The 144179-nt window shown below is 40.4% G+C and overlaps 3 protein-coding genes across 9 annotated transcripts; all 3 read right to left on the bottom strand.

Moving 5' to 3' along the window:
• Positions 1-57: 57 nt before the first annotated feature.
• On the bottom strand, positions 58-39923 carry ECHDC1 (ethylmalonyl-CoA decarboxylase 1). 5 transcript variants are annotated; one of them, XM_088053654.1, is made up of 7 exons: positions 31904-32039; positions 29872-29925; positions 28720-28876; positions 26950-27092; positions 22100-22152; positions 20122-20202; positions 58-731 (listed from the first exon to the last, which is right to left on the bottom strand). In XM_088053654.1, the coding sequence occupies exons 2-7, from the start codon at positions 29872-29874 to the stop codon at positions 326-328; spliced, it is 843 nt and encodes a 280-aa protein (XP_087909780.1). In that variant the 5' UTR covers positions 29875-29925; positions 31904-32039; the 3' UTR covers positions 58-325. The 5 variants fall into 5 exon arrangements, with proteins under 5 accessions (XP_087909780.1, XP_014103835.1, XP_005518398.1 ...); XM_014248360.2 differs by lacking the exons at positions 28720-28876; positions 29872-29925 and adding an exon at positions 39804-39923 and having other exon boundaries at positions 31904-32125; XM_005518341.3 differs by lacking the exons at positions 28720-28876; positions 29872-29925 and adding an exon at positions 39238-39309 and having other exon boundaries at positions 31904-32125.
• A 46809-nt stretch (positions 39924-86732) lies between these two features.
• On the bottom strand, positions 86733-100779 carry KIAA0408 (KIAA0408 ortholog). The gene is made up of 6 exons (XM_014263593.2): positions 100516-100779; positions 96312-96508; positions 93233-93574; positions 92808-92887; positions 90227-91601; positions 86733-88437 (listed from the first exon to the last, which is right to left on the bottom strand). Exons 1-6 carry the CDS (start codon positions 100520-100522, stop codon positions 88267-88269), a joined length of 2172 nt encoding a protein of 723 aa, XP_014119068.2. The 5' UTR covers positions 100523-100779; the 3' UTR covers positions 86733-88266.
• Positions 100515-135559, bottom strand: MTCL3 (MTCL family member 3). 3 transcript variants are annotated; one of them, XM_088053079.1, is made up of 8 exons: positions 134690-135559; positions 134142-134366; positions 130562-130720; positions 110744-110815; positions 108976-110151; positions 108047-108061; positions 107328-107666; positions 100515-100622 (listed from the first exon to the last, which is right to left on the bottom strand). In XM_088053079.1, exons 1-7 carry the CDS (start codon positions 135557-135559, stop codon positions 107556-107558), a joined length of 2628 nt encoding a protein of 875 aa, XP_087909205.1. In that variant the 3' UTR covers positions 100515-100622; positions 107328-107555. The 3 variants fall into 3 exon arrangements, with proteins under 3 accessions (XP_087909205.1, XP_087909204.1, XP_087909203.1); XM_088053078.1 differs by lacking the exon at positions 108047-108061; XM_088053077.1 differs by lacking the exons at positions 100515-100622; positions 107328-107666; positions 108047-108061 and having other exon boundaries at positions 108838-110151.
• Positions 135560-144179: the final 8620 nt, after the last annotated feature.

The following is a 144179-nucleotide window of genomic DNA, read 5'->3' as shown; positions in this document are numbered from 1 at the left end:
TAATTTCCATCCTAGTTAAAAAAAACAAAACACCAAATAAAATAATCTTCAGCCTCATTCCAAATGAATTATAGTTCTATTTTCAGCACAGTATTTACCTTTACATAGTAATTTCACTAATCTCTATTCAGTGGGTGATTAGGACAGTAGAGAATCTGCCTGGGATTTCTCTGTGGTTGCACACCAAATATGCCTGCCTGACCTAAATGGCAGGAATGTTAATGCCATTTTAAATGGACAAGTCATTAAATGATTCAGTTTAATGGCTGCTTTACTGAAAGCTTTGTTTGCAAAAAGGTCAAGCCCATTTCTTATGCATAAACCATCATTTATGTTTTGGTTTTCTAACCAATGCCTCCAAATTGGCAGGCCCACCCCATACAGTTCCAAAAATGTCCTTCTCTGTCCTTAGGGCATCTTCCAGTGGGAGCTCTCTTCCCGCTGTCACCACCTTTTTCACAGCCCGAATCACAGCGGCCGGACCCTCTGTGTAGTGACTGAGCCAGGCCCGGGCCTCTCCCAGCGCTCTGGTTTGGTCTGAGGACGGCAGCGTCTCCTCGGAGAGCCCCAGGCTCAGAGCTCTCTCGGGGTCCACCCGGGCAGCCCCGCCCAGCAGCTGCAGGGCTGCCCCGCTGCCCACGATCCGCACCAGCCGGGCAGCTCCTCCCCAGCCTGGCACCAGACCCATGTGCTTGTGGACAAACCGAATTTCACTTCCAGGCGTCATCAACCTGTCAATGAAGAACACACAGAGGTCAATCCATGCACTGACTTTTGTAAGCAGCTCGATGGCCCTTAATTTTCTATTTTCTCCTCCCCTCTGCTTCCAAAGGCTGATACAACTTGACAGCATGCTCATTACTGCTGGAGCTGCTGTATCTTAATTTTTACATCACATGGTGCCGTAACTGCAGCTTTTGGCCCTTCTCAAAATTAGATACATATGCTGCTACAAATAAAAATCCTTAGTGCCCATACTGATACCTCCAGTCAGTTCTAAGAAGTGTTGAAAACAGAACTGCAGACAGAGGACATGTTACATTTATTCACACTGCCTTGCTAATTCATTCCTAAAGCAAGAGGGTATTGGGTGAAACCCAAGCAAACTAATGTACAAAACATTTCTCAAGAGAATGGATGTGGTCCTAGTACTAAGCTGAACTGGGAAGGTTCTGTCAGCACCATGGTGATTACAGCATGGGTGGGGCTTTTTTGTTCCATATTTTAGAGATCCATGCGAGTTTGATTTCTAATTGCTCATTACAGAGAGGGAAATCAGCATGGATGCTCAACTTATGGCTCACAATGCATAATATAATTTTTTCTATTTATGCTTGCAATGTGTCATAGAATTGCTCCCCTCTAGAAGATAAGCAACATTCCTCTTTCCAAATATGTCACATCTTTCTTTTCTATGCTTCTTTTGTACAGCTTCTCACCTCCTTTACTTAAGACCTCCTCCTAGGGCTCATTAAGCTATCTCCCTGGAGGAGCTCTGCTGCAGCAGATTGTTCTGTCTTCACACAGTGGTCACACTCACACACATTAGGTTAGTGGAAAAAACCACTAGAAATAGAAACACAGAAAAGATGTACAGAAACAGACCACTACTTGCTCTTTCTCAAAAGTGATTTTCAGCAGTGTGGTTTCTTGCGGCTGATTGTAAGGCAAAGGATAGAAATTACACTTGTGGAGTAGATTAGCTTCTAGTTCATGTACTAATTGGCTTTTTGAAGACAAATCTTGTAATACTGAGGCCAGTATTACCATATCACAAGTCATGGTTTCCGAACCATGCAGTTTTCCATAGTGAAAATACTGAGGTGAGAAGCTTTGAAATGGGAAAGAAAAGGAAAATCTTTAAAAATGCAACTACTTCTAGGAATTCACTGTTCTCACATCTGCTTATTGTTAATTGTAAGTTTGCTTGGTTGCCTTATTCTTAACCAGAGCACCATCAGCATTCATGCCACACTGTACAGCATCAGAATTGAAGAGCTTACGCTTTATCCCACATCCAACACAATGCACAAAAGCAACAGCTGACGGGCCAGATTGCATGAAAGCCTTTTTGTAGAGATAGCAGGGGAAGGTTGTGTGACAAAAGGAAGAAAGCAGAGTATTGCAGGGGAGGAAAGGCTTTAACCTAACATTATCAAGTGCTTCCCAGACCCAGCAAATCCCAGGGAACTCAGGTCTCTTTTCTCAAAAGAATGATTCTGCAAGTATTCCAGAACTCCTTTACTGGCTCAGCTTACTCTGCAATTTGCTCACATCCAGTGTCTCACTGGAAAAGCAATAATGAAAACATTATTAAGGGTTTAATTCTGGCTGTGCCAAGTGATGTGAGGCATTAGAAAAGAAAGGGTTATGGGCAGCTGGGCACCCAATGCTAGACAATCTGTAGGCAGTCTCACAGGACAGCCACCACAGGTGGAGGTCATGTTGCACTTGTATGTTGAATCTGAGATTGTTTCAGACAATGTTTAGTATCTGGGAAGGGCTCTGTTTCCCTGCAGAGTCTTCACCCCCCTCAGAGAAAATGGAACCAAACACCATGAAAGTAAACCACTGACAGCTTAACTCACAGAGAGACTGTGAGGCTGCAGTTTCCAGAACCTAACTGGGATTCACCTCTTCCCACAATGCTCCTTCAAACAAGCTCCACAAAAAATACTGAGGTAAGTGGTAGTCAGTGGAAGGTGTAACTGTAGTATTGGACTGTCTTCAGGCTTAAGAAAGGTATCTTTGGTTTTTCAGACATTTCAACTATGAATCCTCTCCTGAAGTCACAATTTCTTACAGAAACCGCCCATCATACTCTGTGTTAGATTTATCACTTGCAGTCCCCATGCCCCAGGAAGTAATGGAGACCTGAGCTCATGTCTGAAGAGGAGGAAGCAGCTGCCAAGCTAGCCTGGGATCAGCCTCTGAATGCCACTAGCTGCAGCCTCGCATACATATTTCCCTTTTATTGTATGAAAGGAATTGATTCTATCTTCTGAGACATGACAGATCTGATCTCCCATTAAAAGAATTTATGTAAGAAAAGCACACCAAGAATTACTTAACATAAAGAGGCAGACAGGAAAAAGCTGGAAAGACCAAACTACTATTGCTGAGCTGTTTATACCTTATTCATCTAGTACTGGCCCTGCCTGAGACAGAGTAGTAGATGAATACAAAATTAACCCTGATTTCGAAAGTATGCCTGTTCTTGACTTTCACGTTGAAGGAATTAAAATCTGGGTCCCCTGTATCACAGGGGAAGGTTGTATTGCTAGACTCCTACACATATGCCTTCCCTGCCCTAATAAAGAAAATCTGTTGCATGACAGTACTGAAAAAATATTTATTCAATGTAATTAATGTACAAAGTGACAGAAGATCTTATAGTAAGCAGGGGAATGTCCTTTAGAAATGTGAAGGGTACCAAAATCCTCCCAATTTAAATTGGAAATAAAGAGGTTAATAAGGTAATATAAGCCCCAAAGTGCAGTTGAAACCTTCTTTGAGAACCTTTTATTTCCATGTTATGAACACTATAGCCCCCTAGGAAGAAAGCACAGCCACCATGGGCCACATCCAATTTTGTGTTAGTCATCTAAAGAAAACGAGCTACAGCAAATGTTCCTGCTGTACATTTTAAAATGTTCTCAGCTGCACTAAATGTTACGAATCCTCCCCCTTTGATCTGAGGATTCCTCCATTCTGTGACATCTCATTGCACCCACAAACAACTGACTGTCACATCACACCTCATCATATCACTGGCAATGCACGTGAGAAGAAACCTTGTTTGTTATCAACACTGCAGCCTAACAAATCCCACTGTTATAAAGGCACACTTGCTCCCCAAAGGCAGCACTTGCTCTGAGCTAACAGCTATGCTTTCCTTTGCTAAAGTATTTCCCAGTTACTTGAAGCCAGAGGATATACAAAAAAAGCTAAAAATGCAAACAAAAATATACTTTCTCAATTTTTCCTACCTGCTTATTATACATACTGATGTTACTGAGCTGTTCCAATGGGCATAATTGGTTCCTTGGCAGAAGTGAGATTATAATAAGATTTGTGCTGGCCTTGCCTCATAATTTCCTGGACTTCAAGGTTTGAATTATATTTAGCATTTTGACAAGGCAAAGGTACTAATCAAGTTTACTAGGGAGGGACAGATACCACCCTCCATTTCATGCTTTTTAAAAGCTCCTAGAACTATGCTTTTGAAAGCCATTATAGGGAAAAAAAGACACCTAAAATATTATATGTGTTGCCAGCAATTTTGTTCCTATTCCCTGTTTGACTCCCAGTGTCACATAAGGACACAGCTCCTGACTTTTGTTCCTCCCCTTTTAGCTGGCCTGAGACTGGCACACCTCAGAGGGAGGCAGCCAGCATCACACAGTGCTGCAGCACCTGGTTCCCAGCTACGGCTGTACCTGGACATAGCAGCCAGAACTGCAGGAGATAAAAGTAATCTCCCCCACAAATACTTTGGTATCTGGCTCTCAAACCACCAATATTAATATAAAAAATAAACAGAGCTTACATTTTTGGGTCACAGTAAGTTCCCTCACCAAATTCGCTACCTTCTTCTATAAATTTCAGTAACGCCTATCTGCAAGGTGATTGAACCAACACAAAGTGGAAACTTGTCCAAAAACAAGAATCAAAGGCCTTGGGGTAAAATTAAAAGACACCTATGATTTTAGCATGCTGTAGAACAAGAGTTACAGAGCTAATAATAAGTCTTCATGTAGAACTACATATTTTGCAAAACATCGATGCAGGACACCCAGACAGATAAAAAGCAATGTCTGTGGTCAGCCACACAACCACTTCGGCACAGGGAGATGGGGAGTGGGGGTTATGGTTAGTTCATCACATTCATAGTTTCTGCCACCACGCAGAGAGAAGAGTCCTTCCTTGCTCTGCTCCAGTGTGGGGCCCCTCACACAGAGATAGTTCCCTGCAAACTTCTCCAGTGTGGTTCATTCTTCCACAGGGGGTTGTCTTTCAAGAACAGCCTGTTCCAGTGTGGGTCCACAAGTGCTACCAGGAAATCTGCTCCAGCATGGGCCTCCCACAGGTTCACAGCCCTCTCTTGGGCATTCAGCTGCTCTGGTGTGGGTCTTTTCCAGGGGCTGCAGTTAGATCTTTGCATCCCATAGGTTGTAGGGGCACAGCTGCCTCACCATGGTCTGCAGTGGAATCTCAGCTCTGGTACCTCAAACCACCTCCTTCCTCTTCCTCACTGACCTTGGTGTCTGCAGGGCTCTTCTCTGGCCACAGTTACAACTGCACAATAACTTTTCTCTCCTTTTTAGATATGCCAGCACAGACGCATTACTGTAATTCCTGATGGGCTCCTTGGCCAGCAACATGTCCATCTTGCAGACAGCTCTACCCAACATGGGGAAAGCTTCTGGCAGCTTTTCACAGAAGCTGTACCTACCAAAACCTGCTACCAAAACCTGGCCATACAAACCTGAAACACCACCCAAACCACATGTGCAACTATTGCAGGCACAGGAAAGGAGAGCTGTTAAAGAAAAAAAGGAAACTACCAGGAACATGGTAACAGAAGGAAGGTTATCAAAAGTCAAACACTTGTTTTAACCAGCAAAGAACAGAAGAACAAAGTTGATGTACAATGCTGCCATACACTTTGCCCAACATGTATGCCTTTCTAATACACTCATCAATACGGCATCAGCTTAATTAACTCTTTTTGAATTAAGCAACAGTAGTGTTATGCTGACACATGGCCAAAACAGATTTTTAAAATACAGACTGCTGGGGAGTGCAAGTTCAAGAGTTTGTTGAGAGGTCAGCTATGATATTATCTGCAGATGGTGTTTATCATGCAAATTGAACTTCCATTCCATGCCAGGTGGACATGAAAATTTAATGATCTTGCTGGCAAGTGGACAAAAGCTCATGTGTAACTGGTTTTGTAACTTTTCTTGGTGAGTGCTACCAGGACAGTTCATAACAGCAGCAGTTCTCACATGCACACTGGACCTTAACTGAGCGAGAAAGCCAGTCCACTGTCCACTTCTTCCCTGTTTTCAAGTTGCAGCTTCTCAAGACTAAAAATATAATCCCTGTCTCACCACTTCAAGAGTAAATTGCACTTCATAATCTCACCCCATTGTCCTCAGCATCCCAGGGGACAGACACAGCAGATATCAGTACTGATGGTGGGGTCCTGAAGCAAATGAATGGGACTCAGGCAGCAGTTACACGGGTACTATCTGTAATCTGATCTCACTTCTCTTGCTGAGACACACAAAATCCAACAAAAATACAGTGCTGCTCTTACACACAAGTGCTGCTGAACGTATGCAGTGATGGTTTGTTTTTAGTCAACTAAACTGTTACAATACATTAACACAAAGCAAGAGAAAGTTGTGATTATTGAATTTGTAGCATCAGAGCAAAAAAATAAACTACCTGTTCTTTTATCTATATAGCAAAACCTTGATTTCAGATTAAACAGAAGTCCTTTATTTCAGGTTGGTTTAGTGCACCGCATAAATCAAGTAAACTTTTCTAGGCTGCATTCTAAGCTTCTTAAATAGGAAAAAAAAAAGCAGCTTTAAAGTGAATGGCTGAAATGCAATAAATGTTCAGATAAGGAAGAAGCGGGTAGTTGGATATGAAAGCAATTCCATAAGAGAGAAATACCACCTTTGCTGCAAATGCACTCAGATAATTCTGTAGCTTCAGTTCCTTGGCTCAGGTAGGGATACTAAGGGATCATACCACAGGCAAGTGGCAGCGCTAAAAGCTGGACCATAAGGAGCAAATAATTGGGACTGCAAATGCTGTTAGTCTGAGGTTTGGGCAAAGATAATCACTTAAGCAGTCAAGCACTGTGGATCTTCACACTACTTTGAACAGTTAATGTAGCACATACCAAGCTGTTTGGAATCTTCCAAGCTCACTCTTTTCTCCCCCTTTTCTTTAGCAGGCACGTGGATTTACAAGGTTTAACTTGTCCCTAGTGCTCACTCCACCTCTGGTATCTGTATTCCAAATCTCAGAGTCAGAAAGATATACCAGATATCATTCACTTTCCCATTTAGTATGTCTTACACCTGTTCTCTCCACCATGGAAAGACAGATGTTAAAGCATAAAACTTCCTTAGCAGTAAGATACAATTTCTTCAGGCATTGTATATGAATGCTCTTTGGCAATTGCTGCAAAACTAATCCCTACCTTCTCCAGAATGTTTAACAACAAAAGTAATTCTTAAGTACAACCTTGAAAACACAACCTGAATATGAACTACTGCCTTGATATTTTCACAAAGCCATGGAAAGCCTGAAATGACTAAAGGTAAGGCTGCAGTCTGTGCCTGCAGAGATCTGACCTGGAAACCTAAACACCAATAAGTTAATTACATGACAACATTGTGTTCTTGTACTGACAACTTGCCTTGTGTAAGCCTTGTTCAATATTCCAATACACAAACCTTCCACAGTTATTAGAGAAACTCATCTTTAAATAACAAATGTATGAATCAGTCATTTTTGCAGTAAAAATGAATTTTGAAGAAGCAAGGTACTGTGGGAAGAATATTCTGCAGAGGAAATATGCAGTACTATACTAAAATAATTTAGCCAGTCAGCGAAGTTGCTGATTAGCAGCTTCCAGTCCTTACTTCAATTTTCATGACAGATGTTTTAGAGTTAGACCCTTAAGAATAAGAATGTCACTTCCAAAAAAGCAAGCTGGGACTAATTAATCTCTCTCTGCCTATCCAGTGCAGTGTCTGGGCAGTTTGTTTATCACTATACCATCAAATAATTACCTAGGTACTCTGTAAGGGGATTATATACACAAAATGGCTACAGATTTTTCTGAAAGTCATCTTACTACACTCTCTATCACCAAAAAACCCCACCTTAGTTCTCTAAAAAAGTTAACAAGTGGATTAATTCTGAGAAGAGTTAGTCATAATTTTACTTATCTTTCAATCTCACTTGATTAATTGGATAGCCTTTAAAGAACCAAAAAGACACAGAAAAAACATTTAATCAACAACTCCTTTCTAATTCTATTTAAAAGATTTTTTTAACTGGAGCAATGCATTTATGGCAAGCCGTAACTGTTACATGCTTTCCCAACACAGCTTGCTAGTATTAATTCCCTCTGCATCTCTCCCATATCTTCCTCCTCACTGAGAGCTTCTCACGTTTCTGCCCCATGAGGAGAAATAATAAGGCAATTAGATATTTCAGCAGTTGCTACTTTAGACCTGTGACAGCACAAAGTGAGACTTCCAAAGTGCAAATACTCTAAAACCAATAAAAGTAAGGATTTGTGCTACATGCTTGTGGTGATAGTCTATGCAGACCACTACGGCATCATGAAAGCAAGCTCTCCCCCACCCCCCCAAATGTTTGCTCTTTCTGAAAATCCTTTAGTCACAGATATTCACTTTACAGATGACTAAATGGTAACCACTAAAGAACATAAAAATCAAGACAAAATAGTTTAAAGATAGTCTGGGGGAACTGCATGCCTTGTGCTTATCTTAGATACTGTTGCTAAAAGATGCTCTGCAATTCCAAGTTTCAACAGGCTAAAAGAAGACTGTGTACATTAATAATCTTTCCTGTTTATCAGCTTTAATCCACAACCTTTTCTACAAGAAAGCAATGGAAAGAACTAGGTCCAGCTACTATTTTAACAAGCCCATCAGAAAGCCATGCCTCTCAAATCCTTTCAGTGATATAAAAACACTCCACCAATTAAAATCATAAAACAGTATACCTTCTTTATTTGAGGTTTAAATAAATTGATACCCAAGAAGCAAAACAAAAAAACAAACAAACAAAAAAATCCTACCAAGCACAGAGTGTTCTAGGCACACTCTAAATCACAGTGTCAAAGGAGTAGGCTTGATGTCATCCAAAGAAATTTCACTAACACAAATGCTTGCTTTTCTCACAGCTCTTCTCAAATTGCTTTACAGAGACTATGAGGACTTTTATTTATAGTTACTGAATTATTTTTTAACACTCATAGTGTATCCATTTTCCCCCAACTCACCACAAAAGCTAAGAATCAAATTTTATGTGAAGTAGCCCAGAAAAATTTCTCATGCCTCCCTAGCACATATTGCCTTTACCCCCTACCTTTGCTGTCCTTCTGTCAGATTTTCCAATGCATTTTATGGAACTCTATGGATCAGGGTAAAAATCAGGTCAAGTAAATAGACTTCTAATTACAGAAGTATTTTCTTAAGTAAGAGTTAATATTCTTCTAAGTTGTCGGGGAAACCTGAGGGCACTTCCCAGAGGGGAGCACAGGGACCTAAACAAGGAGAATTGCATTCTTCAAAGAAGGCCTTAAAATAGGAATTTATAACGTGACTATCACACTTTCTCACATCACCCAGAATAAAATGAAATGCAGAACAAATGACAAAGTCATGCTTTCATCTAGAAGCCCAAAAACATTTGGTTGATACTAAAATTCTGAAAAGTGGAGTCCTGAATCTAAAAAAATTGAATATGTAGCAATGACAAGGGTTAGAGAGGAAGAACTAGAACACTGGGATACCAGTGCAGAAATTGCTAAATGGGCATAAATAATTTTAGGAGGAATGTGGTCTCTAGGAATAAACAGGAACTTCAAGTGAGGATAACCACCACCTACTAATCAAATATTGAGATACTCAACGTAAGAGGAACCTCCAAAATCAACAGTCAGCTCAAAGAGGCTGCAAGATCACCAGTTCTAAAGGAAGCCATTCCAGGGAAGAAGCACAAAAATAACACTGCTACTAAAAAAAGATCCCTTGGATAACTGGAATTAAGTAATAATAGGCAGACACAGAGAACTTCACGTCCCCCCAAAAAGAGCATCTCATCAGTAGCAAAGTCTGCACTGAGAAAAATCAAGAAAAGGCCTTTCAGCAGCACAAAATAGCTCAAAAGGCAGCAGAGAAAACCCTCTGGGAGTGAACCCTGATAAGACCCAGATTAAAACTGGTCTATACATGATTGTGTAAGAACAACCAGAGAAGTGAAATAGGATCTGTTTTTTAAACACTTCCCTGATCTAAGGAGAGGGGCTAAAAAAGGGCCAGAAAGATTGTTAGTCTGAGAGGTGTAATAAAAGGAAAGAAACACAGGGAAAAACTGCTGCTAATACCCTGCAAGGGGAGTAGCACAGTCTCAATCAAGACAAGATAATGCCCCCCCCACCCCCAAAGTCTCCTGCAGGTGACATCTGCTGTCACACCAGCTGCCATCCACACAGACTTTCAGTCTCATTCTGGACCAGAATCTCACAGGAGTCAGGTACAGATGGAGGCTCACACAGCAGACCTTGATTAGGGTGTTTAAATCAAATTTTTTACCTCAGGCTTGACACTTTTTCACCCATGGCTTCACAGAAGCCAGAGAGAAAAAAGCATGCTATAAAAAGCTACATTTCTTCTAAAAGGGATAAATGAAGCTTGGTATTGGAAATTGCAGAAAGACATTTTCTGCAGCAGGAATGAAAAATTGAATTAGACAGCAGATCACAAGGCAAGAAATAAGGGCCCAAAAAAAGCATGACTGATTAAAACTCCACAAGGAGTATTAAAAGAAGTAAGATGAGCCTTTTTATTTTGTTTTTCTCTTCCCAGTCATTTTTCAATAAACTGACAGGAAAGAAGAAAATTATTCAGCCAAACCACAAAGTGAATCTGCTCCATTTTCCAGGATGATACTTCTTTAGGCTCCTATCAATGCCCACAGGTTCCATCCCCACCACTGTGCTGGGGCTGGGCAGCACCATGCAGGAGGGGTTGGTGGAGATGGGGATAGGGCTGGCCAGACGGTACATGCAGCCCTATCCTGGCTCATGCAGCCAGGACATGTGTGCTGCACATACACAATGGGTAGCCCCTTGTCCACCTGCGATGTGACATAAAAGCCATGTGTGCCATACATCACTCCCTCATCCCACCTTGTGCCTAAGCATCCAAGTGAGCTGAGCAGTTACAGAAAAGAGCAGAAAAAGTAAATTAAAAGGTCTTTGCTAGGTAGGAGAGACAAACTTTTTCCAATTACACTGACAGCAATAAAGACTGCCCTATCCACAGGTGCTGCTTTGGACCTGTTTAACACCCTCTGTGCGCACACTGGCGAGGAGCAGCATGGTTTTACAAAGGCTTATTGAACACATGCAGGGCTCACATCAAATTTAAGAACACACAGAACCAAGAGAATAAAGCAAATAGTTACACTGGGAAGCTCTAATTCCCCTGAAGTGTGCAGTATAAACTCTCAAAATGGCATAAAATCTCCCAAAGCCATGAAGTTGGACTGATGTCCCATCATTCAAGATGCAGTGCCTGGATCCTCCTTACTCCTGCAGATGTACAGCAGCAATCCACAGGCTACTGCCCTATTTCTCCTCTCCTGCTAATGACCAATATCTTACTGACAATCTCTTCTTCTAATTCCCAGTTATGATTATATTTGAATTACCCTGGTGTCAGTGGGTCCCAGGCACCTCAGTTACCATACAATAATTTTCAGAGCAGTTTTCATCTTCTCATAGCATTTGGGCCTTACCCATGAAGCAGGTTTTAGCTATTCTTTACAGGCTGCCAAAGCCCCCGTACACAAGTGAGTGAACACCAAAATAATGCTCACAGAAAAATTACTCATGCTGGAAACCTGAAATGTTACATGAGTCTTTCCTTCCCAAAAAAGAAACTAAAGCTATTTGGATTCTGTTCAAGCAAACATTTTCAACAACAGATATGCCTTTTAGACTAAAGCAAAAACTTCTCTCAGGAAAGTTCCTGTGATGTTTTACCAGATTCTTTGATGAAAAAGACCACCTGGAGACAAAGGTGTTTGATTATAAATTTTTCACTCAAATTTAAATGACAGTATTCCTCTAGAAATAATAATAATAAAAAAGTAGAGTGGAGCTTGTTTTCAAAGAGGAAATACTGTATTTTTTAATTATATGCACACTTTCATGCAGCATATGCAAACCACATTTGTAACTTTGGCTTCTCACATCTTTATTTTCATCATGTATGTTTATCAAACTCGTAGAAAACAGAACAAAATTCTCCCAGACCCAATTCAAGAGTCTCTTAAGGCAGGAACATTTCCATCATATTTTCTGCTCATCTCTACTGCTGATACACAAAGGGGAGGAGGGGAATCACAAGAGTGGCTGAGCTTGGCATCTAAAACGTCAAAAACTCAATGATCACCTCAGTCACCTGAATTCAGCTGACTGGAAAGGAAGAACATTTCTTGACATCAGCCCTGAGAGATGCAAGATTCAAGCTGTTCTAATACTTTATGATAGATTTGAAGTATCAGGTTTCTGCAACTCACAGCACTAAAGAACTTAAAATACAATGTATCATCACGGTAACAACCCTTCACAAGACACAGGGTAACAAAACACGCTTTGAAATTCAGCTGTCTCTGCACACGGCGCTACTGAGTGCTGCATTTGCACTTCCTACACAATTTCTGACTAAAGCAAAGAGAGATCATACACTTAGTTGAAATCACTGGTGATTCAATTATAATGGAATGTTGCCACTTTGTCAGGATACCATGTTAATTTCAAACAAAAAAATACTGACTGTCATGGTTAGGGTTTTTTTTGTGACCGTGACCTAAGTTTTCCAGATATGATACACATCTTCAGAGATTTTTTTGGGAGGGAGGGGAAGAGCACAATGATATAACTCAAAGAGGCATAAATGAGAGAGAAAATTTAAGATTAAAATTCTACATTGAAGCAGTAACCTGCTGCTACTCCTATACACTTTTTAATAGAGTATCAGTTATGCTGATGGGGATCTCAAACCAACTTCAGATCACTGATGTCATGTTCAGACTAGCTGGACAAGAAGCAGGCACGTTTTCAGCAAACTGTAACAGATCCCCCATAAATATGCCTAAAAGTGAGACCAATTATCCCCAAAAGTATTATTTCCCCTGCTACCTTTTTATTTATAGTCTTTCTCTTTAACACATGCACAAATCCATGCTAATTTAAATTATTGGGGTTTTCTCAGTCTATATATTTACTTTTTCTTTATGAATATGAATAATCCATCAGCACACAAAATAGGACTGGAAGATAACACCTAGTAGCAGACCATGGATACAGCAAAAGTTTTTATACACACAACTTCTTATTGTTTAAGAACAATAGGAATGTATTTAACACAAGAAATTACTATCTGATTTATTCTTACTGAGACTGCCGAGTCACAGCATAGTAATTGATTTTTTTACTGACTACAGAATCAAATAAGTAGGAAGCTGAAGCCACCAAGGTTAACAAGTTCAAATGGTTTACAGACTTATTTCACACAATTTTGCATAAATCTGGAAAGAAAGGGAGCACAGAGGTCCAGCCTGTGGAGCTCCAAATCTTTGCTAAGACCTTGGGTTGCTTTGGATCAGAAACAAAAATAAAACTGGGGGCTGAAGAGGAAGACTGGAAGTTGCAATTTTGAAGACAATGTTTACAGTGAAAGTAGGCTGAGATTCACACAACACCTGCTTACACCCAGGGAAATTGAGTCATTTCAGGAACATCTGGTCATTTCAATGAAGATTAACCCTGATGTGAATGATTATCCTTCAGAGATCTACAATGTTAACTATATTGCTACTTGGAGTGATTGAGAGAGGAAAAGATTTTCGTGGTACTTCAATAGCTCATGACAGGGCTGAAAAATGAAAGAGCTAACAGGGACTCAGGAAGACATTCTTTGGAAGCTGATCCAGAGCAAAGTTAGGCAGCTGAAAGATGTGGCTTCAAGGGAAACTGAGGGTATTTAACATCTCCCTAGAGCCGAAAGGAGTAGATTGTATTCTCACCCCTACAGTTCTTTGCCATCTCCTAGACACTTAGCTCCTCCTTTACACTGGATCCAGACAATATTAAATTCCCTCATAAGTCACTCTTGTTAACTGTAAAAACAGGAAAATCCAGGCCTTCTGTTGCTTTCCAGTGAGATAATTGACTCACACAGGCATCTTCACTGGTGCTTGGCAAACCAGAGGTAAGAAGTGAGCTGAGAATATGCAACAGGGACACCCTCTTCCCATATCCAAGGAAGCTGTTCAGGCACTCTGTCCTCATGAAGCCAAGCTCAGTATAACCTCACCTCAAAACCAGCAGTCGGGAATACATATGTGCTTCTCACACTTCATATTATCCAATTTGTGGAGCTATCTGATAATAAATCAATATAAATATATTATATATATATATATTTAAAAAAATAATAGTGAAGATCAGAAATAATGCATCAAACTCAAATACCTCAAATACCAGTTCATCTAAACTGGGAATTAGTCACTTCACAGATGCAAGCAGAATGGACAATTCCAGTGTATTTGTACTCTTTTTCTCAAATTCTCTTTGAAACTTAAATACTTCTCTATGGTGGATTAATAGGTCAGTTTACCAGCAAGTGTCAGAATGGGTCCAGACAAATATTCTCTAAAATCTGCCTTAGTTTTCCATTATCTGTTTTCCATTATCTGGACTATCTCCATTTATTATTATCATGCAGCACATTTTATCAGCTGCAGACAGGATTGTTCAACAGAAAGGATGTAAGATTGCATGGTACAAGTGGTCTATAACATAGACACATGCTGATAAAAAAAAAATCACTTACCCTGGATAAGATGGTTTGGCCTCCCAAAGGCAAAAAATACCCTCCAAAACAAACTAAAAAACCCTAGAGTGAAATAAATCCCTACAAAAAGACAACTTCAGAGAGAACACATCAACTCAAATTCATGCTTTGTTGATACTATTTAAATTTCTACTAAAATCAAACAGTGATAAATTTGAATTACAGACTACATCTAAAAATCCTCTGCCTGAAAGACTGTAAAAACAAAACATTCAATCCCAAATGAAAACTGGTAGAAGATCCCCAATACCAGCCCATAAATACAAATATCATAAGCAAATAACATAAGCTCTTGAGCCCATTTCTAGCAGTGCTTACTTAACCAGATGTCAAATGTCCCATGTCAAAAATAAGAACAGCATTCTCAAAGGCAGGCAATGTGAAGCTTTTAAAATCATAACCAGAAACTTGTAGTAACAAACTTCCCTGGGCTCTAAAAATGTGAAGTGATGTAGGACTGCATTGAAATTCTGAAACTACCAACTGATTTGCAGGAGATTTTAAATACACACACACACACACACACATACATATACATATATGAGACCAAAATTCTATAGTTTAAAAGTAATCTATGCCACACAGCAAGCACCTGAAGATGTGAGAATGTGGTATCCCCACCTTAAGTAGAAGTGAGAACCGAAGATTCGTAGACACTGATAGTTGAAAGGAATAGCAAAAGTTGAATGGTCTGCAAAAGCTTATAGTTTTATTAGTAATTTACACACTTGGCATGGACATTGTTATTCTACTCCCTGACCTCTCAGAATAAGCACACAGCAGTGGGTTTTGGATAGGGGGTAGGGTAAAAGGGAAGATAGAGAGATGTATTAAAGAGCATGAGAGAGAAAGAAAGGAAGAAAGAGAATAAGAGAGATCACCAGTTCTGCCTCTAGCATTGATCCAGCTGGAGCATCCAGGGTCCTGGGGTGTACACATGCCCAGGCTTTGTGGGTGTACCTTTTTATAGATATGTTTACCCTGTCCTGGAGGTAAGCTTCTCACTTTCTATGCAAATCAGTTATCATGCACAGTCACTTCTTCTAGATCTTTCTGGAAATAGGTTGGAGGCTTCAAGGGTCTTTAATGGTCTTAATCCCCAACTACAGTGCATGACTGCTTCTCAACTTCATTCCTGCACTTGCCCTGTACTGTGTTGTGCTTATCTCTAGGTGTCAGAACCAGAACATCTGTCCCAGAAAAGTGCTGCTCTACCTCCATATGGTCCCATTCTCCACCCACATCCTGTCCTTTCTCACAACGTTATTACCAACAATCCTTGTTTGGCTCCATGGCTACCCAGCTGTCAGTGTTTGAAATGTACCCATTTTAATCCCTTATCTTTTAGACTTCTACAGAGAACCGACTCTCCGATTTGGCTACTGATCCTTCTTTGATGATGTGGAGCAATGTTAACAGTCACATGAATGAAAAGTGCTTTGTGAGCCTGGACTCTGCAAGGATTCATGAATATGTGAACCCCATCCTGCTCCATTTGTATCAGGCTCAGCCCAATGAAAAATGTTACTATGTACTGAGGCACCCATATTTCAAACAGCTGTATCTTGTGCACCTAAATGCTCATCCTGATAAAATTAAAAGCCCAAATCCTTGTACAGAGTCAAAGATTTCCAAAGAAGCTTATGGGCTGTGCTCTGATGTTCTGAAACCTATTTTTGAAAAAGTTTACTGTAGAATACTGAAGTATTTATGACTTCCTCTACTTTTCCTTTTTGAAAGGTGAAACTGAAAAGTTGGTCATAGTGGAGCTGCATCTATGCAGAGATTAGATTAACTACTGCTCCTCTGACTTCCTGTAAATTGCATTTAATGCACTAAACTTTTACAACTTGTAAAAGTAAATAAACAAATTATCACAGAAACACATACACCAAAAGCTATTTAATAACATTTCATTGTATCTCTTATTAAGTGTTTCATGGAACATGTCTAACACCTTAAAATGTAGTACTAAGCATGCCTACATATTTCACAGAAATATAGACAATACACCTCTAAAATGAAAGAAAGCAAATTTGATAAATGCAGTATTATTAGCATAAGCTAATAGTTAGCACTTACAACAGTAATGAAACTGGCCCTTTGCAATTTAACTGTGTAACACCAACTACAGCTGAAGAAAACATAGTTCATTAATTTATTTTCTAAAGAAGAAAAAGAAATGATTGATGTCTCTACCTATGAACCCATTCTGAGATCAGTGGTATGAGAAATGGGCAGTTTTCCATCTCTGCACTCTTGTCCACCTTTTCAATTTGATTGACATGGCAGGGACATGCCTCTACTTGGACTGCAGCAGCATTAGAGAGGAAAAAGGAGATAGGAGGAAAGAGATTCTGTATCTCAGAAGCACCCAGATACAATGGAATACCATTTGCCAGGTGATGTAGAACCAAATTTTCAGTCATATATGTATGTAAAAAACCTAGACAGACATTGCCCCAGAGAGATTTCTCCAAGGAACCAAGACGAAATAGAAGACAAAACAGCTCAGAATTCAAAGTTAGTTATTCTGGGTATTGGTTGGTAATGCACTGCAACAACTGCACTCAAGAGATTATTGTGATTGCACACAATAATTGTGCACAAATGGATTCATTACCAACTGTCTTTTCCCCATATCTGTCAGTTTATTGTCCAACATTCCACTACCATTCCTATTTTCCTGTCTGAAGTCCTCAACCAATCCTGCCAAATCTTCTCTCCTTACCTTCACACATTGTGTAAGCACAGGACACACTTCAAGTTTCTGCATAAAGGACCCCAAAGCAGGTACTTCAATTATTTGTAAAATTCCATCACTAAATCCAACATCACATTCACTTCTGCTACTCACTGAAATGGCTTCAGTGTCATACAGAGCTGTAAAATACATTAACATTTGGCAGCAGAAACCACGAATCACCTTCACAGGCTCAACTGTGGCCCACTGAAAAAAGTCAGTATTTCGTGAAGATATTACTAAAATATTCAGCTGTCTGAGCAAGTTTCATACTTTCACCCTTCTACATTACTCAGTGTTGCAGTAATAATTGAGAAAAATAATTACAGTGTCAGAAGTTTTATCTTTCTAATTTTCATATCAGAAAAATTCTGAAAGGAAATTAATTACCTTGCCCTTGTCTGGACTGATTTGTCTGAATTTTTTTTTTCCACTAGTAACATGTTTATGATCTTTATAAGGATGCTTCTCTTCTGGAGTCACACTGCAACAACACATAAAACAGCTAAGACTGAAGACGATGTTTCAAGAAGACCTCTTCCTCCAGATTAAAGGTGGACTGACCTGAGATGTTTTCACTTTTCGTCATTGTCCTTACGTCAGCAATAAATGTGCCAAAGTTCACACAAACTCCTGCTAATCCAATTTAAAATGAGCCAGCTTAAAACTGCGTGAGATAATTAGCCAGTGCTACCAGAAGAATGTATCAGTAAAGCATCTTAAACCACATCACCTATTTTAAAATTGAATTTGTCCACACCTCTACCTTAGCAGAGATGTGCCTCATGCTGCCAGACCACATTTCAGAGGAGGTACCTAGGTCATTTTAGTTCAAGTGAGTTTCTCAAATTGTATCAGTGTAGCTAATGTAGTACAAAGTGGCAGAGATACAAATAAGAAATAAGAAAATACTTCATGCGAAAACCAAGCAGTTTGGTAGTTTAAACAGAAACTGTGAAAAACAGAACTGTATTTGCAAATCTAGAATTAAAAGCAGCCACAACAAACTAATTTTGTTCTTAAAAAATAAAATGTCCAAACAGATTATTCAAAGAAAAAAAATCTCTGATTTCTGTCTCAAGTTCATCTTTTGTTATCTAGTGACTGAGGACAGAATACCTATTCCATTAATATCTACTTATAGTCCTCAAAAAAAACCCCAGAATTTTGTCCACCAGAATTAAAATTCTCAAATTCAAGAGCAATAACAGCAAAGAGTATGTTTCTCTGTCTTGTTGCTGTTATTAATTAAGTCCCATTTGGTGCTCCTGAATTGCTGTTATTTAGTTGCACTGGATGGGTATATAGAAAGTAATAGAAGATGGATCAACAGCTGTAGTTATTATGAAAATTATGGCAGCGCATGAGAGGAATTGCAGCTGCTCAATTCATGCAAATAAGAGCTACTTGACAATGCCTATAATTACACAGCATGTCAAAACAGCATAGCTGCAGTGTAAGTAGAGACTACATATTTTAGAAAGCCAAAAGATTTCCATTTCATTATATTCCCATTCCCTAAACGCCTATTTAGAGATAACAAGAAACACTTTCTGTCGACAGGCTCACAGATACAGAAAGGTCTGCTGAGTCTCCCAGGTGCATTCTCCTGCCAGCACTGCAGCTGTCAAACACAGAGCCTCTCTGCTGTTTCCCAGGCATTTGTAACACATCCTGGACTCACATCACAGCTGGGCCTTCAGCTCACTGTGTGCTGAGCAGATATGAAGAAAGATTCAGCCACATCTACTTTCAAAGCAAAGGTAGATTGCTTCCAAGTGGCTCAGACAATGCAGATACCATCTCCTCTATCCAAAGCCTGTTCCTGATACCTGGAACAGCACTGTAATATTCTAGTTTACTTTACTTTTGAGTGTGCCTTCTTTCAGATTGTTTGGGGCAATTCCATTCCCACTTCAGGCACAAAGACCTCTTCAAGAGCATATCTCCTTTTCTTACATGTAAACTTCACTAAAAGCTCCTCATTTTCAGAGATGCTGCCCACTGTGCTTATCCTGTTACATCTGTAGGCTGCTTGCACATTAGCAATGATTTATATAAAGTGACATTTTATTACTTTAGTGTCTTCCCATTCCTGTTCTGCCTGTTTAATTAAAGCCCTCTTCTTTTTTTGCCTGTTGTTTCATGCTAGCAAATCCCTGCATCTGCAATGGAAAAAAAAAAACAAACCAGGGATAAATCATCATTTGTTTTCCTCTGCACCTCAAACTCTTGTTTCAACAGCTGTGCAGCACAAAATTATGTTACAAATAATAAATCCAGAACAAGAAATACAAGAGTAATGAAAAGATTTATTTATTTATTTTTACTGATGACATTCACATAAGGAGAAACAGGGAGATACACAATTTTGCAGCCCTCCTACCTATCACTCAGGGGTGAGCTGCACCCACTTGGTGTACAACACAGTCAGTTACTAAAGTTCCTTACTGCTCTTGTTTTACACAGTGATTCAAACCACATAACCTGGCAGAAACCACAACTTTTCTTTTCCTGTGAAGTCTGATGACAAAAATCTAATTGCAAATGCCTTGGAATCCAGGAACGTGACGTGGTAGAATTGGTACCTCAAGCTTCTAATGTTTCAGTTGGACAATGATTAAATCACCGACCCAATACAACAGCTACACAACTTGTCAGCCTTACCTGAAATCACATGCTGTGGTAAGTTCTGCTCCTCCTCCAAAAGCTTTTCCTTGAACTAGCGCAACACTGATCAAAGGCAACCTACACAAGAGACTTTAGTAAGCAAAATTCATGCTTCTATCCTTTCAGAAATTACAAAACAATTCTACCAAACCATTTCTATTTCAAAAGTTGAGAAAAATATACTTTTCCAATTTATTCAAATAACTACATATTTGTGAGCAATCAGCACAGTATCAATTCTACTTATGTCAAAATTACTATTGCATAATTGATACAGAATCCCAAAATGAAACAGCAAGATGGATATTTTAAATGGAATCAAAATATCATGTACTGAAAAACATGTTATGAAAAATACCTGCTATAGAATATACCTAAAAAGGCAAGGAGTGACAAGATAGCAACATAAGATTCTACTCTAAGCCAGTACACCACAGAAAGAAGCAGAAAGAGACACAAAGAACTGAAGGGCTGTGTTATCTAAAATTAACGAGATTTACCATGACAGCTTCAGCAGCTTCTTCAAACAGAGTGCTACTATCTCAATCATCAACAAAACTTTTTTTGCAGACAAAACCTTTTGAGGAAAGCAGCAATCTGTTACCTTTGCTGGTGTTGTATTTAATCGTGTTCAAGGTATTTAATCATGTTCAAGGTAATTCTAAGGACAGAGGGAAGGAAGAGTATGTTTCCCCACTGCTGATGTGAGGTGAATACTAATGAATAGTGATTTAGGATAAGGCAAGTTTCCTAAGAAATGAAGACAGCTGGTTAGTCACAGAATTTTCACACTAAAACAGCTGTTTCATCTTTTACTATGAAGAGATTTTGAGCAGTTTACAAACCATTCAGAAGTCAGCATCCTAATCATAGTCACATGTCTGGTTTTAGTTCACCTTTAACAGAAGCACCAACACTTTCTTACAGTCCAAGTTCACTTACAAGCTGCAGCACAGTTCATACAATACATGGCACAAGAGAACCCACTGGAAGAGGGAAATTTTTTCCTGTGGTTTATGAGAAACCAGAAGATGTGAGTCCAAGATGGCTACATCCACATTCAAATCCATTTGAGGCACCTGTTTCAGGATCATAGTCAGCCTCAGCTCCGAGGGAGACTAATCCCATCTACAACAGATGTCCCCAGACAGCAGCTCAGCACTCCCCCTGAACCACGGCTTAAAGACATGCTAAGTCTACACACCTGAGGTGGGGGCTTAATCTTCACACATCTTCCTCCTCTTAGCTTTGCCCCATCAATTTTGATTATATGCTTATGCAAATGGTTCCAATCCCAATGATTCCTTACAGTACTACTAATATAAGTCTCCAATCTCCTGGGTAATTTTACAGAAAAAATGTTAATTCATAACATTTTCTCATATAGATTATTTGAAAACAAAGAATATTTGAAAACAAAGAGTATTCATCTTCAAAGAGCTCTGAGCAGAAAAACACTGACTACCACAAATGGATTTAATAGAAACGTGACTTCTCAAGGGAAGCCAAGTCTAAAGAAAAGGGTGTTTTTTCAGAAGCATCAGATGGTAAAACTAACAACACTCCTCTTCTGAAGTGGGAAGATTAAATAAATATATCAAATAAATGTTACCTATGTAGGCTGCATAACCTGTTGCTGCTTGTTATTTAAGAGCTACTGACTTCCACTGAGTTAGAGAGGTCAAGTTTCAGAAAATTTGAAGGCCCAGACTTCCTTAGCTCTGGGTATCTCCTAGCTCTACACATACAAGCCTAGGGTTTTGGTTTTTTTTCCTGTTCCAATCTCTGGAAAGCAAAACGTTAAGGTCTAATTTAAATCCATAAATATCTACCTGATTAACATGTGTGAATAGAAGGTCTGGGATTCAAAATTACATACGTAAAATTATGTATTTAAACATCTTATTAAAGAATTAACCAAAATACATTCTGATACTTATAATTACTTCATAAATGGGTAAATAAAACATATTACCTCATAAGTCTGGTTAAGGTGTTTTGCATAAACATGCACATATTCATCCCATCCTACAATGAATAGGAAATGAAAAAATGTTAAGTGATCTTAATGTGAAGCAATCAAACACAGATGGAGTAGACAGGAGTAAGCATTCTTTATATTTACTTCAGCTGGGTTTTGAGTCCTTGGTTCATGCTGCCCAAATTGCACCCCAACCCCACTATGCACAAATAGAAAACCTAGTATAAATCAGGTAAAAAAAAAAAGTCAGAACTCAATTGACTTATATAAATTTCAGTTATAATTAAGCCACTGCTAAAGTAATTGCAATACCGAATTTCTGTGTTGTGAAATTTTAGTGTTTCCTCTTAATTTGCTCTTCTCACTTCAAGTTGAACAACCATAAATCTGAGTTTTTAAATTGTGTACAAAGCCATGGCATGCTACATACTTTTTACTGTCCCAAATCCATAAAGTTTTAAACATGATACAATTTATCAATTTAATCTTTTATTGTTTGGGCCAAAAGCATTTCAGAAAAAAAAAAAAAAAAACAAAACACCAAAAACCACCAAATTGCAAAACAAATAAAAAACCAAACCAGAAAGAAGATTTTTCTTATCTCTCTCATCCTTTATGTTTTACATCTGCTTGTAATCAACAGTGAAAAACATACAACTGTTTCCTTCCAATCTAGTACAAGAACTAAAGGGTTCCAAATAAAATACATTCAACTAATATTTCTTCCTACAATGTGTAGTTAAAATGTGGAACACTTGGCACGGGGCATTACACCCTCTACACAAATTCAAGAACATAAACTCACAACAGGAACAGCAATAAAAGGTTATTACATATAGAAAGCAACACCTCTAGCTCTAGAAATCTTAGTCACAAACTGCTGGGGGCTAAGAAAATATTTTGAGACAAAATCATTATCTTCCTTCCCTGTTAATATCCTCTTTCTCAGACATCTAGAATTAACCAGGAACTTGACAAATAACTGGGCTAAATGATCCAGAACCACCATGTTCATATACATACTGAATTGAACCACACATATTATTTATCCCAAATTAAAGGAAAAAAAATATGTTTGGACACCATAGAAATAAAAAACAAGTAGGTAAAAAATTCAGCACATCTTTCAGATAATAAAGAAAATAAAGCCAAACAGACCAAATCCAAACAAACCAAACCTCTCATTACCAGAATTTACTAATTTCTGAAATACATTTTTACAGAAGTTGGCAAGTTAGAGGAATCTGCCTGAATTAAAAGCCTCTGACTCATACCTCAGGGAATGAAAAGATATGCATTAAGTCTCCAATAGATCTTTGGAAAAGGACATTGAAATAACAGCAGGCCAATTTCAGGTGATTTATTGTCCATTTAGTCATGTATTCCCAAGAGCTACTCTGCCCAATGACAACCAGCATTATGATGTTTAGGCACAGCTCTCTGGCAGATGTGAGTGCCATAACTGCTACACAAAAACCAGTGTATTTAGTTTTACTACACTAAAGGGCTGCTTGAAAATTTTAGCACATGTTGATTTATAAAGAGGCTTTTAGTTATCACTGTAGCCATCTCCTGCACACTCTAAGAACAGTAGCAATATTTCCATTCCAAGTTAAAGAACATTCAAACCTTTCATGATAGCTGCCTTAGTAGCTAAGTTCAAAGCCCACACAAAGATACAAGATACCAGCTCTCAGACACAGACTTGCACAATTCCCGTATTACAACCTTTAGGATGTAAGCTGAATTACATGCTTCAGGATGAAGCTGCACAAAACCTCTTCAGAGAACATGATTTTTCACTTCACCACACCAGAATCCTTGCATTCAAACTGGACTTCTCAATTCATGACAAAATCCAAAATGATAATTAAAGATTCATTCCAGAATAGATAAACTTGAAAAACCCATTTATGTCTGAGCAGATAAAAAGAAAATTCTTCATTCTCTCAGGTGGTAGAGAGATTACTGTGGAAAAAATGCCTGCACAGAAAACACTCAAAAAAAAAAAAAAAAAAAAAAAGCAGCAATTGCTTGAGTCCTGGCAAGTAATAAACCCTTCAAACCTTCCTGACAAGAAAAATAAGACTATTATTCAGATAAAAGACTCTAAGAAGTGCTCTCTACAGTCTAGTAGAATAATTATATCTGCAGCTCTAATATTGTTCTTGAAGTAAGAAGACCTCTAACTAGCAGAAAGGGAGGTAAAATGCAGTAAAATGCACAACATATGGAAGGAAAGGATTAACAGCTTGGAGTGGGCCTAGGAGAGGCAGGGAAGAAGAAAGTCACCTTCATAAAGTAAAAGACTCTAATGCTGCCTCTTATTGCCACAAGAGCTTCAAATCCATTTTCACTGCTGATAGAACGATATTTCCAGATTATCTCCAACTGCTCCAAAGTCCTCCCTCCATGGCTTATGTTTGGGAACCTCTGTCCTAGGACTTCTAGACAGGGATCAAGGATAGCAAAATTCTCCTTTGTGCTTCTTCCTCTGAGCTGTTGTTTCAAGAGCTATTCTTGCTTGTCAGCTAGACAACTTTTCAAGTCTCTCTCCAGAATGAGGTTCTCGCTCTAGGAACAGCTTACAAAGCCTTACAAAGACAGAAGGAAAAATATTTTTTTATTTAAATTCCACTACTCATTTACCTTCTGTGATTTGGTTATGTAATGTTAGCACTCAGAAAACAAAAACAGGCAGGGGACCTAGGTTTGCTTCATGAACATGGGACAAGATGGACAAGAGAGGAAAAGAATGAAGTGGAAGGGGAGGACTAAGAGCCACTAGGGGGCAAGAAAATCCTTCAGCGTTCCTGGCCATTATTCTGCCTATTCTGCACCACAGGGAAAAGCAAAATGTACTGAAAATTATGAAAAATACAGTACTCCATCAACCAACTGGTTGGATAAAAGTGTTTTCTGCAATTACTAAAAGCAATGGGTTAAAGAAGTCTTTAAAAAATATATTAAGGACAGTTCAGTTATTTGAGCATGGTGCTAATTATGACAAGATTATGGGTTCAATCTGTTCACTTAAAAGTTGGACTTTATCATCCCTGTGGGTCTCCTTCCAACTCAGAATATTCTATGATACTGTGAAAGACATACCCCATCAGGCATAAAGTTATTAATTTTGGGGGGTTTTCTGCCTTGAAGATGCCTGTGGACAGAAAACTTAACCTGAAACCAGACAAAGCACTCTCATCTCCATCAAGTTAGAGTGAAGAGTTCTGTAAGACTGAAGAACAGAAAATGCTATTACATATTCTAGTAAAGATTTTTTAATAAAGACTATTAAATCCCACCAAACAGATTGTTTAGAAGCTATTATAAAGAAACTCTCAGTAAAAGATAAATAGCCTGAACTCTCCAAAGGAAGCAGAAAAGCAACTATGTTTAACTATTCTTGGAGCATTTCTGGTGACTCTTAGGCTTTAATTTCAATACTAGCATGAGATCTAGATTCTCTGCAGAGAATTCCCAAAGTTATAACTAACATGTATACATTTCATTCCGCCCAGTATATCTGTTATTGAACCTAATCCTTGCAAGAGCCCTCTGCCACTGCAGTAGCTCAAAGTAATTTGTATAAGCATAGAGAGAGAATATGAAATACAAGGAAGCAGAATCACTGAGATTTACAGAACTCTGAAGGAAAGACTGGACTGCAAATAAGAAAAGAAATGACCTTGTTTGGCTTCAGCTCCTTTTCTATTGGTATAATGATCAAAGAAGATGAGAATGGCAGATTAAATTTTTTTTAAAAAATCAATTTAGAAAAAATTTCATATGCATCTATATTTTTAGAATTACCAGTGCTTATAATATATCCAGATGAAAACTTCCCCCAAATCCATTTAGATATAAAGCATGACATTTCCGTATTAAGAAAAGCACCTCTCATGTGAGGCTCCAGAAAGGAAAGAAAGAGTCCTATACCCTTTGAAAACTGGACTGTCCTATGTATTTTACCAGGCCACAAATAAAATCTAAGATATTGTGGGGGTTTTGATATTTAGTTTCATCAACAGGAAAAAAAAATCATCACTGAAGAGAAATATCAGATTAGCCAGTTTTTGTGTTGATGCTCATACTGGAAGGGCAGATTAAATGTTTCATTTACGTAATTAAATCCTGAAACTTGCAGTGGCCACAAAAAAAGCACCAGGATTGGCACCTACCACAATTGCAAACTAGGTATAAGAGCAGCACAGGCAGCTTCCCTGGCAGCTGGCAAAGCCCTATTTCACACATTGCCAAGTCCACATACTAGCACACAGAAAGAACAGCAGCACACATGAAAGTTGTCCAAATGAGTGGCATGAGCAAAAAATTGCCATCAAACCCCAACTTCTTCAATTTCATAGGTACACACAAGATTCACATGACTCAAGTACAGCACAAGAATTGCATCTGTTCTTCCATTTCATGCAGGTTCAAACAGTTTTGATAAAATTTCTGTAATAGCAGCCATGCTACTTACATTTCTGTTTTTATTTTAGAATATAAGAAATTATTACTTTTATCTGTTTCCAAAGGTCAAACTACAGAAGCACATTTTATGTGATGTGTAAATTCACCATATACTGCTGTGAGAAACTGAAATGACATTTTTAAAAGAAAAGGCTAAAGAAGCACATATAGTGTAGGAATTTAGAGTTATGAATCACTTACAATAACACTTAAATCATGGCTTGAAGGGCCTGACAACATTTTTTTGACCATTAAAGCTCCATTCTGTGACTTGTATGTAAAATTGCAGAAGTGTAGGGCAACACCTCTGTCTAAAAAGAATCTCAAAAAACTAATTTTTCTCCAAAACCTTAATGTGTACTAATACTTGCCTGGGAGTTGGATATTTCTTTGACAGCATTCAAATCAGATCCTGAGCAAAAAGTGTTTCCTGCACCATGGATTATAAGACCTTTGCCATCCTTCCAGTTTTCCAGTTCAGTTACCCTCTCCTGGAGTTCTACCATCATAGTACCTGCCACAAGAGGGGAGAAACAAAATTTTTAACAGGAAATTATTACCACCATTATGTTTTCCACCAGCAAAAACAAGTTAGAGTAAATAAGTGATTGTCTGAAAATCACAAGGGAAAGCATCATCTTAAATCCTGCACACAATCACCAACATACATTTGTTCTCCAAGGATGCACGTCCCAAAATTCCAAAGGATATTCTGTATGAAGGATATTTGTGTTACACTCAAAAAAGCCTCAAAACAAAACACAACAAACAAACAAACAAAACCCTCTACCTGATTTATTTCTGCTTGCAATTGCATACGTTCAAGACAGCTAAATTTGTATGTATCCATCCAGATCTGTCCAACTAGTCATTTTGAAATTACTGACATTCCTCCCTGCCCAAACAATTGGCAGAGAATGAAAAGAATCATGTCCAAGGTGGGCTCAAGGTGCAACCAGTCAATGTTAACAAAGGCTCCTTTCTAAAGACTCTCATTATAAATATTATCATCATAGAGTACTAGCTTTTTATTTCTTGTTAAAACAACTAATTCATGATAAAACATGATAAATATATTTGCTTAAGTACCCTTCCTGACATGGAACTCTATAAACTCCTGTTTCTAGCGCTCATCCTGGACAGCAGCATCTTCCACAGCAATGGAACATACCTGTATTAATTTAAAGCTCTTCCTGTCTGAATGCCTATGACCTGTCTCTCATTCTCTTAATATACTTAAGAGAAAACATTTACAGAAACTAATTTCAGAAAGAAGGGTACATACAAGCTGATGACATTCCCAGCTTTACCCTTCTTCGACAAAAATTTAGATGGACAGGCCTACATTCTTCAGATAGAAATGTGCTTTTGATTAATACTCTCAAGGACTCTCTCCTCTGCCAACGGTGTTGCTTTTTTAGCTCTACACCTGCATGCACAGGACTCATCCTCTTCTGAAATTTCCCATTAGCAGCCAATCCATGGGACATTTGTGTTTTCTAACTGTTTGGTTTTTTTTTCTTACAGTTAATTATGAAGTAAGCTTCCCAGTACCACATTAAGAGTGAACACTCAGTCAAGCACTTACCCCTTAGGCTTGGTCTCAGCCACTGAATTAACACAGTTTGACAATGTTTCTGTTCTAGTCAATAATTAAGTGGACATTACATATTATATACCAGAATAGCATTGGGTTGTTTTATTTTTTTACCCACTGTCAAGTCCATACCATGATCCACTAAAAAATCCCAGCAGTTCTGCCAGTTGCTTTCCCTTCTGTATTTATAATTTGGTCATGTTTTTTGTATGTGGCACATTACATTTGCTTTCACTGAATTTCACCCTGTTGATCTTGAGCTCTTTGTAGCAGCTAATCAAGATCACTTTGAATGCCTCTCCTCTACTCCAAAAAATATTCTTGAAAGAGCTCCTAATGTGGGGTCATCTGACAATTTCAGCAGTTCATCTTCTGTTTCATCATCCAAGCCAGGAATAAAAATACTGAGCAGAACAAGGCCTGGATGCAATTTTTGTGGGTCTTAATTTGAAATGCTTTTCCAGCCTGACAGCATATTCAACACCTCTTTCTGCAAACACTGCAGTTCAAACAGGTGTGCATTAACCCTGTGGATTTCACTTACTACATATCTGCCTTCTTAAGTCTTCTTTACAGAGAGGTGTTTGAGATGGCATCCAAGCTTTGCTGGAGTCAAATACAGCAGAACAACTGTTCGTGGTTCTCTTAATAGGCAAAGCAGTGAGGTATTGAAGAGCATTCAAAGCCAAATATCCAGTTAACTGAAAAAATGAAGGATACATACGAGCCTGTTACATGCAATAGCAGGGGACAAGAGACACTGGCCTGGTTCTATCCTCTGCAAGAGACTCTTTTCCGTTCCTGACAACACTGAACTATTATTTACCAAAAGACATAGCTCCTGATGTTTGATATAATGAAGAGGGCACAACACTAAAGCAAATCCTAATGCCAATCTTATTTCAGTATTTAATACCACTAAGTTCATGCTCTTTACAAAATAAATAATAAATAATAATTTGTTTGCATCTTAACTATCATCTGAGAATAAATGTTTTCAAGTAAATTCTAGAAAACAAAAATTATCATCATTATTTTCTAATTTCTACAGGCTAGCTTTCTTCTCTTTCAAACTTCATTCAAGTTTAATTCAGTGAGAGGCTGGGTTGCTGAAACTGGTTCTACCAGGCTTTAACTGACATTATTAGCATTTGTTTCCAAAGAGACTATTTCAAACAGGTGGCCATCAGATTCCAATTAAGAAGAGAAAAAAGGCATAACAATCTCCATATCGCCTATTAGCAATTTGCCAACAATTTTGTTCTGTTTTTGACTTCATGAGTTGCTCAAGCTTAGAATAAACATAATTCCTTTGAGATAAGAAACTGCTGTGTAAAGCAAATGCCTGGAAAATAGAATTTCTCTCAACAGCTTAATAATGTTTTGCAGCTTTCTAGAGGGAGTGTGCATGGATATATAAATTCACATCTGCCACTATTCAGAAGCTATGAAACACAGAATCAACAGAATTTGATGGGGAGGTCGCTGAATCTACCGGCTCCGGCTGGTGAAGTCAACCAGGTTCTGCTGAGGCAATTCAAGGCTAGCACACCCCATCCTGCCCCTTGAAGAGCATTATTTGATACACAACTGTAAAGCCAAAGGACTAAGTTCCTGGTAGTTTCTCAGCAACTGCATTTTACAGACAATAATGTTAAAAATTAAATTAAGATCAGTATAAATTAAGATGACATACCATTCACTGCAGTAGCGAAGGGGCCAGACTGATTTTGCTTCTACGCTGCCTCACCTAAAAACAAAAGTCTCTAGCTGAGGTGTAGAGCACAAAGAAGAAGCATCTCTTGAACTGACAGTAAGATTTTCCAGAGAAATTTTTTGTGGCTATTGCCTAGCAAAATGGTGCACAGCTCTCTACAGGGCTCTACACACTGCTGTAAAACAGAACTGCCTGATCCCACGGCTCATTTGTTATACGCTAATGAGTATCCACAACAAAGACAGAGCTATTAATTTCCTCAGTGGATTTTGTGGCTCCTCTTTGCTACTGGAGCATCTAATTGACATACACTAATAAGTTATTTTCACAGCAGCCCTGTAAGGAGAGAAGAGGTTATTTTACAGATAACTAACTGAGCCAGAGAGAAAATGTCTGCTAATTTTGGATGCTCGACTCCAGATGTGTGATATGATTTTAGCACTTTAACATTACACAGAACACTGTACAGGCAAAGAACAGCTATCAGTTGCCTAAATGACAGGTGCATCTGCTCAGCACTGCCACCAATCACTTCTGAGCCTCTCCTGCCAAACACATAGAAAACAGAGAACATATTTGCAAGTTTCTATGGAAGTTTGGTTTAAGCAATTTGACTTTTATTACTCCTGATCTTCAAAGAGCAGAAAAACCCAATGTGCTCTCTCCTTTTGGTGTTACAGCTCATTTCTCATAACCCTTTCAACTTCCACAACAAATATGCTAAAAGCACACAGTCTGCAAGGTGTACATCGCACAGTTCCGTTTGAATCAAAAACATAAAACAATCTAGAAAAAGGAGAAACAACACTGTAATTATGATTGTATAACAGCATGTATGCTGACAGGGAGGCATGCAGAAGGACAATCCCTATCCTAACATTTTTTAGCTACAACTTCCTAAGTTAGGTAATGCTTCTATACATGAGATTTTTAAGCAAAAAAAGAGAGAATGCAGAAACATGTAGGTGCATTACCACCAGTTCTGCTGCTCGCTTAGGTTCCTTTCAGCTAACAATCACTAGTAGAAAAAGCAGATTGACATTCTGCATATAAAGGGCACAGTTTGCTGCAAAATGTTTACTCACAACAAAGGAACAGTGAGAAATTGGGCAGGAAGACAGAACAGCAACAAAGAAATTGGCAAGATGACACAAAAGTATCCACTTCAAAATATTAACATATAAAAACATTCTTACACTAAAGGCTTATGCACGGCTCCAGTTCAGGTAGATTCACACCATGAACCTGTGCCACTCATATCTGAAGAGAATGGCATAAATTGGAATAATCTAGATAACTAAGAAGAGACAGCAAATATACTCAACTTGGAGAACAAAAACCTCTCATAATACAAGATTAATAAAATAGGGCACTTGGTTTTGATAGCTAAGTATTCTCCAGTGTAAAAGCATATTAAACAAATCACTGACCTGCAAAAGCTGAGAATACCCAGCTCATCTGATCTTTAATTAACCATTCACTGATATTTATGACATAAGGCAAATGAAGAAGAAATGGAAGACAGTTTGGGTGAGCAAAAAACACCAAATTACAGAAGTTTAATGTACAGGGAAGGCTTTAGGTAAAGAAGGTAAAGAAACAGGAAGCAAACTCAATCTTTCTACATCACCTACAAAAGAGAGGTGGCATCTTCTCAAGCCCACAAAAATGCCTTCCATATTTCCAGAGTAGTGATGACAAAATGAGAGGAGATGCAAGAAAGAGCTCAGTGGCAGAATTGTGCCAACACTTAACACAGGGAGAAGCACATTCTGCAAGACAGTCCCTGCGTCATTGAGAATTTCTTAGATTCTTATGACATTTATAGCAAAGTTACTATGCAAAACACTGGACACATTTGCTGCACATCTGAATAAAACTTACACATTTGTTCTTTTAACTCAGGCATGGTAAGGCAGAGTGTTTCACTTTCTTAGACAAAATATCTAAACAGGTAACTGAAAAAGAGAAAAACCAAAACCAACCAGCAATCCCATCAACTAATTAGTACCTGTAAAGGCATTCATTAGCTTTGGGTTATTCAAAGTAAGTATTCCAATGCCATTGTCTTCTTTGGAAAGGTTGATGGATCCACCAGAAAACTGTTGAAGTTTCTTCTTTATCAATTCTTCTTCATAGCCATCAGCACCATTATACAGTGACAACCTTCTCTGTTGTAGTATTCTTTTCTTTGTAGTCTGAACTAAGTTCTTCCAGAGAGGAAGGGCCATTTCTGGAAATACATGGGGTGAGGAGAAAAAAAAATCAAGAGATTTCCTTTGAAATCCATTTCAGTCCTCTGAGAAAGAGGGAATTATGACAGCAGAAACTAATATAAATGTAATACAATCATATCAGTTGACTGAAATTACTGCAAACTATATTTTCAAAATTCTTAGTTTGAATCTACCCCCACAAAGTTACCAGAAGGAGTTTTATGGAGTGATTTTAGTAGTTAAGCCAGATATTAGCACCTTTTAAAACACTTTGTAAAATTTACCAAGAAAGTATTCGTGTGCAGACACAAAAGAGGCTCAAAAAACTATAGTAAGACTCCTATGTATTCCACTAGACCAATTTACTCTGTATTAATTTTCCAAACCCTCCCTCACTCTTCTCTCTTAAAAAAATACCAAGATCCTCAGCTAAAATGGAGGAAAAATTCTATCACGTCCCACAGCTTTCATGATCTGGATGTCCTGCTTTTCTGTAAGCAACTATTAGAGCAAGACCTTCCCAAAAGAAATACTTGAGGAACATAAAAATTAAGAACTGAAGATCATTCTTATATCAAAGTCTGCTCCCCATCACCTGATCCCATTAACACAGCTGTCAGACCCCATCTTAAAACTAATTAGTTTGCCTAGCCCCTGAATGCTATGTGCTTTTCCCAGTCATTCCAGTAGCACTTTGAGTTGACCTCATTTGAGCACAGAATCTGTGCAGTGCTCCAAAGGATGCAAAGTGTACAACATTATTATGCATTGAGAACCATATTTACCTTTTATAAAGACAGTAATACTTGTAAACTATTTCTGTATACCGGTATACCCAGTGCTTATTCCTCTGCTATTTCCACTCTACAGTGTATGACTGCAGATCAGGAAATAACAAGAAAGTAATTATCATATATTACACTTGATCTGCATCTCTGCCTTAATTTATTTACTTTGGAAATGGGTCTACTGGAGAAAGTGGTTTACAAATTACTTTAAAGAAACTGAGTAAAGCCTGAACTGGAAACAGCTGTTCTGGAAATGAAGTCATCTTAGAAACCAATCAGAATGGGAATCAAAAGAACACCCACAGAACGTGGAAAAAAAAAATGCTTGCTATTTTGCAATTTGATATAGTCCTACCTTTTCCCCAACCTACTTTTTAATGGGCTTGGCCATTCAGAAGACATGGTAGATGCTCATTTTGTTGATAGCTGGGAAAAGACTGTTTTGTTTCTGCATCATATTTGGCAGAAACAAGATACTTGAAAAATTGGAAAGCAGCTGTTGGAAAGTTTTTCTAAGGTGAACTCAAAACATAAACACATTCATTGAGACAGACTTTGGTGACAGCTATATTGTGTGCTCTGTTATCTTACAGTTTACAGACTCAACATTTTTGAAAGCCTTTATTATTTACACATGATCAAGTAAATGCACATTAAAAACAACACACAATTAGCTCCTAATGAAACAAGTGAACAGCCCTGTCAAGTGAATACTTATGTTACTGGCTGTACCATCCTACACTCAACTTGAAAATGCTTCTGTTGGTGCAGGCATAGTCCTCATGCAAAGGGAGGAGGAGTTTGCAGAGCAACCACACTGTGGGATGTGAAGGAACATGCAGCAATACCAGGCAATTGTGAAGAGCCATCTATACCAATAGATTCATACCTGTCCTGCCAACTGCACCCACCAAAACAACAGGATCTCACAAGCTCAACAGAAAGAAATTAGTAAGGCCTACACAAATATATGCATTATAAAATCATCTACACAGGAAATTGTAAAGGGATTTTTTTTAATATCTGCTGACAAACAAGGCATGTTAATCTGTCATGATGAACTTTTCCAAAGTGTAAACTAATAAAACTAATTACAAAATTTAATCAAGTTTAAAATCTAATTGAATACAAGAGTCATTACTTCATAAAAAACATTCCCTGACTGGTGCTGCACCCAAACACTCTCCATCTATGCACATCCTAATAGTCTGCAACACTTCAGCTACCACCTTTCAGAGCTTTTAAAATTTTATTTAAAGAGTGAAAATGGGTTTCTAAAGCTCATTTCTCCTAATTGATTCTTTTTATATTCAGACTCTCAAGAAAGAGACAGCCTTCCCTTTTCTCTAAAACCTCAGTAGTCATTCCTCAGCATATATTAATGCAATAAAACTTTCCATCCAGCTACTAGTTTTTGCTCAGGAGAGAACAAACATGAAATATATGGACAGTTCAGCCTTTCATTTTAAAGCGTACCTTGAACAATCAACTCCCAATTTTTAATGAATACAAAGTGTCCCCAATTCTCATACAAAAACAGACTACCTGGAATTCTCTAGGAAGCCCCAATGACTGGCTTGAAAGCAAAGAGGAGGGGGAAAAAAAGAAGGCTGTCCTGCTAACTTGATGACTTAAACTTCTTTCATGAATTTTATACACTACTGAATTTCTCATGACAAGAAATATACTGAGCAAAACAGACTTAAGATATGGAAATTTTATTCCAATGAAAAAAGAGTCTGTCATTTTCAACTGCTTGGTTATATGCATTAACAGCTCTTTAATATTATCACTATGGTAATAAAGAAGAGCAGCAAGTGCAGGATTAGAAAACAAATTGGACACCACTGCCTGCTGATCATGACTCATGATTAATGACTCATGCAAGGTATAATCTTTGAATTATTTTCTTTACAATCACCTCCTACAGTACCGGTCAGTGGCCAATACTATTTTCTAATAAAAATAAGATTATTTTAGCAGTGTATTTAAACATCATCCAAAATTTCAATCAGTATGGAGCACTCACAATCCACTGCATTAATCCAATCATGAGATTTATTATTTCTGTATTTTGCATGAAAGCAGTGAAAGATGTTGCAGTAGCACGATCTTGTAGGACCACCCAAAAGATATTTATTAACACTAAAGTTTTCTGATTTTCAGTTTAACATCATCAAATCTCTCCATACATACTTAGAGAAATGGAGTCTGAGTCTAATTTTAAAAAGGCAACATGCTATACCTGATTGCATCTGTAGCAAAGGTAGTTTATGCACAGTTCCTACAATGGAAAAAAACCAACCTGACAGTAAGTAATAACAGTGGTCAATTAGCATCTTTCATATGTTTTAAGTGCTACAGCTTTATATATCACTGGTGACGACTAAGAAAGAAGCCAACAATGTGGACATCAATAGCTGTTCATGCCACAGCTATTGTACCTCTTACATGAAACAGCATTTCAAATCCCATTTGGCACTCAACTGATTTTGTAATACCCTTGCCTGTGGGGTAGCAGACTGTGGGTTCATATAAACACATCCAATGTCAGTACTTCAGTACAAAGAACTGACACACATTATGCAAGAGCAGTACATGTATCCACATGCAGGCACTCACAATCTATGTATTTTTGTGCATGTGGAGGTATCAGAGGCCTTTTGACAGCCTCTGGTAACTGCCTAGGTAAAATTCAGACCTCACAATGTTAATAAAACATAGTAATAACAGGAAAACTAACATCAATACTCCCTGAGTAGATTCTTTGGGAAATTAGTAAGTCTTGAACAAGGATATTTGCCTTTGCCATTTACCACTACCGTGTTGCAACCCAAATTTGTCTTGGAACACATGATGGAACAACTTGGAACAACTCCAGCAATGCTGCCAGTGTCAATTGTCACTGAACATGAAGATATGTGGCCAAAGTAAGAGATAAGGGCTGTAGGTAGCAACTTTCTAGAAGAAAGGGTATAAGAATTAAGACAAACCAGAGAACTAAATCTTAGGAGCTGTATACTCAAACAAGAGACGCAGTACGACATAGCAAGTTAAAATACATGAGCAAGGAAAATTCCAGTTCAAAAAATGGTGCTTGAACTATTAACATGAGTCAGGGAAAAAGAAAATGGGGAAAGAAGATGCAGGGGTGTGTTTTCAATACATCAGAGAAATAAGCATGCCCTTTCATCTGGGGCAGGATATGACAGGTGTGATGTGCAGATATAGATACTGCAAAAAAAACCCATCAGCTGACTTTCTGGGTTTGGATGAAGGTATACTGAGATTAAGCATAACAGAAATAAAGGGATTAAATAGACAAAATCCACAAAATAAATCTCAGGGAGGAGAAAACATTCAAATGGCATTAAAAAAACAATTAGAAAGGCACTTTTGTGACACTGCTGAAGGCATCAAGGGCACTTGGTCAAGAAGAACAAGAGAACCTGACTTGAGGAAGACCTTTGGCAGCTGCAATTTCAGCAAGAAGCTCAGAAGTGCAAAGAGAGGGAAGAAGGGTTAGAAGATGTGAACTGAGGACGATGACTCAATTCAACCCTGTCTGGGTGGCTTACCAATCACTTTAGAAGGCATTTACCTGTACTAGGGAGCAGTGACCATGACTGGCAGATGCTTCACCAGGTTCCTGCAGTGGCCAATCAATGGAAAGCAAGTGGTGATACGGAAATGGATATACATTATACATATATACATATACACATATACACATATACACATATACACATATACACATATACATAATGAAATACGGATATGGAAATAGAATTGACGCTACAGCATGAAAGCAGATGAAAAAGCAGAGTGATGGATAAACAAAGCATGAAAATAGCCCATCTGTAGGAAAAAAAAAAAATAGGTTGAAAATGAGTGAAAATAGCAACTGACTGTAACCCTGGTCAGTAGGCTGGTGTGTAATTATGGGGAATAAAAAAAAAGAAAATAAATTCTGGTGTTGAACAAAGAGAAGAGATTCAAAAACAAAAGAAGAGCAGCTTAGTCTCACAGTGGAGTCACTAGACCCTGCCTTCAGACACAAGAAAGGTGTAATAGGGAGGACTCACATGCAGGATTCCTCTGTTGCCAGTTGCTTGTCACCACCCCACAACTGAAGGTTATGGAGCCCTCCACCTACCTCATGCACTTATCCATCTCTCTACTTTCCTTCCGTGATGCGTGGGTTAGGTTAACTTAAACACCTTGTCCAACAGGTTCTCCCACTCTAATAATTACCAGATGAAGCAAACTGAGGGCAGTCACTTCTCCAGCTGGCTTTCTCACTGCTGAATGCAAGCAGTGAGCAGATCATAAGCATGCTAAGGGATCAGCAGCAGAAAACCTACTGACAAAACATGATTTGCAAATACAGATACCAAACAAAGCAGGGTAGCTGAGGAGATTCTGCCTCCCCAACTAGGGGAGTGATCCCTCATGCTTTTCTCAAAATGTCATGGCTCTCAAACTTGCTGAGCCCTGTTCAAACTTTTAGCACATTGTCTCTGGTATCTGCACTGTAGACAAATTAGATGGGATCAACAGTCCCCCCAGTTCAGCACTTTAAAAGCTTTATGACTCCTCTAAAAACAGCCTTTAAAAGTAGCAGGTATTTTAAAGGACAATTTTTTAGCCTCTGTATTACTGTTGATAGAACAAAAGATTTGGGCCTCCTACTTTCTGTATGTCATCACTAGAAACAAAATTTATCTATCCAGAAGCTGAAAGAACAAGAATTAAGAACATGTCCAGATTAGCTAACTGAAACGGCATCAACTAACGTATGAAATGGGAAATAAAAATTAACTGGGGGAAAGAAAAATCTTGTAACTGTCTAAGTAAAAAAACCCCCTTTGTCTGTAGTTTCAGTTTTAAGCTGGCTGACCATTTACACTTCATTTCTTTTTTTATCTCTTTTTTTCTTGTTTTTTTCATTGTTCCTAAGCAGCCCAATTCTGGACATAGCAAGCTATAGTTTTCCAAACTATTTGTTCTTTGTTTAGTTTTGCATTTTTTAAGGATCCCTGTAGGCTAGAGTTTAGCTGTGAATTGTCTTTCTATTCCTAAACAATTACATTCTCTTTTAATCACATTTTAATTATTTTGAAGAATAGTAAACGAATCACAGAGAAACATATTTAAATCCACAGAAAAATAATGGTATTTAAGGATGCAAAACAGCTGACAAAGGAAGCCTTTCCATAAAGACAGATGACACTACCTAAAAACATTTTATTTTGGTCCCATGGTCAGTAAAAGATTTTAAGTTTTACAGCAGAGGGCAAGAATATGCTATCTTCTGCAAGAAGCACTCAGGCCTTTATTTTTTAATGCTTTGATTCGAAGAGGTTCTCTTCACAGCTGTCATCAAAGGAGCTTTTATAACAGTGACAGAAAACTCTTTTAAGTTCACTGCCCACTAGGTGTGTTTTAGAGACCTTTAAGAAGAGCAGATGCACAACTTCACAGGAATGGAAATAACCACAACTAACCCACCATTTGCCTTTCAGTCACCAAATCCTGAACCATAAAATGCATGAATTCTAACTTGACCCACAAATACTGATGCTTTCCCAATGGTTGCCTTGAAAACTGTATCTTTTGTAGCCAAGAAGTATTCTGAAGAAAACAAGAAATATCCACTTAATTCACTGTTTACTATTCTCTCCTTACCACCACCAGCTATAAATGCTTCTCTCGACAGCAATGCCAAAAATGATATACCAAAGTCTGAACTGGCCAAGCAGTCACGATTCTCCTGTCCCCTTGTAACAGCACTGGGAACTAGCAGCACCACTCCAGGACTGCCTGTCACGCCTGTCACCTGCTTCCTTGGCTCCACACTGAATTTCGGGAAGCAATGGCAACCGTGCAGGTATCACCTTGGGAAGAATGTGAAGGCTCAAGGGACCGAGGGGTGGAAGCTACTTCTCCAGAAGACATTTCTTGCTGCTAACCTGCGGTGCCAAAAAACACTTTTTCTTTTTTTCTTTTTTTTCTTTTTTTTTTTTTTTTGACGGAATTGCTTATGTTAGATCAACCGTCACGCCAGGCAGGGCTGAGCGCCGAGCAGGGCCGAAGTGGGCGGTGACCGGCTGTTCCCAAAGCAAGACCCGAGATGTCAGGGCTAAGCAGAAGCACCACCGACCTCTCCAGCACCGATGACACCAGCTCGCCTCTGCGGGGATCGGGACGCCCCGCGCCCGCCCTGCCCCCGGACGCTGCCCGGGGCCGCGCCTCGGCAGCCCCGTTCCCCTGCAGAGGCCCCTTTCCCCCCGAAGGCCGCGGGCGGCCGGGGCAGCGGAGCCCCCCGGCCGGGCACTGACCTGGGCCCGGCGCTGACCTGGGCCCGGCGCCGGCGGAGCAGCGGCGGCAGGCGGTGCTGCGGGGAAAGGGCCCCGCCGGGAACCGCTGCCGCGGCCTCCGGGCCCAGCGGTGTCGGGGCAGCCCCGCTCCCGGCAAAAGGGATTAAAACCTATTGAGCCCCCGGGTGCTGGGGGCTGACTTGGGGCCCACAAGATACCGCATCTCTAGAGGCGTGACCCCAAGCAGAGAGAACTCTGCCTGAATTAAAGCAATTTTGAAGCAGACGATACTCGTCAGCTCCAAAGTTGCTAAATACCACATAAGCAGGTCGTCATTATTGTCGTTTTCTGAACCTATCGCCTCCATCTCTAAAAACCAAGCCCCGCGTTTCTATCCGAGTCAGGCTAATTAAAGATCCTCGTTTCTCCGCTGGCTCAGGACATGGTCTCGCCTCAGGTGAGGGTACGGATCGCTGCCGGGAGGATCCAGCCTGGGGCGGCGGGGCCCCGGCTTGCAGCAGGCAGGAGGGATGTTAGCTCCCTGTCCACGGCGCCTCAAGGAGAGACTTGCGCTCCAGCTGCTTTACCTGTCAGCCTAAGTGGGAGCTCTTTCCACTGTCCTGTTCCAGGCCGCTGTGCCTGCCTGGCCTCCAAGTACCGCTCACCTGTACCCAGCTCTGGAAGCCGGGCCAAAGTGCTCAGCAAGCCGCAAACTCCCCTGGCATTAAACTGTAATTGTGTAAACTTGAGGCTGGCATAAAATGGCATTGTCACACACAGCCCTGCTCTCGGTTTTGCCAGCAGCCAGATTAAGGCAAATAAATGTTCCAAATAGAGATAACTTAGTGCTTTGCATATTCAAAGCAATACGTAAATATGAGCCAGTCTTTCTTTCTGTGTCCTTGTTGAGACACATATATAAGATGACTCAGTTTTAAGTATTTGTAGCATGGCTGAAGAATGTATCTGGAGGTACATCTTCTCCACCTGTATTAGAGCTGTTTTTCAACCCAACTGTCAATACAAATGTTCCAAAGTTGGCCTAGTTCATTAAAAATTATGATTGAATATGTAGGGAATTTCAATTAATCATTTATATTGAAAAACAAAAGCTTTTTACGCTGAACAGATATTTTCAACTTTGTATTGTTCAGATTATCGAGAATATGAAATAGTCTAGTCCCAGACAGTGCTATCTTTATACAATAGAAAGATACATTTCCTTTTTACAACACTCTCTGCAACAAGCAGGCTTGTTTTTCCTCCTGGGTTCACAAAGAATTTTTGCGGTAGGATTCAGCCCTGCAGTTGTGTCTGGAAAACCTCAGTAAAGATCTGTGAGAGTGCAGCAGCTCTCTCCAGGTCCTGCTCCAAGGGCTTGTCCTCTCTCGGAGCGGAGCGATGCCCAGGCACGTCCCAGCTCGGTCGGAAGCAGAGGAGGCGAGGGTGGCTGGAAGCTCGTGGTTTTCCAGGTAACATATTGCCACCTAGCAGCGCTCGGTGGAAGTAGCGCAAACCGGACCGGCAGATCCATAAACCAGTTTGCCTCATTTTGGTTTTATTGCCTTGCGTCATATAGGACAGGATGAGAAGACTAGGATGCACGCAGAGTGCAGGAAAATGAACAGATGAGTGAGATCATCTTCGAAAAGAGACATTAAAGACCAGGCAGGCTGTAACTTTCAGCAGGATGGTGACTAGTCCCCTGGATGTCTGACTGTACAGTAAGAGACAAAAAGAGAAAAAATGTACAGTCCTGCAAAGTCACATAATCTTATTCTTGCAAATAATTCCACTGTTTTCAGTAACATTTTCTCCTTGCATTGCTGAAGCAGTACTGACCTAGGAGAGTCAGGTCACTACCTGAATTATATAGAATGTGCCCATTCCCTGTCACCAACCCAGAAACTGGTGACTATGTACTGGCTAAAAGAGCAATGCTTCACTCTTGGTTTCAAGGCTGCCAGACTGAAATATTGAATTCCAATAGATGCAGAGCTACGGGTGCTATTTTTACGAACTCCTTTCAGAGCAGTGGAACAAATAGATGACAGATCTGGGCTTATATCTCAGGAATTATTGGATACTAACCAACACATAAACTCACAGTCAGTTCATAAAAGGTCCCTTGACTGTAATTTTTAGGAGGCAAATATCATCTGTGTGAAAGCTCTGTGTGAAAGTGTGGCAGGTTAAAGGATGGTGTAACATATACTCCAAAGACTAGATCCACAGTCTAAAAAGGTGGCCATATGCATTCTATTCCTAAATTTTTGAAATATTTCTAAAATTTAGATTTCTGGATCCAAAATTATGATAATCAGTTTCTCCTTACAGCCTCACCCTAGAGGCTTCCAAATCCCATTGGTGCCTGACAGCTGTGATTCATGGGAATGGACAATTTATATCAAGTTAGCTAACAAGACTACTACCCCAGCTGTCTCTCCTGTCCTCACTGCAGATATCTGAAATACCCCAGAGCTGCTGCAGCTTTCTAAATGCAGCCCCATGTGCCAAACTACATTTGGTTTTTGTTAGGCAGGGGCTGCCTGGGGACAGGGCAGTCACCCTGAGTACCTCAGAACTGCAACTGTATCAGTACTTTTATGTCAGCCCCTCCTCTACTTCATGCATCAAAGTTGTCAGTGTGTTATTTCTCACACAGTATTTGGCGACTGGATGTGTCTGCAAAGGGCTCAGCTCTTCCCAGGTAGCTCTGTACCCACCCTATCACAATGGGTTGATTTTATGTTCTCTGTCCATGTTGTTTAAGGACCTCCTTCTGCAGAGCTGACTCTGAGCTCCAGCAAGGCATGGCTGGAAGATGAGGTAAAGAAACACCTGCCTCTGTAGCAGGACAGCATGGGAAGTGTCACCCATGCCCTCTTCTGCCAAAGCAGACCAGCTCATTTCTCTGGGGAAGGTGCTCTGATCAGGAGGCTGTGGTGTATTCTTGGGAAGTTGAGGGAAAGGAGCCCTGTCCCCCTGGCCAAAAGCTGCTTCTCTTAACTTAGCATAATGAAATATTCATCAAGCCAGAGAGCAGGAGAGAGGTTCAGCCACGTCTTGGTGCTTGCTCACACTTTCAGTGACCCAGCAAATACTGGGTATTTAAACATTAATAGCTACTTGAGTGTATGACTCTATGGACTTGAAGGTCTTTTCCAACCTAAACCATTCCATGTTTCTGTGCCATATAAAGCAACTTGAACTTGTAGGGTAAAGTCTGTTCTTGCTCTGCCAAGTCCTCTCTCTGGTTACAGCTCACCATGGGAAGAATGGCCTCAATCCAGCCAAAAGGGCCATCAGATCCCTGCCACATGCTCTCACCTTTCACTTCACCAACACTGTCATGTGATTAGACACTGATTTTCTGATAGAAAATATATACAGTACAAAAACATGCTTGTGTGTGGTGTACCGTCCTACACAAAATAAGATCTGATTTCACAAGGCAAAATACCAGCTCACTTTTACTGGGAGGTGGTGGTCCCACACTTCTTCCTTCTCCTTTCTGGGAGTGAGAAACAAGGGTGAGCCAGATGAGCTCACTGAACTGTCAGGAAACTGTTTTAACACAGCAACTAGTTTCTCTTTTGATTCCAGGGCTGAGGAACTGAACCAGCTTGGCTTGCTGCTGGTAGAGCCTGAGGGACACAAAGCAGGGGAAAGAAGATGGAGGAAACTTGAGGAGGAAGGCCATTCTGTTTTAGCAGCATTGAGTTATTAAATGGGCTCAGTTGTATTTGTTCTGACTCTCCCAATGGCACTCAGGGCTTTAACAATTTGGGGAGAGGAAGTGGGTTAGAAATACATGGCCCAGGGCAAAGCTGAGAGGTGTATGAGTGCGTCCCCCTCTTTTGAGGGGGCAGCCAGCCACTGGGACGAGCTAATTGTACTGGAAAACTCCACCCTAAATTTCTTTGAAAATCTGTCTTTCTTTCCTTAATTTCCTTTGGTCTCTGTTGCTACTCAGTTCCATAAATCTTGCAGGGAAAAAAAAGCATCTTTTTCTCCAAGAGCATTTGAATCACACTGAAGTAGGCCAGGTGATAATTGCGCACCACACAGTAGTGCTGCTTAAATGTCAGATGTTAATTAAAGCCTTTCCTGAAAATGGAGCATTAATTAGGGCAAATGCAGCCATTCATTATGGATACTGACTAACCAGTGAGAAAAAGCATTATTTCAACACTGGTATTGAAACTGTTAATTTTTATTTGTCTGAGGTGTGTTTGTTATTGAAAGAAAAACAACTGAAAAAAATTATAACTCCTTGAACTTATTGTTCTCTCTTTTAAAGACAGTTTTAAACAAATATTCTGGCACAAGAATATTCACGCACATACAGATTGCAATAGGAACATTTCAGTATTAGGTCCAGATGTCTCTAGGAGTTGTATAACCTTGGTAGGAATGCTTAAATGCTGTAGATATTAAATACAGCTCTGACCTGCAAAAACAGCCGATTGTGGCGCTTCACTTATGTCTTTCTGTTCTTAAGAAAATGGCATCATCTGCATGAATCATGGTACACCAAAATGTTTACTAAGTCAGGGCCAAAAAGTAAGGCATTTTACTTTGAAACTTTTCTGAACAATTGTGAATTAATGGGAAGAATCATAATATTGATAAAGGATGTAAGTGTTCAAGATTTAAGATATGTATCCAAGCTTTGCAGCTTAACCATCTTGCTTTTTGTCTCTTTGGCCTGGATTCAGCAAAGCAATTAAGCCCCTAAATAGCACCATTGATTTCAGTGACACATAAGCAGTTGGTTGAATCAGGCCCACTCTGCCTGCCTGCCAAACTGCATTCCTTCTTGCCTCCCAGTGCATTAGACCTTTTGGAAGGGCAGTTCCAGTTGTTATCAGTAGCTGTAAGATGAAATCATGGTCTACATTGGCACTTCTTTGCCTAGATACCTCTGCAGAAGATCCACTCATGAGAAACTGTGCAGATCTCTGGCTGAAGATTTCAGTCTTTAGCATTGCAGCATTTCCACCAAGCACATGGCGGAGCACACTGCTGCAGACACAATCCATTACAACATCTTCATCCTCACAGCAGCTACGTCTCTGCAGCTACAGCAGAGATGAACCCTTGATTCGGGATTGACCCTTTCAAGTATGGCCATTGGAAAGAATCCCCTGTATCTGCCATGCCAGAGAAGCAGCTGTTGTTCACGGAGACCGTGAGGTGGTGGGGGCACAAGTCCTGCAGCCATTTCAGGCACTGGGGCATGGGTGAGGGACACACTGCTAGATTCCCAGCTCCAGTTCCTCTGGTTGCTGGTCACAGAAACACTAAGCTGATGTTTGTTTTGTTCTATTCATTGTTCTAATGCTCCTTTTCACATGAAGAGATCGTGGTTCCAAGTAAAATGAAAAATGCTGTGGTGTGATGCGAGGATTATTTCTAAATGAGAAGAACTGGAATATTTTTAAGTACCTCTTTAAGGTACCATTATCCCATGTTCTCATCTGCCCTTTTGTTTCTAATTCATCTTCCCTGATCATCACTATTTTTCACTCATGATATTTTTCTAGTTCACACTTCATAGAGAAAGAAGAAATTGTGAGAATTAAGGTAGCAGGAGGTACAGAGCATTCCTCTTTAAAAGCAGAGATGGTTTTATTTTTCTCAAGTACATGTTACATAAGTGTATCACTTCCACAGCTGAAATATTTCAAAAGATGGATAATGAGGTTGTCAGCTGGGTTGGGGGAGAGCTGCCTGCTGAATCCTATGACTCTGGGTTCACCAGGGCTACTGGACTTTATAAGGGAAAGTTCAAGCTCATCTTCTAGTAGCCAAAGCATGTGAAAATACTGTAATGGTAAAAGAGTTTATTAAAAAAAGAAACTTCTGACTGTCACCTGAGATTTCATAGTATTAAATCTGGATATTTTAATAATATTAAAGAATATTAAATAATACAAACTTGATAGCAGTGATCATGTCTCTGAAGTAGTTAATTAGGCTAAATTAATTTATATCTACATGTCAGTGTTTCTTAACTCTTGTAAAAAGCTGGGTTTGTATATATTTGTTTTCACATAAAAAAATTTTAATGTCTACTACTCTTAAAGCCTTTAAACATTAATCAGGCCCTGTACTTTTCCTCACTGAAAGCTTAATCCTGTACAGATCATAAGTTCTAACCCATTGCTCTTTTTTACAGTTTCAAAATTTACTGCTTTTGTGGTTTAGTTCAAAGCTAAAAGCAAATGCAGAGAGATTTGGAGGCAAAATAAACCTCTAGAGATTTTTGTTGTGTACTGATGTTTCCTGTCCAGGCCCATTTACCCCTGTCAACACAAGGTAACAGGACAAATAGCATACAAACCCATCAGTTAAGTGTTTGGGGTTTTTAAAAATAAATAAATACAGCCTGAAGTAGCACCTAACATAAATAACACTGGAATATTGGAATATTGACCTTTGAGTCACCCTATTGTTCACGCCATGTTTTCTTTAGCAGTGCAATAAAATCTTATTTTATTCAACTTGATCTAGATAGGTGTGTGTTGCCAGCTGGTCTGAAGAAACAGGGGTGCAAAATCCCTGGACTATCCAAGGTAACCAGGGGACGGCAGTCTGGAGTCAGCATAAGTGTAAATTTACACTGTGTCCCTGAGGCAGGGCTGCTTATGTTTGCATTGGCTGTGCACAGTGTGGCTGTACAGTCAGACAGCTTTATTTCAGGACTGCTGCAGAGTACATATGAAAATATGGCCAGCCTATCCTGACAAGAAATAGCATAATGAAATGAACACTTCATCAATTTAACATCTCTTTTACCACCTTTCAGATACATGTGAATAAATAGGAATTGAAATATTAACAAAAAGCCTGAATCATTACAGAATTCCCTTCTGCTTTCTTGTGCTTCAACAACATGTACTTCCCAGCAATACACAAGAAAACAAAGGGTACAAGCTTTCAACTGCTGAATCAAGTGAATTAACCACTGTTAATAATTTATTTAATGCAGACAAATTTATTTTTCTATTCCTATAAAGCTGGTGATGAGGTGCCATGTCATCATTTCCAGAGGTGCTTAGGATTTCTGTTGGTCCTCTCTTTACACTTGTTAGCATCAATCAGCTTGAAGGGCAGCTGGCAAGGTGTGTGTGGGAGTGTGGGGGTGTGTGTATTAGAAGGAAGTCTCCTGCCTTTACCTCCCCTTCCCCTTAGCAGAACGAGGGATAGATGACTAGACAGACATTCTCTATAGTGTGTTTTTTAACACTAGGTATTAGTATTATTGTTTGTTAAATGTGATCAGACATTTGTGGCTGTGTGGTGCTGTGCAGTATTCCATTTGCTCTTTCTCATCCAAGCAGGAAGAGATGGATAGGAAGCATAATCTCATATTAAAAAACTAACAAACAAACAAGCAAAACCCAAAACCAAAAAAACCCTACTGCAAACAAAAGTAGCAGAAATTAATCTTCCTACAAACTCAGCACTAAGGTGCTGCATGGTGCAGTAGCCTCACCTCAAGCCCTAGGTGGTTAAAATCCTACCTGAGGCCCTGCCACCCAACCTGTCTGCAACTGTTTGGGAGTCTCCAAACAGGTACTGTGCTCCAAGTGTCATTGAGGAAGGATTAGGCAACCAGAGAAAAAGTGAACTAGGAGATTTGCGTGGATACAGTGCATGAGACAAGCTCTACCTGCCAGGTCACAGCAAGGTCAGAGTCCCCCTTAAATAGCATTAGCACTTAGATGTGTTTATGCCACTCCACAGCACTTTGGTCTCCCTGTATTGCTCTCAGGCGCATCTCAGCTGCTTGTCAAACTTCTACAACAACAAATCCTTTACCAAGTAGAAGAGAAGCTGAAATACCACCTGAAATGTATGTGGTACAGGTCTTTGAGAGGAAGGTGGGAAAAAAATTCCATCAAAAATGCAGTGGTGGCTGGCTGATCCCATCTCTTGGTGGCTCCAGTGCAGCTGACTGGTGGCTCCCTGCAATAGCACCTGGCCCCAGTTACTGTCCTGACTCAGAACCAGGACTGACTGCTGGCTGAGCCACTGCTTATCACAAAGGTTTCTCAGAAGAGATAAAGGCTTTTTCCACACTGTAACTAAAAATCGGCCCTGTTGTAACTTGTAAAGCCTTTGTCAAAACAAGATAATGTGAATAAGCTCTTCCACACTAGAAAATAGAATAGCCTGGGAACATTTATTTCAAGAGAGCTTTTTTCAGGACTCTTCTTTTGTCAAACATGAAAAATAAAAAGTAGAAAACACTAGAAGTTATTCTCCAATTTTTTTTTTCCGTATTATCTACCATGTGAGCTCATTTCTCTTCCTATTGTGCCCTTCCAGCACATAACAACCTGTGTCTCTTCAGGCCCCTGATATACTACTGTGCCTCATATTGCCTCTGGAGTGGAATCAATACTAGTTCAAACAGCACAAAAATCTCATTAATTTCCAAATCATCATGTATATTTAGGGCTGTATGGAGGGAAAGGATGATGGACTACAGCAAGAACAACATTTATTACTCCCTCCAAGCCCAGGAGACTCAGTACTGGGACTGACTGAACATTTTTTTAGTGTGAGTAAGAAAAACAAGGAGATGTATTTTCCTATGGATTTGTGCCTGGGGTGGCTCATCTAACTCCTTTGCAACAGCACAACATTCCCCATTGGCCACCCCAAGGCAGAGGCAGCAAACACCAACATACATGCTGGCTGGCTCCTGATGCAGTGGGTGACCAGTGCTGGAAAGAGAGAGTAATAATTATTTTGCTTAAATTTCACCCAAAGGGAAATTCATTTGAGTCCACTCAGCTGATTTATCTGGAGCTTTCAGGAATGTGAATACCTTTGAGACCTGGAGACCCCATCTGACTTGGCTGACATAAAGGGCTCAGAAACTGTAAGGGAAGTGACTGATGTGCAGATGTAATTTCCAGGATAAAAATCATAGTTTAAAAAAGGGATTTTCATATATACATTGTACTTCTGTATCTGGATTCTTTGGAAATCTAAACTGACAAAATTTCTTGTATATAAAAAAAATTCCTGCTTTCTTTGTTCTCCAGTATATCAAAGTCTTTTTGACAATTTATTTGCCCTGTGCTCTGAGATCCCTTCCCAGGTGCACTCAGTCTGATACATGGAGACTCAGAGCTCACAGCAGTTCACATCAAGGAAAATCTCCACTTTTTCTTGCACAGGCAGCATTTGTGGTAAATGGTAAAACACAGCTGTCCTCTGACACCATGCTTACACGCTTAAGGCCTGTGCTGCATCAAAGGACTGCACCTGTCATCTTGCAAGCAGGATGAGCTCAGAGAATAAATTTATTGCTGGAACAGGTTCATCTGCCCAAGATATTCAGCACTCCTTGCACACTTTCCAGAATGTTATAGCTTATGTGATATGGGTAGTTTAAGGACTTTAGCTGCCTTTTCTGGCACTCCCAGAAGCACAATGACAATGTGGAAGCCTACAACCCAGGAACAGTGTAGTTTTCTTCCCGTTGTAGTAATAATATTTATTTCTTTCATGTGGGCTGTTCCTTCTTCTTACCTTATTAAGTCAAAGCAGGAAGGAACAAGGAGCAAGGCATTAATAACAATGGCAAGTTTATACAGTGAAAGCAGAAGGGAAGTGCATGAGAGAAATAAAAAGAAGATGAGGGGAAGAGGACGGATGAGTGTCATGCACAGATTGCTTTCTTGGTCTCGCCAAGACTGGAGACAATCAAATCTATATGCAAAAATGGTATTGTCTGGTCAAAACTTTTGGCACAAAACAAAAGGATCCCTTGCTGTGGCCATGCTTTTTGTGGTCTCAGCTGCAGAACTTGTGCTGATTGGTAGACACTGTCTATGTCATATATCAATGCCCAGGTGTCATCCTGTCTGTGACAAGTGTATGACAGAGGTGATAATCCATTTACTGAGGCTTTGCTGAGATTAATTTCTCTAGCATGTAACAATTCATAGTGACCCGGCTGGAAAAGAAAGAGAGACAGATAGATAGATAGATAGATAGATAGATAGATAGATAGATAGATAGATAGATAGAGATGTATATGTGTGTGCCAAGAAATTATATTGGCCCAGTTTGACCTCACCATGCTCTTTGAAATATTGGCATATTTTGCTAACCTTGAGGTACCTATTCTACATAGCCTTGCCACAGCATACAACAAGAATGGCAGCTTTAGCAGCAGGACTACCTTAGCCTGAGTTTGTCTTGAGTTAAGGGTGAGTGCTGAGAGTAGACACAGAATTACTGTTCAGACACATCCTTTAGCCTCACATTCAGGTGCTGCACTGATTTTCTAGAGGAAAATGCATTGAGGGGCTGTTCTTAGCCCCAGGAACTTGAAAGTCATAAAAACAGTATGATTCACAGGAACATGTACTGTGTGATTCAGCCTACATCTGCCCCAGAACAGAGGTGAAATTACCCTTTCTTTCCCAGCAAGAGCCACTGCAGCCATGGCAGGCTGGGTGTGAGCATCCAGCATGACTACCCACAGGTCATGAGGGCCAGAAACAGAGGCTGCAAGCTCTGGTATTCCTGCTGTCCCTGGGTCTGGGACAATCATGGGTTTTGCTTTCAAAGAAATAATAGAGGAGTTTCTAATCATCTCATAATTTCTTTCAGATTAAATAATATTATTCATCATTAGTAGTAGTTATATGCACTCCCAAAGTAACTGAGTGATCCTTCAGCAAAACAAAGCAGAAGTACAGCATTTCTACAAAAATAAGCCAGTTCAAATTCCCTGTAGGGTCAGACAAATGGGGAAGCCCAATTTATGCAGAGGACAGAGGAACATAAGACATATAGCTGGCACTGTGTTAATGCTTGTGATATAGCTTCAGAAAAGACAACACATCAATCAATACGCATTTTAGTTTGGCCTGGTATTCTCAGGACAGACTTTACTTCAAGAAGTAAATAGCATGCAGGCTTTTTCCTGAAGCTTGCCTCACCGTGGAGACTTCTGGAGTTGCAGCTTCTTGATAGGAAGAGACCTCAGCTCTTCATTTTCTGCTGCCTACACCTCCTTGTGAGGGGTGGCCACCCTTTCTGCAGCAGAGATACCAGAGCAGTTGCACTGAAAGGCAGATCCCTAGGGACAGGTGGTGCTGAGCAGGTAAGGCAGGCAGCCCATGCCAGCAGCAGTTGCCTGCACCAGGGGAGTCACACAGAAGCCAGGCTAAGGCTTGTGCATCACCTATGCCTTAGGTCAGTTCTGTCGTCCTCATGCCTGCACCAGGAGGAGGTACCAGCTTCCTTTGTGCCAGCAGAGAAGAACTCATGATGTGAACTGATATGAACCAGTTAATATCATGTGAGAACTCCTTTGTGTTTTTAGGTGAGAAAATAGACACCATTTTTTTTAAGTACAGGGACGGAGTGGGGAATTAAGCGTGGGAATAAATGCCAAGAGAACCAGTGGGGTTTTTATCTTTTCGTGTACATTTGATTCAAACATCTTCCAATCAAGTTCTCAAATAGCTACGCTCAGTGTGGGGATAAGTGGGTGAAATGCAAGCTTTGATTTGTCAGGTGGTCAGATGAGGTAGTTCCCTCTGTCCTGGGCTCAGAGTTTGTAAATCACTGTCCAGTACCAAGTGCCTTCTTGAGTATGCTGTGTTACAGAAGGATAAAACCAACCATTTTAAAGCATATCACTGTGAGCAAGGAATGTGTGATACTGCATCCTAAATTTCAGTCAATGGTATCCCAAACTGCAAACTGTGACTCCCCAACAAAGCTTATGTACAGCTATAGCTGCCAGACCAGGACCTGCTAGCTGTACCGCTGTAATCCAATAATCCATTATCACACCCGCAGCTGGCCTGCATCCACTCATACCATCACAGACAGGCAGCAGAAGCTACATCAACATAATTATGAACAGGCATGGACACAGTCATCAGATAGAAGCAGATATGTCTCCATCTTACTGGAGATATGATATTCCAACACATGTTCCATGAAATGTGTTTTCAGCTGGCTCTCAGGAGACTATTTCCCAGTCCAATTGTGGGAAGGAATCAGCTGCCTACTGGCCATGAGTTGCTTTTCCAAGGTAATATAAAGACAAGGTGACCAACTTTGATCAATAGCACAAGGAAACTGGTGCTGTATAACCCTGACAAAGTTGACTTTTATGAGGGATTTGCAAAATGACCATGGTTTGAGCAGCTGCTTCCACCACCCTGAAATGCACTACCCCAGCCCAAAAGACATTGGCTTTTCCCTTAGTGATCCACCTCCTCATTATGCCTAAGTGATTTGACCAGAGAAGGTGACCAAAAATGCCAATTTTCTAACATTTTTGTGCAGAACCCATATATCTGTCATATTTAGCAGAGATTTTCCAAGCTGCAGTGTTGGGGCCAGTTCCTCTGTGTCCTCAGCTGTAGTCAGTTAATGACCTCAGATTTCCACTAACACACAGCAGCTACAAAATGCACTTCAGGCTTATGGACACTGTGTATCTGTGGTGCTGCAAAACAGCAGATGGATCTGACCAACGTGGTAGCCAAATACATGGGAACCTGTGTGGGAACAAACAGGATAGTGTAAGAAGACTTGATTATGGGCAAGGTTTCTTGGGAGAATTAAGGAAAAAAAATATCCTGCAGTGGTAAAACAGATGATATTTTGAAATTGCTCATCATGAAATTCAGTTATTGCTCTGCAGATCTATGCCAGGGAATACTCTACTTTCTTCCATACTGTTACCAGGGAAATTAAATAGGAGGTTGTTGCTATTTTAAAACTCAGAATGAAAAATAAAAGTGCTGGTTTACTGCAGCATGAATTTATAGGGACTCTCCAGGCTAGGCTTTTGAAACAGACTGAAAAATGTCTGTGGTTTTTTTTGTTGTTGTTGTTTTGGTTGGTTTTTCTTTGTTTTGGGTTGGGTTTTTTGGTTTTTTTTTGTGTGTTGTTTTTGTTTTTTTCTTTTAACATGTCAAAATCAGACATAGGCTCTGATTTTCCAAGGAGGGAAAATTGTAGTGGAAATGTATGCCCCTTACCTTGTCTTCAGTGTGAAGTGAAAGAAAAATGTGCAGATGCTATTCAGCTCTGCCTTAGTTAAAGGTGTTGCAAAGACTTTAATGACAGGAGTACTTTTCTTCTGTTAAATTATACGATGTCCCATTTGTAACACCTGGTAGTTATTCTGACAGCTACACACTGATACAGTGAAGTCTCCAAGAGAGATTTACAGCGGCTCACAAGGCTCAAAGATGTGCTGAGGCTGAAGAATCAGAGCTTCAAACAGGAATTTCTGTGACATGAACCATTCTCCTCCCTTCTTTCCAGGAAATCTGTTTTCTTTTTCATTACAAACCTAAAAAAAAAGCTCAAATATTGCTCAAAAGTAAGATATTGGGGCAGGGATCTGCCATTAAACAATGAAAATAAATGTGGAGAAGCAGAGCTATTTGCTATACAGATTTATTGCTCCAAGTGCCTACAGGAAAAGCAGTGGCGAGCAAAACCGTTCTCTGAGTTATATGTTGATAACTTCATAAAATGTATAAATGACATAGTATTATATACTGAAATTCACTTGCAGTTTCTCTGAAACTTACTCTCTGCTCTGCAATGCCACATTGAAAGAATCATCCTCTGCCATTGCTGCTCCAGGTCACAGGAATGAATGATCTCCTGTGGGGAACCAAATCTTCATTTCTTTGACGGCATATCAAATGCTAGAAGTCCTTGGCAGGTTCTGTTTAAATGAGGGATGAGGGTAAGAAGAGCAGGTTATCAGGCACTGCTGAGAGGTGACTCTTCTCTGCAGGGGTATGCTACCTTGGCTGATTCCAGCCATCACTGGGGTAGCATGGAGTTAAATGGTGTCACTGGCAGAGCACGAGTCCCTTGGAAACAGAATAGCCTCTCAGCAGAGCCAGACACTGCCCACCAGGCCATGCACTGCAGGGCAGCTGGTGTAGCCAGGCACCACCGTACCTGAAGGTGCAGCACTGAACTCATGTCAAAAGTGACACAAGTCATCTTCACATTCTGCCTCAGACCTCTGCTGTCCTCCTCTCTCTCCCTGCCTGTAGCTACAAATGTAACACAAGGGCTTGTGCCTGTCAGCTTTGCAAAATATTTACCATAAACATCTCAAGTTGTGATTCTTGCTAGAAATGCCACAAGGGGGAAGAACTGGGTTATTTACAGGGCAGCATTTACTTAAAACACTTGGTTTGTTCAGTCGAATTAAGACTAAGATCGCTCTTCAAACCCTTGGTTGGGAGAGGTGGGGAAGGAAAGAGAAGGGATAACACTAAACTAATCCCTAAAATCCAAGGAAAACTCAGTCAAAAAACTCTAGATTTGTGTCTAGATGGGGCATACTGAAGTTTTGCATTGTATTGGTTAAAAAAAATAAAAATCCTGCTCATGCCAAATCGATCCCTTTCAAAAGGCCTCTTAAGCAAACTATGTTTCATTAAGCTTTCCATTAATCTGTTCAGCAATAGGTTTAAGAGACTGCCCAGCTCTACACCTGACAGCTCTTCCTCTGGCTTTAATAATAAACTACTGAAACCAGCCACACCAATGGCAGCACAGCTAATCAAAGTGCCTGTACATTCACTGGGTTTAATTCTTGTTTAAAAAGTCGTTTTTCCTTATCACTCTAATGTCATCTAAGCACCTTGCTGGATAATGGAAATCCCAGTCATCCATTTCAGGTTCATTTCAAGGCAGCAGAGCTTGCTTTGCCAGCAGAGCTGTGCCTTGTGCTAACGCTGTGCTCCAGAGCACATCCATATCACAATGTGGTGCTGGGTTTTTACAGAAAAGAAGCAGAGGCCAAAACAACCTGCTTCAGATTAGCACATCGACTTTACAACCACAAAGCCGTAAGTGCTAGTAATGTGTGTGTGGGTGTATGAGCACTGCTGTGCTTATGGGTTGACAGAATGAAGACATGCTTCCGTGACAGTGTCATTTGGATGCTCTTGGATATCCGAGCAGTTCAGGGAGACAGTATAATGAAATACAGAGTGAAAATTGCTTTAAAATAACCTTGGATGTTCCCAAGTTTTTCCCTGAGTGATTTGAAAAAAAGAGAAGTACTGAACCAGCATTCCTAGGAAATTAATAAACTGTTGCAGCCCGATCAGGAAGGCAAACATAACATTCTCTCTCCTCAGGATGTAACGAAAGCTGACTTCATACTGCAAAACATAATGAGGGGTGTTTGTCATAAGTTAAAAATCAATGAAGTCCAGCTGTTCCCCTAGTCGTAGAAGCTTCATTTTTCAATGAGAAGATATTTTTTCTTGCAGGAACATTCCAGAAAACAGACTTCACCTTCAGTTGTGGAAAGACAAATTGGATGGAGCATAACTTTCCAAGCTAGTAGACAGATTTTCTGATGAGCCCTTAAAATAAATTGCTAAATGAGAATTTAGCCTTTGATTTTTGCAATTAGAAAGTTAGAAAATAAGAGTTTCCTCTTCTTTGGAACAGAAGTTCAGCCCCTATTTTAAACGCTGTTTTCTGGTTTGCCAAGGAGCACTTTCTCTCATCAGTGCATCTTTTTGAAATATGCAGGAGACAAACCAACCTCTGGCAGGAGCCACACTAGCCATAGGGTATCTATCAAATAAAACATTTACTTATCTAACCAAGAAAGTATCTCACTAACCAGAACAGATGGAATGTTACAGTATTTGGCTTCTCCATCTTCCAGTCTGGATCTGCTTCCTCTTTATTTCTCAAGAAAGTCTTCTGGTTAAGTGTCTTTCCTCCATGCAGGCATTAAAGATGCTTTGAGTCCCCTTTGAAGAGGAAGAGTTGCCTTATTGGTAGAAGGCATGTTAGGGCTCTGGATCTACAGTTCTGCTGTTTATTCCATATGGACATTGCAATAAACCTGTGTGATGGTGAAGACTGGAAATAAAATACAAGCTGTGCACCGAAGCAATCAATCTGACAGAATTCTGTTTACTGTTGGAAAAATGTCCCACAGTGAGCCTGTTTGCATGGAAATGAAATTATTTCATAGTTTCTGGAGTTCCTCATTCCTATTTATATAAATGTCTCCCAAGAAAAAAAACAAAACAAAATTCTAGTGGGATTTTTAAGACAGAGTTGGAGCCAGACAGCCATCAAAAACAATCTTGTCCCTCCTGACAGCAAGCACAGCAAGAAGCAGTGTGAGGGGGAATGGCTTCTGTGCCCAGCTCTAATAATGCCAGCACATGTGTGAGTTTACCAAAGGAATACTGTAGTAGAAACTCACCTGTGCTACAGGTAATAAATAAAAATCAAGTTCACAGAGCAGTTTGGTTGAGAGCAGTTATTCATATATTGCAAGTAAATAATTGTGTCAACAGGAAAAAAGAGAAGTTACAGTTCAATCTCATTTTCACATTCTTCTTTTAAAGAATGTAAATCCAGAATAATTTCTTAAGAACTATTCCTGAAATTTCCTGAAATATTCCTGAGATTTTCCTCTATCTAGCATTTATTCAAAGATTCAACAATTGCAAATTTGAACCATGACTTCCCAGCAGTGCAAGTCTCATAACAAATTAAAATGCAATGTTTCACAAGTTTTATCGCCTTCTAATGGTGGTGCAACCAAAGGATTACATGTTTTCAGCTACAGTGCTGAATTTGGGTACCACATTATCTGTGTTAAAGGGTAAGTGTAAATTAAGTGCATTGATTTGCCTGGCAAAGCTATTAAAAATGGAAGAGGGTTTTTTCGCTCCTTAGACTGCATCTTTCTTGTAAAGCTAATTTTTATCACAAGCTGCAGTAATAAGCAGTACTTTCCCACAAATACAGTTTTTCTGATGTCATGGCTTTGGATTTAGTGATCTTACTTTGGAATATGTTACTAACTGAATTCAATTTAGGAAACTAATTCAGATGACTATTTTTAAACTGCAACCAGTGCTCTGTCAACAAAGCACAACAATTTTACAATCAACATATGGGCAAAATGTTCCAGAAAATAATAAAATTAAGTATTTTTTCTTTAAGAGGTTCAAGTAGGATTTTAAAGCATCCAATTATGCAGTACAGCCTGGATCTTGACAGCTTTCCTCCAGGAGTCATAGAAAAAAAAGCAACAAAAGAACAGTGACCTTCCATCAGTATCTCTATGTCATAGTATACTTGAGAAAATCACAAATCTGGAAGTATTTAAACAGAACACAGAAGAAGATTCAAATAATGATAGGTCATCTAACCTTATATCACATTCATATGGTGGTGTCAAGACCATGTGGTGTCAAGTCATGAAAAATATTTAGTGTAAGACAGCCCTGATTTCACCCACTGAAGAGTTTAATTAATAAAAGTAGCTTGCACATGCAGAATCTTAGAATCATGGATTCATTAGGTCAGAAATGGCCTTTAAGTTTATCAAGTCCAACTGTTAACCCAGCACTGCCTAGTCCAGCACAAAACCATGTCCCTAAGGGTCACATAGAATGATGGAATGGTTTGGGTTGGAAGATTGGGTTAAAGATCATCTAATTCCATGGGTGGGGATGCCACCCACTAGATGAGGTTGCTCCAAGCTGCATCCAATGGGGCACTGCACGCTCCAAAGGTGGGGCATCCACAACTTCTCTGGGAAACCTATGTCAGTGCCTCGCCAACCTCAAAGTAAAGAACTTTTTCCTAATATCTAATCTAACTGCTCCCAGTTTGAAGCCATTCCCCCTTGTCCTGTCACTAGGGGATAGTCCCTGTAGATAGTCTCTCTCTCTTCATCTCTCTTGTAGGCTCCCTTTAGGTACTTCAAAGCTGCTATAAGGTCTCCCTGGAGCCTTCTCTTTTCCAGGCTGAATAACCCAAACTGCTCCAGCCCTCTGATTATCTTAGTGGGCCTCTTCTGGGCTTGTTCCAACAGGTCCTCCTTCTTCTTATGTTCCATCTCAGAACTGCAGATAGTACTTCAGGTGGAGTCTCACAAGAATAGAGGGAGAGAATCTCTTCCTTCGAGCTGGTGGGCACACTGCTTTTGATGAGACAATATGAAAGAAATACAGATCACATTAAGATTAGTAACCATAATGATCTTGACCCCTTGGTAAACTGGAACTGTTCACTGAAAATAGCTTCAACACAAACCTGCAAAGGTCTTCATTAAGGAAGAAGAGATACAAGCTAGGCAGTATGCTACGGAACAAACAAACCAAAAAGCAAACAAATGAAATGACATGAAGAGTTCAGTCATGACAAAAAAGTTGTCATGACACTTCATGAGAAAATACATAAGGCTTGAATTATCTCTAATTGTGTAGATATAGTGCTACAGTAAAGGTGGCTGGGAAAAAAAAGCCGAAGTAATTAATGTGAGAAATCAGATATATACCTATAATATGCCTTTAGGTATGTGTATGTGTGTGTGTGTATGTGTGCACACTAACATAAATCAAACTATCCAGAACACTGAATGGTAAGACAGATTCTCCATCTCTGTGGTCTTTAGTTTCTTCCAGAAATCTGATGTAAACACATTACTTTTGCATCAGAAATGAATTATTGCACTCAGTATGGGACTAGTGGATGAGCTGTAATGGCCTGTTGTTTTACAGGAAACCAGATTTGAAGGTCTAATAATTCCTTAAATTCACCAAAGCAACAAATTAGCCTTGTAAGCAGGAGTATCAGCAACCATTATTCAAAAAGTTAAATATTCAATCAGCATGAATGGATGTCCCAAAATTATTCTCTGGAAACACCTTGATATGGGAAATTGTGATCACATGTTTAGAGACCCTCAGTTCCTCTGTGCCCAGTGAGAGATTAACTCGTGGATCTACCATTATTTTTTGTCCATGTGTTTTTTCCCTGTGGGTTATGAAATAGCTTAGATAGGTAGTATGTACTGAGTCAGGGACTGCCTGCTGCATGGCAGAAGGCTGCACAAGCTTTTTACAGGAGTTAGTCTCTTACAGATTTTATTTGCACATATTGATTCAATAAAAAAAATGACATGTGAAAATCACAAATGCAATTTGTCAAATCTAAATAGGTTTTCCATTTAAATGGCCAAGGAGCAAAGATGTGGAGAAGGGCAAAAGATAAAAATCAAAGAGATAGGCTATAAACTGCATCATCCTCAGTGTGTTACTAAACAATCCTGTCAGGGTTCTTTCTGCCTATTACCTTAATGTCTTGCAACAGCAACAGTAATCCTTAAGAGTATAAATCTTTATTATATCTACTAAAGGGCTGACAGAGATGATGGACCCACAAAGGCCGGAATGTAATCACTAGGAAATCACAGCTACAGAAGGAGACCAGAATCTTCCTTCATGTAGGTAACATTATTACAACTGCAGCAGCTGGCTTCCTGTAAAAATCCAGGCCATTGTGCACTCTGATATGTGCTCGTGTCTTCAAATATTAACTCAGCACTGCTTTAGGTTTGGCAGCATTAGAGGGGTCTGGTTTGGTGAGAGTACCCAGAGTATGATATCACCATTTTAAAGAAGACTTTCACAGGGTAGGAAGTAATGAAAGCCCAGGGCTGAAGCTGGATTTCACAGGCAGATAGTAAAACCCAACAGCCAGAAGATGGAGCAAGTTCAGAGCCAGTTTCTCCTGCTCCTGTTTTCCTGATTGCTGGCTGTAATAGAAATGCTGGTGAGGAAACTGATCCAGACATTCAAGGCAGAAAAGAGCAATTTGGACTGTAATGCAGCACAGGTACATAGTAAAACTGTCAAACTCCACTGAGCTAGTCCCCCTTCACTGGATCCCACTTTTTTTTATATTGTATTTTGCAGAACACACAAGTTCACTATCATTTTACAAACTTTTTATGTCAGAAAGCCTCTCTCCTTTGAGGTCATTTTATTCAGTCAATGTAAATGTCAGCTGCCAGTTGGAAGTATTATTATGTATATGGAGCTGTCAAGGAGTGAGGGGGAAATATCACAGGCAGCTCACTTCTGTCTTAGCTCTCAGGAAAGGTCAGCTGAGCCTTTCAAAAAGGGCTGTCAAGGCCAAATCATCATTCAAAATCCATTCTCTAGAAACAGTGCAAGAAAGCACATGCTTTAAAGCCAGCCAAAGTAGGGCTGAAGTGACTGGTTTCTTTTCCTGATGTCAAAAAGCTCCATTAGTGACTACTGGTGGTGCAAGAACCCAAGGCAGAGAGAGTGGACAAAGCTTACTCCAGTAATTGCATCCAGCTCCATTTTGTTTGTATTGGGGATTGAAATTTTTAGGCAAATTTCATCCTCTGATGAACATCCCCATATCCCCATTTCACATCCTCCCTGAACTGCCAGGACATGGAGCAGCTCTCACCCCACGACCTGGATGGGAACAGAGGAAGATCAGGATGTACAGCCTACAGCTCTAAGAGTGAGGGATAACTTTTGTCCTGGCAAGCTTAGCAAAGGAATATGGCATATATGACTGAGAACGCTAAGATTCAAGGCAGATTATGGCACTTAGGTGTGGAAAGACTGACCAGAAATTTTAGAAGTGCAAAAAGGAGATCTCTTCACAGAGGTTTGGCTCAAATCCCAAAAATATTTAGGTGCCTAATTACTGAGGATATCAATAGCAACCAAATGGTTAAATGTACTGCCAATTACATAAAAGAAGCAGAAAGAAATTACCTTAGTTCTCCTATAGGAATTACTCATGTGGTTCTGTGAAAATCTCCCCAAAGGGGATAAGATTAAAGGAGGAAAGGCAAATTCCAGATGAATGCCATTAAAAACTTCTAGGTATCCAGAAGTATTCTCTCAAGAACATCCCAGACAAGAAATGCTTTGTTTCAAACATGCTAAGTTACAGACTAATTCCATCTTCCATTTTTCCCTTCACCCAATTAAAACAAGATATCAGGAAGCCATCACCTCTCCCTGAAGACATCTAAAAGAGACCCACTTACTATTACTGCTACATAATACTTCAAGAAAACATAAATGAGCAGGGCATTATGAACTCTGTCCACATCAATATTTACTGTTCTGGCTCCTCCTTAGCCAGATCCACGTTACTAAAGAAATGGGCTCTGTCCCCAGAAGGATACGAGTGAAACCATATAAGAAGAGTGAGTCCCTCCCTCCTGCTCCCAGTTTTCTGATCGGAGGGGAATGCTGAGCCAGACAGCATGGTTGCAGAGCCTTGTCCCTTTCAGCATAGCTACCATGTCTATTTTTAATTTATTGGTGTGCTCAGCTGTCCTTTTTCCCCTTAGCCCATGCCATGCTGGGATCTCAGTTTCTCAGTCCTTCCTACAAAATTCAGACAGAAAATACTGAGACAGAGATGTGCCAAGTGAAAAATAGTTTCATATGAATTTAAGGCAAGTGCTGCTATGGGAAAAATTCTTAAGGAACAATGTGATGTACTTAACTTGGGGATTGAAGAGTTTGTTTACACTGCTCCTTCTGATTCTGCCACAGGAGCTCCTTAGGAGCAGAAGTATGTGAAGAAAGACAAAAGACCACTGCCAGAACTCATTTTGGATGAGGTTATTGTATCTTGGAAAGTTCATGGCCTATTTACCCATGAAGCTGTTTACCCTTTGACACAGATTTTATCTTTGTTGGCATATATTGGAAGCTGGGAAGACTTGCCAGAAGTTGTGCTTATGAGGGAGACAGAAATGCTCATTCTTTGGTTCCTCAACGCTTTTCCCTCAGCTGTGCCACCTCTGGCCATCCCAGCAAGCTGGACATCTTCCTGCAAGAAGCAGAAACTGGTCACCACGGCTCCTTGTCTTCCATCTGGAAAGGGGGACACCTGAAAGGACTTGAGAGAGCTTCCTAGAATTTACCAGGGTTTCCTGCAAGGTGCTGGACAACTCCACCACCCACCTATGCCAGTCTTCACCTCTTCACCCATAAAATGGGATGAGGAGCATTTGACCACCTCATACCCTACCTCTTTTTAAGTCATCCTTCTGTAGGATGTACTTCAGCTTAAGGGTTCATCCAAGTGTCAAGCTTTATCCTTTCCCCTTACCATGCCTGTTTTGGATACTTATCCCCGAAGAATTTTATCTGGAATTTAGTGGTCCTCTGCTTTACTTATTCCCTGGGAATGTAGAGCATCCTTATCTCCTCTGTCCCTCTCCTTTTTTTTTCATTCCCGCATTCTCCCATTCATTGATCTTGAGCTCTTACTCTCCAGTCACAGCACATGCTTCTCTCAAAACTGTGGTTTCATGATAATTAGTGCCAGACCTGAACACTACCTGTCCAAAAAGGACAATTGAGATCAAACAATCACATTCCTGCCAAATTAGCCCAAGCCCATAGAAATAGTTTCTGGCAGTCTGAAGCTTTTGCATGAGCTTCATATAAGGGAGACCAGGCAGTACCTGATGTGGTGTGAAGTTAAAACAACCGATAAAAGCTGAACCTGTTAATGTCCTTTGAATGAATGCAAAATGGAGAGTTTTTTACTGGCAGATTGGTTTCAGTGAGCTTGAAAGAGCTTTTGATCCAGTGGTAGAATCCCAAACTTTCCTAGTCTTAAAGGTTTGCTGCAGACTTATCCATGTAAACTCAACAGGTCCTTCCTTCTCTTCTCCCTGCCCCTTTCCACTGGTGGGCTGCACCCTTTCCCACATCCCTACCTGGCAATGATGGTGTGGGGGTGAGAATGGGTGATGAAGAAAAACAATGCAGACCAGAAAGCAATGGAAAGGCTTTCACTGACAGTGCAACATCTGAAATTTCATTTAGCTGTTGCTCCCTCTATAATTAAGAAATAAATAAAAGGACACGGAATCCAATGGCACTGTGCTATACTGGTTCATGGAGGCCAGTGCATAAAAGTCTTTGCTAACTCTGGGGCACTGCTTTTGTAACTACAAGGAAATCCAAAATTGAATAACCCTACAGCTCTGACTTATTGTAAAGATGGATTTTTAGAATTAAAAAAAAAAAAATAGAATTTAGGGGAAAGAGTTGTTACCAAGAGAAAATTTTCATATAAATTAGTTCTGTGGGCAATTTTGTAAGCTTATTTAAGAGGAAAATGAACCCATTCAGGATGCCCACTCAGCACTTTCTCACAAATAAAATAAAGCATCCAATCACATTTTGACAGTAGGAAACAATATGTGTGTTGAAAGCTGGTCTGGCTGAGCCTGAGTTAATTTTTTAGCTGTTCCCATGTTTTTCAGATGTTCTGATCCACTTACTACAGTGAAAATACTGCAGACCTCCCTTTTATGATAATCTGAGTGAAAAAGACACTGCTTTACCTGATCCTGTGTACTCTCTTCCCATTTCCCTGACCTTGAAACTTGCTTTGCAATTTTTTTGCAAAGAATCCAAAAGCCAGCAAAAATGTGGGTTGCCTTGGTAGAGGCTCTGCAGTGTGTGGGAGTGTGTGTGCTTGCACAGATAATATCCTGAGCAGGCAGTTTTTTATGTCCTTCTGGCTCTGCTTGTACTCTGACAGCATTGGTGGCCTAAATGCAATAAATAAATCTGAAGAAAGGTCTTGTCTAAAGTTTGTGCAGAACCTTTCTACAGCAGGGACCCTTCTGACCATCATTTTCTGCAGAGAGCAAACCAACATGGACATGACTGCCATGGAGTAGGATCTTTTTTGTGAAGGCCAAGTAGATGTGAAAGGAAAAGCTGTGGGAGGAATGGGAAAAACAATTCTCCATGACAATAACAGGTAAGACAAGAAGGAAGTGTATTAAAACAAGTTCAATATCATATGTTCTGTTTAGCCTTTGGAGAACAGTCTCCCAATATCAAGGGTAACAAAGCATGGGAAGGGGGCTTTCTGAGGCAGTTCAAGTCTGGCTGATTCTGCCTTGATATTTGAGATTCTTCCTGAAGCTGCTCCCATCTCCATTTCCTATAATTTTATGAGCTATTGCAGAATGCAGATAGCTTTTCCTGGTATTAAACTAGCCTGAACAGTGAAGCTCTCCTCTGTTTCAGGCCTTGTGCCATACAACTAGAATTTTTCTTTTATTCAGCCTCAGAGCAGCTGGGAATTTCCCAGGCTGTTCCATGCGCAAATAGTTGTTCTTTTTTGTCATTTACTTATGCCTGTACCTCCCAGGGAATTCCTGGCTTGGCAGGTAGTCATGTATTAACCAACAACCAAAATTCCACAGAAAGTATAGCTGAGGTCCATGTCACCTGTGTATGGCCACATAGCTCATACAAGCTATGAAGCCAATAAGAGAAACAATGACAGCTCTACAGCATGTAGAGCCACAAGCATGTAAACTCACAGGCACTCCTTCAGAAGAGAAGCTGAACTAGTCCACTGCTTTCCAAGTTACTTTGTGCTCAGAGCACCAGGCATTTCCCCCAGTAGAAGACCTTTTTTCCTCACTTTCCTTAGCTTGCTTTTCCTTCTGTGAACCCCTCAAGAATGATGCACAAAGTTGACCCTTGATGCTGCCATGGAAGACACCTAGTTCAGATTACATTTAAGAGCTAATTGGAAATACCAGGATGCAGAAGGAGAAGAAATGGACTGGCAGTTTCCATGGCAATTCCCTAGACTATTAAAAATAATCAATATAACTATAGTAACCAAGAGCGACTTGTTAGCAGGGAAGCAGGGAGCGGGTTCATGCTGTCCACAATATATCAACGTGGTGTTCTTGCGATACTGAAATGGAAACAGCAAAACACAAAACTGCATTTGACCTGATTTTTAATTTTTAAAATGTTTCTGTATCCAGAAACATTCCTGACATTAGCAGGAATTGCCTGTTACCAGCATCTCTGAAAAACAAGTTCCTAACAAGCATGTGCATGAACAGAGTATCCAGGACATGGCCATGGCAAAGACACAACCTGGTCATGCACAGGGCTCAGTCTGTTTCAGTCACTACATCTCCATTTCTAATGACATGCCAGAGCTCAGACCATTTTCCAAGAATACTTATATCAGTAAGGAAAGACCTATAAAACCAGATTAATATCTCAGGAAGTTTGTTTTATGACATTATAATCTTGACAGCTATGAAGTAAACAAAGTTGTTTTTTCATCTGTAAACAGAGATTTTCAAGAGCTAAATATGATGAGAATTTTTTACTCTTAGTATTCATACTATTTTTTTCTTGTTCCATAGAGCTCATTTGATCTATGCTCTGATTTAATGTTGTTAAGCGATTTTCATTACATCTTCACAGAACAAATGCCATTTCTTCCTGCTGGATATACAGAAGAACTTGCTTCTTGGGCCATCTGATTTTTACAGAATTTTACTTTCCTGCTGTCTTTAAAGGAGTCACTGCTGTGGGCAAATGTCTCCCCATGCAGCACCACAGGCAGGTTTTTACCACCCCTCTAGTACGTTCGCAGGGCTACCACACCCTCACTGGGTACTGGCATATATACTTCTTCAAATGTGACATCAAAACGTGGCTTTTCAATGTCACATGCAGTAAACAAGATATTTAAAATGCAGGGAGAGAGTACTTAGTTGCTGTATTTGCTAATGCTTTTTAAAGTTTTCAACACATTTTAGGACAGAGAAATTCCTTAGGAGGAGAGCTCCAGAGCATGGTGTCAGCCTGTGCCATCTGCTAAACTTGTTCAGCAGCAGCCTCTGCTCTGGGGTGCTAAAACACAGCAGCTTTTGTTAGGGATGTGCATCCATCCCCATGGGCACTAGCAGAAAGGCACTGGCACAGCCGGCGGTCGTTTTCCATCCAGGTGGCAGTACCAGACAGGGAAGGGTTTCTGCAGCCAGCGATCAGCCACAGTCATCGCCTGTCCTTGGTGCACATTTCAGGGCAGACGTCCTCCCAGTGATGGGGTGGGGGCACAGAGAGGGTGGGTTGCAGGGTATGGGCTGGGAGCACGCATGGCACTGACTGATGCCTGTGGCAGAGTGCCTGCAGTCAGTCCATCAGGCTGACTTGTCTCTGCACTGCAGCCATGGCTGTGCCCTCCTGCCACCCGCCTTGTCTCCCCCAGGCTTCAGCTGAGAGCCTCCAGAGACAGCAGCTGCAGGAACAAGCCAAAAAACACCATCAAAAATGTTTACATGCACCTCCTTTTTGTGTACAGCCTTTCCTTCCCTGAGTGAGGAATATTCAAACACTCGGCTTAAGGAGCATATAAGAGATTAAAAGCAGTGTCATGTCAGCAGGTGAATCCCATGCCACCACACACCTGATGGAAAAACTTCCCCCTGGTGTCAGCCTTGCTCTCACGGCACTGCTTGCATGCAGTAAAGTCTCTGCTCCATGAATTTGGAAGTATCAGTGGACGCAGAGTTGGCTGCTTTAGGGGCTGAATTCCCTTGCCTTGGTTCAGCCTGTGAGGCAGGAGAAGCCAAGCCAATGGGAAGTGGCTGGAAACCAGCCCCTTTCCAGCTGGCCTGTGGCTGGCAGGGACCTCTGGTCACCCAGGCAGGGTGGGGAGACATTGCTCCCATCCCAGGAGTGAGTCTCCTCCTCCCCTCAGCTCCCTCTCTGGGAGTACAGCCCATCCAGCAGCACTGCAATACCAGGCTGGCTAAATCCACTGGAGAAACTGCACCTTGGCTCCCTAGCTGCTACCCAGTGATGTCCAGGCATGTATGTACAGCATCAAAGCACAACTCCATCCATCAGCAGGCAGTACTGCAAACACAGCTTGGTTAATTCCTTATCACACTTACTACACTTATCCTCCCCAGTGACAGTTAATAAACAAAAAACACTAGAGTGATCATTTAAAAATAGTCCTGCTATAAGAGCATGTGTTTGTAATTACTGCCTTTATGGACAAGTCTACTCCTTTTCTTTCCTTCCATCTCTGTGTAATAGGAAATGTGCCAGTTTTCAAGCATTCTGCTTCATTACTATTGGAAGGAAGTTTCCAAAATTCAGAGTTTGTTTAACACAGGTTCCTGATTTCATCCTGAGAGTCACCGTCAAAAGCTGAGCTGGAACAGATCTGCATAAACTGAAGTTTCTAAAAGTCCAGGGCAATTCCTTGCTTCTTCACTTTCCTTTGTTATCTATCTCTATTACAATAATGTGCTGCATGTTTCCTTTTCCTTTTCCTTTTCCTTTTCCTTTTCCTTTTCCTTTTCCTTTTCCTTTTCCTTTTCCTTTTCCTTTTCCTTTTCCTTTTCCTTTTCCTTTTCCTTTTCCTTTTCCTTTTCCTTTTCCTTTTCCTTTTCCTTTTCCTTTTCCTTTTCCTTTTCCTTTTCCTTCTTATGCAAAGTCCAGTGCGCCTTCACCTTCTCCCCATTACCTTTTCTCTTGCCCACAACTTTCCTGTCAGTCTTCATGCTGTCTCTACTGCTGGCCTGCTCCCCAGGTACCTCTGTCACCCCAGACAATTCCTTTTCTCAGCACCCCTTCTGGATGTTTGAAATCCTCCTGTCTCTTTATTTTCCCTCTTCTGTCATCTTTTCCATGGTTTTCCATGTCACCATCTTTTCTCCTTCCTATCCTCTTTACTGTGTCCCCCAGCTCTCCATCCCTCTGCAGCTGTCATCCAGCATCCCACCACTTTAAGCTCTCTCGTCTTCCAGGGGCCTTTCCTTGTGGAGGTGCCCCTCTCACTCCCCATTGCCTCCACTCACCACTTTCAGCCCTCTCTTGTGCCGCCTTTGGTTGCTTCCAGGGCTGGGATCCCCATCCAGCAGTGCTCAATCAGTCTCTCCCTACATTAGTTCAGGCTTGGATGGGGCTGGCACCAATGTGGCACAGGATGTGAGATCCTTGAGATCTGAGTGGCTTCCTGGGGGGCTGATGCTGTGCTGGAGTGTTGGCACTCACTTTCCACCCCCACCCTGACAAAGGGAATTGTCAGAGCCAACAGGCACAAGGCAGCACGGGCTCCAGATCTACTGGGAGAGGTTTGTTTGTAATGGAATTAATCCTGGCGGATTAGGGAAAACTGCCTTTACAGAAAAACACATGACATTTCAATGTTAGATGGGGAGAAGTGGCCAAAGTAACATGACCCACGAAATACCTTTGAACTTTTAAGGTTTTTGGCACAAAGGCAGCAGGCACAATGTTGCATTCAGCCACCAAACAAGTCCCTCTTGCATGGCTAAAACCACTCCTGCTGCTGTGGCTAGAGGTAACCACAGAGCCCTGCCTCCTACCAGAGAATTTCAGAGTGCTACGCAAATAATTAATGAATTATAAAAAACACTGAGGACAGATATATGTTTTCATTATTCTGTCACACACAAGGATTCTAATTAGGCACAGTATGTATTTCCAGTGCCACTCATTGCCTTCCTTCCCACAACAGGTTTTTACAAGAAAGATAGTCTAGCAGCTTGGTGTGAGGCTTGATAATCTAGGTGAGGGGAATGCTGGGCAGGCACAGAAGAATGGAAAATTAGAAAATTAAAATGCATTTTTTGTTGCAGTATTTTTGGTTTAGGGATTTGGGGATTACATTATTATTATTATTATTATTATTATTATTATTATTATTATTATTATTATTATTATTATTATCATTGGAAGATGAAGACTGTCAAAACCTGAAAATGCAAATGTCTGTATTTGGAATATTTCTATGTTCAGGAACTCAACAATTTTTTAGGGGAAATCTGATCTGATACAATGCAAGTCTTGCATCTGCCACCTTTGGTGAAACCACATTGTTGTCACATGGCTGTCACATGCATAGACATGTGCACACACCATCACAGTGTAATGCATATAATGCAGTCAGTGCACCCCATGAAGTTAATTCCTAGTATTTTCAGGGCCAGAACTGATCATTAATTCATATATTTATGTCTTTCTAGAAGAGAGTAGGAAAAATTGAAAGTAAATGGAAAATATTGGAAGAGCAAATATACACGCTTCTAAATTTCCAATATTATTTTCTTTATTGGCATAATTTATTATCAAAAACTATTGGCTCAAGCTGGTTTGAATTTCTGGGAAGTTCTCTGGCCCCTGACTGACCATTACTGGCAATCTCAAATCTGTGCACGTACTGACATTCCAAATGTGAACACAGTTTTGCTGCAGTTCAAAACAGCTTCAAGAAACTGGGCAACCAGTCAGGGCCAAAGCAGTAGCAAATGAATGGGCATGCAGGGAGAAGGGTATGAAGGGCTGCACAAGGAAACAGTGAAGGGAGCAATAGGAAATGACACATCCCTGGTAGACAACAACACAGTGGAAAGAAACAAAGTCTAGTGTAACAAGAAAATGATTTGACCAGGCATGTACAAATGAAAAAGAAAATCAGAATATAAAATATTGAAGAGCTGAAAAAATAGAGAAATACAAATACAAGTACCTACCAGAGGGATGCCCAGAGCAGACATGAGGAACTAATCATGAATGTGCCTATTGCATTAGAACAAATTGCTGCCTTTTATATGAGAGGGAGAGAGGGCTGCTCCCCCTCCCACCACAAGGTGCTTATGGAGTGATAAGACATCAGGAAATCAGCCTCTGGAAGATCTATCTTCAAGAGTGCATGAGTTGTGACAGTTTTGACCATCTACTACAAGACTGCATGAGAGACGTGACTGCAAAACAGAGATGTGGTGGGCACTTCTCCTGGCTCAATGGGAGCAGACACCAGCTGCCATTAGCAAAACCTCATGAAAACAAGAGGAGCAACCAGTGAAGGCTGCACAGCATGTTGTGGTGCTGAAGTCTGCCGTCACAAGCTTTGGGTGAGCGTATGAACTAAAGACAAATGTATGTTGACAGCAAAAGCCAAAGAGAAAGAATAATGGATCTTCTTGGAGGCACAGAATCTGGGCAAAGAGCTCGCTGGCGTGGCAGGCCACAAGAGTAATGCTTGTTTCAATTTCAGTCTAAAAGAACAGTCCAGAAAAACAGTCTCCTTGAAACAAACCCTTGAATGCTGGTCTAAGTCTGACCTGTTGAACCAGTCTGAGATTTCATGTGCACAGATCTAATTTCACACTGTCACCAAAAGGGACAGGACTGGCCCTGCTGCACATGTCCAAAGCCTCCCTTGCACTGTCACCAGCAGAAGTGGTAAACAGGGAGTGTCTCAGGCTGAACATGAGTCATTATTCTTCCTTTGGGTTGGTTTTCAGCTGGGCCTTTCCCTGGATCCTGCCTGCTAAGTGGGTGCAGAAGCGCTAGCCCTAGGAATGCGTGGCTGGGAGTAAAGTCTCCTTTGGCAGCAGCACAAGCTGCAGTCTGAGTCAGCAGCACCATCCCATACTGGTGGCATCGCAGGGCAACACGAGTCCAAGGCAGCTTGGGATGTGTGTGCCTGGGCTGAGCATGTGCCTGTGTATGTGTGACCATGCCCATGGTGGGTCCTGTGTCACAGACATAGCAGAGCTGTCCTCACAAGCATGGAAACTGGCACACACGTGACTTTTGTCCTGACTTGGCAAACTTTCCCCATCTTGCTGCTATTAGTGCATTTTTTTCCTTTCAGTGGTCCAGCCCTGGAGACCACCCTGAGCTCTTCATGGGATATGTTTGGCAGCTACCATGTTTTGCATGCCAGCTGGATTATATTTTATATATCAGCAGCCATGCCTGGAGCAGTGCCTGATCTTTTGGCTTCCTTTTGTGGTGATCTCTTCTTTTGTTCAATGCCTGTGTGCTCTGATGTCCATCAGCCTGCCATGTGCCAGGGAAACAGCAGCATGACAGAAACCCCCCTAGTATTTTTGTTTTCCCTTTCCACATGAATTCAGGCACAAGGAGGTTCTTGAGGAGCACTTTATGAACAATTCAGCACTTGTTGGACAATGTTTTCCATGTCAAGCAGTGAGCCAGCACTGGTACAGAACCACATGTTCTCCTAAGGCCCACAGGAATCTGATATGAGGTAATCCGTCATGCTCTACCCATTCCTTCACCCCCTCCTGCACTTCACTCTGTGCATTGGGAACAATATGCATTCTTTCCTCCAGATATATGATTTGCTTATTTACAGTCTGGAGACAGCTGAGACACCTTAACAACCAGAAAACTCACAGGGGACCACTGCCACTAAAAATGTGGGATGACAGTTTTGCAGGGAAGAGGCAGGAGCACTGCTGCACTGCTCTGTGGTCTGCTCAAAGGCACCACCGAGGCTGCTGGGAACTGAGGCAGACAAACACATCACTGAGGAATGCATCTGCCTTTGGCACATTTTACCCAAAGCAGAAAGTGTGAAACACCTTGATGTAGACATGAATTCTGTTCAACTTGATTGGTGTTTTTACTGCCCATTTTGCTCAAAATGACAGCCAGGCCTAAAATATCCAAGTTAATATATCATAGCAATAGAATTTCCGGTTGTGTCATACCATGAAGGACGAATGAAAGACCTAGTCTTGCAAAAGACATTTAATACCTTCAGGAGATTCTCAAACGACCTTCAGTGGCTATTTATAAAAGGTGCACCTTGCTTTGTGGGGCTCCAAGGTCTGGGGTCTGCTCTAGTAGAAGGATGTGTAATCTGGAGAAAGTTGTATTTGTTCATAGCCAGTAAACAGCAGCATTTATTGTAGGTCTTCTTCCACTGCTGTTTGCTACTCACTTTTAAATACTACTCACTTTCTCTGCCAGAAAACTTCACAATTAGTACTAGCAATCACTACTAGCAATCCCAGTAAGTTACATTTCTAAAACAATTTCCTGAAATAGTGGGTCACTGAAATAGAAACCCCTCCAGGGTGAGTTGCTCCAACGCACCATGGATGTGCTAGGCTGCAAGCAGGAGAAGAAAGGCTATATTGGAGTATAGGAATTTGTAAGGATTGACATGTTTCCAGTAACATGCTGCTTTTTTTTGTCTGCTTTTTCAGCTGAATGTTCCGTTTGCTATCACCTTTTCCATCCTTTGGCTCCAGCTCCACTGAACTAGCTGGGTATTTAACTTCATGCAGCTACTCATGTGCTTATGTGCTTTGCCCTGTTGGGACTCTGGTTGTTAACCACCTGCTTCCAGTCAGGAAGGAGGGCTTTGTATGACAGCAACCTCACCCTTGGCACTGTGGGAGGTTACTCCAAACCTTAGACCAAAGGTACCTGTTCAAGAGCACTGCAATTTTTATTTTTCCTGGGAACACATCATGCTGTCACAGCATCGGTGTTTGCCTGTATAAACCTCATTCCTGAGATGGCCACTTTCTGTGCCCCTGCAGAAAGCAGACTTTAAATCAGAGGCTTCCCATGGTCCTGCACTATTACCACTCTGCAGCAACAGCTCTGAAGGCAGTAGTCTTAAGGTTGAACCCTCTATGGCACTCAAAGCAAGGGGTAGGAAGAGTATTTTGCTAGCACAGTAGTTTTTCTCTAGCTGTGCGTGCAGCTGCACTGCGTTAGCCTGAAGGTACTTTGCTGCTTATGTGCCTGCTAGCTTGCACCTCATTCAGCTGACTACATTTTGAGTGAATTGGGTCTGGCAGAGCACAAGCCTTGCTTCCCACTGCAAGGCTCTTTAAGAAAGGTTCTCCTGGGAATGCAGATTCCTGGAGGGAGTGGAAGAAAAGCTGCAGAGCTGGGCACAGAGCCACTTTTGCAGGGAGAAAATACTGACATAGTGCCATCTGCCCTGTAAAAGTTTTTGGCAGTGTAAATATACATACCACTTCTTCAACGTGTAGCACACCCCATAGAAAGAAAGTTAACATCCCTTGCTAAATCATACCCCTTTTCCCTTGGATTTCACTCTACTTGCTTACAGAAACAATATTATATTGTCTGGCTGACTTTACCCCCTATCACTGTTGACAAAATCAAGTTAGGGGGCTAACTGGAATGCGTGTTTAATGCTTTGTTCATGATTGTGCAATGAGGATGGAAAAGCTGTAATGACTGTTCCATGATGCAGGGCCTATAAATAGAGTGCATGGAAAAGAGGGCTCTCTAATGCATTATGTTCTAATCAATAACAACAAGCTGACTCCAATTATATTTTATTGTCTCTGAGAAAAGTATTTACATGGCATAACAGCTGTGAGTCACAGCAGTGGTTTAGTTAGGAGTCAGATTCACTAAGAAATATTTGAGGCTGATGACTATTGTTTTCTGCACTCGGGCACTGCACAATTGACTGCTCTTGCTGCAGTTAATATTTAACCCCTTCAATGAACTTCCACTACTTACCTGTAGGTGTTGTTCACAAAAGTACTCTCTAAGGCCATAGGAACAAAAAGGTACGGTTTCATCCATATCCTAGCACGATGAAAACCCCAACAAACTTATAAGAGCCTTCATTATAAGATCCTTCAAGTTAATGAGAAAGAGAATAAAAATAAAAGTGAAAAAAGAAAGATGACAGGTGAAAGTGACTCGTCCAGAGTTGCACAGCAAATGAATGGCAGGGAGGGGAGAACAACCTAAACTCCCTAAGCCCTGCATTGTTAGGTCTGGCTGTAGACTTCAGGTTCCATTTTTTGTTTTCTCCATGGTCTGAGCTTGCATTATTTTGTGGCTGTGGAAGACTAGCAACAGGTACATAAAGGAGTACTAGAGATACACAGGTCTTGTGGGTCACATGGCAATTAACCAGCAATTCAGTCATGTGGCAGAGATCTCATGTCCATATGATCTTCAGGAAAACCTTCACAAATCAATCAGCAGACTTCAGATACTCAGAACATGAAGAAATAAAATTCAAATACTGTGAACTTAATGAGAACTGGACCAGGGAGAAGCACATATTTTCAACTTTGAGCCATTTTTTCTCCTCAAAAATGACAAACACTGAGAAAAGATATTTTATACCTGTTTTCTAACAGAAAACATAAGTAATGTATAAAAAAACCCAAAAAACCTTCAATTATATACTGCATTATGGTAAGTACAATACTAATTATTATAATTTGATACATCTATTTTTCAAGTGACATTTATATCCCTGGTTTCTCCAGAGCACTTTTTGCTTTCTGACAGCCGGTCAGGATGACTTGAAAGGTGGAAAGCCAGGGGGCAGAACACCTTTGGTGTTCCAGGAGAGCATTCACATCTATCTGGAGGTTGTCTACAGCAATTAATAGTATGAAGTTCCTTTTGTCTCATAAAAGTCAAAATTTTAAGAAATTTGCTTGTGCTTTTTTGCTTTTATTTTAACGGACAGAAACACATGACATGAGATGGTCTGAGATTCACTTGGAGTAATAGGTAGCAGTCAAGACCGAAATATAAGGTAGTCCCAGAGATAAACCAGTCATTTATCTCTTGGGCACAATTATCCTTTGGTGAGAGGAAACACACTGCTCTCAGTGAGTTACAGATGTCAGAAGCCAGGACCTGGAAATATCCATTAATACACTACTGTCAGGCTGGATCCCAATATAGTTTTCCCTTTGAGAAAGGTGAGGTTGGCTTGCTCTTGGTCTGTGCCTCTTTGCTGTTGAGATTTTGGACTCTTACAGTGTCCTGAGAAGTTGCTAATGTCTGGAGCCTGATTTCCAGAGAAACTGTGCATTATAGGGATGTACATTTTGCCAAAAGTTGTGTGTCTTTCCCTTTTGTAATGTCTTTGTATTGTTCAAGTAGCTCAAGGAAGCACCAGGTACCAAGTTATGGTTGTCCTGGGATTGTCCAGTGGTTATTCTGACACAAAATGTGAATTTACATTTTCAGATTACTGCTTGTCCAATGGTTTGGGACATTTTACATAGCATCAGGTGTACTTGACTCTCATGGCCAGTTGGTCACATCCTTCTCAGTTTCTGACAAAGCTATCTGGTTTCACAGGCCAAACTGAAGCCCATAGAGACAGAATGACCACTGCTGTGTAAATAGCATCACCAGGGTAAATCTGTAAACATGCAATGTTAGGAGGTGGTCAGACCTGATATTTCCAATACCAGACCATAGTTAGTACCTCTGCCATGATCTAGGCATGCAGAAATGAGTCATTGTTGACCTTGAACTTGGTATGCCTATGAGCTCACAGGAAAGAAGGTTTATCTCGCTTTGCAGTAAAAGTTTTTTAATATTTGCACAGTCACATGAAACGCAATGTGTAGGATGCCTCTTGGTGTGATAAATTGCACTGGAGAATTTGAAGATTTGGTAGTTACACTTGTTTTGATTATAATAATTCCATGCACACAAATTTTGATCACTGTGTTTGTTTGTGTCTGACACAATGCAGTCCAAATCTCCCCTGAGACCTCCAAAAAGTACTCAACTACATTTGTGTTTCTTATATTAAAATGCGTGTCTCTTAGTATTTTGATGTTTTTAAACAATTACACAGCAAATTGTTACCCTCCTACTTTATTTCATTTACCCTATTTGACAGGGCATCTTTTTTGGAACCCTACCTTGGCAGAATGCAAAATTTATTCCAGTAATCTAAGACAACAGTTCACTTCCTGAAACAAATGTATCCACTTAAACACTTCTCAAATAAATCCAGGAATCAGGAGCACTAAACATCTCTATAAACAATAAAGATCTAAACAACAGGATTCTGTGTATTGCATTTGCATTCTTTAATTATCATCTTCTTTAAAGGGAGAGAAGGTCATATTTTACTAAACAAGATAGCTGGCAACCTTAATGAAACTGTATCATACTAATTTCCTAGTGGTTTGGAGACTGCTCCTGAGCAGATGTGCAAGTCCAGCCAGTGAACTTCTTACGAGCAGGACTTTTACATATATGTTTCAAGAGCAGCTTTCAGCTATTTTTTTCCTGATGTTGTTGTGCTCTTTGTTTGACCCTAAGGAACTGCTAGTATTTCCACTAGTCATTGGCAAAGCTCCCATGGACTTCAATGTGGGTTAAATTTGTCTGCAGAAAGAGACATGTCATTTAGTCGGCGGTTTGGTCTCACATTAACATGTGCTGCCCACTGCAATGCAAAACAAAATAACAAGTTTCTAAAAGGAAAGTTTATTCTTTTGCATGTGTGTTTTCTAACCACATAAGTAACAAATAAACATGGTAATTTCACTGCCTGCAAGTGAATGTCTGGAGTTTGTTGAAAATGATATTTCAGAGGAACCACGTGAACCTGCAGGGCTAACTGGGACCCAGGCGCTAATTCCATGACTAAGCTGTGTTGCAGTGACTCAAAGACAACTGCAAAGTGACAGTCAGTGGTTTACCATCTCTCAGGTCAGCAAGTTCCCCAGTTCCCTTTTGTTGTGTGGATGTGCCCCAGGGCATCTGTAATCCATGTTAGAAATTAACTTGGTGTTGGCATAGGGTACCACTAAAAAACCCTCTGCCCGGTCTGAAGCAGTGATGAAAAGAGCTGATTTATGACAGAATACAAAAAGAAGGTGATGGAGAACAGCATGAAACATGTTCTGTGCCATTTCACAATTCAGGGAAAGTTTCTCATGCAAAAAGTATTTTTAATCCAATTTTGAGAGAACAGAATGGTATTAGAGACAATTCCAAAGCACAGCTAGAGGTAAAGCAAAATTGCCGTTAATGGATGCTTGAAAAGTTTGGGATATAAAATGTTTGGGAATAAAAAAAGAAGAAAATTCTTTTTTGAATAAAAAGAAACAAGACTAAAAGCATATAAAATGATGCAGACAGAAGTTAATCAGGAAGACAACGAAGGCAGCTTCTTGAAAATAAGTTTTTAACCTACTTTCTTTTCCCAAATGAAAGAAAAGCAGGTTAAAAAAATGTATATTTTCACCCTATGCACAGCTAACCAATTTTTCCATTAAAGCAGACTCCACTTAATGCAGAAAGGCATGTTAAGTGTATTTACAGCTTAAAGAAGTGTCCAGAGTTGTAACAGGACAAGTATGCAGGGCTCAAATCCCAGTCTTGGGAATGCAGCTATAATGGGGGATGTGAGATGTGTAGGTTCAATTTCCTTCTCTACCATATAATCTCAGTTTGGCCAGGGAGAGATGAAAGACAATAGCTGGGCAGATGCTGAAACTTGGTTTTGAGACCAGAATCCCACACAAATTCTCTGAAATTACATAGTTCAATGCCTTTAAAACATTGGTCTCTCTGTGCCTCTGTGAAGTGGGAACAATGTCGCTGCACCTCAAACAAAACATATGAAAGAGACCCATCAGTGTGCACAGATACATACTCCTGTGACTGGGAATCAGAGAAACATTATCTCCTGAATGAATTAACTCATGTTCCTACTTCTAGGGGTTATTGTTGTTATTTGGTTGTGTTGTTTTGTTTTTTTCCTCTCCCTCCCACTAAGTTCATGAAGCTGCTGACTGCTGCCAAGGTCTAGCTGGGCTTGTACTGCAGCTGCAGCCCTACTCCTGGAGGAATTTAGTCAGATGCCAGAGCGTCAGGAGGGCAAAAGCAGTGCTTGATGACTCTTGCCTGCAGCTTAGCATTCTTCTCTTCTGCCTCTATTCTTTAAACTTCAGTGATTGAACCCACTCTTTTTCTCCAGTATGGGCCTTCACTGACAAAGCATCAGATGTGGCAGAATCAGGGTGGCAAAAGTGACCTCAGAGTGAATCTAGGAATGAACTATTGTCAACAACGTGTCATTCTTTTACCTCCATACACTGCTACAGTGCTGAAACTACAAATCCCACTGTGCAATAGCACAGCTTTATCAAAATGGAATACTGGTTGCCTAGCAATTAAAAATATTGGCAACAAAATATCTACGCTTATGGCAATAGAAGCAAACATTGTCTGATTTGGTATTGCTGCCCACTCTAAACTGTGTTTGATATAACCAGTACAGCAAAATTCAGAAGTCAGGAGGTTTAGAGTACAAAAAAATTACTAGATTCACAGCAGAGGAGACACAAAAGGGATGCAGCACTTTTTCACTATATCCTGCAGCATATACTCATATATAAATCACACAGAAAATATCAGAAGATGCAGTTTGGCATTATATCTGACCATGCTCGAATAATCTGGTCAGTCTTATTTGTTACTGTTCCAATCTCTCCCAAATACTAGCTTCCTTGTTTTATTGATTCACGCAGGCCCCACAGCCATCTGTGATTTGGCAGCTTCTACTGAGTCAGAAAATGTCAGCAGGAAAGGGGAGGGGTGATTAAAGAGTAGAGACAGAAACTTTTCCAGCCCTCTGCTTGCCTGCCTTTCTCTGTGTGAGCTCTGCTGGCAACACCTACAATTCCTTTCTTTCATTATTTCATTCTTTCATCTGATTGTGCTAACAGGGGCTGCCCAGCACTTGATTAAAGATGTGTTCTTAACCAAGCACAGTGCAATTAAATGTGAGAGTTGTATGGATCCAAGACCTTAATCAGTGGCAGGAGAATAAAGTATTGCAGATTTGGAACCTGATGCATGGAATCTGTTAAATCATACTGACAGTCACAGACCAGTCCAGCTTGGAATCCAATATGCTTTATATGGCAAATTTGGCAACATTTTAATAACTATCCTCTAGCTCGATAGTAATAACACTATCACGTGCGCTTTTCATGACAGTGCAAGTGAATGCAGTTTTCAGGCACTGCCACAGCTGACCTTTGGGACACTCTCCTTTTTCCCAGAACTAGAACTAACACTCAGGATGTTTTGCCAAAGTGTAATTGGGTGATACTTGATAATCAAAGAAAGTAATTTTCTTTTCATCTGTTCAGGTCCTTCTTTCATGGCTCATCTCTCAAAAATTTAGATAGGAAATGCCAGCTAAAAGATTGATCTTAAACACACAGGGCATGATCCAAGATAGAAAGGACTTCTAATGATCTCAATGGATTTTGGATTTGTTACTATTCCTTCTGGACTGAAAAGAAGTTCCTGTTGTCTCTCTGCTATGTCTGCAGAGTGACTAACATAACCTAAAAAGAACAGTCAGCCAAAGAAAGCATTATTATAACCATTGTTTTGCACAAGAGGATCACAAGCTGAGGTCCACAGAGCTATGAAAGTGCCTCACTCACTCCAGCAGAAGTAAGTAAGCCCTAGATCCCTATTTGAGAATCTCACCCAGTGGTTTGAGCAAGATCAGCTAAGGCAGGTCCTGGTAGATCCAAAAAATGACAAGTCCCCAGAGTCACAGTCCCATAATCCATCTTGATACTGTTTCTGTGCTCTGCATTAGGCCAGAAAACTTACTGTAACATGCCGTCATTAGACCAGACATAAACAGACAAAGAGGTGCCTCAGGAGAGCATACATCCATTTTGAAAAAAGACTCTTAAGATAGTCAAAAAAGATTTATAAAACTATGAGAAGAGAGAGAGGCCTGAGAGTCTGAGGTCCCACGTGGAGAAGCAGGATGCAAAGCTCAAGGAAGTCTCATCCTCTCAGCCCCTGAAGCAAAGACCTGCCACTGGCCCTTGGGTAGCCTGGTACAGCTCACTGGGGACTAGTTTCTGACCTCACCTGGCTGTTCTGCCTTTGACTGTAACAAAACTTGTTGCAGTGAGCACCCAGAACACCTTATATGCTGTTTCAGGCCAGGCTGGTGCATTTTCAGATTTGACTAATTTTGCTAGGCAGTGGTGACAGAAAGTTTTCTGCACCATAACAAAGGCATGTTAATGGCAAAGTACTATCTTTGGACTGGAGCAATGTTGTGAGCTCCAGTGAGCCATCACAACAAGCACAATTGTTCTGCCTCAGTAACAGAGGTCACCTTTCACTAATTGCTTCCTTTGCCACTGGAAAGGCTTCCACCTTCCCAGGATGAGCTTTTGGAATGAGCCACAGGAGTTCCTCACCAAATTCAATGCAAAATCAGCTGGGCTTTCCCTTCCTCAGCATTAGGTGTGTTGTCATCTGTCAGAATGTTTGGCCTGTAAGGTGGGTGAAGGTTTCACCCTTTCCCTCTCCAAAGGGCAACAGAAAAGAGCACAACACATCTTACATTGCTACAGCTGTGTCTGCTCCAATCTTCTGCTTCAATTCCTTCCTCCTACTTATCCTCAGAAAATCAAGAGTTCCCTGCTACTTCTTTTTCTGCTTCATTTCCCTGCACTTCAAAACTGGGATTGTTAATGTGTGCTCCACAGGACTGCAGAAAACACTAAAACAGTAAAATGCTCTAACATCTCATATCTAGCATGCTCTCACACTGTAAGCTGCTTGCGCAGAGAAGAGTGGTCTTCCCAACCTCCAAATTTATTATTTAACTGGATCACAATCTTTTATTCTACTTCTAAACAAAGTGTAGTGATCAGAAGTACTTCTTTTATGACAGCATTAAAGAATTTTGCAGATCAAAGCCTGTCCGAAGTGATGGAGATGGTGAATATCCCCTTCTCTAGATCCAACTTAAAAATAAAAGCTGTGTGTGTAATGAAAACCAAATTGTCTGTGTCTCTGCCAAAGAAATAAGAAAACCAAGAGTGGCATTTCCTTACTCCAGACCTGCGGCAGCTGGCCTCTCTTGTAATATGGAAAGTCAGTGGTGGGTAATACCACTGTCATGAAAAACGGGGTTTTTTTTGCTTTTTTTTTAGCAGTGAGTGGGTGTGTACACAGTTTCAGGAAGAGAATTTAGCTGTTGGGCTTTATACGGTGTTTAGGACAAGTAACATTGTGAGTTTCAATCTCAAACAACCCTAAACTTGCTGTGGGTGTCAAGAAGACCCTTCTTCCTCCTGCCTGTCTTGGTTAGTAGTGGCAGCAAGCAGTCCTGGAGCAAAGATGACAACTAATGACATCAGTACTCACTTATGGCACAAGAGCTGATTTCTACTCAGTTCTGACACTTGTTGCTCATTTAGGAAAGTTGGTGCAAACCTGGGAATTCAGCTGTGAACACAGAGAACTGCCTCTAATACTCTTCTGCACAGGAGGAAGAGACCACTCCTTTTTTATATCCATTTATTGCAGTAAGTCATCAGAGTTGAAGCCTGTGCAGCAAAGCTGGTGGTATCTGCTTCCTTGCTTTAGTAGAGATGTCCCACATGGGGCTTTTTTTCTGCAAGGTGTTTTGTTATTTTTATTTTTGTTTGTTTGTTTGTTTTGGAGGCTTTTTTTGTGTGTATTTTTTTGTTTTAGTTTTTGGGATTTTTTGAGCTTTTTGTGTGTGTGTTTTTTGTTGTAGTTTCCACTGTGATTCATGGCTTTTACACAGTTGGTATTACAGTCTAGTGATCACCAGTGTGAAATATTTACAGGAAATATTGAGCCTGCATGAAGTGCTGTGAGATTCATTACACTGATGATACTTATACATGCATGTAAAATTTTAAGTTCCTCTCTTCAGTCATTTCAATGTCAAACTCTGTGGGAGGCATCAGGACTGGCAGATTAATCTGTGATTTGGCTTTGGATTTAGGGAGGTTCAAGTAGCAATTAAACTAAACCAAAAGTCTAAATCTGAAGACTCCATTCCTCTCTGATTTCGATACATTCCTGTCAGACATGGTTTATATTTGACCCTTGTGTGCCAAGTGAATGAACTGAATCCAATCTTCCTCAACTGGGAAGATCTTCACTATGAATCAAAGTTCTTTCGATGCCTTGAGAGGCTACCTAGCACAAAGTCTGGATAGAGTTAAAGGAATAAAGTAGATATTTATTAAAAAGGCCTTTAAAGGACACACCTTGGGCAGTATAAGAGTCTGGCCAGGGCTGCATGCAAGATGGACCCAAGATGGTCACAAAATGGACGACTGGTTACAAGTTTTCACACTTTTGTATGTTTTGGTCCATTTACATATTGGGGTTAATTGTCCAATTACAGGTTCAGGTTATGAAGTCTCATTCTCCCAATTTACCATTATCTCTCCTCAATTTACCATTGTTTATACTTTTTGGGCCTGAAGCTACAATGGTGTCCTTGGTTCTTGGGCTGAAAAAGGATTGTTTTTTCTACCTACACTGTGAAGAGAACTTGATAACACTCTGTATGAAGTTCAGAGTTATATACTAATGCAGTAGAGAATCTGGAAAATATGACAGCTAAAGCTTAAGACACCACTTTATCTACAGCCCGTCTTTCTTCAAATCACAGGACAATGTAGGTAGGGGAAAATATATATATATTCACACTGATCCTGTAAAGACAGATGCAAGCTTATAATGTTTGAATGAAATATCATGAGAAAGAGACAAAAATGGAAAGTAGGCACTCAAAATTAGTGAGCTTTGATTTTCTCAAATGTTTCTCAAATGATGACAGAAGTGATGGTTCCAGCATTACATGAGCCTGCTTATCCCAGACATATCTAAATGTATACAACCTATGAGACAGCAGCCTAGGCCAAAATATATGCAGGCTGGCACTAAATGGCATTCTAGGAAAAACAGAATACCTAACACATAACTCCTAGGAGGCTTTGCAAGCAGCATAATGCTATTTAAATTACGAGACCACCATTATCTTCATTTCTGAATGTTGTAAGTTACTTTCATCATCCACTTTCCACTCTCTACAGGAGAAAGAAGTTGGAGCCAAGCTTAAAGAGACAGTTCACTTCGAAAAACCTTGGTGGGCTGACTGCAGATCGCTTTGGCAAGAGATTTTTAAATAGTTTTAAATTTGTCTTGGCCCTTTGTACATCTAGTTCAGCTTTTGGCCAACTTCCAGTAGTAAATGAGGAATTCTTCACTTTCTGTCCCAACTGCTGTGAAATTTTGCTGTAAAATGAATTAAAATTGCAGAAATCCATCCAAAAGGTGGTTGAAAGGAATACAGACGCCTGCACAGAAAAGGAAAAAAGTTTTTCCACACTACAGGAGAAAAAAAGACGCATTAAACCATTCAGCCCCAAACTAGCTTATGCACTGCCTGTTGCAGAGAGATAACAAAGTCATCTTTCTCTGTTTTCTCTCATCAGGTCTGTAGAAACATCATGTGTTTTGCAGATCTGGAGAGCTGTGGAAGAGAAGCTAGAAAGTGAAAGAAGACTCCATAGAGCTCTTTTTACCAGGCCTATTTCTCATCTTAGGTGGTTGAATGGTCTCCTTCTGATGGAAGGAGAGGGAAGAAAGGAAGAAGTAAAACTACAGAGAGGAAAAATGGAAGATCTTTGCATGGAAAATACTGTTAATTTTAAACTGTAAAAGTCTCATCCATGTACAGGGAGAAGAACATCCAGTACAGCCATTTTCCAGTGCCTAAGCTTGACAATTTTTCTTATTATCTCTATTTTCACTTCCTTTCTTCTTTTCTCCCGCAGTACAAGAGGCAAAATCATGATCAGAGATGTAAGGTAGGCTTACAATATTTTGAAGGAAAAGATAACATGCATAACTACATTTCTTTCATTAAAAGATTTGATTGCATTTACTTACACAAAACTGGGCTTTCAGAAACTGCTGGATCCCATTAATTCACGTGCTATTTTTATGTAAAGATTTCAGTACAATTCTTTGGGAGAAGTCTGCATACAATTTTAGACATCATTTTTCTGCATGTACTATGTGTTTGACCATGGTGCTCATATACATAGCAAATAACAAATAGCAAATATACAGCTAAGAACAGCTGCATTGGGCACTCTGGGACTTCCTGGAATAAAAGTTCCTAAGATGTGTGTGCATGTGCATGTGTGTGTGTGAGTGTACACAAAGATATAAGAGTGTATGAGCCAGTTTGTGAACTGGCTTGTTCAACTTACATCTCACCATCTTACCTCCTTTGGTAGACAGCTGCTTCTCTGAGTAGATATTTTGGCTTCAGAAGAACTCCTATGAGACTTCTTACCAGCAACAGCATGGGTAGGTCAAGTGTCTTCAGCTGAATTTGGAAAAAAAAAATAATTCCCAAACTCCCCAAAAAATCAGAATATCTTCATGGAAATTAGAAAGATCCTGCAAAGAAACAAGCATGCCATATATACACACATATCTGGCTGTGGTGTTCTTCCAACATCTTAAGCAGCTGTACATCACATATGGTACCAGAACAGCTGACCTGCTGCAGATATCTCGAGATACAGAAGTAAAATTCAATATGATTTTCTGTGTCACCATGCCAGTTAGCAGTGTCATGTTTGCAGAGTTCACATATGAGTGCAATTTTCTTTAATGACAGTCTTTTCCTACTGTGAATATGATTTAGAAATTCTTCTAGCTGCAGTAAACTTAAATTTAGGGAAATTTGACGGGCACTGGCAAAGGCCTATGCAGGCGCATCTGCCCCAGGCAATGGCCTCTCTCATTGTGGAGGGGCAATCAAAATCAGGGTCCTTGGCATTACAATCCCTGTGACACATTAGCAGGTTAGTAGAGGTCCATGCATCCACTGAGATCTAATATTAAAGAACCTCTGGCTTTAATGAGTTGACTGGTCAAGGGATTTAACCCATCCGGTAATATCAGCTAGCATAGCTTGCTTGCTTGTATTACATACCTTAGACATACCTGTGCAGGGCCTGCTCTCCTCCCACTGTTCATTTTGGGATTGCATCTACTCCGTGGTAAAGGGAAAAATTATGTCATGTGATAGACCAGTACATTTTGGGCTCACAAATTAGATAATCTGATTTTAAAATATAACACGTATGGACTCCCCTACAGTGTCATTTTTCAGTGAATCTTGGCCATACACACACACACACACAAACATGTACCACTAGGCAGAAACAAATTCCTTTAACAGAAACATTGCTGACAGCAGGTACTAGAAAAAAGGCATTAACAACACATTCACTTTGATCACATTGATGGTTCAATCTCTCTTGTCTTATGGAAATTTTGGTACAATTCTTTTTAGAGCAACACAGTTAGCAAGGCACCCTTAGGTATGAGCTGCCACAGCCACACAGCAACTGAATCAACCAGACACAACAGAAACACATCTCTACTGATACAAGAACTTTGCCAACAGAAGAGGTCCGAGGGAGAGGGGTAGAACCAAAGTGAAAAAGCAGATGAATTGTCATTTCAAATAGCAAAAACACAGGTTTTGTATAAGGTATGCCACTAACAGTGGATGAAGAAAGTGCATTTTCAGTGATGCAAAACAATAGATCAAGATCTAATATACTTGTGAATGGCAGTAGTAATATCAGCACATTTTAAAACAGCCTGTCCAAAAAATATTTTGGCTGAAGTACAGATCAAAGTCCTGTGGTATGGCATATACATACAGACCAACAGCAATAAACCACATAAAAGGACACACACTGCAAATCAAAGAGGGGTAGAAAGGCCAGAGGCAAGAAGGGGCTTTGATTTAGTGCATTTAGAGCACCTCCCAGTTTAAAGAGCATGTACACAACTAAAGATACCATTACAGATGAGAATACCATTACTGAGAGTATCAGCAGTATAATGGCTAAAGCTGTGTATTACAGATATCAAAGCTAAAGAAATTCTTTGCATAGCAGCACTGTGAGAATTGTGTAAATTCTTGGGCCTGCCTTCTGGACTGCTGTAGATCTTTGCTAAAATGCTGTTGAAGACATTTGGATATAAAATCCCTATTTAAAACACCAATTTTTAAAATAGACAGCTGGAGAAATAAATTGGTGTTCTGAATGCTCTTGAAAATTCTATTACACAGATTGCCAATCCTTTCCTATACGTAACAGCCAACTCCTTTATAGTCTGTGTAACAGTGAAGGACAATCGTGTTGTTGCTAGACAATAGTTTGTTCCTTCAGCAACATTTTAAAGATACATAAGTCTGTCACTTTCATGTTAAAGACAAAACACTTAATGGAAGAGTACTCTTAAGTTTGAGGAATGATACACAGAGGTTTTGCAGGGAATTTTTTTCTTCTACTCCTTCTTCCTCCAGCAGAGGGTCTGAGTCAGGCCAATTTTCTAGCCTCCAGGCAGCCCACTCTGTTACATATGCAAGTGAGATCTAAATGACTCTTCTCTGTATGCTTCTACCCTGCCACACTCCTCCATAAAAGGGTCTGGTAAGATTATAGCTCCATGTCCCAGCACGAGGGAGAATGACGCTTTCTGTCAACTAAGTACCAGACATCTGATTCCTAGTGACACCCCCTTTTCAATGGGCAGCTGACTCTGGGTCTCCAGGGAATTACTAAGACCCATAAAAACGCAATAGAGACTAATTCAGAGTGCAAGAAACTATATCTGCATTAAAATTTCAGACAGGGTATGAAGGAGTAAAATTATTAAAACCCATTTTAGAAACAAGCTTACAAAACTCACCATTTCCATAGGCGACACTAGGATTAACAGGAAGGTCAAGTTATGCTCAGATCATTTGTGTTTCTTGCACAAGCGTGTGTATATGTGTAGATTTCCTTGTCAGAAACAACACAGGGGAACCTGAAAGCCCAATGGAGCTTTTCCCCCTACAGCGAATAAGTGAATAAATCCTTTACTGTGATTCAATAACCAGTTATGGGAACTAGAAAAATCTCCACAGTCCAATGGCCCTGTTACAAGTGCAGTTGAAGAGAATATTTTAACAGTGACACTGGCAATTTTCTAAAGTTAGGCTTTCCAACTAGCCATCTGCAGACCAAAATCACCAGTTTTGATACTTTTAGGCATCAAAACCAATGTCTAAAATTAGACAGACACAGAAAATCTTGACAAAATGGACTCATCCTTGACCTATTAGTTTATTTCAAAAACCTTCTGTTCATTTAACTTACATACATCAGGGAATGTTGTTGATATTAGATCCTTTCTTTGTGATTCAACAATGTGGTCTATGTCAAAGGCAACAAAAGAAACTGAAGGGCACTAAAGAAACATCTTCACTGACTAATCAAGGGAAATGCTTTTGTAGTTACATACTTCAAACAAAAGTGCATCACAATTTTTCAGAACAAAACTGCTTAACTTCACCACAAAGGTAATTTAAAGAAGTGTTTTTGCAGTCAACAGTGACTGAAACTAAGAACCACATTTTTTTACAATTCTCTCATATTACCCTTTCCTCCGCATTAGGCATTCAAAGCTGGTTAGGTACTTAGGCATTTAAAAGGTCAGTTTGCAAGGTATTTTGGTTTGCTAATTTCCATAGTTAGAATATTAAACCATGTTCCAAATTTACCACAAATCATGTCTAATTTTTCTAGTTCTGAGGAAGCTAATGGAGTGCAATCTCTAAATCAGGGCAAACAATAAAGTTTATAGAATTCTTGATTTTTTTACTTGAGCACACAGATTTTTGTCTCTATCCAAATTGTATGAATTTTTTTTCAAGATTTTCTGTCCTTGCATATTTTCCAGCAATAACTTTGCAATAATGTCTCAGTAAGTTTTCATAAATTGTTGATTTGCTTGAGGTCTTCATGGGATTTGTGGGATAGACATAGAAAGGAGCAGAAGTCTAGATAGAGCAACTATTCTGAGTGTATTTTTTGCCAAGCAGACAGCCGCAATGGCGTGATAAATTGGGATTTATGGTTCTAATGCCTGCTCACTCCAATATTGGCAAGCCTGAACTGTTACCAATACTACCATACAGGCTATTGCTCAGAACACACGGCCTCCTGTTTTCTCTTTCTTCAAAATCAAAGTTGTGCAGAGGAAAGAAGAATAAGGTCCTTAAAGGAAGGAAAAAGGTGTGAATTCTCAACATGACTGGAGTAGAACAACAGATCACTACCAAATTAAGCACATTAAATTTTCCCTATATTGCCACATATACAATTCACTAGGACAAAAGCCTATACTCTCTCTGAAATCCTTTTTACATTCACATAAGAAGATGTGCACATTAATGGATCCTGGGATGATTTTTGAAATTCCTTTGAAGACATTATGTTTCTCCAGAAGACAAAGAAAAGTTGCCAGACAAGATCAGGCTGATGTTGAAGAAGTGCCTCTTTACTCCTTTTGACCTAGACATGCTGTTTAAAGGTAACATTTATCATCATTACTGCACAGTGTATCCAGCAACAGCCTAACAAAAGGTACAAAAATTCCAGGATGAAGGACACTGTCTTTCTGAAAGTTCAGAGCCTGGACAGCATCCGTACTTCTTTCACGCTGTGAGTAGGAAACAAGCCAGGCTCTGCGCACGTCATTCACATGGCAAATAACACCAAGTCAAGAGATGGCAACACCAGAGTTGCAATGCCATGTGTCAGGATTTCGGGCACCATTGTGATCATATCTCGATGTAATGTTTCCCTACTAGATGCAGCTTGCTGCCAGAGTGCAAGTAAACTTCATAACTGACTGCCACGAGTCAGTCCAGGAGCAGGGAATTATAGCAAGTGGCTCAGGCACTCTAGTCTAGGAGAAGAGTAAAAAAGGAGTGTGGCTGCACCACTGGGAACAACGGTGCTTGTTCTCCCGCCTTGAAAGTGAAAGTAAACAAGTCCATTGTTATCTGAACTTTGCCAAACCTCAAAGTATAATGCTGGAAGGAAAAATAAGTTTTACAGAATTAAGCATATACAATTCTTTCTTCCCTTCATAAATTGTATGTTACAGTAGCTGAATCTACCAAAGTGTTTACAGTATGCTATATATATAATGGCACAGTTAAGCTTTGTAAAGGGTTTGGAACATTTCAGAAATGTCTCTGGTGCTGAAAAAGGCTAATGTATTACAAATCATATAATATTTTAATTCAGAAAAAATATGTTTTGGAATTTTGACCTAGCATTAGGGTTAGGAAACTGAACAAGGATGCCATGAAGCATGACTGACAAATCAGTCAAGCTAGTCTGCTTCAGATACATATTGTGCAAGGCATTATCACTGCGATCAGTCACAAAAAATGCATATTTAGTTTTTTTGCATTAAATACTACACCTGTGAACCTATGTAAAAGATATACAAAATATAAATGTCGTCAGGACTGTATATTTCAAACTTTTTAAAATAAACACGAAGTATATATATATATGTAGGCATATAGGTTGTAATTTCAATGTCAACACTAGCACAGTTTGTCTCTTCTAAATACAGGCCTGTATACTTCCTAGTCCAACACATGCACCTACAAACACATGATCATGCATACAGCTTTACGTTCTGCTGTTTGCAGAAGAGTCAGAATATACAGCACTATACATTGTTTCAACTCAAAATTGATTGGCAAATTAAGAAAGATGCCGTTCAAAAGAAATTCCTTGTGAACTTATTAAAAAAAAAGAAAAAAAAAAAAAAAAGACCCAGAGAAAACCAGGGATATCGCTATTTCATCTCAATAAAAACACTGAAGACCATGGTGATGACGACCTAAGATTCAGAACGCTTTGTCCGGTATGTGGTGGGGGTCACTCTTGGACAAAACACAACAGTGCGGAACTGGTTGCTACGACACATACCAAACACAGTTACAGTGAGGCATAGAGCTTTCACAACACCATCCAACCCAGCTCTGGGTTCACACTACGGAGGTCTCTGACCGAAAGGAGACAGAGTTGTACACTGTTCTTCTCACAGCGGGCGGTGCTGATGGGGATCTGGATGCCCATCTGGAAGGTAAGCGTCGATTTGCTGGCCGAGCGGGACGGGAGAAGCCCTTCTCACTTGAACATTTAGCTGGCACACATATCTAGAACACAAAGGCAAGTCCTTGCTTTAACAAGTCACAGCTTTTGTGGAATGCAGCGGGAATGCAGGAAGACATTTGCGGTGACCTCAGAACAGGTGGTTGGAAGCTATTAAAAGGAGTGCAGAAATGCACAGAATGCAAAAGAACAGCTATTTCTATGTACAGGGATTCTCACATCAGTTGTGGTTTAAAATATATGAAGACAAATGTCAGACACAAGGAAACGCATAAAATGCTAGTGCAAAACAAAAATGGCATTTCCTCTTATCTTTTAGTTTCTGAAGTTTTTTTTTTTGTCAATGAATGCTGTAATATATTCCAAGTGTAGAACTCAGAATAGTATCTGATATTACTGGAGTAGGCTCTACGTACTTCTCAGGTATTTTTTGATAGATCCTATTTCAGGAAACTCTGTTTCCATTAGTTCAGTGTGAAGCTGTTTAACTTGGTAACTTATTCAGAATGGTTATGTGTTAATACAGTGTCATGTCTACCAGCAGAGCCATAGATGAAGAGGAAACTCAACAGATTTTGATCATAGCTACATTGATGTAAATTGGAAATAATGAAAATAAACCCAATGCCTCATGCTACATATAGTTTTTACGTCTCTGTGACATTAATTCTGCTGGACCTAAAATGGTAACTCCTAGTTAGGCAGTATTCTACACTTAGTTTCTACAGATAGAAATGACAAAATGTGAGCCTGTGCAAAAAAGTCATTATTTCTTTCCTCCATATTAATTGATGAAAATTTGTTTGCCTGATGAAACTTTATTGGATGAAAAATAAATCAGAAGCTTCGAGGCTTTTTTCTTTCTGTGCTGAAGCAAAGATGTGCCTGTTAAGTGAGACATTGCATCACAGCAAGGCTGCCAGAAAGACATGCAGAAGAAAATCTGCATGGTCAGATTCTCAGCTGCTTAAATCCATATAGCTCCACTGAAGACAGCTTAAGGTATACCAGCTGACAGCCTGAACCCATTTAAGTTTCCCAGCTCAAAACACACCTGCCTTATCTTTTTTGAGATTCCAAGAGGCATGTCTCTTTATTTTCTTTGTGGACTTATACAGAACCTGCAACTTACAGAGTGTTTTCCAAATCATCTGTTTGTATTTTCATTAAGAAAGAATGTTGGCAAAGGCAGTATTTCTGAACTTCTGAAAATAAACTTCAGCCAAATATAAATTAATTAGTCATGCCTAGCTCTTCTGTTTCTGTAAGCCTGTGCTTGAATATATAGGAGAAGCTGGAACTGTGACATGAGTAAGAGAAGGTTATTTTATTACTGGAAACTTTATGGAGTCACAGTACCCCTTGTCATAGGTAGTTCCAAGGAAATCCTGAACCAAGCAGCACCCTGGATACTGAAGAATGTTATCTAAGACCTCTGGGGTTTGGGGCATGGCCAAGTCTGCTTAAGCCCTATAGGAAGTCTTATGACATAACACATCAGCTAAAGGAAGTGGAGAGGGTGTTAAAATCTGGTTGAAGTTCGCACTAGTTCAATCTTAGCATAACTGCACTGCAGTAAAAAACTAGCTTTACAGAACACCAGCAGGGATAAGAATCTGGCACATGTCTTCACTGCTCATTCTTACTTACATGTTCCTGCCCTCCCACAACTCTAATCTGCAGAGGAAATGCTCCTGATTCATCCAGATCCTGGCCTAAAGTATCTACTTTTACATTAATTATTTACAATATAATGTTAGTCTGACCCATTAAGAGTCTGAGGCTTGTTATGAAACAGCATTATTTTGTTTTTGTCATTCTTATGAACCTTACCTCTGGTAACTTCTGTCTCTCTTTTCCTTGCCTGAGTTGCTGCCCAATATGCCTGGCTGAATTCCTTGGAAAGTCTTGCTTTTCTTGCTCAATCTGGAGCATTTCTAAATACTGACTCAGTGTCTCGCAACCCCCATTGGTGAATTCAGAATTTGCCTGTGTCCACTTATCTTTGCAGAATTTTGCATTACATGGAGAAGTCACTGTTGATTTTTCATAGGTTTTCAAAAGCTTTTCAACAACACCATAGTTCGACCTTGAGTCAGCTGAACGCGGGCGACCGGATAAATTACTTGGCCTCCAGTCATGCTCGTGAAGCATGTGCCTATAACCACTAGTATTTGGAAGTCCATTCATGTGTTTTTGTTGCCCTGCTCTCTTGACAGCTTTGCTGGGGTTGTTGGTTTCTTGCTCCTTTGCTGCAGAGAGCTTGGGATTTGAAACACAAGACATATTTACATTTTCTGCCCTGCTAGTAGCGGAGTCACACAGTGGACCACAGGGTTTGTGATCTTCTGATGCTGTCTGAGGCACCTGATTTTCCTGCAGAGCATTGTTACTTTTATCTGTATGAAATACAGTCCGATTAAACTCATCAATCTTTGCTGCTAGCATTTCATTTCTTTGGGTCTTTCCCAAAGCATACCTAGTGTCTTCCAAAAGATCATTGTGCAAGGTAGCAGGGGCATAAAAGTCATTACTGTAAAAAGGGCTGCTGTGAGACTTGGTGTTTTGTTTCTGATGCATCTTGTTGCTTTGGGCCATATTTCCATCTGAACAACTCTTTTGGGCTGACAGTGGGGAAGTCTCATTTTTATTGTCTTTTCCAAGCTTGCCCATATCATGTGCCCATGTATTGTGGCAGAAGTTTGTTGGAACATTGCACTCATTTTTGGTTACAGGTATTGCAGCCGTTACCATCACAGGGACTTTCACAGCCTGCCCTTCATTTGCACAGGCTACTGCAGATTTATTTTTGTTTACAGGTGAAGGATTCCTCAGTTTCCCCCCATTCCAACAATCCTGAGCCTTGCAATTGCTTTTGATGCCTGAATCTCTTATGGATGCTTCTGAAAGCTGTACAACTGCAGAAAGTGAGTTTGTTAGGTGCCGAGAAGTGCTCCGTGGAGGAACTGGTGGAGCTTCTTTCTTTTGCCAAGGTCTGAAATCTGTTCCTATGTCACCAGTAAGACTACCATAAGAAATGTCCTTCAAAGCCTTGGTGGAGCTCATCAGATTATTCCTATTATTATGTTCCTCTGTTTCAAAAGCAACTGAAGTCTGTGATTCATTGCTGGACACATGGTTCATCTCAGGCAGAATAACTGTGTTTTGGGTTTCCTCAAATTCCCCCAGGAAAGGAAGTGACTTCATTCTGGAAATAACAAAAGAGGTGTTTTAGGGATGAGCAATAAGGAACGTTCCAGAGGACCTCAGCATGGATTAATTCTCCCCAGGAGCAGGTGTTTTAACACTGGCTACTTAAAAAGGTTTGGGAACAGTTTTGCTGCAGCTGAAATACCCAGCATAATCGAAACACACGCAAAAAATCTGAGGAAAGGTCAACAAAAGGAATTTGTATTCCTTTAATTTGCCATTAAAGTTCTTCTTCTGAGTTTTTTAGATGACTGTTTTCTTATCTATGCTACAGTAAGTACAGTAGGATCTTTTTCGAATAACTCAAAGTAATCTACCTGACTGTCAACTGAATGAAGAAAGCTGTAAGACACAGTGTATGCCTTGTTTAGGTTTCATAACCTTACACATGAGATCTGCCTTTTGATATCTGATAAAAAGCATCTTTAGAAGTTATGCATCAGCAATGAATCCATTTGCTCTAAAGATTCAAACAGTAGCCCAGCTAAAATAATGAATTAGTGATAACTAATAATAACTGATCGCATTGTGGAATGTGAGAAATCTCTCTGACCTGTGAGAGCATCTAAGAAGGTCCCGTTTTACCTGAGAAATTTTACACAGCGCAAGAGGAAGTCTGGTGTTTAGCTCGCTAGAGAAGACAATGAATACTGAATTTTTAACAGATGATGGAATGTTCACCTGCTGTACTTTTCAGGATCTGACTTGCCTTCTTTCCAGCAATAAAAATGTATGGTGGTTTTTCCTTCTCTTCTTTTCCTTCTACTCTCGTATCATCAGTTCCTGACACATCCCCAATGCTTAAGGCTAGATCTGGGCTTTAAGTAAGAAATTCCCAGAAAAACCCATAGTGTTGTATAAACCTACATGGAAATGGGGCCAGAGCAGACAGAAATATCTGTTCACTTTCCCAATCCTCTGTACATGAGAGCTATTACAAACAAATACAATTTCATTTCATATAAATACTAACCAGAATTTGTAGGTTCTGTATATAAAATCCATTTTGCTGGCAGAACGTGCCTTTGTATCATATTTCAGCATAGTTCATTTGAATGTTTTATGCTGAGCACTGAAACATTAGGAGGGTAGGAACTGCCCAACTACTAATAAATCCAACAGCAAACCTGCCTTCAAAGTGAAAAGCATAAGGAGCATTATTCATTTCCTTCCTCTAATATAAGAAGTCCAAAGATGTTTTTACCTTCTGTGATTGGACTTCTTTCGAATTTCCTCTTGATAGCTGCATAATTCTTCACTGACTCTGGCAAGTTCTTTAAGAGCCTTTATAAATATAAAAACAGTCCTTTAATATACACATTTAAAATGATATATCCAGAATTAATTTGAAACTTGTGATCATTTGCATTTAAGATTCACAGCAGAGGGAAGTAGTATGAGAAAAGATACCAAAATGTCCCCACCTCATGAACAGAGCTAAAGAGCATGCTGTTAACACATTTAAACAGTGAGAAGACAATCACTGATAGCAAACCTAGGAGCAAGTAGAGACAGTGACTTGTGGAAAGCTAAAATCAGGGAGATCGGTTCTTTAGCTTAACCTGGAAGACCAATGTCCTCAGTATTTTCCTCCCCCTTGTAACTGAAACATGCTCATACTTTACTTACTACATTGAGATCACCGATATAATTCTTGGTACTCTGCTCAGAATTTCTAATGGAGAGGCTGTCTTCAGGTTCCTCGTGGTTCTCAAAGGCCAGATTGTCCATTAACAGAGTATTGTTTCTGCTCTTGTCTCTGGGTTCCTTCCATTTGTGTCCTGTTATACCGAGCAGACTCCCTTTCTCCATTCTGTTGTTTGCCACACTGTGTTGATGGTTCAGCTCCACTGAGTCACTCTCTTGTGAAGTAGGGGAATGCATGGACAGCTGCAGCATCTTGCTCTGAATGGCCTTGCTATCATGGATGGTCATATTGCTCTCCCTTCTAAGTTTTACCTCCTGGTAAAGCTGAAAAGACAGTAGAACCTTCTATTAAATTATGGTATTGTAATGAACTTTATGGCAAAGCCCCCATATTTATCTTCTGTTCTGAATGATGCTTCTAGCATAATTTCATTATATTCATAGATTAGAAAGAGTCTACATGTGTTAGTAGGAAGGTGCTGCTGAGTCACCTAGTGTGATAATCCAAACACCATGATTGCCACAGGATAAGGTTGTTACCATTCTCAAACTCTCTGCTATAATTTTAATGTATGGCTTCCACCCACAGTTGGGACTGGAAGAGATCTCACGAGATAACTGACCCTGCCTTGAGCCAAAAGCTGCATGTTGTTTTCCAAGTAATATCAGCACACTATGTGGTGGACACAACTGTGATCTGATGGATAGGGAATGTGGGGAAATGTGACAGAGAGAGTGTTCTGGCTATGTTACAGCCTATTAAACCATATTATTTGAAGGAGAGGAAGTGAATTCTCATCAAATATAGTGCCATCTGCACTACAGCAGACTCTCAGCTCTCAGACAAGTGGAATTGTTCCCTATGACAAGAGTGATAAATCCGTACTGCAGAATGGTATTATTTGGCAATGTGCTGTCACCCTTCTCTTTCATGCTATCTGCTGAGATCCAGTGGCTTCATTAGTAAATGAAAAGGTGTTAATTCTGGTCACCCAACACATTCAAATTAGGAACTGTGGTAAATTATAAATTAGAAAAAATGGCAACATCATAAAAATCTCTTCTGCTTACAGTATAATTTCCAGTGCCAAGAATCCCACAGCTCTATGTAAACATTCATTCTTAACTTGCTCTCATGAAGAAAGCACACAGGCACCTCTGAACAGCCATCTGCCTGCCCTCTCACAGTGCACAAGGCCATAACAACAGCTTTTGGAAGGACAGTGATAAAAAATAACAACATGCAGGACATACGGCCATTTCATGGGTAGTGCTGTGGACTAGAAGTATTCTCACGTTCAGAGACTTAACACTTGACCTCATCCTGGATTTTCAGATTTCACTCCCAAAGCCCAGCTGCTCATGGAAATGGAGGGCTGAACTTTGCCATTTCCAAGCAGTAAGAGCCTCTTATGGATTCAGCAAAGCAGTAAGAAGGAAGCATACCACCCCATAATATCATCTCCTAAACTCCACAAGTATTCCCAGAAGAATTAAGTTAGGTTTGGTGGGCTAGAGAAAACTACCAAATTAAAACACAAGCTGATAAGTGACCACAAGTTTTATTGAGGAAATCCTTCTACAGATAATGGCATTTAAAAGGTATCTATCTCTCCTTTCCTCCAGCCATGTGGATTGTGGAGAAGAAATGTCAGGCATCCGAAATTAGCAGCAGCTATAGTCAGAGTTTAAGAGGGGATCTTAGGATTCCAGTAACCTTGGGGTATAATCTGTAATTTTGTTTGGCCCTGCAGTAGCCAGCAAATTGCTTCACTCTCTTACCCCTCAGCCCCATTCCATTCTTCATCTTTTTTTCTGTTTCTGTCGTGCTTTCCTAATTTCTGTGCTAATACAGAATCTGATGAAAACAGTCCTTGCTGACATTTTCAGGTCTACTAATAGCCAGAATACCTTTTCATTACTGTCATTCCAAATCAGCTCTTATACCTGAGAAACTGAAATTCAACTACATATACAGATCACATTACTAACTTTTCAAGCATTCTTAACTTGGCAGTGAAATTAGGGAAGACTGCACAGAAAAGTCCTAACACAAAAGACAAAAATGTGGCAAAGACCATCATGCCAAAGTCTGCAAGAATTGTGGATAAAATATAAGAGAGCTGACATCATGGAGTTCTGCTGCAGGCTGGTTTAATGGGCAGTGTATGGCTGTAATTCCTTTGGCTCTGACCATTCTCCTTCTCAGCTTCATGTGAACAATCTCTGCCATACATTCCTGCGCACCTCAGCCACAGGACAGTGCTGGCAGAGAGCAAGTGAAACTATTCCATGTGTATATTAGATGAAAAATGTGGAAAGCTCACTAATGAAAAAACTCGCCTCTTTAGGCTGCCAAGCAGACTCAGTTAATGCATTAAAGAGTGTCAGAGGGTTTGGCTGCAGGGACAATTTGGGGATAAAAGAATAATAAATAATTGCTGTGACTATTTCTGGATGGATATGCATTGCAAATAGCAGGGACTGTTTGCTAGTATGTGTAAACACAAGTGGTTTCAGAACTTTCATGCTATTTACTGGACCTATTTTCTCTCCCAAGAGTCATCCATAAAAGGACAAGGTTCTAGCCAGAATAATTCTGTATCATGCAGTATTTCATATCTATATTATCTTTAATATTACCATTTGCCCCAGCAGTCCTGCACCATCTAAAGCCTTTTCGCTACATAATTATGAAACCTACATTTTTTGATACTAAATATGCATTTTTCTAAACCCCATATTGTTCAGTATTTACTTGAAAAAAGTATGTGTAATATAGGCAGCATGGCTTATGCCTAGTTGAATTGTTAGCAGTACATACAGCCAATAATCTCATAGCTCACAAAGCCACATTTCTCCTCCTACCTAGTATTCATGGTTGTTAAATGAGCAGTTGCAAACACTGCTTCATGCCAGGATTTTCATACTACCATCAACTGTTAGAAACTTCCAGTGACACATAAGAAATAGGATAAAATACAGAAAAAATATTGAAGTGACTCCATGTCACTTCACCCCAAGTGAAAATGGTAGTGCTCAGATTTTTGTTTAAAAGTACCTCTTCTATTTTCTTCTGCATGACCTTCCATTGACATTCCCATTCTTTCCTTTCATTGTCAAATCTCTCCAGCAATTCCATTTTTTCTTTATTCCAGTTCCTCTCGGTATTCTCCAGTTGTTCACGCAGGTCCATGGCTAAAGTCTGTGTAACAGCAAAGACAGCTCTGCTTTTCTTCTTTCTTCCCTGAATGTTTCCTGGAAGTTTATGAGAATAAGTCTTATGTTTTATTCTAGCTTTCAGGGAACAAAGACAACCAAGAAAATTCCCAAAAATAACTGAAATGAGCTTGCAGGAGACACTATTATACGAATGCTTGATATTTGTCTGGAATGTGACTCAAATACAGATGAACTGAGCATTATAGGACATAAACCCAAAGGCAGAGATGCCCAGTCTGGAAAGGGGAGGTAGAACACATTCAGCATCACGGAATTCAGTAACATCTGCCACAGCAGGCTCTGTATCATGATCACTTCGCATCTTTGCCATTACTCTTCACTATAAAAGTGTTTTCAATGAATTTGAGTCTGTATAATATTGAACGGCACTTCAGGACCTTGGGATCTTGCAATATCTGCCTTTGAGGGTGAAAGCTATTTTTATATTTGTTCAAAAGACAACTGCCAATGTAAAAGTATCATGTTTGCTCACACACTCCTTGCACATGTGCAAGGAGCACGACAAGGACTGGTACATTCTTTTGGCTATTGAAGACTGCAGACTCGATACACACAGGGAACTCTCATGGCTACATGAATTCTCTGGAGTTCATGAAGGAAGACAGGACAGGAAAGCTAACATATACAATAGAAATCATTTATTTAGAAGGGACAGAAGGTCACCAGAAAGGGTTCAAGAACTTTGGATTTATGAATCTAAATCCATAAATGTTAGTTTCAGCACCAACATAGGGAAAACTAGAAAATATTCTCCAATAGCACTAACTGCAATCTAGTTCAAAATCTTTCTCAGAATATTTGACTAATTAGTGCTTCTGTTTCTTCTTCCCCTTCAGAAGTTTTTTAGCATCTTAGTGTTTGTAAATGAAATAATTATTAACTGAACCACTACATAGGCAAGTTTTAAGAGAAATATTTTAGATCTGCTTATCTGACTTTGAAGCAAAGCAGTTATAAATCTTATTGGCCTAGTGTTCCTCTTTCTTTCTTAGGCTTCACACTAGAAACTCCATTACCATCAGCATATTTACTAAGCCAGCAAGGCTGAAATAACACTCATTCAGTCATGATGGCTCCTGTGACACCCCATTGATACCCCAGTTTGTTAACTTCAGCTCTCAAAGCCAGTTGTTGTGTTACCTAGGTGGTCATGAAATCTAGTTCTAGTAATAAAATGCCTCTGCATTGCCTTCTTCACCTGTCAGAAATCAAATAGGTAGGCAATTATCAGAAAGTTAACTAGGAGGAAGCCCAGTTTACCTTTACGCAATTTGTTCATTTCCTTGACTGATGATTGGTGATTGCCAACTCACAGAAACTGCTGATTTTACTGCCTACATTTTCTATGATATAGTAAAAGTTCATTCCTGAGCAAAGTTCTTCCCCATCCTGTATGTTACTGGCAAGTCTTGTTGATTTAGCTGTGGCTACCATGTAATCACCATTTACCAGTGTCTGCTTGATTTCAGCTGACTGGGAAGACAATGCCAAACCTGGAGTCAGCCTCTTTAATGTACAAGAAGAGCTCAGATGAAACCCAGCAGGTTACTTAGGTCTTTGGGTCATAGGAAGTCTTCCCACAGGATCTCCCAAGCCATCATGGGCCCAGCCCTAACTCAGGCCTTGCAGAACAGTTTACCCAAGCACCTGACTTGGAGCTCTGAAATGACAATCTGTCCCTCAACTACCTGCAAAGAGGTTTCAGACCCTTCTTCTTTCTCCTGCCCAAAAACATACAAGCAACTTCATAAAACCATAAAACTCCTTGAAACTAGGAGCTGCTGAAAGGCAGCACAGAATTCTCATCAAAAAAGAAGCCAAGTACTGGTTTGCTCACGGCCTCTTAGGGAATGCAGCCAGGCTAGAGAGACTGCACCTCTCCAGACCAGTGTTTCAGCTTTGTGTCAGACTCCAGTGAGTACTGACCAAAAACAACTTGCAAAAAAACTCTATTACACTTATGATCTATTGCAATCTAAACATCTATTGCTAATTAAGAATATTGCAATACTTTCTCACTTTGCTAATTCAAAGGCTGCAATTTTTAGCACGGTCATTTTATTTTTTATTTTATTTTTTTTAGCTACATTTATGTCTATGTAACCTTTCAGGATACCTCTGAGAAATAAACAAAAGTCAACTCTCTACTCCACTATAATCCTTATACAAATACATGTCAGAAAAAAACCCCAAAAACTAGAACCCCCCCATGTGTAAATGCTATACAGTCATGAACAAGGCAGGCAAACATAATCTGTCAACAGCTTGCACAAATGGTGATATTGCTAGTGTACAGTTCGTGATAGTGACCATGCTTTAGTCAGCCACATATTACTAGAAAGGTCAATACTGTATAGCATATTCGTTTTTACACATGTAAGAATAGATATAATATGTACTTCTTTCGAGCATGAATATGGCATTGAAAAGGCCTCTGGTGTTTCCTTAGTGCTGGAAACTACTATTGCCATGTTGGCATTCATCTTAACAATTTTCAAATTGTTTCATATGGAACCCTGATCATAAAAAAAGACTGAAGACAGTCAGAAGGAAATCAAGTCTTGAAAGAGGACAGTTACAGAGGTTACAGATGGTCACTTGTAGCTCTAAGATTCACAAAAGGCTTGTATTGTTTCTTAGGCTTCTCTGATTTCCTCTTGACATAAATTCTGAGAAGAAAACTCATGTTTATTGATATTAGCAGCTGGATGACTATACAGCTTCACTGATATTATACAGTGGATCAGTTCCTCAGAGACTTTGACTTCTATTTCTACTTCTCTTTCCCCCCACTTTCTTTTTGCTTAGTGTTTCTTTTGGGTTTGTTTGGGGTTATTTTGGTGGAGTACAATGTGCAGTCCTGGTAATACACCCTCTGTGTGTATAGTGCACTGAGACTTCCCCATGGGTATTTCACATGGCTAAAGCAACCCAAGGCATGTAAAATGCCACATTATCATTTGCTCTGTGGATCAGAACAATATCTGTGCTCTTGCAGTATTGGCAATTTCTGCATGTCCTAGACAAGGTCAGAAGCTCATTACAGCAAGCAAATTAAGCAAATAATCAATTTTGTCTGCATCAGCTGCATTTTCCCTTAACTTTTCCTTTAGCCCTTCCCCCTCTCAAGCAAAATATATTTTAAGCAACTATTTGATGTTAGCCCTTATTCCCCCATATCTTACTCTTTCTAGCCAGATATTAAAAATGCAAGATAGTTTGCAAACAACCTCTGGCAATTTCTGAAAATAATCTGCTTGACATCAGCTGAGATGTTATTTTCCAATACAGTTTAATCAGATTGGATGTGCATAATCATTCAGATACACAAATATTCCCTTTTTTTTACAGAAAAAAAATGCAATCAAATTATATTTCCAAATTAGTGCTGTATTTTGGATGACTAAGAAAATTGTAAGCATATGTATTTGTTCAATTATAAATGTGTGCCATGTGTCACGATAGAATACACTTTTATAGTAAAAGAAAGTACAGTTGAGTGAGAGAAGAGAAAGAAAATAGGGAGAAATGAGAAAGTGAACGAAAGAGAAAGAAAAAAGAAATAAGGGAAAAAATAAAGAGAGAAGAGAAGAGAAGAGAAGAGAAGAGAAGAGAAGAGAAGAGAAGAGAAGAGAAGAGAAGAGAAGAGAAGAGAAGAGAAGAGAAGAGAAGAGAAGAGAAGAGAAGAGAAGAGAAGAGAAGAGAAGAGAAGAGAAGAGAAGAGAAGAGAAGAGAAGAGAAGAGAAGAGAAGAGAAGAGAAGAGAAGAGAAGAGAAGAGAAGAGAAGAGAAGTATTCAAGTGCACACAATATAATCTGTCATCCCTGTTCTGTTAATATATATCTGCACTGAAAAAACTGAGCTTTTAAGAACAAAGACTACATATAACATATATGAACTTCACAGTATATAAATAACATTAAAAGGGATGTTTAAATAACTGTTTGCCACATCAGAAATTTGCCTTCTTTTTTAATCTTAACTGTTCAAACCCAGTGATTTAAAATAAACTGCAACCATACCTTTCATGGAATAAGAAATCCTTTAGGAGTTTTTCAGTCCATTTCCAGGCAGCAGAGAAAGCAATGAAAGGCACAGCTAGCAGGGATCCTGTTCTGTGAATCCTGATCTTTAAAAGAAGTCAGAAAGCTAAGCAACACACGACCTTTCAACTGGGGCAGCATTTGCAACTCTCTTTGAATAAATCCTCAACTTTTGCAAACTGGAAAAGAGTTCCGTTCAGCATCATCCCCGCAGCTGGCTTCCACGTGACGTCAGTGCACGGAGGATGGTTTTAAAGCCATCTCTTCCAACCCCCAGCTTTGTAACTTTATATCTCCTCATATTTTGTGTAAACAACTCCAAGTCCAGGACATTTTTAGGTTTTATAGTGCAGTCCAGTCTTTAAAGCTTGCCAAAGCAGCTAGTGTTAATATCAAAGCTATGACAATAGGCAATTTTAGGTTTCTTTTATAATTGTCCACGCTGTAAAGGAAGATTTTTTGCTATCTTCCAGACCCAGTTTTCAGGGTTATATTTTTTAATATGATCATTTTGAGCTTTAAAACTTGATCCTCCTTAATTGCTTTGTAAAAGGAGTTTTGTTTAAAGCAGTGGTTTTGTTGGTTAACAGCTATCTTAAAGAGCTAAAAGCAAACCACTCCTCGCTAAAATCTTTTTCTGTATTCTAAATACGCTCTCCCTTACGAAATGCAGAATTATTGGGCACTGTGTAATCCCACTGTCTTGCATTCTGGGAATGGCAGTAACGGTTTCTTTGGAATATAACCAAATATTCCTGATACTTCATAATGTTTCTGGATCAGATTCTACAGTCTGTTAATTCGCTTTGTATCTCAGCAAAGCAAGGCACTTGAAATTGGATGAAGAATATCCCTTGAACAGGGAAACTCATCTTTGGCACAAGGCTGGTAAAGAAGGTCCAAAAACACCTTGGGCTGGATATAAATCCCTGGGAGTGTCCATAGCAAGTGTTGGCACGGGATGAGGGAAGGGAGTGTGACAAAAGCAATCCAGCAGGAGACCCTGAAGCCAGAGCAGCAAAATTCAGCTGCTCCCCCTGCTGAGCTGCAAGCAGGAGGAGCCCAGCTCGCTCCTCGGGTCTCTGACCACCAGGGTAACTCTGCTGCTGCACCGTGGGTGAATGTGCTCTCGTTTTCTGGCACCCCGAGAGAGACCCCCGGGGGGAAGCGTCACACGCACCGCCCTGCTGGGTACTTGTGCTGGGGTGTGTCTGCAGACAGCAACTGAGACAGGCGGCAAATTCAGCTTTTGGGGAACGTTTTGCCCCATGTGTGCCTGGAGAAGGGCCACAAAATACTTGATTCAGGCAGCATAAAACTGGACAAACACAGCTGTCAGACAGGTGTCTTGGAATGCCCTAAGCAGGAACATAGTTTTGTGGGCAGAGCAGCTGATGACAAGAGGATCAGTGAGAAAAAGGGCACGATATGAGGATTCACACACCCTTTACTTAGTCAGCACTCTCCTCATTAGAACAGTAAGTTTTCATCTGGTAAAATCCATTATAAAATCCAGTATAAAGATTTTTAACTCGGGGTGCATTTTATAGTAAATACCAAACCAGGTTTCAGGGAAAACACATTTTTTCTCCTTATATGGTCTAGCTGTAAGTCTCAGTGAATACATTCATTGGGTGCTTATTCTGCTCCCATTTGTGAAAATTGTAAAGATGATCTAAAAATTGACCAAATATGCCCCAAGTACACAATGAATGTTCCTGAAGAAAATCCCCAGACTCTAAACTCTGAGGATTTAAATCTCAAGAAACAGTATGACTTTCTTTTGTGAGGTTAGGTCTCAAGTGCCAGCTGACATAGCTGAGAGTGAAGCTGGAGTGCTTGGGAGCAGAACTCAGCCCACAGCTGGAGGCCAGGCACCACAGCACTGCCTCCCTGCTGAAGCCAGCACAGCTGCACTACTGCACATGAAGGCAGATTCTTCAGACATTTTTTTTTTTAATCTTATCCATCAACATAGGCTATTATTCTTGTGTCTTTAATATTGCGAACTCCATGCCTCTTGCCTTGCTATGTGGACTCTTTGAAGTAAAAACAGTAAAAATAAATAAAACAATGGGCTAAATCCCAGGCTTGTGTTCCCACTTGGACAAAAGCCTACATTTCTGTCAGTGCAAGGAATTAGAAATGTGTAAGACTCAGGGGCTCATTAGGAGATAAGCACTGGACCCACCTCATAGGTCAAAGGGACACATTAAATTCATTCTAACTTGGAAAAGGTGAGACAAAGAAAACATGAAGTGAGTTGTAAAAACAGGATCATTGTTCTATATACCCTTAAGTCTAGCAGTAGAGAATTCTGCTTTTGAGGATAAGAAATTACTCAACAGAGACTGCCCCCACTGTCCCTCCTCCAGCATCAGCAGACAAAGCAACAAATGTGGCTTCTTGGCACCTGGCACAGATAAATGAGCAGGAAGACTACTGTAGGCTCCAACATATTGCTTCCACAGGAAAAGTACACTTTGTCCATATCTAGTACCAGCACTGCTTGTGTTAAAAGTTAGCACCTCAGCAAAAATGGAGCAAGGGTATTTTAAACAAGACCTTTAATAAATTTTTCTTCATCGTGGTAGACTGGAGAAAAAGCAGCGTGAGTTTCAGTATGGGCTGAATCTGATCAGATGCGCAGGACAATGGTTAATAAAATGTACTCAAGACCACTTCAGAGCATCTTTGGCTGTGCTGCACCAGCTGGGTTATGGCACACCCATCCTGCTATGGCCACAAAAGCTAGTGACAAGAAGGAAGAAGAGCAATGCTGCCACTGCAATCAACCCAACCTCACCATTAGATTCCTGAATGATGTACACCTTGGTAATCCTGGTATATACAGCTCAGGAATGGATATATATGGGAAATGGGAAGAAGGGAATACAAACTCTGACTCCTCTTACTGGAGTTGTGTGTTTCTGCAATAGGATTTAACTCAGTGGAGGAACAGAGCCAACTAAGTGTTATGTCATGTCTCTGCTCCAAGGTTACATTGGAAATCGTTGGCAGATACTTTAGATGTTTACTTTAAATAGAGCCACCGTAATTTTCCCCATAGGCAACTGCATGTGTAATGGCAAAAGTTGGGTTTGAATATCACTTCCCCTGGCATTAAATCAGAGACAGAAATGTAAGCCAATGGGAACTACGTCCCTGATACTGATGCCTTTAGAAGTCTCCTACTCACCTATCAGATTCTGGGGTGATTAAGGAGAAGGGCATGTAATACCCTGAGGTTCTGCTTGTTTTCGTAAACAACTTCTGAAGTTCATGTGCAGTTCATCTCTTTTTATAACACATATCTAGACAGCCATGTTTTTGGCAATTTTCTATTTTCCAACTGCCAGGCATATTTCTGCACTATAGCACCTGCTCTCTTTTAGTTTTGATTCTGAAGCACTGGTGACATGTGTCAACAGACACTTATTCTATCTCTCAACTGGAGCTTCAGGCATGGATATTTTTGGTTGAAAGAAATATCTCTGAGCTTGGAGAAAATGGCCATCCTAACATAATGGGAATTTTTCAGTAGCAGTAAAAGAGAATATCTATAAAGGGATTTTGTCAGGGCATTCAGAGCCAGCTCTAAACAGGAAACAAGTTTAATTGAATTTTTCTGGTTGTATTAAAGGAAAGAATGCACCTATTCCCTAAATTACACAAAAATTCATTGGAGATAGTGCCAATTTCCACAAGTGCAAAAACATCATAATTAGATCTACAGAAGCAAGATCTTTTCCTTTTGAAAGAATCCCCTGGGAACACAGGAAACAGAAATTTAATATTTCAGGGAAGTGCTAAATTAAGGCAATCTTGTGGTTCAAATTCAATGACTTTTTTCCCCTGGAACATTAATATTTTACCAGAATATTCCAAAAGAAGAACTGTGAATCTGCTAAATTTCAACTGATAGGTAACCTGGCATATCCAGCTCCTTGCCACACACAAACAAAATCTATATTCTTCTTATTTCTCTTCATGACTCTGAGCTGTACAGCAGGCAGAACCAGTGAATCAGCAGTGTTCTGTCTGTCTCTGCCCTGCCTGACTCCAGTGCAGTCCTGCTAGAGGATGCTGATGTATTCAGCTGCATTTGCTCACTTGCCTGTGAGATGGTCTTTGCTCACCAGGCCAGTTACCGAGTAGGGAGAATCTGCTCCCTTTCTTGGCAAGTGTAGTTATTGCATTTCGTAATATCAAGTTATTTCAATTTAGCAAGACATAGAACACTTATTTCTTTGGCTAGATCTTATCTTCTGGCTATGGATAAATGTCATACTCATTCTATTAGCTTTCTCAGCATCTTTTAAAGTTGTGCAATATCTGGTATGAAAGAGATCAGCAGCTCAAATCACTCCCTTCAACCTGAATGCAAAAGGATAAGAAAAATACATCTCATTTCTCACTGAGATTTCTCTGTGAGGCTTCTTACCATTCTCCTTTCTCATGAGAGATTCAAAGACTGTGGGGAGCTTCTAAAATAATTTTGTATGCTTTGGTGTGCTTTAATTTCAGATTGCTGCCTATGCAATAGCTCCCTAAATGTCCCAAAAGGTCCCAGCTTTGATTTTGCTTTGTTGATGCCTGATGGAAAGCTCCAGCTTTTACTCAAGAAAAAACACTGTGAGAAATCAATGTAGTTGTAATTGCTGTGCAGAAATTACCTCCACCTCTCATCTCCGTATTTCATTCTTGCCTTTTCTGATTTCTGAGAAACAAATCTTTCCCAATTACTTTCCAAGATTTATTCCATGTATGAATTCAGTGTATTACTACTTTAGAGTATTACTGTTACTGATACACCCTCTGTAAATCAAACCTTCTCTACTAATTTTTATTACATATGACACCAAGAAAGATATAAGCAAGTGTGGGTTAAAAACTAGGAGGCCAGAACTTCAGATCTTAGATTAAGTATGACTTTTTTTCTCTTATGGAAATTGAGTCAGTAACATTTAAGAAAACACAAATGATTGGTTTTTCCTCCACAGGAGATACTAAAGCAGAAAGAAACTGGAAAAGTCAGTCTTGTGCTAAGATCTGCTATGACAAGTTTAAGCCTCAAATGATTGTATTTTTAATGTCCAAATTGCAAATCCATGCAGAGAAAATCTCTAGTATTTCCAGCAGCTGCTGAAAAACAAAAGGTTTTTTCCAGTTACAGAAAATCACTGTGAATTATGGCTTGATCATATCTTGCCATATTAGTTTTTAATATGTGGAACTTAATTTTAGGTAACTGCATAAAGTAGAGCATCTTAGAAACTCCTCAGAATTACTTTGGGCCTGACTTTATCCTTAACTGGGGAACCAGTCAAAGCTATCAATTAATCTCACATATATTGATTATAATTTCCTTTACCCATCTCATTAACTATAAAATTATGATGATGACAACACCCCCCAGTAGAAACAGGTATTTGGATTAAATCAAGGAGTTGAGTGATTTAGCTGATCAAGGTTACTGCATCTGCAGAGTATGTTGAGGGAAAGATAGACAAAGAGAAAAATATAGGTTTTTTTAATAATGAATATTTTTACTATTTTTTTCATTCTCATAACAAAAAATTGATTGTCCCATCCCTTGATGCTCTCTGAGGATTCTCCCTCAAAATGAGGGAAATGAAGTAGCAGAACACAACCTAGGCATGGAGATGAACTGTTCTCACTGGGGAATGAATTAAGTGAACAGAGAGCTAACATGATAAAGGGAATCCTTACCTCTAGCTAGAAAAACAGCTGCTTTATTTATTACCACTCTTTACTACTGCATTATTCATGCATTATTCAACATGGAAACTGCAGGAAAAGTGTTAATTAATACACATACTTGTTCACCTTCAGAGAATTCATATTTGTGGGACTCAGTGGTTTCAACATGGGTTGAATAAAAGAGAAAAGTGAGCTCCATTGGGCATTTCAGATGAGGTTTTCATAGCGGGAGATCTACTGCTTGTTAGAGCTGCCTATGTAAGTGTGAAAGAAAAGAAATGAACCACCTGTACTCTTACTTCAGCCTCTCACAGGCAAGATAGGAATATTCAGTGACTACTGATGCATACCCATGCCCACAAGCTTCCCTCACTATGGTCACTGGCTAGCAATGGCACGGTTAGACAGGGGTCACTCAGCAAAAGAATTACCATGTCCATTCAGAACTCATGCTGAAATCTGAGGAGAGAATGTAGAGCCATGGTGGCCACAAACTGGGAAATGTTGCCTGGCAAACTCGACACCAGCCAAGGTGACTTACACCACTCCCATTAGTGCAAGCCAGACTGTAGCATGGCCATTTTTCTTAAGCACAGAGAGAATGCAGCCAGCCTCTATCTCTCAGAAGACTCCTCAGCTACTCTGATACCTTCTCCTCATGCATCTCATTCTCAGAGGCTCCAGCTCCTGGCCACAATTCCAGATATAGTGCTCTATATACCAAGCATTTTGATTTTGTCCCCTCTGTGGGCCTAATCCAAATAGTACAGTGCTGAAAACATTATCATTACAATTATGCAAAATATACATACAAACTCTGGCATAAAATTGCAGAATACACACAGAATGTGGCTTTACTATTTTTGTATGTGGCTAGAATACAAATTCATTTCCTAGTAGTGGGAAGAGTAAGTAAGTGAGTCCTCACACCCACTCCGCATATTTCTGTTTTGTTTCTGATTTGGTGCAAATCAATAAATATTAAATTGGTTCCAGTCCTTAGGAAATTTTTATGCAAAAATTATAAAATCAGACAAAGTGAAAAATTCCATTTTAAGTTTGCTTACCTGGAATACTGCGGTGAGCAGGTTTCCTATTCAACTGGGTGACTTTTTGGTATGTTTCTTTGCAGATTTTTTTTGGTTTGGCTTTGGTTTTGGCAAACAAGTAGTCTTCAGTGTTTTTACAGCAGCGGCTATTACAGAAACTATGTCTCTTGCACTTCTTTTCTTGGAGGGTGGACAAAATAAACAAACTGAAAATAACACTACAATGAACAGTAAATGATGAATGACTTACAGTACAAAAAACAGTGTAAAAAGGAAGACAAGTTTAAATATTGTTGTGTATGAAAGGGATGAAAATAATACAAGGATGAGAATAAGTAAAATGATAGGCTGGAACATCTGGGAAAGTAAATACAAAGACAAAGAGAACAGTCAATTAATGGAATAGCAAGTCCAAAGTTTAAACAAAATAAATAGTGAATCAGACTATGCTTGTGGAGGGACCAACTGCCCATCTCCCATTTACTTCAGCAGGAGTTCTGCATGGTCAAGCCCTGAAATGTCCAATTGTTAAATGTTCAATTGCTGTTATTTGTTTAAAGAAAATACTAATTAGTTTGTTTTAAATTTGTGTAAGTCCATGCAGCACTCTGCCTTTAAGCTAATGGGAGCTCTACAAGCTCAGAACTACTGCTAGATCAGGAAGTGAGCATGCTAAATGCCGTCTCTGTTTGATTTCATGCAATACATGTACAGTAATTGATTAGCTTTAAACTCACTGCGTCTGTGACTTTCTGATACAAGGAAACAAAAGACTAATTAGTCAGCATAGGAATAAGAATAGCTTTCAGCTTCACCTGGCAACTACTTCGACTGTAAACTAGCAAGACAGCACAAAGTAAATTAACACAGCAAGAGACTTACAAAACATTGGATAACTTCATTAGCAATAACAAGATATGCCAACTATAGGATTGCATGATAAGATAAGGGTAGGTAATTTTCATTTTTCATGGAAAAAGATCTTGAGTCAGCAAGGAGTTTGCTCCCCAAAACCTCTGAAACAATTCTGCACAAAAACAAACCACAACAAAGACGCTTGTTACTGCTGCATGCAAGCAGTGATTAACAGGCCTTCAACAAGATGCAATCTATTACAGCAATTACAGTGTTCACATTACTGCGTGGCTCTGTGACTCCGTAAGGTAGATCTGCATGGTTTCTTTTAATCTGTGGTTTGCCATATTCTCTACAATTTTTGAAATTTAGCATTTCCTTCCACTTAAAATTAATAAAATTTTCCTTTTATTCATTTCAAGGAACCCATCCACTAAGAAAACAATCATGTACGTTTATGAATCATGTTCATATGTACTAAAAATACTGTTTGCACTGCCTGTAGTGGCAATGAAGGCCCAACTCCGTCAACTGCAATTGCAAAGCAAAGAAAGGAGTCAAATGCTCTACCTAAAATTAGAGCATATTTTTAATTTCCAGGAGACCGGATTTATTCACTGTTCACAAACAACCCTATTGGTAGAATTTGTTTTCATATGGCCAAATGAGGATTTTAAGTAATATAAGAAACAGTGATTTTTGTCCACTGCCTAGAATAAAGAATTTCCTTTTTGTTCCATAAATCCAATTTGAGGTTTAATTTGCTTGGCAGAGCCTTTTTACCTGTAGGCCGTAATAAGTAAAAGTCTACCTGACTCACTGACAAAGGTTCATCTGCACTTCGATCGTCCGAGGACTTCGGAACTTCGAGTCGGTCGATGAAAGCCTGGAGCTCTTTCCTGAAGGCCTTCATCTGCGCGTTGATCCGGTACAGAAGCTCGTGCTCACGTATTCTGCTGCCATCGTCTTCTTCGTCCATCAGTCCAAAGAGGTCCCCGTTAGCTACATAAATTCTTGCCTCCGTGATGATGGTGCTCGTGTCAGAAATTAAGCGATCTATTGTCTTGCCCAGCCGCTCCGCTTCAGAGCGAATGTCCTTCATCTGCTGCCTGTCAGTGAAGCTTTTCTGCCACCCAGACGGCGTTGGATAAAAAGACCTCGTGGGCGTCAGGCACCGAATGTTGCGCACCTCTTCGGAGTCACTTTCCCCCCCAATGGGACCTTCCCTTTTGCGGTGAGGGGGGCGGGAGTCATCATCGCTCTCCTTTTTTCCTGCATCACTTTCCGCATCACTGTCTCTAGGGCTGCCACGGATTCCAAGATGAGAGGCCAAGTCATAGCGCTGCATGTTGGACATTAAGACTCTGTTCTCATACTGGAGCTGCATGACTTTGCCGCTCAGCTCATTGATCTGCATTCGTGCAGCTTTTAGCTCCTCCTGTAATGCTTCTGTCTTGGCATTGTCGTGGTGCCTAGAGCTCTCATGGGCCCCAGACTTGTACTTGTATTTGTTCAGCTCAGCTGTTATGCGTTTGTTTTGTTCTTCTAAATCAGCTACATTTCTCCTCAGCAATTCAGTTTCATCTTCTACTAGCTGCAAATGCTGTCGTAATTCTGACAGGGATTCATTCTGCTCACCCAGGAGTGGGTTAGTGGTCCCTGAGAAATCATCTCCTCTTAAATCATCAAGCTCTGCTTTCAGTCCTCTATTTTCTACTTCTAGTTCCACTATTTTCCTCCCGAGAATGTTAGCTTCCTCCTCCACAAGCCTCAATCGAAGCTTGAGTTCAGCTTCTCTTGTAGTAGGTGGCCCACCTGCTTCACCTTTTGGCAAGGGGCTGTCCAAATCCCCATAAAATGATCTGTATTTTTGCAGCTCATGTTCAAATCTGTCTTTCTCTTTATCAATTTTAGCCATTTTCTTCCTCATCAAGGCTGCTTCTTCTTTGACAAACTGTAGCTGGCATTTCAGGTCTTCATTGTCATCCTTAGGAAAAAAAAAAAGCAGTATTTGAAGAAACCTGAAGTCAAACCTAAAGTGGATTTCCTTAGCTTACAGAAATAACAGTCACAGGTACAGACACTAAGATATTTTCCTGCAATATTTTTTTCACAGATCAATAAATTAAAGAGGGGAAAATACTATTTTACTTGTGACTAAAATTTGCACAGTCCCCAGAAATATCTTGGGGGATGGGAAAAGGGGAGCTTGTAAAAAACCTCATCTTTTCTATGCTTGCAACATTATCAGACTTAACAGTGTTCAAAAATCCTGAAGTCGGCACAAATAGAGCCCATAAATCTTGTTTCACTGCTGCTGCCATTTACTTTGCCTAAAATACAGGGTAGGTGAAAGCTGGTAGGTTCTGTTGCAGCACCAAGTTTGTTTAGGTGGTCCTTGAGATTAATGGTGTCTGACTGTGGATCTGGGGTAAAAGCTCTTCCATTTCACAGCATACAGGAATGCAAAGGGCAAAGCAAAAAGCAAGCCAAGTGCAGATATGTAAACCATGTATCCCATTCCCATAGTTCCCTGAAGTCTCCACATAAGAATCGAGGCTACAGCTACTGCAACATACCTCTGTTGGTGTCTGCTGTGACTTTTTTTCTGATTTTGGTGGGTCTTTGCTTCCTCTCCTTTTCAGTAATTGCTGCAATTACAACAAAAGGACATGCACTGAATTTTTCAAAAGGTATACTAAAGATGTATATCATTTGTATACCATTAATTTAAAAATATAGCAAATCAAATGCAATTATAAAAGAATTAATTTCTTGTAATTTTTGAGATACCAAATACAGAGGAAAGATGACATTGCCCAAAAATGAAACAGCAATGGCACACAAGTAAGGTTTTAGTTTAATCAGTCTGTTACCTTTTTTATTCAACACACTTTAAGACTAGTGCATTATGAAAACACATGACAAGAGTGGTAAGAAAACAGGCATCCCAAGTGGTAACTTAGAGGTGAGAAAACTGAGACAAGCAGTGAAACCCAGCCTGCCCATTCAATATTAACCCTGGTGGGCCCAGGGCACTTTAAAAAAGCCTCGGTCTTAGACTTTGTGGTGGGACAGCTCCAAAAACAGTGTCACTGAGATCTGTGGCTGACTCCAGTGTACACCTACAAGCACAGCTTTCTCTGTGTCCCCCCCTCAGGCTTCAAGCTTGCACTGTACTGCAGTCACACCTCCTTACCTGTACACTGGGGACAAACTCACACATAGCTCTGGTCACTAGGTTTGTTCTGTTCTCAGATCATATTCAAATAAATGCCATTTAAAACTGCTTGCACTACAAAGTTCTAAAGAGAAACAAATCATACCAGCTCAAGAACAGAAACACACAAACACAGGTCTGCACCACCATATGAGATTCTTTGGTGTCCTCTCATATGCTAAGTAGCCCATGAGAGTAGAAAATAAACTCCTCCTTTCAGAGCAGGATGCACTGGGATTGAAGCCAGCTAGTGTATCCAGGAAAAATGTTGTAGCTGCTGACAGCAGAAACCTTGTTATGGAAAAGCAGCAGCAGTGGAAAACAATTGCTAGCATCCGACTGGCAACATTCAATGCTCATCATCAAGAAAGCAGCAGGAGGAGGCAAGTAAATGAGAGAATATGTCAATACATAACACCCCACTTGCAGCTGTTCCCAGTTTTTGTGTTCCCCAGGTAAAATGTAGTCCCCAAGGCAGGACAGTGATATAACCACCACCATCTTCCTCTGAGATTATTCTCTGATAGAAAAATCCTTCAAGAGACATACATTTCCCTGCACCAGCTGGGGCAGAATCCAGCTCTATCAAAAAGCCATCCAGTTCTATAGACTGGGAATTAAAATGCATTCATAATCCTCAAGAAACACAGTACAGTGAATGGGTACACTGCACATAACAATCCTGTGCACCATTTGGCTGCTGGTACTAATCATCCTCTTTCTTCTGCAGATTAACTCCATTAAAAATTCCTACACTCAGAGACTGCTCACTCAAAAGAAAAAGTTAATGCCATAGAAACATTCACGTGTATATCAAATTTTTATGTCTCTTGCAGAAACATTGAATGCTCTCAGTAGACCAAACCATAAAACAAATCAAAGATCATAGCTAGAGAGCTGGATAGCTGTAAAACACAGGCTTCTAATGGAATCCAGAAAAGACATGAAAATAATTCAATTAACCTATTTTTCCCTTTAAGTATAAACCCAGCAACTTTGGGATCCAGTCTACAAACAAAATTATTCTTTTTCAGAGTCACCCACAAGTTATCCTGTTGTAGAACTGGTACATGGATTTTTGGAAGGGTTGTTTTGCTGTTTTCTTTTAGAATTGGCAGGTTTATAAAGCCCTAAACTTTCAAAGGAGTAGGTTCCTCCTCTATATCACCATTAATTATACCACTATGTATTACCACTTTGAAAAAACCCTTTTCAAATCAGTTTACACTGCAAACTTTTCCTTGCCCCATATTTATGCCAATACCACCCATTAATGATAATAATAATTAAATAAATAAATAAATAAATAAATAAATAAATAAATAAAATATGCTATAGTTAAACTATATTTTTGCTTTATTACCTAAATGCCTTTTGTTCACCCCGTTGAGCTCAGCATCTCTTCAAAAACAATGAAGTTCTGAAATGCTGGGCTGAAACATCTTTTGTACCCTACAAAAGATATCTTAGAAGATAAAAGAAAAACTACTTTTCTAGGTTTGATGTCAAAGGAAAAACCCCTGTTTTTCTCCTCTATTGCTCTATTTTTTGGTGTTCCTTTTAGCAGTCAGGATAGTAATATTCTAATTACAACAGTAGTTGTGGCTATGTAATGATTAGGCACTCTATTCTATTCTGCTCTCCTTAAATTACAACCAACCCTCCCAGAGCTTGTACTGTTCGCCAACAAAATCTCAGCATTTAGCAAAAATTTTATAGCAGAAAGCACTGAAGAATATGCACAATTCAATTAGCAGGATGATGTGGGTAAGCAGATTAGGCCCAGCTGGGCCTAAATTGGTATGATCTCTTTTCATATGAAAAACACTGTGAGACAATTTCTGATCACTGGAGGTTAACATCCCACACATCTCAGCTGACAGATAATATCCTCACAATCACAGTGTCCCACAACAGCATGTCAGGGCACTGAGGCAATGGCAGTATTGCACTAAACAAAGAATCCCGCATATCAAGAAGAATATTCTGCCATAAATATTATTTTTTTGTTATAAATACTAAATTTTCAAGAGTTTCTTCCAGATGTGCATTTCACAGTTTACAGTGGCTACTCTTTCTATCAGTTCTCTCAAGCCTTGTACTACTGCAGTCTTCCAGTTCAATTTTCAACATGAAAAAATGTATCGCTGCTAATGAAATAAGCAATGAAATTCATTGCAGCAAAACGGAAAAGGGAAAAAGATGTTCAAACTAACACATGGCAGAACCAAAAAATAGCAGCTCAGACTCCTGCTTGCAAATCTTCATACCAAACCCGAGACTGGACATTACTAAAATTGTCTGCACATTGCTTGTCACTAAAAGCCACCTCTGCTGCTTTCTCCACTGTAGCAAAAAAATCTGCCCCTCCTGTGCTAGAATTGGTTTTCTAGCACAGAGTTTATTGTGAAGGACAGTTTGTGGGCTCAGATAGTTTTTTCCCTAATAATAATTAAAAAATCCTATTCAGAAGTGTCTACAGCCGAGATAAGGCTGCAGATAATGTTTGTTTTAGATGCAAACCAGATCTCACACAAAGGGCAATTCTGCTGCGGTGCTCAGCAGCATCAATTCTCCAGTGACCTTCACTGGAGTTTGTCCAATGTCTTGCTGGAGATGCTAAGCACTTCTCAAGATGGCATAATCCTTCTCTTGCCAGCCCTAAACTGCAAGCCAAATGTGCAGTCCTAACATCACCTGTCATGCTCAGTGCTTCTCAGGTGGAAAGAGACGTGAAATCTACTCTGAGAAAAACACAATGCAGAGATAACTGCATCAACTCCATGGAGGCAGAAAGCTGTACTATGAGCTCAAATTCTTCCTACCTGGTTCTAAGCTAAAATAAGTATCTCAGCAATTAATAATCCTTAAGCAAAACCTACCAAGATTTTTCAAGATGCTTAGGTCTGATTATTTCAAGCCTGATCTAGAGGTATATTATCTAAAAATTGTGGTAGGCAACCTTGGGAGGAATTCCTGACACATCAAGGGATTTATGCATGCACAGGCCCTATAACAGCCTTTATGCCTCCTCAAAGAACAGGGTAAAGGGTGTGCAGCTCCTTGAATCTACCACAGCTACCACAAACCTTCTCATCTGCACAAAACTCTGCTGTACTTGGCTATGGTTAGCTGACCCCCAACTGCTGTGACACATCTGCAGAGCATTCAAAAATGAGAGTAAGCCTAACACCATGTTTACAGTCTTGAAAAGCTGATGAATACTGAACAATTTTTGGGCTGCACAAACTTGCCTCTGTGTGGCACAGAGTGACTATGACCAGGGAAATGTAAATTTACCCTAAACCTCTCTATTTTCCCTATAATCAATATGGCTGTGTAAGTCATGGAGCTGAATCAAAACAGGCACAAGAGAGATATTTTAGTTTTCTGCTGCTGGACCTAATGTAAAAACTAAATTGACACTATCCATGTTGGCAAATTGAAAATTTATATTCTCCAACAAAAAAAAAAAAAAAAAATCTTTGTTTTTAAAATTTCTTCCTTATTCTGCAACTCTTAGTGCAATTTGCCAGCAATTTCCAAGCTCAAGATGCTGGCTTTGTCTGTCATTGGCACAAGTACACAGAATGATAAAATAATTCACTCCTTCCGCCACCATTCTAGAGCAGGAGAGGTCTTGAGTATTTCTGTATTCTACTTGCTTTGCAAAATTAAGTCACAAATGAAAAAGCAGAGGTTAAATGAGATACAAAAGGTACAGCCTACTTGTCTACAAAGCAAACACTAAGCATATCCCCATTAGCTGTACCAACACTCTCTTCATATTTAAACTGGTTTATTTCAAAACACTGCTGAGGAGCAATACAAAATGAAAATGATCTTTACTACTTCACTAGAGAGAAAAATAGTTCTCATGTAGTTGAATGACTTCATATTGAAAAAAGAGGAGCTGACCTCCAATATTTGTACTATTTCATTTGCATTTATTTAGGAGTTATTTCAATTATCACTTTCAGATCCTTTACCATTATTTATAAATTAATTAAGAAAAATATAAAGAAGGGGAAAATATATGCAATATTTGCACTTTATCTAGAGAAGCCTTTTGCAGTTTGAACTAAAAACCGCGTTGTTAGAGCATATCATAGGAACTCTTGTGGTATAACTAGGTAAAAGCATTCTTTGCAGTGAGTAACTGAAGCAGCATATTTATGCTCCCATTACATTTGCTTCCTTCTTTTCCTTATTAAAAAAAAATGACAGAAGATGAAAGCTGCCTTTTCAAAGCTCTCACTACATCTCGGTCAAATAGCTGTCTAAACTGATACTTTGCTTTCTGTGATTACACACTCCTTCATCCACCAGGATATCACAAAACAGTGAATGCAATTTCTCTGAGGAGGAAGAGGTCTTCTGCCATTTGAACCTTTCAAAACATGGAAGAGCTAGACATGGTTATTTCCCCAATGCTATCCAACTAGGCTTTGTTATAGATGCAGAAATCACAATCATCTTACACTTGGCTCCCTAATCCTGAAATGCAAAAGATCTCAGAACATCATGAATAATTTGAAGTGCAAGTTCAGGAATAGGTTATTGTACTGCATACTGATGCTGGTTAAACTTTTCCTAGGGCTTCCTAAGTTGGTGTTTATTTGCCAGTTCTGCTATTTGTATGTTCTGAGAAAAGATATTCAGTCTTTTTGTCAGGGTTTGCACAATTCCTAGTATAATGCACTGCTCCAACCTTTACCTGGGACTGACAGATGGCACGTCAACACATTAAAACCACTACCACATAACAACAGCAATAATCACAGCACAGATATGTATATTATGAATTAAATACATATGAGATTTCATCAAATGCAAAGTGTTTTTTTCTCACACCTAGTACCACATGTGGAGTTCTTCAGTCTTCTTAAGAGGATATCTCAGGAGAGATTTCAAACAGATTTTCATGAGAATCAGAAAGTGCCAGCAACCGGATTAGGTTCATTGCCTTGGTTACAAAATGCATATGTATTAACCAAAGTGCAGCTACAATATCCCAACAAAAAGGGTCTGTGTCAAAATGAAAAATAGTGGGAAGGAGAATCGGAATGATTCTGCACATAGTGTACACTGCTCATTAGAAATGTATAGAGAAGCCTGTTCTGCAAATCTGTGGGTTGATCACACTTGTCCATTGGTGTTCATGCTCATTTGATACTCAAGAGTTGCATTAAATGCACAGACAACACTTACAGTCCCTCACCTGGATTCACAGGGTGGGATGGCATCAAACACAGGCACATTCATGTGCATCTGTAGGTGCACAGCAGAGAAAGGAGCCTTGACGCTCACCCTTTGAGACTGTGCACTTCTGACAACTTCCAGTTATGGGAACATCTCACAAAAATTCAGATTATAGAGTAAATTTGAAAAGATGCAAAAATTGAAGATGAATTCAGGTAGGAAAAAATCTGAAATCGGCATTTGGTCTGGAAGCCTGAGCAGTGACTAGAAGATTTTCTGTTAACAGGGGAAAGAAATCCATCTCTTACTTCTCAGCAATCACTACTCTGTCCTCTGACTTTAAAGAGGAGTCTTCTGTTACTCTTGGTCTCTTCTTTTGTCTGTGTTTACTTGGGGAAGCTCTTTTGCAAAGCTAACTCTTTGTAAATTGGCTGAAAAATATTTTCTGCAATATAACATATGGGGAAGTTTCAAAGGTGTTTGGAAAGTTTGGTCATTGAAAACAGAGGGTCAGACTCTGCAGTGCTCTGAAGTTATGCCAGTGTGATCCAGACACAAATTAAACACATTTTGATGAGCAGCTCATCTAAAGAAGGAGCTCTAGAAAAAATAAAACATGGAGCTGAAGAGCTGAAACGGAAGGAAGGTGTTTTATAAGTTTGGACAGCCCCACCTTTCTTTTCTCATTCTGGTACCAGTCTGACCTGACATAACCTAAGCCTGAACCCAATACTTTTCCTGATATTTCAACAATGCGAAGATGGAGATGGGGGAGGGAGGATACTTCAGCCCTTGCTAGAGCAGAGTGTCCAGCTGCTTCACTAACTTCAAGAAGCTTGTAAGACCCATCACTTGATCCCCATGTCCTGTCCTCCTAAATAATGACTGTTCCACCTAACTGAAACGTGCTCAGGTTCTTATGGGAAATGCTTATTCCCAGCAAGGGAAGGGGCTGTGACTCTTAGGCTGACTTAAAACTATAATGTAGAGGTTGATCTAAAACTATTATTTAAATGTTCCCTTTGCTAGAAATGTGAAAACCTCATTCTGAAAAGAAGCTTGACAGTCTTCTGCTCATTATAAATATTTGATCACTGGAATGTATTTTTAATTAGCTATCATGAACAAATATTTGACTCTTCAGCATTTATCATAAATGTCACTGAACCAGCAAATCACCTGCAAATTAATACCACAGCAGTCCTAATGGGGTTATGCAAGAATCAATTCTAGGTCATACTCTAATTAACATTTTTCTTGCTCTAAAATAACTTTGGATAAAGACTGGTGGGTAAAGGTTGGAGAAACACTAAATATTGAAAAGGAAGGTCACTGATACAAACCTTTGTGCAATCAAACAATATCAGTTTTAATATGACAAAATATGAAGATACAGATGTAAAAACAAGGAGTAAAAGCTATGCTAAGACAGTAGGAGAACTGCCTAGAGAATAGAGATCTCTTGAAAAGCCAAATATCTGAAAAAATCTTGCAGAGTCATAGAAAATAATCAGCTGAAATTATATTGAGGTGCAATTTTATGACCAAAGGTTTTATTAATATGGGATATAGATATCAAAACTGAGGATTGCTGTGCATTAACTGGAAACAATGTGCCTCTCCACAGAGTCAAACCAGCCTCAGACAAGTGGAAAGATTCACTTCCAAGTAGCGCATACCTTTCTCCTTTGAGGGAGGTCAAATTCCTAACCTAGGTTAAAGGCTTAACTTTTACATGGCTAAATTATACCAATCCTAAGCATGAAAATTTTAAACAAAGAAAAAATCAAACACCAAAACATTGATGCTGGACTCTTGAATTTAGCAAGGCAGAAAGAAATTATGTTTCCTGCCTGGTAACTAACTGTCAACAAATTCAGATGAGAAGGGAGGTGTGAATTTTTACTTGTTCTTGGGACAGTTTAGGAACAGCTGTGGTAGACTGCTATCAGCTGTCAATTTTTAACAGAGATCAGCACCCTTTTCTGAAAGGTAGGCACCAGTTTGAATAAAATAGCTGGGGTATTTTACAACCTGCGTTATTCAGAAGACCAGACTGGTTTATTATATAAGAGAGTTCTTCTGTCTTCATAATTTTGGAACACATGAAACTTGATCAAAACTTAGGAACTGGGCAACAATACTCCCAGAAGCACATCACAAGAAAAATAAACATTTGAATGCATCTATATGTATAAGTAAGATGATATTCTAGTTCAAAAGTCTTTCTGGAGAACTGTTACTGGTGCTTCCAATTAATCATTTAATCAAAGATTTAAACTAGCATCTGTAAATTTGAAATAATTTAGACCAGCCTGTAATTCAAAAGACTGCTGGTAATCAGGACAGTTTGTAGTCATCATCAGTCATGCTTTGAAGGGATGTAGAGTCCTCTCGTTGCAGACAACACAACAGATTCATGGCAAATACCTTCTAAGTGCAAGTACTCATCTGTGACCTAAGCAAAGGGCTTTGCTGTTATCCTAACCTGGATTCATTGCTAAGCTAGCCAAAGTCAATTAAAACAATCATGCAAACAGGATCAGATAAATCAAAACAGACTTGATACCTTCAGGTTTTATTCTACACATCTTGATATGTGCAGCTGTTAATACTAGCAATGAGGGGGAAGGGGGGGAAATCACATCATATATCAAAAAATCTAAGCAAAAACAAACACTTCAAAAAAGCACACCTGCACATCTAAGTGGTTATTCCATTGCCCTTTACTTCAAAATAAGAAATTTAATACTTAGAACTCTTAGCTATGGAACATTATCAAAATCTGAACTTCTCAAATGCCAGGAGGTTGCTTTTCTTGATACTATGAGCACTGAAGTAAGTGAAAAAAAACCCCTAAAATATCAAAAGCCTGGTGCTCTTGTTCCTGGCTAGCACTGATTCCACATGATTCAGAAGAGCTGCTGAGCTGATCCCAGAACCCAGCACTTCTAGAGCTGGGTATTCTCCCTGACACGCACTAGTATATATATATATATACATATATGTAGTGACATGCACTATAGCATATAGCTATAAATGTGTGCAAATGAGAGGGTCTAAAAAATGAGAGTCTAAAAGAAGAGGGTCAGAACGTGCCATTCTGCTCCCTGAAGTGTGACATTCTTCCAGGGCAGTTCAGAGGTAAAGCACAACCAGCACACTGCCGGTTTATGAAGAATCAGCTGGCTGCCCTGAACAATGACACACAGAAGCTGTTTGTTGGGCATCATTCCCCACCACTGTACATGTACAATGCTTCCCTTGTGGCACTTTGTTCTTCCTACCTCGAGGTATGTGCCTGATGGAGGGTTCCATTCTTTGCCCACAGACACACACACACAGCTCCAGGACACAGAACACAAGCAGAGGCACAAACTGCTGTGCAGTATCACTGCCACAGCGAAAATGCCCTGCCTCAGATCTCCTGTTCATTGGCTGTGCTTTGCCTCAGAAAAAAAGTCTGCTTGGACAAACCCTGAGCTCTCCTGTTTAGCAGAAGTAACCTGGAAACCATCTCCTTTCTCCCTATCCAGAAGTGACCTTTTCTACCCCTTGTGTGCTCCACTGCAAAATGGGAAAATAGATTCTGCTTGTTATTAACAGGAACAGATCAGAACAGTTGAGGCTGAAAGAGACCTCTGTTATGACCAGCCCCTACAACTGGCCTCAGCAAAGCGCCCTGGCACCTCCACAAATGGGCAAATGTTTTGAGTCATTAATCGTTTAATAGTCCAGTCTCTCACAACCTCTGAAGATCTAGTCCAGTTCCCCCTGCCCAGAGCAGAGACAACTGAAGCAGGCTTCTCAGCCTGTGCAGTCTTGAATTTCTCCTGAGATGGAATCTCCTTCCTCTATAGGCAATGAGTTGAGCACCTTCACACAAAAGTTTGTTCTTGTTCTTCACTAGAACATCCAGAGAATGTAAAGAAATACATTATATATAAAGATAGAAAATTGTTTCATGTGTGGTTTCTAAAAAGCTCAGTTTAATACTGTGAGAAAGATAGCCCTGAAACCAGCAATAACCACAATCACTAAACAATAATGGAGCTATGGCAACTTTTCTTTCAATCTAAAACCTGCTCATCTTTGACCTATATCAGCACATTGCAAATACTCTCTTATGTCAGAGTTTCTTTGAAAGGGGCAGGTGCCCTTAAGCAGGACTAAATACAGTGGTATAAGGATCAGAAAACATGTATGATTATTATTCATCAAAGCTTTGCTGGGACTTCCAGTACTGATGACATTTGGTGTACATTGATTCCATACAAAAACATGTATCTAGACATCTGGTTCAGCACTTAGAATGTCTCTGTTCTGTCTCTATAAAGCCTTCCCAGTAATAGAAAGAAATTTTGCAAAGTCATATGGATTTCCTCTAAATCTAGAGAGGTAGAGATGATATAGATACCCTACATCTATTTCCTCATTCATGTTTTTGTACCAGTACAAAGATATTGAATGTCCTCTCTATCATGCAATCTCTTTCTTTAAGATCTAAAGAAATCATAGTGTCTCAAAACAAAAAATAAATTTTCAGAGACCTGCCAAAAATGTCAAAAATGAAATGAGCGGAAATAAAATGTGAGTTAGAATTTGAAAAGCACAATGTATTATTTAAAAAAAACCAACCAAACAAAAAAACCCAATTTAGGTGGGTTTTTATAATCCAAACCAGGGTGGATTATATACTGTCTATGGATACTGTGAAATGTAACATAGTAGAGTTATTTAAGAATCAACTAAACAAGGGAGTTAATTTTTACACTTTCAAGTGACCTGGCAACTTTTTGTTTCAATTGAGCAGTCAAGTTGATACCCCTGTGTCTACATTGCATATAGGGAAACTTGAATGTCCACTTGAATAAAGCAATACTGAAATTGGGAAGTACAAAAATAAAAAGTTTTATTCTGTGACTGAGAACCATTAAAGAGCCCTCTGTATTTCCCAGACTTTCCTCCATTTGTTAATGTGGTATCATATTTTGGCAGCCTTAGTAAAGTCAGTAGAGATTCCCTACTCTGCAAAGAGATAGAAAAGGTTTTCTTTCTCCTTTATACCTTAAGGAAGTCATACCCTAAAGTCTGTATCAAGAGTAATGCATCTTTTACAGCCTGCCCTACGGTGAGTTCCTGCTCACAAACCATTTTCTCTGATAACCAGTTAATATCTACTACTTGATCCACAGTTGGACAGTCCCTGTTCACTACTTCCACGCACAACTGGGCGTGCCAGGTGGTTGCCCCTTGCCAAGTAATTCCTAGCAGTAGGAAATCACATGGCAGCAACAGACTGGACTTGCTGTTCTGCATCTCATTTGCCATCTCCTCTGGCTCCATACCAAGTCAAAGAACCTTTACCTAGCTTTTACACTAGTAAATAAAATGCTCAGAGACTGTTCTCAGGACCTGATGCCAACTGGCTCCTCACCACTCAGTCTCTTTTCAGCTGTGATGACAATACAGCTTCCCTACAGCTTCCTTTCAAACAAACAGGATCACATCCAAATTGTCAATCAGTAACAAGCTCTGACCCAGCCTAGACATCAAATCATGCCCAAGCACTGAAGCAGTAGTAGCTGACCTAGGTTGAAACCATCTAAGGGACATGTTAGCAACTGCTTGTCAGCTTGTGGGCTCTCCCTAAGCCTGATTTACTTTACATATATCATTTTTGACTGCTGGAAGTAATTCTGTAGCAAAGAACAACTTTGAAAAGAATGATCCAAGCCAAAAAAAAAAAAATATTTCAGATGCTTGAGACCAGAAAGTTGGAACTGATGTCCTTTCTGTAAACCATAGTTTCTATGTGTTTGGAAGCTCAGGTTTTATTCTATGCTTCCATTCTACTTAGGTTTTTATTTTTTTTTAAGATGGTCATTACTTTCTTTTCTTTAAAATACACCTTACTGCAAGGTGACTCTAATTTTACCAGAAGACCATGGGTAATATCAGTAACTCCTTTGACAAGAGAGTTTGAGAATCTAAGGTTGCTATCTCTCACAGAGATGAAGGAAAATAAAATAAGATTCTGACACAAGGAAGAACTCTCATGTCCCCATGAAATCAGAGTAGCAGCATTATGTTTACAGCTTCAAAAGAACTGATCAGTATTTTGTGATGGCTAAATTAGTTTCTGTTTTAAACCCATTCCAGATATAATCTTTTTCACTACAGCTGCCACTCATTCATTATTACCTGCCAATCAGCCATCAACCCTGCCACTCCTTTTACACATCCTTGTAAATTTTCAGACTATTCAATATAAATTCACAAAGCAGCACATCAACTTGAATGACTGAAAAATATCCCTTCCAGGCACCTTTACTCACAAAATCTCTTCACAATAACGTATTTATGGAGCTTTATTCCTTTGAAATAATTCCCTATGTATTATCTATGTTTTGGAATACATTATTATTGACCATCAGACTATTTATATTCAATTTTGTCTAACTGTCTTGAAGCAAATGGCTCATGTGAATTGTTGATGGCTGATACAAAATTAAAATCTAATTTTACAAAGTTTGAGTGTCAGCTGCTTCTCAAATACACTTTTTTTTCCCTGCTTATGGCGTGACATTTTCAGAGAATTACTACAACAGATTCTGTTTCTTTTTCTTTCACCATTATGATTATTTTCTCATATTTGAAGAACCATATCGAAGCAAACTCTGCTTATCCCAGTCCCTGTGAAATTGCAGCGTGCTCTGAGCAAGTATGTCAGAATCACACCCTCACAGGTTATGAATAGCATCCCTGCTAAGTACTGTTTTTAAAGGAACAAAATACTTGGGCAAGATACCAAAAGTAACAGAATACCACACAAGCAAGTCTGACTGGAGGTTATGTATCTGCTGGGATGTGGTGCTTAGAAATCACTGAGCTGTGCTTGGAGACAGAGGACTTTCTTTCTTTTTCCTGTACAAACCCGGGCAAACACTTGTTTCTCATCTCTTTTTTTTAAAGTCTTATAACTATCCTATTCTCTTCATCAAAACAGATTTAATTTTCATGAGACAACAACCTGAAATCCCAGCCCACAGAAACCCTCTGCTTAAAGGTACTGCTGGTAAAAGCGTTACTGATAGACTCAGTACTGGATACTCAAAAGACACAGGAAGGAACTGGTCTTGTGAGAGCCGTATTAAATCCTCCCCTGCTGCCACCTGGTGCCAGGAGCAAGTAAATTACTGTAACTCTCCAAAGAGTTCCACTTACTGCACTGATCCTGTGAGGATGAGCAGCTACAGCAGTCTCTCATCTCACTCTGCTCAACCTTGTTCCCTCCATTACCAGCTGTTTGAAATGAGGTTCTAACTAGGAGGAAAAATGAAAATATGAGGTGCAATTATGGTGTGCTTGGGAGACAGCATGATGGAGGAGACTTAAACTTTCTTTTTCAAAGATGAACAGCCAAGTATTATTCCCCAGTGATTCATATGCATGCAGCATGGGCAACAAAGAAAAGCTAGAAATCCACGAACATCCACGTAGCTATGACCTCACTGGAATCACAGAGACCTGTCAGGATAGCTCACATGCCTGGAGTGCAGCAAGGGATTGATGAAAACTCTAAAGGTGAGGAAGAAGGGTTGTGCTGTACACAGAAGAGCAGTCCAGTTGTGTTTGGTGTTGTCCTGTGACAGGTGATGGGCCAGCGTGAGCTGCAGGCAACAATCAGAGGAGAGAGGAGCACCCTCTGGAGTGTCTTGCTACTGCTCATCTGATGCACGATGGGAAATAGACAAAGCATTTTTCAGACAACTAGCAGTCACATGATTTCTGCAGTGACTGAGTGTTTGCTTGCCACAGGTGATTGATTAATAAGTCAGCTATGGCAATTACTTTGATAGATCTCTTGCAAACAAGGAATCACTGGTCAGATGTTTGATGGCCAATGGTAGCACTGGCAGCACTGACTGTGAGATGGTGAAGTTTAAGGTCCTGAGAGAAGGCACCAAGCCAAGTACAAGGCAAGGAGTTCTGAAAGCCTCCAAATATGTAATGTTATTGTTGGATATGGTTGCCTTGCCCGTTGGAAACACTGTAAACCACCACTCTTTATGAGACTTGTTTCCAGTTTCTTGCAACCTCATTATATTTTAAGCATTGCAGATTTTTCCATACCATGCATCTGTCCTGGGATAAGTCACCAACTAATATTTTGGGAAATTTCAGCAAACTATTCAGCTCTTTTCAAGATAAGAATATTCTTGTTTGCTTATAGTAAATTATTCTAGCAACTGTTCTCTTGCAACATTCCAATATGTCTGTGTTCCCAAAAACATTTTTCTGTTTATATACAATGTCTACCTCATGCTTTCCTAATTCATCACAAGGATGACATAACCTTTTAGAAATTTTTCATTCCTATACATTACCAGGTAATTATTTATTAGAGTTTACCAGTTTGAATTGCTGAAAATTCAGTATTTATGAATTACCTCACCCTCTCCCACCGCCAGCAATCAATCTGCACATTTTCTCCAGCTGACAGATTATGTTCCAGCTCCAGGTCCAGAAGGCAAAGCCTAACTAGTCCTTCAGTTGTTGTCCCATGAGGGTCTGGATAAAGCTGAAGCCAGGCATTAGAACCAGAAACCTTCCTTCAGATGCTCACAGTGATACAGTTGCTGCTTCCTAGCACAGCAAGTGATCCTCCACCGCTCTCAGTCTAGATGCAAAAATGAAGAGCTAAGGCTTGGAAACCAGGAAAGGAACAGAACAAACCAAGGAAGCTGACAGATTTGCATGAGGGGGTGGAGGAACCATGGGAAAAGTAAAAATTTCACAGCAGATAGGAGCTGTAGCTAAGAAATGGGGATAATATATTTCAATCAGAATAAGAGCAAAATGAACTAGAAAACTCTTGAAATCCAGAGAGGAGACTGGACACTCATGAAGAGTTGGAAGGATGCAGGGAAGGAAGGAAGGAATGGAGGGAGAGAAGGACAAGACTGGGACTTAGAAGACAGCAAAACAACTATTAGACATACAAGAAAAAGAGAAAAATAAGAAAAGAGAAAAAGAAATGGAGAAGAAAGAAAAGGAGAAAGAAAAAAAGAAAAAGAGAAAACAAGAAAAAGCAAAAAAGCTAAAGGAAGGAGAAGGAGAAAGAAGAAAGAAAGGAGAAGGAGAAAGAAGAAAGAAAGGAGAAGGAGAAAGAAGAAAGAAAGGAGAAGGAGAAAGAAGAAAGAAAGGAGAAGGAGAAAGAAGAAAGAAAGGAGAAGGAGAAAGAAGAAAGAAAGGAGAAGGAGAAAGAAGAAAGAAAGGAGAAGGAGAAAGAAGAAAGAAAGGAGAAGGAGAAAGAAGAAAGAAAGGAGAAGGAGAAAGGAGAAAGGAGAAAGGAGGAAGGAGAAAGGAGGAAGGAGGAAGGAGGAAGGAGGAAGGAGGAAGGAGAAAGGAGGAAGGAGAAAGGAGAAAGGAGAAAGGAGAAAGGAGAAAGGAGAAAGGAGAAAGGAGAAAGGAGAAAGGAGAAAGGAGAAAGGAGAAAGGAGAAGATCATACATACTGGATCAAGACTAAGTGAAAGAATCTGGAGAATGTGAGACTGAGTTATAGAAGAAAGACTTGAAATAAGTGGTTGTGGTTAAATGGCAGGAGAAGGGGTTTAAAGAAAGAAAGGGTTACAAGAAAGAATATATACTGGATTTTCATCCTAGAAAAGCAAGGCAAGCTGATATTGGTGACCAGGGGGACTGGGACAGAATCTTACCAGACCTTCTGCAGTGTGGGTTTTTGGTTTGAGGTGTTTTTTTGGTGGTTTGGTTTTTTTGGGTTTTTTTTGGGTTTTTGTTTGTTTGTTTTTATTGTTGTTTTTGTTTGGTTGTATTTTGCAGGGTTGAGGGGGGAAGAATTTGGAGTTCTCTGGGGTTTTTTTACAGCAGCTTTTGTGGTGAAATTTCCACCCATCCTTCTGATGTATATGCAGCCTGAACACGCAGAGATGTATAAAGAGCTAATCTGTGTTAAAACGGGGCAGGCAAAGGTTGCAAGAGTAAGCAGAAAAGTTTAATTACTTTCCTGTGATCACACAGCAGGTTAGTGTTAAAATAAGGAACAGAACTCAGATTCTTCCCCCCCCAGGTCCAGTGCCCAGTTCCCCAGATCCTGTTGCTTTCTTGCATTTCCATGCAGCGTATGAACCAGATTGATAAGGCAGGCACCACGACAGCAAAACACAGATCCACGTAGGGATAGACTCCTCTGCCTGCAGTCTGAACTGAAGGGACAAAAGACACCTCTGGTTCATGTGCCACTGTTATCACATGTTCTGTATCTGAACTGAAAGTCTATGCTTAGAAGAAGAAAATGGTGGCTTGACAGCATTACCCTAAAGTGGCTGTAAAACCGAGCTGTCTTGCATCTGCCTAGCTTGGAGCAGTAGCAGAGCAATCTGTACCCATCCAGAGACACGTGTCCCCAAAAAACACTGGGCTTCTTGCAAGTGCATGTCTGCATTGCAATGAGAATTTGTAAAGCCCAGGGTCCAGTACATCTATCAGATTTTCCCCCTACTTCATTTCTCTCACAAGGAATCACCAAAGCGCAGCTAACTGGGTGCTCGCTGCGTAGCTACAGCAAATTAATTTTCAGGTCATGAATACAGAAAGGTCTGCAAGCATTAGTCGGGCTTTACCTGTTAGCAACATATTAATGGAAGTTAATTAATTAATTAATCAATGAACAACATGTTCATTACTATTAGCATGTTAATTTTTTTAATATCTGAAAAATTATGTCTAGCTACTGTTGGTTTATCTTTTCTGCTAGGAAACAATTCCTCTACTTTGCTTTCGGCTTCCCAAAAAGCATCACAGTTGATAGCAAACAATACTAAAGACAAAATCAGCTGCAGCTGCCGCAAATAAAACCAACAAAGATTAAAAACCTTGTGTGTCTGTGTGGACATATCCAGGAATAACTTTCAATCAAATAGCTGCAGTCTGGGGGACTGAAAACAAAAACAACTCATAGAAAATGTATGCATAGCTGGAACACCTTCCAAATCCTGGATGATTGCAAGCTTCTGCTGCCATCAACAACAATTTCTAATTTGATGCAGAATTTTATTTTTTTTTTTCCAAAAGCTCCAAATCAAGAAGGCAAACAGCAATTACCTCTTTATATTAATGGACAAATACATTCACATGTCTTTATTCACCCAAATGTACACTGGAGAACTCCAGATTTTACTCTAAACCAACACATCTGCTAGCTTTTATCTTTTCGACATGTTTTCAGTCAAGTCTCCATGATTTTTGAAACAACAGAGAATCCACACAGAGAGAACTTTGGCTTTGGTCCCGCCCTGGAGACTACCTACCAAAAAAATTTGCTTTCCTTCTTACATTTTCTATTAAGTGTTATTTTAATTCTCTGCTATCTCACACTGTTCATTATAAAAGAATAAGAAATTTCACATGGCAGTTGTACAGAAATAGATTTTAAGAACAGAAAGGTTTGGGTTTCTGCAGTACATCTGATGACAAAAGTACAGAAATCTATCATTACATCTCCAAGCATTTTTACTATGTTGTGAAACAAAAATGGTTCTTTGTCCTTAGAGAGATACTTTCCCATTTATTCTAAGCTCAATAAAGCAAAGATCACAATCCAGACAAGAAGTTTTCCCCGTATTTCAATTTAAGCTGAGTAGAACTCCCTTAAGCAGCAGGTTCCATTGGTTATAATGGCTGTATTGAAATGAGAAAGGGTTGCAAATCCATGAAATTAGAGGAAATAACTCACAAGAAAACAGAAAATTAACATTATGACTATCTGACAATGACATTTTAAACGCATGAAACTTTCAATTACCAGAGAAGAAAAATTATTTGTCATGGAAAAATTCTAATGCAGACTGCTTTCAGCTGTTTTCATTTCTAAATTTCAATTCTATAAGATTTAGTATTCTTCACCAGCATGTTTCCATGGGTCTCCCAAGCCATGGTTTATTTGCAAAGGGCACAGTAATTTGGCTTTGCTTCAAACTTGTTTTTTGTCTGATTTGTACCTCTTCAACTATCCTCCAACTTCCCCCATGCTGTGATGAAAGTCCTGGCCTGAAAAGCAGCATTCACCCGCTGAAAGCAGCTCAGTAGCCTATTTGAAATACATAAATCCTCCCTAATTATGATGACACATATAATGACTGTGCTAAGCAGTTCTCCCTACTTCAGTATAAGGCTGCATTTCTGACCCTCTGTCCACTCCACCCCTGCTATGGTGTCAAGTCTTACTTCACGTTTTCATTCTGGCTCAGTGCCCCCGTTCAGTGCCACTGGGAATCATCCATCTGCTTCAGCTTCATGAAAACCATTACTGTGTAACAGAGACACTGAACACCACACCATCTCTTCTGGAGTCTCCAGCACCCTTTCATTGATACCAACAGCTAGACCAGAAATGGCTAAACACTTAAGACAAAGAAAGAAGTGGAGAGCAGTGTGGAAGCAACAGAATCGTAGTTCTGCATTGTGGGCCAGAGGGAGGAACCATGATAAGAAGAAAGTGACTAGTGATGACAGGGATGAAGAAATCCATTAACTGGCTTAGTATCAAAGAACACAAGCTATTAAATTGCCACTGAACATCACTGCAATCTGAAGATGCTTCAAAAAAGAAAGGCAAAAGAATTTTATAGCAGCATAACCTATTAGAGAGAAGGAGGAACCAGAGATGAGAACTTGAAAGAAAGTAGAGTCTAATGGAGAAGAATAACAAAAAACTTGGAGTAAAGCCAATCTTAAAGACAAGTTATAAGGATTATTACAGAAAGATCATACTCTCATCAAGAGGCTAGTCCAGGAAACCAAGCCCTATTTAATGGCAGTAACCAGAGAGAAAACAGAAGGTGAAAGTTTCAGTGAGATGAGGGGAAACCTAACTATGGCTTAGATTTTTTTCATGCCCTTTTAAAATCAGCAGTTATCTGGGAAGGCAGCAGAAGGTGGAACAAACCACCTGTTTAACATCGACTAACATGCTAGGAGTTCAGTTCCTGTAAAAAACCATTTGAATATTTTTAATACTACATCACTTAAAGGACTCATTTGCAGTTTCCAAAAATGCTCTAACATCATACAACTGAAAATTTCCTGCCTTTCTTGACAACTGAAATACATCTCTTCTGCTTCATACAAGATCAAAGAAGACACTGGTGTTCCTACTAGGGTATATTCCTAAAAGTGAAAATCAAGGGCATGAATTTTAAATCTTGAGCAGGAAACAGGAGAGATGTTTTTAAAATCTCTTCTGAGAAGTCACTCTTAGTCAACAGTTTCTTCTTTTATTGCTGCTTTGTTATCTCTGTCAGCCTGGCTATTACTGCTGTAATGCAATTTTCTGCTTACTTAATGGCACAGTATCTTACATCTATATAATGGCAGCTGGAGTAATTTTGAAGATTAATTAGATACAATGAAAAATTATGCTTAGATTGAAAAGCCAGGAAGAGTCTCTCACTTCCCAGCTCTCCAAAGAGCATGACTGAACAAGATGGGGAGGTGGCTAGATCCCCAGCCTCAGTGTGTCTGCTTGTCTCTAGTAGTAGTTAGCAAGGGAAAAACTATTGGCTACTGGTCACAGGTAAAAAACCTGTGGGAAACATCATCTGTAAAGTTAGATAACTCTTACACACTTGAGCACAGTTCCTGTATGAATATATATGTACGTAAAATGTAACAAAGTCTCTGAACTCGTTACCACTAGTTTCACATTTTCCTCCTAGTAGAGAGAGAAAAAAAGGTACCGCTTCGTTCCTGTTTTGCCTAGAAAACACCAAATATTTTCATTTCTTCTCAGCTTTGCAATCATCAAGTTGTACTTTAGCACTCCTTGCAACTTCCAGCTTTTGACTGCCACATTGTTTGCCCCCAAAAACAAGTTGTAGAAGAAAAACAGTTCTATAGTAAGAATCTAAGATCTTAAAATAATTGGTGTAGAAGTAAATAACAACACTAACCTCTTTCATTTTTTCCAGTTCATTCTGTAGTGCTTGTTTGGCAATTTCAACTTCTATAAGCTGCTGTCTTAATTTTTCATTTTCATCTTCTGTTATAGTACGTTTTTCTTCCACATTTTCTAACTCATGATGAAGTCTCACCGATACATCTTTTGCAACCTAAATGAAATGGTATATCAAAAGAAAGGTTAAAAAAAAAAAATTACTGCAGCTGTGCTTAGTGCCTAAGCAACCATTTAGAAGTTAATTCTGGATGTTTTGATAGAAGAGAGAGGCATGTAAGGAAACAGGTAGACAAGGACATCCACAGACAGAATTTTAAATAATTCTAAATTCAAGCCAATTCCTTCCAAAAAGTGGTATGTTATCCCTATGGGCTTCACTGGAAACATCAGACATTAAACTCCAACTCCTTCTTAGGTTCTGTGACATCAACAGTTAAACAGGATCTTCACTATTTTTGGAGACAGTGCATCATCTATCTACTCTCAACCACAGCCAGCTTATGCTTTTCATTGCACTAAAGCACATGCCCTTCAAATACTTGACGTGCAACAGCATCTAAAAGCAGGGCCCGTCTTCTCCAGGCCTTACCTACCTGTGTCTACCTGTGACCCAGATGGACACATGTTTATTTTGACTCTGCTAGTTTCTCTCTCCTCAGTGGACAATTAATGAAAATATTTACTCCTATTGGCTCATTTTAATATTAAAATATGAACAAACAACATTTTTACTGATGTTGTGCTCACACAAATGATGTCAAATAATTTCAATGAAAATGAACACTAAGGTTTCTGGTTCTTTGGGGTTTTTTTATGCATTTTCACAGGAATAGAGTTAAAAGGCATATGACAAGATCTAATTCCTCTTCCTCAGGAAAAGTAATGAGAATCTTGCCCTGCAAGCCACTTGCACTGTATTTTGTGAAACCACCAGAAACTATAATCACACACCAAAAATATTTAAATATACACTAATCACTGTGTTGATGGTGATTTAGACACAGACACAGAGTTTGAAAAGCCTCATTTCCTGCCTTTTTTAGAACACTGGAAAGCATAATTAATCCTACTTAGCATTAGCTAGGGGAGTTCAGCAAGCTGTCCTTCATGGCTTTCACTCAAACCATCTTTTTGTTAGTATGTCAGAAGTTCTTTGACATACAAAAACTCTAGAGAAAAAAATAATAACTGTAAGCAAGCATCTAGAAAGATCCAATCTATCAGAAAGCAGCAGCAGCTAGTGACTCAGCCTCCCTTGACAAGAAACCCAGTGTGTGTGAATTACAGATACAACACTGCAGTGTGGCACCAGATCATTCAATAACCTCCCCCACTGCACACGCACTCAAGACACATAATGCCCAACAGAAAGAGTGAGTGGAGGGGAATTTCAATTATAACCATAGTCCAAAGAGACTGCAGAATGAGCTGAAAAACACACCACAGGGCTTTAGCTTGATGTCTTTTCCTACACTTAGTATTAAACTGTTCATCTGGTTGTCCAACCAAAGTAAATGGAAAATCACGGGGGATATTTAAAACAGCACCCTAAACAGAACCTCTCTTCAGTCTATAGATATAGTCTGGATCAGTAAACAAAACCAGATTGTAATATCATTACTGGTAGCTAATTTTTTGAAACAAAATTTGGTGGAGTGACTATTAATGCAGGAAAAAATACAGAGCATTCTAGATCACATGGTAAATGGGACTCACTTATGCAAGACACATTTTAATATAGGCATATGTAAGATACATTTTAATACAGCTCTCTGCAAGACTGTATCTCTGAAGGACCAAGTTCCCCAATATATTGCAAAATAAGCAATGCAAAATGAACAGTGTCAATTTGGACGGTCTTTCTTCAGAAAAGGACTTGGAAACACTAAAGAAAACTACACATGAGTTATAATTATGGTTAGCCAGCACACAGAACACTATTAGGCAGAAATTTCATCTGCCTAATAACATTCATCCTACTCCATTCATCCCTAACTCCAAAGCAGAGCACATTTGTGAACGGTGAGGACACTCTGCAAGAACACTGCTCCTTTCCAAAGAGTCAGTCACACTGGGAAACACATGGGAGAAAAGCTAATTAAATCAAGCTCTTTGTCCAGCTAAATCCAAGGCCTTAGCTTCTATCAACTATATTGGCAGACAAGCACCTCAGCAGAGGTGTTCTCAACAATTCCCTCCCCAGCCTGCATGTGTATGACTTGCTAATAAAAGTAACATAGCCAACAAAGAAGCCAATTCTATAAACTGGAATCACAATTCACTTGGGATATGAAGGCCCACCTTCAAATTCTGCCTGTAAATGTGTGTATCTCAGCTGATCACCTAAGCATCATTCTAAGCATCACTCATATCCTTTGTTTCAAACAGAAATCCCCATGAAAAGGGGGTGATTTTGCCTCTGATCAGTGAGACTCTATTTTGCCAAGAACCACATGGGCAGCTTGGGACAGTATTTATAGAACACGGGACAGTAGTTATAGAACTGTCACAGCCACAACAGAAAACGTGGGTTTTGAGTATGCACAAGAAAGGCATATCAAATAGGAATTTTAAGAATAATGATGACAAGCTTAAAAACTTTCAGAAAAGGTGATCCAAATCAGGCCTGGGAATAACATACTCTTCATACTTCATATTTATCACAAATAAGTTCAAAAATAACCTTGTTTGTAATCATATATTAAGTTCACATTTCAAACTGCAGCCCACAGAGTCCCTGTGCCATAAGTAACTAGAGTCCCAGGCAAAAGTGTGGCAAATAAAGCTCACATTTGCTATATAGAGGTCTGCACTTCCATGGGAGACCAGTCAACTGAAGAATGTTTCAGCAGGAGTCCTTCAATACCTAATGAATGGAAGCAGAAATTAAACTTCCATGTCAAGAAAGGTTTGGTTTTTTTCTGTAATTGGACCAATCTGGAATGGAGATGATGGGTATTTTTCAAGGACAATCTTTAAACAAGGACTGAAACTTTTCCTCAGCAATGGGCTGTGGTTCATTCAGATCTTATGGATGAAATGCAGTTGATGACACACTGAAATTTGATGGGTTTTGTCTAAGGTTTCAGGTGGATATGAGAAATCCTGGATTCATTGAGCATAACAGCAGTTTTTTTACTGACAACAACAGAGTAAGGATTTAGTGTTGTGACTGCAAGTATTCAATCTGCTTGCCCCCTAAAATCTTTCACTAAAGAGTGACAAAATCCCCTCAAAGTCAATGGGGATGCTTGGTGAGGTTGGTTTAATTTTGCAGTGGAAGGGTATGTATTGCACTCATCATAAAGAGTCCAAAAACTTTAGCTCCTAATTTGCTTTTGAGTAACTCCTTGCACGTTACCTTTACAAAAAATGATAGGACTGAAGCTGAAAATAGCCTATCTACACACAGTAAGGGCTCCTATTACCAAGAGTTGCTTGGCCATCGCTATTCCATGAGCTGCATGGAGTGCACAGTGAAATGGATGGAAAGGCCTGAGTCATGAGGACCAAGACCACAGTTGAGTCTCCATCTGAGACGCTCCCTTCCCTTTGACACCTGCTCACGGCTGTACCTTGAGGTCCTGCTCCATGCTGCGTATGAGCTCGTTGTCGATCTCGCCGGTCTGGGCGTAGCGGAGCCTCTTGCGCTCAGCCTTGCGCAGCCGGTACTGAAGGATCCGGCAGTTCTTGTTGGCTCGCTCCAGTTCATGGCGCATTTCTTGAAGCTGACAAGCATCCTCCTCAAAGAAACTGTCCCTCATCTCATCCATCTCTGTCCTCAGCTCATCTATCTCGTTCTAGCACAGGGGCAAGAAGGGGACAGGGATGCAACAGGTGGGTCAGAAGCACAAATGTCAGCACGTATAGGGGAAGGCAGCCAAAATGGAGCTCCACCCCACAGGGACGGCATGTAAATACAATCCAGCTCAGTATAAGCACCGCAGCGAAGCAGGGAAGTGGCACTGCCCGTACGCCCCACGACAGAGCCATCTTAACGCTGCCTCCAGCGCTCCTGCCGCGAGAGAGGGAGTCTGGGAAGGTTCTCCCTTCGGGAGGCAGCCCGGCTCCCGCCCGACCCTGGTTCTTCTCCCCCACCCCCGCCGCCGCCCCGGCTCCTCACCTTGAGGCTCTCGTTCTCCTCCCGCAGTTTCTCCATCTCTTCCTCCATCTCCTCCTGCAGGTGGGGGCTCAGGGCTCCCTCGGGGCCGCAGCTCCTGCCGTCGCCTTCCGTCTCGCCCTGCTGCAGCCCCTCCGCCCCGGCCGCCGCCATGGCAGCGGGAGAGGAGGCGGAGGCGGCCGGGGGAGGCTCGGCGGGGGCGGCGGGCGGGGGAGCGGCGGAGGCAGGGGAGGAAGAGCTGCCGCTGCTGTGGTTGCTGCCCTTGGTTTGCATCTGGGCGGCCGCCGCCAGCCCCTTCCTGAGGTGGAACTGGATGAGCTCACTTTGCAGGCATCCCTCCTTCCAGTAGCCGCCGCCGCCCGCCGCCGCACCGCGGCCCTTCCCCGCGCCCGAGGAAGATGGAGGCGCCGGGGGCGCCACCCCCGCGCCCTCCAGCGGGGACCGCCCCGCTTTCCCCCGCCACTGCTTGGGCGGCGGCCCCGCCGCCCCCTCCCGCTCGCCCCCGCCGCCCCCTGCAGGGGGCCCCTCCTCGGCGGCGCCCGGCGGCGGCAGCGGCTCCTCGGCGGCGGCGGCTGCTCCTCTCCCGGCGGCGGCGGGCGGTGGTTCAGCACCGGAGCCGGGCTGGACAGCTCCCCGCGCCGGCCTCTCGGTGCCGCGGCCGCGGGCGGCTCGGGAGGCCTGGGCGGGCGGCGGGCGCGCCGAGGCGGCTTTGGCGGCGGGGGGCGGGGGTTTGGCGGCGCTGGGCGGCGGGCGCGGGGCGGTGTCGCGGGCCCGGGCCGGCGAGGATGCCCGCGGCTGCTTCCTGCCGCTGCTGCCCTCGGGATGCAGGCGCGGCTCGGCGGCGGCGGCGCCCCCTGCAGGCGGCTGGCTCATGGCGGCGGCTATCTCGGGGACGCGTCCATCACCGGCGGTGTCCTCCGCCTCCTCCGCCGCCGCCCCGAGAGCTGGGGGAGGAGATCAGGAGTAAGCGGTCGGGGTGGGGACGGCGAGGACGGGGAGACGGGCTTCCCGAGCACGGCGGGGCCAGCCTGCCCGCTCCCCGCCGCCCCCAGCCCTGACCCGCGCCCACCTGCGGGCGGAGCGGTCCCCCGGAGCGGCCGGGGAGAATCCGGCCGAGGCCGCAGCCCAGAGCCAACCGGAGCGGCTCACGGAAGGGCCCGAAGGGCTCGGCTAAGACAGACCTGTTCCCACTCCGCCTGCACATAGGGGCGTTTCCCCAGCCCTGATGCCAAGCCTTCCCCCGCCGAGCCGCCACAGCAAGGATGAATTTCCTTCCACGCGCAAACTTCCCTCTCCCTTGTCCTCACCACCAAGCCTGGGCTGCTAATGCAGATGTCTGCCTGCTGAAAGGCCTCGTCCCAGTGTCTATCACAGCCGGGTGGGGGAAAGCTACTGTACAAAGGGCTGCACACGTGGAAGCGACTACAGATTTCCCTTCAGCTTTGACAGCGACTCTTCCGGGGCAAGGTGACTCGGGAACAGAGGGTCATAAAGGAAAGGGGTTCTGCAATCAGCTTCTAAACACACATTCGCCCCAGATTGTTATGCCAGAATTTAGACCAATTCATATTTGTTATCAGTTATGCAGATCGATAGGTTATTTAGGACTCAGACTTAATCGCTCCAGCAGATTTTCAAAACAGAGGAAGCAAGGAATGCACCCTCACCCAGAACAAAATGTTATGTGGCATTCTCTGAAGGATGCTCACTCGGAAATTTACTCCTATAATGACACAACCAGAGCTTTCATGATCACAACAGATTATGAAAAAGGGCTGTTAAAAGCCATATCATGCTGCTAATGTCCCAAATATATTCTGAAAATAATGGCTATGATCCACAAACTGTTTTCACACACCCTTTATTCAACTCTCCTTAGGGAGAAAACACGGGCAACGGCAAAAATGACAGCATTCCTAACATGGCCTGCCCATTCCCACCTAGAACATGGCTTAACCATTCCCTGCTAGAACGGGAAATAAGAAGCACTACTGGGCAAAATCAATGCAGAGATTACACCATGCTCTGACAATTGGTTTACTCCCTGGAACATACTAGACAATGAGGCTGTGTTTGCTCTGCTCTCACTGGCAGGAGTATCTCATTTCCTCTCAAATGCACTGTCATTAATAACCTGATTTAAACCAATATTCTGGAAATTAATGCTCAAAATGACACAATTTGGCAGACACTTCCCAAGCATTAATTAGTAAAAGAAGAACAAAAAAAGCATGGGAGTTTAGAGCTATAAAACTTGTATGACAACACTTTATAAAAGAATTGCTTTGCATTTCTCTTAGCCACCACAAACAGAATTCCCACCCCACCGTTGTTTGAAGCTATACAGGTATGAAATAGAAGAAATGTAATTGAAATTAATCATCAGGAACCCTACGCTGTACCTGAATCTTTTAGGGAACTTTCACTGCAACTAAGACATCAGACTCAACCGCGACCTGCCAGAAAACAACCCCTACCCTGCATGCCCCAAAATCCAAGTTCGGCTACCGCCTACGGTTAAGTTGTCTGATTTTAGATAAATATATATATACACATGCATTTATATATATTTTTAGCTGGCACAAAGAAAGCCAAAGCCCCGTTTGAGACCAAGTCCGAAATCTCTGTCCTCACAAAACTCCGCAGCTCGACCTTCTCCCCAGAGGCTAACCCACGTGGCGCCGGGACGCGGCGTCTCCGCGGGTTTTCCTGTCGGGAACAGCTGTCCAGGCGGAAAAAAGGGGTAAATAAATGGAAGCAACAAAAGGGAGCGGTCCGGTGGCTCCACGGGCCAGCGCGGGGATATCCCGTGCCCGGAACTTCGGGCAGGGCATCCCCCCGACCCCCGGTTCTTTCGTCCTATCGGGCGCCCGCCTCTGCCCCGCCGAGAATTCGCAAACGCGGCTTAAGATTTGGGAGCGCGTCTGCCTTTTTTCCTGGTTTAAAGGAGCGGAGAGGATTTTTGAAGGTCTCCCCTCATACCTGGCGGGTTTGACGCATCTGAATCAGGAATATTATTTCCTTGCAGGGAAAAAAAAAAATAGAAAAGAAGAAGGGGAACAAAAAGAAAAAGGCTTTTGTTTTTGAAAAGAAAAAGCATCTGCATTACTCACCACCACTTTGTCCGCTGCCCGGCTGGCGAAATGCATGCACGGAGAGCCGGGCACCGCACACGAGGTACCCGCCGCTGCCAGAGCCTCTCAGGAAAATGAAGCAATATTCATGAGCTGACCTCACAGGGCCTGGGAGACGGAAAGGGGGGTGGGGGGGGCGTGGAGGGAAGAAAGCAGCGAAGGGAAGAGAAAGGAAAAGATTAAACGGCGAGAACCCCGCCCAGGCCTGAAGGCTGAATTACGTCCCTTCATCTATCTGCACATGGTGGAATAGGATTACAGCGCAAATGGGGGAAGGAGCAGGCTGCAAGCAAGGGATGCGCCTGCTTTCTCTTCCCAATGCACGCAGGCAATAGATTATGATCAATTATTTAGCGTCCCCTTCAGGGGAGCCTGCTCGGGCCGGGCAGGGGCGCCGGGCACCTTCTGTACGGGCACGGCTGCGGTGACAGAGCTTTCTTTCCTTTGTTCGCCGCCCTCGCCCCTTCGGCAAGAGCCCGCTGCCGCCCGGAGGGGGAGAGACAAAGGCAGCCCCGTCTCTGGGCTGGTGGAGATCGTTCCCTGGGGTTATTCAAACGCCTCAACACAGGGACTAATGGGCCACTGACCCTTTCTTTACCCGTGTCGCGGGCAAATCTGTTTTACCTCTCTGTTCTATCGTGAGGTCAATTTACCTTTGCTCTGAAGCACCTCAGGAGGCTCTTAAGGCTTTGCGCCTGATTACAAAGAAAAACGGGGAAAAGGCTTTCTTTCCCCTTCCCTGCGAGGAGGGACCATGTGATGGCTGTGTGTGGGAGTGTCCCGGACCCACCTGTGTCTGTGTGAACACCCAACAAGAATAAGGGGAACACACAGCTCAAGGGGAGCCGTGCTCCATTTGGGGTCCCTCTCCCTCCTCCTGCAGCAGCTGACAGGGTCGGGGGAGCTCCTGGGCTCTGCCTCAGCCCCGGCAGCGACATCGCGGCCGGAGGGGCAGGGGACACTTCCCTCCAGCCGTGGGGAGACTGGGTGTCCGGGCTGGAAACTCCTCCCGAAGGATAATTAAGTGATGATTTCGTGCCTACAGGTATACCAACATATGCGTACATGCATACATCTGTATACAAACTGTATGCACACATATACACTTGTGCATTCATATATACACTAATGTGTGTGCATACATATGTGCTAGCACCCCTACAAAATATGCATGCATACGCATGGGTTTGTACATTGCATGTACATATATACCTGTCTCTGAGGTTCTTGTGCAGCCCTTGGGCGAGGGCAAGCTCAGGGGAGACGGGCTGCCCCCTTTCCAGCTACCCCTCTCCTGACAGGACTCTCCACCTCTCCTGATATTCCAAGCAGGACTCAACACATCTAAACCAGCATATCTGGCATGCAGAAAGGTAATCTCCCCCATGCAGGTGCATGTCCTCCAGACTCAAGCCCTGGGTCTGCATGAACGGGATATATATAGATGTGATGAGGACAGTCAGAAAATAAGAAATGGAACATTAATGCTGAATAAGAAAATCAGTGGGATGAAGGAAAGCTACTTTTAAAATTATTAATATTTAATGATTTTATAGGCCTTTGAAACACAAAAAAACACTGCAATAATAGTAAACAGAATAATTGGTTGAAAACATGAGGAACAAAAATAAAAAATATTTCTGGAGTTGAAGTTGAGAAATTTTCCTGTGAAAGCAATAGATAGATTCTACTGGAACATCTAGGTCCTGAACTCAGTGAATATACAGGATAGATGTGTTAAGGTCATCACAACAACATAACATTTAATTTACACAATATCATTCAGAAGGACAAGCACAACAGTCCCTACTTTTAAGCACTGGGCATTATTTACCATCCTTTCTGCTCCCTTAGTGGGTGAGTTGCCTGGATGAACTTTCTGCAGATAACAAGTATGCAATGTGATGGCATTTTATACCTCCTACAACAAGTTTGATCATGCTTTTTTTTTTGGAAAGACACAGATCCTTATTTTCTCATAGTAGTGTCCAGATGAAAACCAGGTTCATTAGATTATCTTCACCTACATTGTCAGGCCATATGTCTGATAGTAAAGATCTATCTTATGGGTGTAAAAATTCCAGTTTCTCAGTGTGGTTTGGTATGGTTGACTTCTCAAAATTTCCATTCTGTCTAAACATTAGTGCTGACAGAGTTATAAAAATTGACATGGGCACAAAAATATTCTACTCATATCATTTACTTTTCTGGGGGAAATGGATAAAATCAACACAAGTTAAAGTACTTTTTTCTAATGCAACATATATTTCCACTAGGAAATTTTCTGCCAGATCTCTGTGGGCATTTTCTATTACTAACGGATCATGATAAAAAAGACACAATAATTATATCTAGCCTTGAGTAAGTGCAGTATGAAGACACCCATATATAAAAAATAATACAGTAAAAATTCCATTTATGAGCAGATTTTATTGTAGAGCCTCTAAAAACCTGTGGATTGAAATAGTACATAGAAGTAAGGGTCTTAACTTCACACAGAAAACAAGGGGCTCTCAGCTGACTACTGTAATTCAGAAACTAAACACTGACATGGTGCAGAACAGTTGTACAAATACATTGGCTCAAATGTCAGGGAAAACAATAGAAATAAAATACCAGAAATTATTTAGTGAGAAGTGTGGAACAAACCAGAAAATATAATTACTGATCCCATATAATTCCATGGTACAGAGAGATTTTGATTACCGAGAGCAATTCTGGTTCTCCATCTCAAACCAGGCAGGGTGGAAAAGAATAAGATTCAGAGAAGGGTGGCCAGGGCCTGAAGTGTCTCTGCTCGAGGAATTATGAGGTAGAAGTCTTCAGACTGGAGACAGGGTGACCAAGGAAAAATATTATTCAAGTCCTTACAATCTTAGGTAAGAAAGGTAAACAAATGTAAAGGGTTCACTGTTACTCACAGTCTCTTCCCACACAAATAATGCAGAGATGCAAAAGAAAGAAACAAGGAGGTGATGTGAATATAAGAGTCTACTTGAGTTTAAAAAGTGATTGAAGAAAGTAATGGAAGAAAAATTTGAGACAAAAAAGGGCAAACGTTCAAAACCCTCCTCTCCTCTGACTATTTTTCTGATCTGAGGGATGATCTGGGAGAGGTATTTGTGTGTGTTTTTGCATTCTCTCCCAACATCTACTATTGCCCACAGTCAGACACCTATCAGTAATATAAAAATCTTGGCTCTGTATGACAATTCTTATCCTGTTAGTATCACACTCTAGCTTTGCCCCTCTCTTCTTTTCCAACTTACTTTGTTTTTGTCATTTTTATTTCATTTTTCTGCCTTAGATTTAATTTTGTGCAGAACATTGGCAACCTGCTGCACCCTAGTAGAGCATACCTATGACCTTTTTCACTACTTTTTTGTCTTCAATAGCTAGAGTTGTTTTGACTCAAATTAGAGATGCAAATACCTTGTTTTCTAGTCCCATTATTCCTTGCTCATGTAGAGACACATTTTTGTGTTCAGCCAACAACTGCTTTAAGTTGTATGCAGTTATGCAAGAGATGAAAGTACAGGAAGAGAAAGGAGAGGAAGAATTTCTCCTCCAAGCAGAGTCTTAGTTTAAGTCATGTAAGTTTCTTTTCCTAAGTTAAGAAGAGAATCCCTTTACATAGCAACCTAAAAGTGTGACCGAAGCACGACCTCCTAGCTTTCAGTAGAGAATACTTTAATAACAGATTTCAGAAGAGGCTTGGAGAGGATGCTTTTCCAGGAAAATGCCTGTGTGGCTCACAATTGCTGTACTTTCACCACTTGCTTACTCACCTCCTGTGCCCTCTTGGGAATACGCTGGGCTATGCTGGTGCAGAAAGAGAAGCTTCTGGAGCATGCAGTGCTAATTCATGGTACTGGCACTGCCCCAGCTGGCAGAGGCTGCAGTTTATCTCCCTGCCCAGGAGGATGTGCCGGACACGACTAATTATACCCTAGGCCAGGGCCTGTTTTCTCTGTCCATAAAAAAAAAGATAAGTTTGAGATTTTAATTCACCAATTTCTAATATGTTGACTCAGCACCTCAAGAGGTAATTTGAGAATAAACAATAAGTACATTACAACTGTTCTATTTTCTTACTTACTTGTAAATGGAAAAGCTTTCCAGAGGTACTGCATAAAAGAATTTTACAGCACCAAATCATCATACTTCAAAAGGTAGAAACCTTGGTGTTAGATAAGAATAATACTTGGCTGAGAAAACAAAACTAAACCCCAGATATTTTAAGTTCATACAACTCAATAGAACAGAAATAACAGCACCAAATAATTTCTTAAAAGACACATAGTTTGGCATACCTGTTTAGCCAGATAATTATATAAAATCATGGTGGTCTGATTGCCATTTCTTCCTCCTTTTTCCTCCTCCTCCTCCTTAACAGCTGCTTCTCAGCCAGAGACAGCTATAGCACGGCACACTGAGGCTGTACCTTCTGTTCATCAGCAGACCCTACCTTCCAAGGGGACAGGATGCCCCACCAAAGGTACAGCAATGCCATCTGCACCCTCCCTGGCAAGTCATTCCAATGGGAGAAGTAGGTCATGTTGCCTTTTACTGCTACATAAAGGATGCAGCTTCAGCTTTCATACCTGTAAGGGTTTGCCTATATCCCTGTTCGGGTAGTCTGGATCTCATAAACTGCATCAGACCTCTCTGGGTTTAACCATTGCATTCACACACCTCACTGGATTCTCAGACTTAAGATTGTGAGAAGGCAAAAAAATTTAAATTGTAATGAAAATTAGAGGCATCTTTTGTTCCACCAATGGAGAATAAAACTAGGTGAAATTAGGTGTATTGCTTTTAATAACTAAATTCTTTTAAAATAAAGGCTTAGTTCTAATTTTGCTATCACACACTCCATTCAGCCTTTACAAAGGCTTCAGGAAGTTTCATAATCCTGGCTTCTATTCCTATAGCAATCAATTGTACATATTGTTCAGAGATAATGACAGAAGTGAACATGCCCTGAAACAGGCCAATTCAGCTCAACCATTTTTTATGATAAAAAAAATTCTGGAATTGCTATACCTTATGTTACTAGGATGATTTAAAAAAATTTATCAATTTTGAATTTAAGATACTGAAAAAGGTTACTGTATTGCTGTGTTTGCTGCCATTCTACTTTCTCATACTCTCTTCAGAGGATAAGATTACAGTAAACTTGCATAAATGCTATCACACATGCATGTATCTGAGTAGTCTATATATTGCATTAGCATCTAAACCTCATTGATTATTTAATGAGGCTAATGGTAGAGAACCAGTAGAGAAAATTTTATAGCCAAGACTGTGGGAATGAAAGCCAAAATATGGAATTCCTCTAGATTGATCAGTCTCGTACCCCATCTCATTGCATTTTACGTAGCATGCTCACTGGCTGCTGAAGGTAAAGAATATTCCTTTGGACACTAACACAGTACCAGTATGTTCAAACAGCTTTTCCAGGAAGAGATTTCCAATACAAAGTACTTTTGTTGCAGATGATCAATTGCAGGTGATCTCAGAGCTAGAATGGACGGTCTTAAAAGAAATTAGTTATGAACAGGCTGTATTCCAGGGTCTGGAATAGGTCTCCCCTAACAGGGAGGCTGTGCTACAACCTGTCCATCACACTGGGAGGTGACCCACAACCAATATGAAGGTCTTACTGTCTATCTTAAAGTCCTCATTGTGACTTTCTTGAGCAGACTGCAGAGCTTCTTACCTCATGGTGTTCCACCACAGCTTAAAGCAAGTGAAAACAGTGGTTCTAGCATCCTAGGGGGTTTGCAGACTCCTTCCTCTGTGCCTAAAGAGAGTTTGGGAGAAGTAGGACCATCCTAGTCTCATACATCTGTGACCAGCAGAACAGAGTACTTTTCAGGGCTCTCCACAGTAGGTGATTTTTCTTCATTTATTTATAGGCACTGGAATTCCCAATTCCCTTTGGATGCTAGGAGCCTTAGGTCCTTATCTTGGAAAGGCAGGGAAGACGTGACAGAGCAGGTGAATAAACAGTCTGCAGTTTGTTAGCTGAGAGGCTTGAGAGTATTTCATGGTTTTATTTATTCCTCATTTAATGCTAATTAAATTTTTATTTCCTCCCTGTTAATTTGGTATGCTTGTTTTGATAACTTATGGATGTGTATAATTGTTTCGTCTGGGACTGTATCTTCCTTCTCTGACTTCCAGGTGGCATCACATTACTATATACACAAGCTTCCAGATGAAAATTCCACCTAGAGTTTCCAAAATCTGATGTTAGATAATTAGTTGTTTTTCCACCTGTGATACCTCCTGAATCATTCTCTACTTTTTTGTCCTTTTCTTAAGGATAATATCTCTTTTTATTTTGTCTGTGG

Source organism: Pseudopodoces humilis, chromosome 3 (genome assembly GCF_049639895.1).
Source record: "Pseudopodoces humilis isolate 2021_Gansu_Grassland_sample_001 chromosome 3, ASM4963989v1, whole genome shotgun sequence".
NCBI lineage: Eukaryota > Metazoa > Chordata > Aves > Passeriformes > Paridae > Pseudopodoces > Pseudopodoces humilis.
The sequence above is the reverse complement of the archived record's forward strand: the minus strand, read 5'-3'. Positions and strand labels throughout refer to the sequence as shown.

Coding starts and splice junctions, on each gene's coding strand:
- ECHDC1 (XM_014248360.2), bottom strand. CDS start 32,123: ATGGCCCTTCCTCTCTGGAAGAACTTAGTTCAGACTACAAAGAAAAGA. Junction 20,203..22,099: donor ACCTTAACCAGACTTATGAG/GTAATATGTTTT, acceptor TCTCTTGTGTAG/GTTGCCTTTGATCAGTGTTG. Junction 732..20,121: donor ACCACAGCATGTGATTTCAG/GTAAGGCTGACA, acceptor CTTCATTGACAG/GTTGATGACGCCTGGAAGTG.
- KIAA0408 (XM_014263593.2), bottom strand. Junction 92,888..93,232: donor ATATCGGTGATCTCAATGTA/GTAAGTAAAGTA, acceptor ATATTTATAAAG/GCTCTTAAAGAACTTGCCAG. Junction 91,602..92,807: donor AAGAAGTCCAATCACAGAAG/GTAAAAACATCT, acceptor TGTTATTTCCAG/AATGAAGTCACTTCCTTTCC.
- MTCL3 (XM_088053077.1), bottom strand. CDS start 135,559: ATGAGCCAGCCGCCTGCAGGGGGCGCCGCCGCCGCCGAGCCGCGCCTG. Junction 134,367..134,689: donor AGGAGAACGAGAGCCTCAAG/GTGAGGAGCCGG, acceptor CCCCTGTGCTAG/AACGAGATAGATGAGCTGAG. Junction 110,816..130,561: donor AACTGGAAAAAATGAAAGAG/GTTAGTGTTGTT, acceptor TTGTAATTGCAG/CAATTACTGAAAAGGAGAGG.